General features: G+C 45.3%; 1 protein-coding gene across 2 annotated transcripts; it reads left to right on the top strand.

Moving 5' to 3' along the window:
- The first annotated feature begins 29,985 nt into the window (after positions 1 to 29,985).
- On the top strand, positions 29,986 to 140,529 carry LRRC32 (leucine rich repeat containing 32). 2 transcript variants are annotated; one of them, XM_069203896.1, is made up of 3 exons: positions 29,986 to 30,091; positions 128,217 to 128,307; positions 137,442 to 140,529. In XM_069203896.1, the coding sequence occupies exons 2-3, from the start codon at positions 128,221 to 128,223 to the stop codon at positions 139,389 to 139,391; spliced, it is 2,037 nt and encodes a 678-aa protein (XP_069059997.1). In that variant the 5' UTR covers positions 29,986 to 30,091; positions 128,217 to 128,220; the 3' UTR covers positions 139,392 to 140,529. The 2 variants fall into 2 exon arrangements, with proteins under 2 accessions (XP_069059997.1, XP_069059996.1); XM_069203895.1 differs by lacking the exon at positions 29,986 to 30,091 and adding an exon at positions 46,196 to 46,368.
- Positions 140,530 to 144,179: the final 3,650 nt, after the last annotated feature.

The raw sequence follows: 144,179 nt of genomic DNA, 5'->3' as shown, positions 1-144,179 counted from the left end.
GGATTTAATATTACTATTCTAGAAATGCCACTTTTAGAAAGTGAGCATTTCTTTGCACTAAAATCGTGTTGTGCCCTTCAATCCACGTCTGGCTAGGTTTAGTTGACAGCTCCTTGTGCTTTCACTCAGACACACCCCAAACACAGGGTACTCAGCCTCACTTGCATACATCTGCATTTTGAATGGGTCTTCCTGGGCTGGGAGGGTGGAGGGCCTGCCCTCACACAAAGGACTGCCACACCCCCTACTGGGACTCTGGCAGACAGGATTGGACTGAAAGGGGGCTTGGTGCATTTCTTAGAGACTCTTTGAAGTCACCCCCACTTCAAAGGCACAACTTAGTATAAAACATGGCCTCTGCCCTACCTCATCAGACACTTGCTGGAGAAGAAACCTGAACCAGAAACTACATCCTGCCAAGAAGAACTGCCTGGCTGCTCAAAGGACTCACCTGTCTGCTTTTCTACAAAGGACTGCTGCCTTGCTGTTGGCCTGCTGCCTTGCTGAACTCTTGTCTGGCTGTAAAGGTGCTCTCCAAGGGCTTGGATAGAGCTTGCCTCCTGTTCCCTGAAGTCTCAGGACCAAAAAGACTTCTCTCTTCCTCTTGGACACTCCGTGCGCCGAACTTTTCGACGCACAGCTTGTTCCGCGGCAAGAAAAACACCGCAACGTCTTCGGGACGACCGAAACTTTGATGCACGGCCTCGCAAGGACAACGCCGCCCGACTTCCCGGGAGAAATCGATGCGACGCCTGCCGTGAGATCAAAACTTTGACGCACGGCCTCGCAAGGACAACGCCGCCCGACTCCGCAGGAAAAATCGATGCGACGCCTGCCGTGAGATCAAAACTTTGACGCACGGCCTCGCAAAGGACAACGCCGCCCGACTCCGCAGGAGAAATCGACGCGACGCCTGCCGTGAGATCGAAACTTCGACGCGCAGCCCCGCAGAACAACGCGCAGCCGGAACACAAGCAGGAAAATCCACGCACAGACCCGGGATATCTGGTACTCCCCGCAAACCACAGTAAGAGACTGTCCGCGCGCCGGAAAACGACGCCCGACTCCCCGCGTGGAAAATAACGACGCAAGTCCGGGTGTGCTGAGGAGAAATCAACGCACACCCCAGTTTTCCACACACCTCTTCTCCTGTGGCCCTCTGAGGAGATTTTCCACCAGAAACCAGGTACTTTGTGTTTAAAAGAGACTTTGTTTACTTCCTAAAGACTTAAGACACTTTCTATCACTTTTCAGTGATATCTTTACAAATTCGTATTGCAACTTTGATTGTTTTGACCTGAAGATACCCAGATAAATATTATATATTTTTCTAAATACTGTGTGGTGTATTTTTGTGGTGTTATGCTATGGTGTTGTATGATTTATTGCACAAATGCTTTACACATTGCCTTCTAAGTTAAGCCTGACTGCTCGTGCCAAGCTACCGGAGGGTGAGCACAGGCTGATTTTGGATTGTGTGTGACTTACCCTGACTAGAGTGAGGGTTCTTGCTTGGACAGAGGGCAACCTGACTGCCAACCAAAAACCCCATTTCTAACATTGGTGATCAGCGGTGAGGATAGGACTTGTGTTTGTGCAGTGACATACAGTAGCTAAGTATTTCACTACCTACCCACAGTTGAAGGTCAACTTGATTTTTCATCTTTTTTGGCTTTTGGTTCTCTGATGTCCTCCTGGATATACTATTGATATTTTTGGACTTGGGATTTTGGTTCTTGCTGGTAAAATCTTATCAGAATGGGATTGTGTACCTACTCATTCTTTGTTCGTACTGACCACCTCACTAAGGCTGACCTTAGGAAGCTTTGCAGAAAATGGGGCCTTCCTGTAGCAAGGAGATCTACTAAGGCGGAGATGCTACATCACTACATAGTCTAGGGGGAGGAAAGATGGGCAGAGAGAGAGGCAGCAAGAAACCAAATGACTAAGTACCCCTCAGATGAGGAGGAGGACTACGCACCTGAGGAGGAAGACTACTCAGATTTGGACAGTGACCCAGAAATAGATGAATGGCTCCGAGGTCAAAGGCGAAAGGAGCAACAATTAGAGGAGTATCTTGCAGAGGTTGAGGCAAAAAGACTCTTAGCCCTGGAAGAAGAAAAGATTGCAGCTCAAGAGCTGAGCTGTAAAGAGCTGAAACTGGAGGCCGGAAGGGCTGAGTCCAGTTCAGATGGTTGCAGCAAAAATCTTGCATCTAGTACTGCTGAAGAAGGGCACAAGCCCAGAGATGTGGTGCCCAACTTGAAGAAGGGAGTTGACACACCCAAGGCGGTTCAAGGGTATGAGGTAGTTCCCGTTATGCACAGGGTCCCTGAGAAGGATTGGGGAACTGGCACAGGGAGTCATATTCCTACTGGGGGGAGGGACACTTTACTGACTCTAGCAGAGAGTGACAGAGAAAAGGGTTCCCCCCTGGTGGACGTCCTGGATATACAGTGTAGAGACATCCCAGAAGAGTATTGTTTGAGTGTCAGGGACAGACAGATACTGTCTCACCAGTCTCAGGAGGGTGAGGTAGAGTGCTTTTCCAAGGTTGAGTTACTGGGTGGTTGGGTGAAGGGTACTGTGGTTAATACATGTGAAGGGCAGAATGATGTAATTGCTGGAGAGCATATGTCTGGTCCTCATTTTCCAGAGCTACACCAACACCAGGTGGAGTGTGAGTTCTCTGACCCCAGTGAACTTACAATGGAGGCAGACTTCTGGGTGAGTACCAGAGAGTCTGAAGAGGCATTTGGGGGTGCTCCTGAAGGGAGTGGTCTGGGTGGTTCCCAACCGAGTGAGGTGGGAAAGGATTGTAGTGTCCCAGGTAGGTCCCAGGTCCTAGAGGGTTCCATGAGGGAACACCAGGAGGGAAGCCTAGCCTGTACCGTAGGGCCACCTTTTGAGGGAAGCCCCGCAGTGTCAGAAGAACTTGGGGGGGGGGGTGACTGTAGCCAGCATTCCAACAGTTCTGGTGTCTGGCAGTACCCCTCCTAGTGAGGGGGTGCAGAAGTCCAGACATAGGGTTAAGAGGGGTTGCAGACCCCAGTGGAGGACCTTGAGAGTCAGGGGACAGCTCTGAGAGCAGAGCCCCCCAGGAATGACCCAGGTGAAACCGTTTCTGGTTTGGGGGAAACCCAGACTCTGCCGGATGGGCAGAGGTCGGGAGACCTGCGCCAACCAGACTCTTGTGTGGCCCTTGGGGACGGTGTGTCCCTTGTGGGGGGTGAGAGTGCCCCCCAGGAAGTCCTGGCATGCCAGGCAAAGATTCAACCTCAGGGTGGTGACTCTGGGTTGGATACCCAGGTTCAGAGGTTAAACTCTGACCTGGTGGGAGGTAGATGTGCCTCCCAAGAAGTCCTGCTGTGCCAGGCAATTGTCCAACCTCAGGGTGTTGACTCTGGGTTGGATGACCAGGTTCAGCGGTTAAACTCTGACCTGGTGGGGGGTAGGTGTGCCCCCCAGAAAGTCCTGGCGTGCCAGGCAATTGCCCAACCTCAGGGTGGTGACCCTGGGTTGGGGAACCAGGCTCAGAGGTTAAATTCTGACCTGGTGGGAGGTAGGTGTGCCTCCCTGGAAGTCCTGGCCTGCCAGGCAATGGTTCAACCTCAGGGTGGTGACTCTGGGTTGGCTAACCAGGTTCAGAAGATAAACTCTGACCTGTTGGGGGGTAGGTGTGCCCCCCAGAAAGTCCTGGCGTGCCAGGCAATTGTTCAACCTCAGGGTGGTGACCGTGGGTTGGAGAACCAGGTTCAGAGGTTAACCTCTGACCTGGTGGGAGGTAGGCGTGCCTCCCAGAAAGTCCTGGTGTGCCAGGCAGTTGCCCAACCTCAGGGTGGTGACACTGGGTTGGATACCCAGGTTCAGAGGTTAAACTCTGACCTGGTGGGAGGTAGGTGTGCCTCCCAAGAAGTCCTGCTGCGCCAGGCAATTATCCAACCTCAGGGTGTTGACTCTGGGTTGGATGACCACGTTCAGAGGTTAAACTCTGACCTGGTGGGGGGTAGGTGTGCCCCCCAGAAAGTCCTGGTGTGCCAGGCAATTGCCAAACCTCAGGGTGGTGACCCTGGGTTGGGGAACCAGGCTCAGAGGTTAAACTCTGACCTGGTGGGAGGTAGGTGTGCCTCCCTGGAAGTCCTGGCCTGCCAGGCAATGGTTCAATCTCAGGGTGTTGACTCTGGGTTGGATAACCGGGTTCAGAGGTTAAACTCTGACCTGGTGGGGGGTACTAGTGCCCCCCAGAAAGTCCTGGTGTACCAGGCAGTTGTCCAACCTCAGGGTGCTGACTCTGGGTTGGATAACCGGGTTCAGAGGTTAAACTCTGACCCGGTGGGAGGTAGGTGTGCCCCCCAGAAAGTCCTGGCGTGCCAGGCAATTGTTCAACCTCAGGGTGATGACCCTGGGTTGGAGAACCAGGTTCAGAGGTTAACCTCTGACCTGGTGGGAGGTAGGTGTGCCTCCCAGAAAGTCCTGGTGTGCCAGGCAGTTGCCCAACCTCAGGGTGGTGACCCTAGGTTGGAGAACCAGGTTCAGAGGTTAAACTCTGACCTGGTGGAGGGTCAGTGTGTCCTCCAGGAAGTCCTGGCGTGCCAGGCAATTGTTCAACTTCAGGGTGGTGACTCTGAGTTGAATGGCCAAGTTCAGAGGTTAAACTCTGACCTGGTGGAGGGTCAGTGTGCCCTCCAGGAAGTCCTGGAGTGCCAGGCAATTGTTCAACTTCCGGGTGGTGACTCTGAGTTGAATGGTCAGGTGCAGAGGTTAAACTCTGACCTGGTGGGGGGTAGGTGTGCCTCCCAGAAAGTCCTGGTTTGCCAGGCAGTGATCCAGTCTGAGGGTACAGACCCTGGGCTGGAAGACCAGGTTCAGGGTGTCCCCCCGGACCTGGAGGGAGGGGCTACTGATAACAGTGCCCCTACCATGTTGTCTTCTGAGGAGGCCACTCCTAGTTGGAGGGTGCTGGACCCCAGAAGGGAGGGCAGGGGGAGGGAAGCCTCACCCCGGGCCCTAGTCCAACCTGAAGGTACAGACCCCAGGTTGGAGGGCCAGTTGCCGGTTAACAGCCCTGCACTGGTGGAGGAATGGTACAGGGTGACTTCTGTAAGCACCCTGACCATGTTGGACTCTGGGGGTACCGCTCCAGGAGGGAGGGTACAGAGCCCCAGAGGGGAGGACCAGGTTCAGGCTGTCATCCCTGACCTGGTGGAAGGGAGAGTGGTTAAAGGGTGCCCAGCACCTGGGGCTACCGCCCCCCGCTCTCCACAGCCACAGTGGTTGGAGAGCTTTGAGAGGCCTGGGGCCTGGCTCTCATCCCTGGCAGCTGTTAGTAATCACTGTGGCTTGCTGTCCTGGTGGACAGAGTTATCCCTGGGGAGGGGACAAGTGTCACACCCCGGGGGTAGAGGCGGCAACACCACTGTGTTGGTCATGGTGGTATTATCCTACTCCTGGGATACATCTGTGAGCAAAGTAAGGTTAGGTGCTGCACAGATGGGATCCGCAGGTAAAGAGAAAGGTTCCCCATGGGTTGGCTTAGTGGGCCCTGAGAGTATGGACAGAGGGATCCAATTGGAGTCAGGAAGGCGAAGAACTGGAGCATGCCCCTGCTGTTGTGGGCCTGGGTCCTTGTTCTGTCGCCTCAAACAGGGAAGTAAATCAGGATAGTGATTGTTCTCCCCTGGCTTTAGGCTGGTAGGGGGTCATGTTGGACCTGGCTTTTTGACAGGGACATCCCCAACCTTTTTTCCTCCTTCCTCCTATTTTTTCTGACCTGTTGTTGTTGGCTTTTGACCTCTGGGCACTTTACCACTGCTAACCAGTGCTAAAGTGCATATGCTCTCTGTGTAAATTGTACTACTGATTGTTTATCCATGATTGACTATTTAATTTACTTGTAAGTCCCTGGTAGAGTGCACTACATGTGCCTAGGGCAGGTAGATTAAATGCTACTAGTGGGCCTGCAGCACTGGTTGTGCCGCCCACCTCAGTAGCCCCTTAACCTTGTCTCAGGCCTGCCATTGCGAGGCCTTTGTGTGCAGTCTCACTGCCACTTCGACTTGGCATTTAAAGGTACTTGCCAAGCCTAGAACTCCCCTTTTTCTATACATAAGTCACCCCTAATGTGTGGCCTAGGTAACCCCTAGAGCAGGGTGCTGTGTGGGTAAAAGGCAGGACATGTACTTGTGTGGTTATATGTCCTGGTAGGGTAAAACTCCTAAATTCGTTTTTACACTACTGTGAGGCCTGCTCCCTTCATAGGCTAACATTGGGGCTGCTCTCATACATTGTTGAAGTGGCAGCTGCTGATCTGAAAGGAGCAGGAAGGTCATATTTAGTAAGGCCAGAATGGTAAAATAAAATCCTGATGACTGGTGAAGTCGGATTTAATATTACTATTCTAGAAATGCCACTTTTAGAAAGTGAGCATTTCTTTGCACTAAAATCGTGTTGTGCCCTTCAATCCACGTCTGGCTAGGTTTAGTTGACAGCTCCTTGTGCTTTCACTCAGACACACCCCAAACACAGGGTACTCAGCCTCACTTGCATACATCTGCATTTTGAATGGGTCTTCCTGGGCTGGGAGGGTGGAGGGCCTGCCCTCACACAAAGGACTGCCACACCCCCTACTGGGACTCTGGCAGACAGGATTGAACTGAAAGGCGGCTTGGTGCATTTCTTAGAGACTCTTTGAAGTCACCCCCACTTCAAAGGCACAACTTAGTATAAAACATGGCCTCTGCCCTACCTCATCAGACACTTGCTGGAGAAGAAACCTGAACCAGAAACTACATCCTGCCAAGAAGAACTGCCTGGCTGCTCAAAGGACTCACCTGTCTGCTTTTCTACAAAGGACTGCTGCCTTGCTGTTGGCCTGCTGCCTTGCTGAACTCTTGTCTGGCTGTAAAGGTGCTCTCCAAGGGCTTGGATAGAGCTTGCCTCCTGTTCCCTGAAGTCTCAGGACCAAAAAGACTTCTCTCTTCCTCTTGGACACTCCGTGCGCCGAACTTTTCGACGCACAGCTTGTTCCGCGGCAAGAAAAACACCGCAACGTCTTCGGGACGACCGAAACTTTGATGCACGGCCTCGCAAGGACAACGCCGCCCGACTTCCCGGGAGAAATCGATGCGACGCCTGCCGTGAGATCAAAACTTTGACGCACGGCCTCGCAAGGACAACGCCGCCCGACTCCGCAGGAAAAATCGATGCGACGCCTGCCGTGAGATCAAAACTTTGACGCACGGCCTCGCAAAGGACAACGCCGCCCGACTCCGCAGGAGAAATCGACGCGACGCCTGCCGTGAGATCGAAACTTCGACGCGCAGCCCCGCAGAACGACGCGCAGCCGGAACACAAGCAGGAAAATCCACGCACAGACCCGGGATATCTGGTACTCCCCGCAAACCACAGTAAGAGACTGTCCGCGCGCCGGAAAACGACGCCCGACTCCCCGCGTGGAAAATAACGACGCAAGTCCGGGTGTGCTGAGGAGAAATCAACGCACACCCCAGTTTTCCACACACCTCTTCTCCTGTGGCCCTCTGAGGAGATTTTCCACCAGAAACCAGGTACTTTGTGTTTAAAAGAGACTTTGTTTACTTCCTAAAGACTTAAGACACTTTCTATCACTTTTCAGTGATATCTTTACAAATTCGTATTGCAACTTTGATTGTTTTGACCTGAAGATACCCAGATAAATATTATATATTTTTCTAAATACTGTGTGGTGTATTTTTGTGGTGTTATGCTATGGTGTTGTATGATTTATTGCACAAATGCTTTACACATTGCCTTCTAAGTTAAGCCTGACTGCTCGTGCCAAGCTACCGGAGGGTGAGCACAGGCTGATTTTGGATTGTGTGTGACTTACCCTGACTAGAGTGAGGGTTCTTGCTTGGACAGAGGGCAACCTGACTGCCAACCAAAAACCCCATTTCTAACATTGGTGATCAGCGGTGAGGATAGGACTTGTGTTTGTGCAGTGACATACAGTAGCTAAGTATTTCACTACCTACCCACAGTTGAAGGTCAACTTGATTTTTCATCTTTTTTGGCTTTTGGTTCTCTGATGTCCTCCTGGATATACTATTGATATTTTTGGACTTGGGATTTTGGTTCTTGCTGGTAAAATCTTATCAGAATGGGATTGTGTACCTACTCATTCTTTGTTCGTACTGACCACCTCACTAAGGCTGACCTTAGGAAGCTTTGCAGAAAATGGGGCCTTCCTGTAGCAAGGAGATCTACTAAGGCGGAGATGCTACATCACTACATAGTCTAGGGGGAGGAAAGATGGGCAGAGAGAGAGGCAGCAAGAAACCAAATGACTAAGTACCCCTCAGATGAGGAGGAGGACTACGCACCTGAGGAGGAAGACTACTCAGATTTGGACAGTGACCCAGAAATAGATGAATGGCTCCGAGGTCAAAGGCGAAAGGAGCAACAATTAGAGGAGTATCTTGCAGAGGTTGAGGCAAAAAGACTCTTAGCCCTGGAAGAAGAAAAGATTGCAGCTCAAGAGCTGAGCCGTAAAGAGCTGAAACTGGAGGCCGGAAGGGCTGAGTCCAGTTCAGATGGTTGCAGCAAAAATCTTGCATCTAGTACTGCTGAAGAAGGGCACAAGCCCAGAGATGTGGTGCCCAACTTGAAGAAGGGAGTTGACACACCCAAGGCGGTTCAAGGGTATGAGGTAGTTCCCGTTATGCACAGGGTCCCTGAGAAGGATTGGGGAACTGGCACAGGGAGTCATATTCCTACGGGGGGGAGGGACACTTTACTGACTCTAGCAGAGAGTGACAGAGAAAAGGGTTCCCCCCTGGTGGACGTCCTGGATATACAGTGTAGAGACATCCCAGAAGAGTATTGTTTGAGTGTCAGGGACAGACAGATACTGTCTCACCAGTCTCAGGAGGGTGAGGTAGAGTGCTTTTCCAAGGTTGAGTTACTGGGTGGTTGGGTGAAGGGTACTGTGGTTAATACATGTGAAGGGCAGAATGATGTAATCGCTGGAGAGCATATGTCTGGTCCTCATTTTCCAGAGCTACACCAACACCAGGTGGAGTGTGAGTTCTCTGACCCCAGTGAACTTACAATGGAGGCAGACTTCTGGGTGAGTACCAGAGAGTCTGAAGAGGCATTTGGGGGTGTTCCTGAAGGGAGTGGTCTGGGTGGTTCCCAACCGAGTGAGGTGGGAAAGGATTGTAGTGTCCCAGGTAGGTCCCAGGTCCTAGAGGGTTCCATGAGGGAACACCAGGAGGGAAGCCTAGCCTGTACCGTAGGGCCACCTTTTGAGGGAAGCCCCGCAGTGTCAGAAGAACTTGGGGGGGGGTGACTGTAGCCAGCATCCCAACAGTTCTGGTGTCTGGCAGTACCCCTCCTAGTGAGGGGTGCAGAAGTCCAGACATAGGGTTAAGAGGGGTTGCAGACCCCAGTGGAGGACCTTGAGAGTCAGGGGACAGCTCTGAGAGCAGAGCCCCCCAGGAATGACCCAGGTGAAACCGTTTCTGGTTTGGGGGAAACCCAGACTCTGCCGGATGGGCAGAGGTCGGGAGACCTGCGCCAACCAGACTCTTGTGTGGCCCTTGGGGACGGTGTGTCCCTTGTGGGGGGTGAGAGTGCCCCCCAGGAAGTCCTGGCATGCCAGGCAAAGATTCAACCTCAGGGTGGTGACTCTGGGTTGGATACCCAGGTTCAGAGGTTAAACTCTGACCTGGTGGGAGGTAGATGTGCCTCCCAAGAAGTCCTGCTGTGCCAGGCAATTGTCCAACCTCAGGGTGTTGACTCTGGGTTGGATGACCAGGTTCAGCGGTTAAACTCTGACCTGGTGGGGGGTAGGTGTGCCCCCCAGAAAGTCCTGGCGTGCCAGGCAATTGCCCAACCTCAGGGTGGTGACCCTGGGTTGGGGAACCAGGCTCAGAGGTTAAATTCTGACCTGGTGGGAGGTAGGTGTGCCTCCCTGGAAGTCCTGGCCTGCCAGGCAATGGTTCAACCTCAGGGTGGTGACTCTGGGTTGGCTAACCAGGTTCAGAAGATAAACTCTGACCTGTTGGGGGGTAGGTGTGCCCCCCAGAAAGTCCTGGCGTGCCAGGCAATTGTTCAACCTCAGGGTGGTGACCGTGGGTTGGAGAACCAGGTTCAGAGGTTAACCTCTGACCTGGTGGGAGGTAGGCGTGCCTCCCAGAAAGTCCTGGTGTGCCAGGCAGTTGCCCAACCTCAGGGTGGTGACACTGGGTTGGATACCCAGGTTCAGAGGTTAAACTCTGACCTGGTGGGAGGTAGGTGTGCCTCCCAAGAAGTCCTGCTGCGCCAGGCAATTATCCAACCTCAGGGTGTTGACTCTGGGTTGGATGACCACGTTCAGAGGTTAAACTCTGACCTGGTGGGGGGTAGGTGTGCCCCCCAGAAAGTCCTGGCGTGCCAGGCAATTGCCAAACCTCAGGGTGGTGACCTTGGGTTGGGGAACCAGGCTCAGAGGTTAAACTCTGACCTGGTGGGAGGTAGGTGTGCCTCCCTGGAAGTCCTGGCCTGCCAGGCAATGGTTCAATCTCAGGGTGTTGACTCTGGGTTGGATAACCGGGTTCAGAGGTTAAACTCTGACCTGGTGGGGGGTACTAGTGCCCCCCAGAAAGTCCTGGTGTACCAGGCAGTTGTCCAACCTCAGGGTGCTGACTCTGGGTTGGATATCCGGGTTCAGAGGTTAAACTCTGACCCGGTGGGAGGTAGGTGTGCCCCCCAGAAAGTCCTGGCGTGCCAGGCAATTGTTCAACCTCAGGGTGATGACCCTGGGTTGGAGAACCAGGTTCAGAGGTTAACCTCTGACCTGGTGGGAGGTAGGTGTGCCTCCCAGAAAGTCCTGGTGTGCCAGGCAGTTGCCCAACCTCAGGGTGGTGACCCTAGGTTGGAGAACCAGGTTCAGAGGTTAAACTCTGACCTGGTGGAGGGTCAGTGTGTCCTCCAGGAAGTCCTGGCGTGCCAGGCAATTGTTCAACTTCAGGTTGGTGACTCTGAGTTGAATGGCCAAGTTCAGAGGTTAAACTCTGACCTGGTGGAGGGTCAGTGTGCCCTCCAGGAAGTCCTGGAGTGCCAGGCAATTGTTCAACTTCCGGGTGGTGACTCTGAGTTGAATGGTCAGGTGCAGAGGTTAAACTCTGACCTGGTGGGGGGTAGGTGTGCCTCCCAGAAAGTCCTGGTTTGCCAGGCAGTGATCCAGTCTGAGGGTACAGACCCTGGGCTGGAAGACCAGGTTCAGGGTGTGTCCCCGGACCTGGAGGGAGGGGCTACTGATAACAGTGCCCCTACCATGTTGTCTTCTGAGGAGGCCACTCCTAGTTGGAGGGTGCTGGACCCCAGAAGGGAGGGCAGGGGGAGGGAAGCCTCACCCCGGGCCCTAGTCCAACCTGAAGGTACAGACCCCAGGTTGGAGGGCCAGTTGCCGGTTAACAGCCCTGCACTGGTGGAGGAATGGTACAGGGTGACTTCTGTAAGCACCCTGACCATGTTGGACTCTGGGGGTACCGCTCCAGGAGGGAGGGTACAGAGCCCCAGAGGGGAGGACCAGGTTCAGGCTGTCATCCCTGACCTGGTGGAAGGGAGAGTGGTTAAAGGGTGCCCAGCACCTGGGGCTACCGCCCCCCGCTCTCCACAGCCACAGTGGTTGGAGAGCTTTGAGAGGCCTGGGGCCTGGCTCTCATCCCTGGCAGCTGTTAGTAATCACTGTGGCTTGCTGTCCTGGTGGACAGAGTTATCCCTGGGGAGGGGACAAGTGTCACACCCCGGGGGTAGAGGCGGCAACACCACTGTGTTGGTCATGGTGGTATTATCCTACTCCTGGGATACATCTGTGAGCAAAGTAAGGTTAGGTGCTGCACAGATGGGATCCGCAGGTAAAGAGAAAGGTTCCCCATGGGTTGGCTTAGTGGGCCCTGAGAGTATGGACAGAGGGATCCAATTGGAGTCAGGAAGGCGAAGAACTGGAGCATGCCCCTGCTGTTGTGGGCCTGGGTCCTTGTTCTGTCGCCTCAAACAGGGAAGTAAATCAGGATAGTGATTGTTCTCCCCTGGCTTTAGGCTGGTAGGGGGTCATGTTGGACCTGGCTTTTTGACAGGGACATCCCCAACCTTTTTGCCTCCTTCCTCCTATTTTTTCTGACCTGTTGTTGTTGGCTTTTGACCTCTGGGCACTTTACCACTGCTAACCAGTGCTAAAGTGCATATGCTCTCTGTGTAAATTGTACTACTGATTGTTTATCCATGATTGACTATTTAATTTACTTGTAAGTCCCTGGTAGAGTGCACTACATGTGCCTAGGGCAGGTAGATTAAATGCTACTAGTGGGCCTGCAGCACTGGTTGTGCCACCCACCTCAGTAGCCCCTTAACCTTGTCTCAGGCCTGCCATTGCGAGGCCTTTGTGTGCAGTCTCACTGCCACTTCGACTTGGCATTTAAAGGTACTTGCCAAGCCTAGAACTCCCCTTTTTCTATACATAAGTCACCCCTAATGTGTGCCCTAGGTAACCCCTAGAGCAGGGTGCTGTGTGGGTAAAAGGCAGGACATGTACTTGTGTGGTTATATGTCCTGGTAGGGTAAAACTCCTAAATTCGTTTTTACACTACTGTGAGGCCTGCTCCCTTCATAGGCTAACATTGGGGCTGCTCTCATACATTGTTGAAGTGGCAGCTGCTGATCTGAAAGGAGCAGGAAGGTCATATTTAGTATGGCCAGAATGGTAATATAAAATCCTGCTGACTGGTGAAGTCGGATTTAATATTACTATTCTAGAAATGCCACTTTTAGAAAGTGAGCATTTCTTTGCACTAAAATCTTGTTGTGCCCTTCAATCCACGTCTGGCTAGGTTTAGTTGACAGCTCCTTGTGCATTCACTCAGACACACCCCAAACACAGGGTACTCAGCCTCACTTGCATACATCTGCATTTTGAATGGGTCTTCCTGGGCTGGGAGAGTGGAGGGCCTGCCCTCACACAAAGGACTGCCACACCCCCTACTGGGACTCTGGCAGACAGGATTGAACTGAAAGGGGGCTTGGTGCATTTCTTAGAGACTCTTTGAAGTCACCCCCACTTCAAAGGCACAACTTAGTATAAAACAGGGCCTCTGCCCTACCTCATCAGACACTTGCTGGAGAAGAAACCTGAACCAGAAACTACATCCTGCCAAGAAGAACTGCCTGGCTGCTCAAAGGACTCACCTGTCTGCTTTTCTACAAAGGACTGCTGCCTTGCTGTTGGCCTGCTGCCTTGCTGAACTCTTCTCTGGCTGTAAAAGTGCTCTCCAAGGGCTTGGATAGAGCTTGCCTCCTGTTCCCTGAAGTCTCAGGACCAAAAAGACTTCTCTCTTCCTCTTGGACGCTCCGTGCGCCGAACTTTTCGACGCACAGCTTGTTCCACGGCAAGAAAAACGCCGCACACCGACGCTGATCGACGCGACGTCTTCGGGACGACCGAAACTTTGACGCACGGCCTCGCAAGGACAACGCCGCCCAACTTCCTGGGAGAAATCGACGCGACGCCTGCCGTGAGATCAAAACTTTGACGCACGGCCTCGCAAGGACAACGCCGCCCGACTCCGCAGGAGAAATCGACGCGACGCCTGCTGTGAGATCAAAACTTTGACGCACGGCCTCGCAAGGACAACGCCGCCCGACTCCGCAGGAGAAATCAACGCGACGCCTGCCGTGAGATCGAAACTTCGACGCGCAGCCCCGCAGAACGACGCACAGCCGGAACACAAGCAGGAAAATCCACGCACAGACCCGGGACATCTGGTACTCCCCGCAAACCACAGTAAGAGACTGTCCGCGCGCCGGAAAACGACGCCCGACTCCCCGCGTGGAAAATAACGACGCAAGTCCGGGTGTGCTGAGGAGAAATCAACGCACACCCCAGTTTTCCACGCACCTCTTCTCCTGTGGCCCTCTGAGGAGATTTTCCACCAGAAACCAGGTACTTTGTGTTTAAAAGAGACTTTGTTTACTTCCTAAAGACTTAAGACACTTTCTATCACTTTTCAGTGATATCTTTACAAATTCGTATTGCAACTTTGATCGTTTTGACCTGAAGATACCCAGATAAATATTATATATTTTTCTAAATACTGTGTGGTGTATTTTTGTGGTGTTATGCTATGGTGTTGTATGATTTATTGCACAAATGCTTTACACATTGCCTTCTAAGTTAAGCCTGACTGCTCGTGCCAAGCTACCAGAGGGTGAGCACAGGCTGATTTTGGATTGTGTGTGACTTACCCTGACTAGAGTGAGGGTTCTTGCTTGGACAGAGGGCAACCTGACCTCCAACCAAAAACCCCATTTCTAACAGTGATATATTGAAATAAAGCTCATTGACCAACTATTGGAAATAAGGTTTCTAAATGAAAATATAAAATAGGTAAAATAGTCATGAAAGGAGACATTGCAAGGAGACATCATCATATATAGGGCTATTCTGTAACTTTTTCTGAGCAGAGATTTCCCTGTGGTAAAGTACAGGGAAAAGTAAAAGTGTTCATTAAACTGAAAAAATACTAACAATAATTTTATGTTACATATTAATGTAAATACAATTTATATATTTATTTTAAATTTAGAAAACAGCGCAACTAAAGCTACAGCACTACTAACTTAACTTTATTTACATACTTTATTAATTTAAATATAAAGTATAGCAACATTATGTTTATGATTTATTTTAGAAAATCTCACCTAAAATACAAATTTTATTTATTTTTATGTATTAAAATATACAAAACGTTATGTATAGTATTAAATTAAAAGAATGTAATTATTTTATTATTTTACGGAACAAAAGTTAATAGTGCTGTAGTGTTTACTTCTGCGACTCTTACCGACCTCGCGTCCGAGGATCGAGACTCATTAAATATCGAGCCGAGCCAAAACAACTAGACCGCCCACCAAGATGGCGTCTATGAATGTCCTGTTCTCCCTGGCACTGAACACGGACAGGAGCACAGTGAACAAAGGGTGCTATGCAGGATAAAGGCGCAATGTGCAAATAACAATTAAAACACATGAAACTGTTAAAAAAAAAATCCCCTTTCGTTTCTATACCCACATAAAGCATAGTACCTTCGAAATCTTACTGGCAAAGCTGGTGGGAGCAGAGCATGACAAAAGCTATGGCCAATACAAAATGGATCCCAATATTCTTAGCATTATCACATTCACCATGCTTTACAGAACACATACTCTGCATGCACACGGGGTACCATTTAGGAGTGTGAGTGTCTCATGCAAGTCGAACTTGACATGTCATCGTGACATAGACTCCGACACCCTTATTTAGTGTAAAAGGCCATTTATTAGGACAGGCTTGATCAATGATCATACAATGTCAAAATACAAACAGAACTTTACAACAATCTTTATTTAACCTTGTAACTTCCTTTCATCCAATCGCATTTCTAACCTCCACTTATCCTTCGCGTGTCACCAAATCCACTTCTATTTCCACGCATCCCCCTTTTCCCTTTTACCCCTTGCCTGACTCTGACCTCCCCCATGTCTGTCATCCTTCACCTACATCTTTCACCCCCCCCCCGGGAGGGTGGACAAGCCTGCATCTGACTCTCCACCCTCCCCCATCCACTGCCCGTACTGAGCAACCTGCCCTAAAACTGGCAAAGAACAGACCCACCCTCGACCCCCCATCCTTATCACTCATTCTCACTACCCATCCTTTCCATGTTTCCACTCTCACGTGTAGGGCGGGCTGGTGGCCAACTTCAGCGCAGCGTGACTTGCTGGCGCCGAAGAGGCTGATCCTCCCAACCCCACCCCTTTTGTAAGCTCTCTATCGTCCCACCCCTGCCCAGCAAGCAACCTATCCCCTATCAGGCCGTCTACTTCCGGCCCGAGTGCTCCAGTGAAAAGACTGGACTGCGTCCAGCTATTCACAGAGCCCTATCGGGACATAGACTCCAACACCCTTATTTAGTGTAAAAGGCCATTTATTAGGACAGGCTTGCTCAATGATCATAACATGTCAAAATACAAACAGAACTCTATAACAACCTTTATTTTAACCTTGTAACTTCCTTTCATCCATTTGCATTTCAAACCTCCACTTATCCTTCGCGTCTCACCAAATCCACTTCTAGTTCCACGCATCCCCCTTTTCCCTTTTACCTCTTGCCTGACTCTGACCTCCCCCCGTCTGTCATCCTTCACCTGCTTCTTTCCCCCCACCCCCCGGAAGGGTGGACAAGCCTGCATCTGACTCTCCACCCTCCCCCATCCACTGCCCCTCAGCAAAACCCACTTGGCATTTTGCTGCCCCACCAGCGAACCCACTACAACTCATGCTTAACCATCCATGTTTCCCCGTCAAAAACTTTCGCCCCACAAATTTGTTATGAAAAAACGCAGATCCATTAGATAATGTGCATTCCCCATGTCTGAGAGATGCACACCGTCACCCCTGAAAAGCACCTGCTCCTCCTCCTTCAATCCTTCATGCGACAAAGCCTTAATGTCATGGGCTCCGCAGAAAACCCTCATAGCCCTGTTTATTTTTTTTCCTTGCCCTCTCAATTGCCCCATGTTTCTGTGCCCCACGCCATTTCCTTCGTGGCACAAATTCCGTCCACACCAAGCAAGTCCCATTGCATGTTGCGCCTCATCAGGACCAGATCTCGCTGCATGTGTTGCAGCAGGGTGAGCCCTAAAAGACAGACCAAGTCATTTTCCCCAAGGTGTATTACCAGCACATCCGGAAATGCCCAAGTCAGCAAAATTGAAGTGATAAAAGGAAGCAAATTGCCCCACATCATGCCGCTCTTTCCCCACCACAGCACTTCATGCCGGCTACTCAGTAGTCCCAAAGATCGCCCGTAGATCTGTTTCTCTGCATACTTGGCCACCCAATGCATGAAAGAATGTCCAACCAGCCACATGATTGACTTAGTATGTTCTGGGCCACTTACGCAACCTGAAACGAGAAACAAAGATCAGCCCTGATGCCACAACTCCCAGTCCTCCCTTTCAGAGCCCTGGCCTAAACACCTTGCGCTTCCTCAACTGAAACTGTGTTCGCACATATCGTTCACAGCACTTCGAGCGCCATCGTCCGATGCACCTGATCTTATCCCAGTCCCACCCCAACCTGGTGCCTCCGTTGCTGCCCCTATTCAAATGAGTGTGTACCCAAATTACACTCCTGCCTTCCCAGTCGCCTCAGAGCAATCCTCAAAACACACAACTGAAAGGCTTTAACCTTAGTGCCATTCTTACGCTGAAAAACCCAGTCACCCCGACTTTCACTGCATGCTGTAAATTTGTCCCATTCTCGCACAGGGCAGGCTTCCAACACTCCCCCTTCCTCCAACCAAATCCACTTACCCTTACACATCTGATCCATTTTGGAGTGCCTCAGCCATATCCCCAATCTGCCATCTTGGCGCTGCACCTCACACCTCTTCACTCTGCACGCTGTGCCCACCCCAACAATTCGGACACTCGAAAACCCCCAAAAAACATCCATATCATGCATAACCGGAATAGTGCCACCTTATTTGTATTGAAACAACACACTGGCAAGACATGCAGTATTTCCAACAACAACTCGAAAGTAATGGCTTCCCGAACCAAAACTGAACTAGAGCAAACCCTCCTCAAACCCTTCAACATTTCTCCCAGAATATCATTCTTTGCCGGGTCCCATCCAAAAAACAACTTCCCATAGAAAGACACCCCGGTCAACTTGCTCCCAATCGTAGTGGGCAATAAACCTTTCTGAATCAAAAACAGAACAAAATGCATCACTCGCGCCTCCAATTCTACCCGCTCCTGGCTCCAAAATTGCCCCTTGTTTGTTTCAAAGTCCTAAAACTCAAACCAATCAAGGCGATAACTCCTAAGGGTGGATTCTGCTAGCGACCTCTCCACCAGCCTCATGACCATCATGCCCCCAACTCCCAAATGTCCGCCGGGACTGCTGTCTTGAATTCGTCCGTGCCGGGTGCCAACTTTCGGAAACGCTGCCACTGCAAAGAAGATAGGGATTCTGCAGTGGAGTTGTTTACCCCAGGAATGTGTGCAGCCTTAAATATCATGTTCAGAGTCAAACAATGCAGCATTAAATTCCTGAGCAACTTTAGTACTCTCCTATCCCTCACTTTCTGATTGTTAACCAACTCCACCACTGTCAAATTATCCACATGAAAAATCACTGTCCTGTTGGACAATTCATTTCCTCATACCGCCAGTGCCACCAAAAGAGGGAAACCAATGCTCCTACCTTGGCTGAGCCATTGCACAGGCCATGTCTCTGCACACCAACACCCATCCCAGAAGAAACCAAAACCAGCTGCCCCAGCCGCATCCGAAAAAATGTTTACCTGTCACACAGTGTCCTACTCTCGAAAAGCCATTGAGAACCCGTTAAACTGCATCAAGAACAGTTCCCATATCCTTATGTCTTCCCGCAAACCTACCGTCAACCTTATCCTGTGATGTGGGAGCGATGCCCCCGACATCGCCAGGCCCATGCGCCTACAAAAAGTCCTGCCCCTCCGAACCACCCGACATGCAAAATTCAGGAAACCCAGCAGTTGTTGCACCACCCGAAGTTCAATATTGCACCTCACCCTGACCTCCCTCAAGAAAGACAGAATCTCCCCCACCTTCTCCGCCGGCAAGCAAGCAAAGAAAATCCCTTGTGTCCAATTCAATCCCCAAAAAGGTCAAAACACAACTGGGGCCTTCCATTTTCTCCAGAGACACTCCGAAATCCTGTGCCATCTGTTCAAAAAGCCCAAGCGCCCTGCCACACGAACTTGGCTGCGCTGTTCCCACAAAAAGAAAATCATCCAGGTAGTGCGACACCGTCCGATGTCCACTCAGCTGAACAAAAACCCACTGCGAGAACGTACTAAAAGCTTCAAAAAGAGCACATGAGATCATGCACCCCATGGGAAGGACTCTATCCACATATATCGCCCCCCCAGCTGCATTCCTAACAAAGAGAAATCTTCCGGATGGATCGGGAGCAGGTGAAAAGCCGCCTATATGTCATATTTTGCCATCTCCGCATATTTCCACACCCTCAAATGATCCGTATGGCATCATCCACTGTGGCCTATACCACCCTGGTGTCTTCTGGTGTGATGAAATCGTTCACAGACGCCTCTTCAGGCCAAGACAAATGGTGTATCAGCCTAAATTCCCCTCTGCTCTTTTTCCGTACTACTCCCAATGGTGAGATCATTCAAGTCCTCCAATGACCACCCGTAAAAGGGGCCCACAATCCTGCCTTCCACCACTTCCTTCTGCAATTTCTCTGCCACTACCTCAGGCATAGATTTTTGCTGACTGCAAGTTCTCCTCCCATCTCCTCTGTTGTGGAACCTGATAACTCACTTGAAAACCCTCTCTGAATCCCCATTCCAATTTGAGCGCTGTGTCCGTGTCTGGGTACACGCGCAACCAAGGCACTAATGCCTCTAATCTAATTGGAGTAGGTGCCCTTTGGCACAGTAGTGCCCTGACCCCCTCCACCCCTTGCTGCTCTCCACTGCTCGGCAGGACTGGTGAGCGAGAAACATTGCATGACCGGATGCTTGCCCCCACATTTGGAACACTCATGCCTAAACTTACAAGGGTGCCTAGAGCAGAACCCCTTGTTGAAATTCCAACAGGCTCCTGATGTAGATCCCTGTACCCTCTGAGGCACACCCGCCCCTCCCTGAGCGGGACGCTGCTGAAAAGGCATATACACTACTGGGAGACCACTAGCTGTATGATTTGCTGCAGCAGAATGCGATGATGCCATCTACTGCATGCATAACTCAGAGTCCACATCTCCCCACGGTTTCTCCGGATTGATACTGACTCTGGCTCGATCTCCTCATCATAATTCAGCCAAGCAAAACCCCTGCAATGTAATTGGGCTTTCTGAATTATGCCCTATATTTGAACATGGCAATGGCCCGGTCAAGGTATCTCTCACAATATATACTGGCATAAATGAGGAAAGCCGAAGTCCAATTGTCCATGGTTATTGGAACTCGCGGCCTCCGTGCCAACTGCCATTGCTCTTCCTTGAAACCCTCCTTAGCCTGTATCTCCCTATGCAGGAGTTTGAAAACATCAACATATTCGTGCTTCCAAATCCTCGTCCTTTGTCTTCTCTGTGACATGTGACGCTAACAGCATCGCCAGACCCATGTAAGGTAGTCTCTTCCTGTGCCCAGCCACCCCTTTATCCTCGTCTTCTTTATTCCCTAGGTCCCCTTTATCTTCAACCCCCTCCTTTACTGTGTGCTGGTCAAGTAGCCAATGGCAGTAACGTCCCCATGGATCATACACACCTAAATTAGTGGGTTGAGGATGACTACTTTAACAATCCCCTGAAACAGGACAAAGGCTCCAGTCCTGTCAAATGTGAATGCCCATATTTGCCGCAAACATCAGCCAATGTCATCAACATGAGGAGCTACACAGCTTCATATGCCAGGGTCCATCCTGTGCCTGGGTCACAATGCAACATCCCAAATGTCATACTGCTCAGACCACAGCATTGAGGGGGAGGACACATGTAACTGGTCACTGACATACACCTGCACAGTCAGAGGAGGAAATAGGACACTGCTATGACTATCCGGGCAATCCAATGTACCACACATTCCCCAACATCAGCTGTACACATTACCAATGCTAACATCCATATCGTGCCATAACAATGCTAAGCATAAGATACGCTACATGTCAACTACATATAAGTGGATGTGTGAGATCAGAGACTGGGGCAGGTCCAGATTGCTAGTGCCATCAGAGCACCCACAGCCAGTGAAAGGCCTCACCATGAGAATGGATGTAGACGGAGGCTTGAGTAGGACAAGAAGGTGGCAATTCACTATTTGGCCAAAAACAACACTAGAGGAGATTATGCTGACAAGTCTAATAACTTAATACAATACATGTGACATGCAGGTGGGCCATAGGCCTGGGAGAATGCCCATCTGAAAGACTGGAGCAATGAACAGGAAACAAGATCGCAATGTGAATTCATCACAAGGCAGGCATGTCACATCACCAATGCCACAACACAGACACACTAATTGTACCCTATTTCATTGCAGAGGATGATGGATCTCCTGCGGATATGCCTGTCCAGGAATACCCTGATGACATGGATGACGAGCTGACAAACATCACTCAGCAGACCCTCCAAGATGTCCTTGGAACCCTCCAGACCCTACCTTCAGTCACAAGGAGGAGCTCAGAACAAGCAGACATCACAGGGGACCCAGCCACAACACCAATTGTACAACCTGCCAGCTCCAATACAGCTGAGGACTCAGACGACACAGGCATCAGCTTTGAGAGAACTGTAGTCGGAGTACAGCGGGAGCTGGCCAAGGAGGTGCGGGGGGATGCAAACTATGGCAGCCAGCCTAGAGGGGGTGCGTTCGTGCATGATGTCAACTGAAGAACAGGCAGCAGCTATGCAAGGGCGAACAACTATCTTGCAGGAAGTAGAAAAAAGGCTGAAGGAAATCAGCACAGCTGTAATACAGTTGACCCAACACCTACAACATTAATCCTGTCAACGAGTGCACGAATGCAACATTGAACCCCTCAGGGCCGACATGGCTGCCTACCATCGTGATGTGGCTGCTTTTCTTAAGAATCAGCAGATCCTCCTTGCAGCAGTACTGCCCTTAAGACCTTCACAGGTAGCAGCGACCGGGATGTCTGACTCCACGTCTTCTAACACTGAGGTGTGTGTTGCCCCTTCACAACCACCACCACCAAGAAGAGAGGGTGCAACACACACATCAGAAGAAGAAGACATGGAACAGATCACCTTCACACGGAAAAGTACCCGGAAGCACTAGTCCCTGCCACATGGCCAACTATTACCAAGGTCCAGCGCTTTGTAACGTGCCAGTCTTACAACAACTGTACTCAATGACTGTTCTGCAAACCACTGTTTATCTTGTCAGCCTGCCCAGTGATTGTCTCTCACTTACTCATTGGCAAATCCTGTCCCTCTGCACTGTCTGACACATCACCCCAGCATGTCAAATGCATTTTCCTTTACCACTTGTGCAGGATCACAATGGAAGATGTCACTATAATGGAGTCACAATCATGGACAATGTACATATAGCACTACAGCACTTTTTAATAAATAGCACTTACACAACCACTTTGTCTCTGTGTAATGTGCCACATCAACTGTGCAGTAGATAACTGAAATGTGCCTCCTGTCAAATTACGTAGCTTCTCAATACAACTGTCCTGAAATTATGTAATCTGATAACTTTGCACAGTGGCCTGGATTGCATCATACTCTGCCCATCCTGAGGGTAATATCTGATGAAAAGAGAAACCATACACCGTCATGCTGTGTTGGACAGAATAATGCTTCCTCAAGGGATATCTAAGCCATCAAATAGTGGCAGCAAAATGTTGTCACCATGCAATACTAAAACATATAACAGTGCCAACAAATCTAAGCAAACACTCAAAAAACTGCATGAATGAAGGTGTCTGAGTTTACATCCAAATAAGTAATCATGCTGAACAGTGTCACAAATTATGTCTGTGAGTCATGAAGAAGATACTACAAGAGTGCTTACGACCACTCACCTTATAAGGGTGTCCTTGAACATCACACTGCAGTCAGACATAAAACAGTTCCCCCAATACCAGATCTGGAAGCACTGTTTGTGACTTTGAAAACATACTTATTGAAAAAAACACGTTGGGATCCATAGTAACTGTGGTTGGTGGTTGCAATGAATGGTGGAATCTTTGCAAGGTAGCTCTGGGGTAGCTGCCAATCTTACAGCTCAGTCGGGATTTGTTTGTAGCATAGGACACAAATGTAATAGAACAAAATTCATGTCCACTGATGCCAAGGCCCTGATCAACAAGCATTTAACACATACTGTAAAGGGTTCACTAAATATTTATTAAACGTTAATAACAAAAGAGGAAACTCAGGGAAAAGTCTTACCCACCCTAATCTACCCTAATCTACCCTAACTACTCATTACCCACAACTGTCCCTAAGCTAAACTTACTTATCACATGTAACGAAACGTTCTAAACATCAACCTCTCCTCCCCCCTTATGAGACGGGACACATGGAGGACAACAGATACTAACCTAAACACATACTATCCTATACTAAACAAATATATATATATATATATTTTTTTTTTTGTAAACACACAAGAACCCCAACATAGAACCCACACACTCAAAAAGAAAAAATAGAAATAATCAGGCCCCCCCCACCCACTAACACTAACTAAACTAACAGCCTATACTAACCTAAAACTAAGCCCCCTAAGCCCACTAAGTATAAGAACAAGGAACGAGGAGGGAGGGAATCATGTCCATTTAAAAAGTCTAGAGGTTGGCCCTCCGCAGGGTCTGCTTTATGGACCGCGCACGCCTGTTCATATGGCGAACATCCCGGCTGAGGTGACTAATTTTCCGTAGGACACGGTCCATTTTGCGTTGCATGTCCTGAAAATCTGCAGGGTCAACTGTAGCAGCTGGGGCGGTCTGGGTACCAGCTGAGGACGTGTGTGGGCGTGTATAGTCAATGCCTGTGGGCTGCCCTGAAGGTGGTCTACTGCTAGGGCCTGGAGCACTAGCAGACGTTGTTGGGACAACAGTCCCAGCTGTGGGTGGTGCCACCTGGCTGGAAGTGGTGGTTGTGCTGGTGGTGGCTGTGGTGGGCAAAGTAGGGCCACCCTGTGGGAAAGCCCTCCATGCTCCAGAGGCCCGTTCGTTCCTGTATCTTCGGGCCATCCGTCTGAACCCCGACTCTACCAGCAGGATATGCTGGTAACGCGTTGCCTGCCTCTGGAACTCACAGACCTGGATGGGTGTCATGTTAGCAGCTGTGAAGACAAAGGCAAAAAATTACATGAGGAACTGCATTGTGTGAAATGGCACAAGAAGTAAATCAGTCAGTACATCTACTGTACTTGTAACAGCTCCTATCATCATACAGAACATTGAATATCCCTGAGGAAGTACATGGAAGGCCAGCCTGCAAAGGTCGTCTCACACATAGCACGTCCAAACCCTACAAGATGGGTAACAACTGGCATTAATTTGGCATCAGAGTTCTGACAGTTGTCAGCTAACAATCATGCAGCACATCCTCCGCCAATGCCAGGGCTACAAATGTCAGTGTACGGGATGGAAATCTAGGGCCACATGATCTGCAAGTTGTAAATGGACTTGCTACTATAGTACTCATGTGATACACCTGAGTGTGTATACTAGGTTCAGACCAAACATTCACTGATTTACATGTCTGTGTAACATTCTTTTATCATCAGTCCTAGGTACACTATTCACAAACCCATGCCTGTGTTTGAGGGTGGGGGGGTGGAGAAACAACTAACAATTTCCAACAACATGGACACCCAGGAAGCTTAGGAAAGCTGGACATGTGTTTGGCTCTACACACACCACAGGTAAGGTGTATCTACAAATAGGAGACAGCAAACCCTTGACCAATCGCAGCGCCACACATGTCTTGAAATGCAGACCTTTGTCCACATCATATACTTCCAGTAAGGCATGACTTACAACAGACACAGAGTTGCAAGAACACCCCTGGCCATGATTTGCATGCACACCTAGGCCATTGCACTCAAGTGCCACATACTTATAGCACTACATGTGGAGCTACATGCTGCTAGGAAGTTCACCCTACAGTTTCATAAGTACTTTAGATGAATAGGGAAGCAGAAGTCTGTGGGTAAGCATTTTGCAGCCCCATTCTGGGAGAATGTGGGTCTGACAGGCAGACTAAATCTGAGATTAGGTCCAGTGCGACTCTTTTTGATACAAGTGTTATCCACATGACTCACCCCAGTTCACACTGCGGGGCCTATAGGAATGACCTATAATCCCTAGATAACACAATAGGATAAGCATTGGCAAACTCCAAAATGCTTAGAAAATGAAATCCCACTCATGGAACAAGACCAGCGCATCATACCTTGCTATGTGTTCAACACACAGGAGTCCATCACACATCACCAGCAAACACAACACATAACAGACATATCAACACTTACTGGAGTTGTCGGGGTCCTCAAATGAAGCCACCTCACCCACAGTGTAGGGTGCCGGTCCACCTGTAAGGCATGGAAGGAAGAAATGTGCTCAAAATTTGTGCACTGATCAACAATTCCAAAGACAAAAACTATGTGTAAGATGACATAAGTAAGTAAAGCCACTCAGACATGATGATATTGCATCCGATATAGCACGGCTAACATGTACATAGCATGGGTCTCCTGTGACAATTACACACATATCTGCACAAATGCAGTGGCCCTAACTATCATGTGGTGGCAAACATGCTCCTTCATTAGTGAGCAGACATAATAATGGCATGTATTCGTCTCATCATGTGCATCCAAGAGAGACATCCAAAGCCTGATTACTTGAGGAGTGCATTACCAGTCAAACAGCCTATGTGGCTATGACACATTTATGACACATAGGTACAATGTACAGAGGGACAGGGACATTTGTAAGCCTGCATGTTGTTACAGTTTCTTCATTTGATGTGGCCCAACTATGGTGATTTGCACCAACCATAGAGATATGAACCCACGTGCATACCTTTGGCCTGCCATCCCAAAACGAAAGGTGGAACACCAAATACCAGTGTAAGATGTTAGCTGAGGGCACCTTACACCTTTTCCCGATGTTTTCAAATCCAGATCTGACATGTATCCAAAATGATGATGGACAACAATAATCCCTAACATTCATAGAGCTTCCGAAAACGCTTTCCTTACACACTCACCAGACACACATGAGACATATGTCTGGGCCACATTGCTATCATCAATTGACGTGCAGCCATCATGTAGTGTTTAGAAAGTCAGTCTAGCGGTTGCATCAACAAAGGTTGCCAATATTTTGGAAAATCTATACTTCACTGGCAAATGTGACCTATATAGACATGATTGGCTCCTAATTTGTGTTGCTGTCTGACACAAATGCGGCACCAAATTACATTAAGCAAAAGTATTCAGTAAGTTTGCAGAGCATGTGCTTCCTGACAGCTAGCAATTGTGGTCCTTCACATAGTCCATCAATTACCCTGTTTGTTTCCGAAGCATTCCACACAGTCAGCAACTTAGCCGGCAGATATTGTACAAATCATCTGATGTCACTACAGAGCTTTTAATTGTGCACATTTGCATGATTTGTACTCACCCCACAGGGCCACCAATCACTATTCCCAGGTGGTCCAGCAGATCTTGCTCCCTGGTTATGAGGTCTGACCAGCGGTGCTTCAGCTGGTGGTCATTCCTCTGACTCCCATACACTCGCTGCAAGTGATGCAGCACCTTTCCCCACCTGATTCATCGTGCCTCGTTGTGATACCCCTGTATCACCCTGCCCCCTGCCTCGATCATCAGTGGGAGGAAATGGCACACCAGCTATATAAACCCCCAAGCTCCTCCTCACCCATCCTGCCAAGATGTGGCCTACCCAACATCTTAGCACCGAAAAGGGGATAATGAAGAAGAAAGGAGAAAAGGGGGAAAGTAGAAGTACAAAAAAGTAAACTTAAAAACTAAAAGAGCCCAACTATCCCCAAACTAGCACTACCCACAACAGACTCCACAGACAACAAAGACATTAAAATACTAGACAATAGTACACTATAGTACATCCTCCTCATCCTCCTCTTCAGGTATGTGTGGCTCTGGTTCCAAGAGGGGAATGTTCCTTCGTATGCAAATGTTGTACAGGATGGCACATGTTAGAATGATCTTACAGACCATTTCCGGGGAATATAGGAGGCTACCACCAGTGACGTCGAGGTACCTGAATCTTGACTTGAGGATGCCGAAGGTCCTATCGACTATGCTATGTGTCCTCCTATGTGCGTCATTGTAGGCACGCTCTGCTACAGTGCTTGGGTTGCCAAATGGTGTCATTATCCATGGCTGGATCCCATACCCCTGATCAGCTGAAAAAGAAAATGAATGGGATCATGTTGATGTAGCTTGCCCCATTGAAATCACCTTGCATGGCAGTAGTTGTTTTGTGTTGTCTGTGGCTCTATTGTGTTTTTGTGTTCCTTCTTAGGCTTGTAGGATGTACCATCTGCATTCTGTTGTTTCCTTGGCTGAACGAGTGTTTGGCTGCTGACTGGTTGTCAGCAGTATGTTTTGGGATTTGCAGTACAGTGTGCACTCCCTAGCATTGTGACTTGTGATACAGGTGTCCCTGTGTCTTCACTGGGGATGAGATGAGCTAAAGCTCACCGACGGGCCCTAAGTGATTATCACTCCTAATTATACCTCACCTACGGGCCCTAAGTGATTATCAGTCCTAGCTACAGCTCACCCATGAGCTTTAGTGATTATCGCTCCTGGCTGTCACTACCTACTGGCTTCTATGTGATTGTCACTCATGACTTCAGCCAACCCGTGGGGATCTAGGAGACTATCACCGCCTGGGCACAGCCCAACAATAGACCAACTAAGCAAATAGGCTGCCCAGGTACAACTCATCTCCACTTCTACAGGGTGAAGACAGTTACCATACACAGATTCATTTTGACAGAGTTGTTAACACGTTCACATCAATATACCCTGGACATCCCATACCTTTAGACTTATGCAATGGATTAATTTAAACATCAGTCAGACGCTTACATTTTGCAAGGTGACAATTAGGCAAACCTCTCCAAACGTTGTGATCATTGACGTCTTAACATTAGACTGTACACTAATTTCAGATGTGTGACAGGTTCAATGCAGACCTATGAAACATGGCTAGCGAGGTCACAACCTCAGTGTGTTCCTGTCCACATGTTGATGTTGTGGTGCATGTGTTTTGTGTCCTAGAGGGTTGCTGTGCAGTGTGTACATAATTAGGTTTTTGTACTTACCAACAAGTAGTCCATTGCCATACCATCCATCCTGGAAGTGCTGATTGATGGTAGAGTGACGGAAGATGAATGAGTCATGGACACTCCCAGGATATTTTGCCACAATGTTGGTGATCAATCCTTGGTGATTGACAATGGCCTGCACATTGATGGAATGTGTGTGCTTCCTGTTGCGGTAGAGGTGTTCAGTTGCAGCAGGTGGCACAAGGCGTACATGTGTGCAGTTGATGGCACCAAGGACGTGTGGGAAGCCACTAATGAGGTAAAACCCCTGTTTTGTCTCCTGCTGCTTCTGCAGTGTGTTTGGGAAGCGGATGTGGCGGGTGTGAGTCCAATGATGGCATCCAGTACTTTGGGCAAGAAGGCAGAAAATGATGGCTGTGATATTCCGGCAACCATGGCACAAGTTGTTTGAAAAGAGACACTTGCCAATGTGTGAAGTACAGCTAGCAGCTTGGTTTCTGGTGGGATGGTGCGGGGTGTCAGCAAGCTGGGTGCCAACTGTAGCTCTATGTTGCGCAGCAGCTGCTGGATGGCTTGCCAGTTAACCTGTACCTCTGGATGATGTCATGTTCCCTGAAGCCATGAAGGGTTGTCCTGGTGCGGAATATCCTCTCCTGCCTTCTGCGCTGCCTTTGGGGTCCCTGCTGGGGTAGTTGTAGCTGCTGTTGTTGTTGCTGGGCTCTGCGTCTGCGTGCACGCTGGATGAGAATCACCTCCATCTATCCCTTTTGCTGCTCTGCTGCTCTGCTGTTGCTTCTGTGTGTTCTGATTAAATACAGGTGGGTTTGCCCCATTTTAACGCCTGCCCTGACCCAGGTGTTAATTTTTGACACAAATCGGGCTGTGCGTCATTTTCCGGCTCCGCCTCCCGCCCGTGCGGCATTTTTGCCCAGAAGCATAAATACGACGCACGGGCGTTTAAGTCATTTTTGGGACGGGAACGCCTACCTTGCATATGATTAATGCAAGGCGGGTTGCCGCATCCAAAAAATGAATCACACGTCGGGATTTTGACGTCCGCGGGCTCGGGCGTCAAAGTTTAAATATGGGGCAAGGTTTGCGCTGAATGTGCGTTAAAATTTTTGACGCACATTCGGCGCAGACAGAGTATAACTATGCCCCTGAGTTTGTAACCACAGACTCACAGGAGATCCAGGCAGAATCACAGTTACGGTTTGCCCATGTGACCTTCACTCTGTGGGCGTGTAGAGAGGCCAGGGAGCATAGATGCACCTATGAGCGCAATGAGAAACTCGCACAGCCTTCATGCTCGACTCTGGAGCTCTCAATCCCGCGCCTTCATGGACACCCATTACAACCTCAATTTACACAGACCAGAGGTCACACTAAGCACTGCTGAAGAGTCAAATATTGCATGATAAAAGGACCTAGAGACGCGTCATCCTGAAAAGCAAATACTCTTAGGGAACACAAGATGAAGTCAATATAACATAGGAAATGCATACAAGGACCGCATCCCTACAAAGGGTAACATTGAGGGGTTTTATGGTCACTGTTGAGAACTCGACACACTCGGGAGCGAAGCAAACGGAGACACCACCGCACACAATTGTAGATAATCACTGACTCCATGTGTGCGCTTGGCCTTGAGGCATCCTCCCTACCCACATCCATTAATCACCAAAGATCTCCTACAAAGAAGTCAGCTCGAGGGAGAAGGTACATGTTCTGCATGTCTCACATCGATGACAATGCAGACGTTTCTCATGTAACGTTCCCATCGCCTCTCCGTGTCTGTTGTCTTGTGTGCGTGCGTACTGTGGCGTTTAACGCTTCCACAGATTTTGTATATATCATAAAGCTTTTAACAGCATGAAAGTTCGTGACTGAAAAGACAAGCGCTGATAGAAACTTTGAGCACGTGCTGAGTACTGGCCATATGGCGCGCGCGGGCCCCGCAACCCGGTAACCTTAGACATGGGAGAGTCCGTGGCGGCTGCGGAGTGAGTGAACGCAGTCCAGGGGAGGTTTCTCTGAGGTAATTCGTGTCTCTCAAGTCTCAGAGCTCCAGTCAGGCAGCGCTCTCTGCGAGGACGTCACTGCGGGAGCTCTTTCCAAACTTTCCCCGAGTCGAGGCGGGCATTTACAGCAGAGCAGGCAGCGGTGGGACCCCTCCTGCAGAACACACAGGTATGTGCCGAGTGGCGTAGCAAGGCTGCGTCACCTCTGACGCAGCCAAGGAAAAATGCCCCTCCAAGACCTACCGGGGTGCAGGGATCCCGTGGCCCCGGTGACACTGCACCTGCTGCACGCTGTATGGGGCGCCTCTGTATGTGCGCCGCAGACCTCTGCTGCCCAAGTCCAGGCATTAGGAGTATCAGTCCTCTGACTGATGCTTTGTGCACTCCCCACCCATCGGTGTAGTTTTTTGTTGTGCTGTGCATCTGTACATGTACTGACCTGTAATACATCCGTACCTTGAGTTGTTATACACTTACAGATCTGTGCCGCTGTGGGCTGGCCTCCTAAACAGCCAGTTGTAACTCACTACTCAAGGGGTCGTCCTTTATGGAAACGGTGCCCTCTGCGACCCCTTTTGGACACTTCTTACCGAGGGCAACAGGTGTGGAGTCGGCACGGAATGCACAGAAGTGACCGGCACGAAACGCGCCGCTTTACTCAGAGCAGGAGTGCAGGGCGCACTTATGGCACACGATGATTAATTATTGAACTAATTAAAGAATGTGTAAAGGAATTAATGCCCCAATGAGTGGATGAATTAATACACAAAAGAACACGTTAATAAATGAATAACACATATGGATGAACAAATGCAATAATAGCTGAACATGATGAGTGAACAAGCGACTAAATTAACTGATGAGTGGCTGAATGGACGAATGAACTAACATATGAATGAATGATCTACCAGATGAATGAACGGAAAGCTGCTCAATAAACTTTATCTCCTTTAGGCTTTTCCTTGTGGAAGAAGAGAAGTTGATGGGAGCTCCCCTTTCTTAATGAAGGCTAAGGGGCTTACATCAGTGCGGATGCTTGCAGGGAGTGCGCTCGCTATATGGGGTGGCTGAACTGTGTAATGACGCACCATGGTCTAGGGACGGGGAGTATGCAGTGCTTAATTTGTGCCGGGGGTTCCCAGGTGCTCTGACCCGGCATTTAATTGTCAACACCGAAACTTCTGGCAGTCTGCCACAGGTAGCACTGCTCATCTAATTTAGAGATGAGCACAACTGCTGTTGTTTATGAAAACAATATACATTAAAAATTACTAATACAAGCCTCTCCGCCCTTCTATAGCTTTGGGGACCTAGAATTGTCTGAACTGTAGCACGTGCTGGAGAGAGATGGCTAGAAGCTGCTTTGGTGCCGTCGCTGGCAGTGATGACAGGGGCAACGAGTGGAGCGGCCGCAGTGGCCTCCTAGTCAGGGCCCTGGCACTAATTATTTTACAAATTAAGCACTGGTATGTTTCCGCTGAACACCAAGAAGTGTAATGCTTTTTGGTGGCTGAGCTGTTTAAAGGTTTTCAGTGCATACATTTGTTGGTGAAGCGGGGAGGGGGGGTTGGACATAAGTAAGTGAAATACAAATTGTACTAGAAAATTCCCAACTTTTCCGCCCTGAGAAGTTGTCATGCTGGTGACAGTCGTCCAACCTTGCCTGCGGGCAAACTTGCCGTACAAAAACGTTTGTGAGGGAGTCTGTGCCTGGAAAAGGCTTTTTTCTTCCTGTACGATTTACTTTCCAAAAGTATGTTTGTGCTGGGGTTTTGCCTACTGCAATTATTGCTGCAGGTTTTTCTTGCTTTTCTTTCATTGTGCAATTGTAATGAAGTTCATGAAAGCTGAAAAAGGTTTAAAAGAAATTCACTACCTTGGGGTATAAATGCTATAAGGATCTAGGGAATTAGCACTTCTGGGAATAAACCCTCATGTGCAACCCCAGGGTGAGATTGTTGGCACTGAGCTATCGCTCCTGGACACAGCTCACCTATGGGCTCTAAGTGATTATCACTCTGGCTACAGCTCACCTATGGGCTCTAAGTGATTATCGCTCCTGGCAACAGCTCACCTATGGGCACTAGATGATTATCACTCCTGGCTACAGCTCACCTACGGGCTATAGGTGATTATTGCTCCTGGTTACAGCCTCCCCATGGGCTCTAAGTGATTATCACTGCTGGTTACAGCCTCCTGGCTACAGCTCACCTATGGGCTCTAAGTGATTATCACTCCTGGCTACAGCTCACCTATGGGCTCTAAGTGATTATCACTCCTGGCTACAGCTCACCTATGGGCTCTAAGTGATTATCGCTCCTGGTTACAGCCTCCCTATGGACTCTAAGTGATTATCACTCCTGGCTACAGCTCACCTATGGGCTCTAAGTGATTATCGCTCCTGGTTACAGCTCACCTATGGGCTCTAAGTGATTATCACTCCTGGTTACAGCATACACATGGGCTCTAAGTGATTATCACTCCTGGTTACAGCATACATATGGGCTCTAAGTGATTTTCGTTCCTGGCTACAACTGATGTACTGAGCTCTAAGTGATTATCATTCCTGATCCCAGATCACCAATGGGCTCTAAGTGATTATCGCTCCTGGGTACAGCTCACCTTCGGGCTTTAAGGGATTATCGCTGGCTACAGCTTACCTACGGACTCTAAATAATTATCACTCCTGGTTACAGTTCACCTACAGGCCCCAAGTGATTATCATTCCTGGGTACATCTCACCCTCGGGGTCTAAGTGATTATCACTCCTAGCTACAGCTCACCGACGGGCCCTAAGTGATTATCACTCCTAATTATACCTCACCTACAGGCCCTAAGTGATTATCAGTCCTAGCTACAGCTCACCCATGAGCTTTAGTGATTATCGCTCCTGGCTGTCACTACCTACTGGCTTCTATGTGATTGGCACTCATGACTTCAGCCAACCCGTGGGGATCTCGGAGGCTATCACCGCCTGGGCACAGCCCAATAATAGACCAACTAAGCAAATAGGCTGGCCAGGTACAACTCATCTCCACTTCTACAGGGTGAAGACAGTTACCCCTGGGACATCAGCTCCCTGCTCAGACATCAGCACCAGGATCAACTTACTCTACCTATAACCACAAAATGGAAGACTGTCCTCCCGCCATCAATCCGGTATAGTCTGTGTCACCATAGGATACAGCATTTAATTCACAGTCTGATCCCTCATCTTCAACAGGACATAATCCACTGAAGGTCCTGTTGAACCTTGCTGGCAACTGGAGGACACAGAAATACATGCTATGCTAACCCTCCGTACCTAAATGCTCAATACTAACCAAACAGATCTGCCAAGACTGGAGAGATATGCCAGTTATCGCTGGTCAGCAGAGGGCTCTAACATAGTCTATCCTGCAGCTCCCAAATAGTTATTCTGCAGTGCCCCGCGGCAGCCTTATTCCTACCTCGGGTTCAGAAACCACAGGCGTGCGGGTGAGATACCAACAACGCACACATTAATCTCTCACCCTCTGGAGGTCGATTGAATCTTTGTACTTGGTGAAGTAGGTAGTAGTCAGAAACATTCAATCACAAATCAATGGCAACTTACCATAAACAATATTTTGTACCCAATGAATAATTCAACACTAAATCAAACTCCAAACCAAATAAAGTTTCAAATCTTTATTAGAACCCGAAAATCAATGTCACATAAATGGTGCGCAGAACTAACTTAAACACATAAATGAAAACCACAGGCTGACCAAAACGTCTGAAAAGATTCAACCTACTAAACATCAATACTGTTGTTAGGCACTCCAAAAGAATTATGTAGATTAGCAACAACACAATATGAGCATTGTTATTTGAATTCAAAGCAAATTATGGTGACTTCAGTAAAACATCAAAATACAGTTTTAAAAATCAATTCCAGAGCTGGGCCATTCCTAATACTAACCACAGTTGAGATTTGCATGTGTGGAAACGGGCCAACACATGCGGGCAAAAATAAAGGAATGCAAAAAATAATATTGGAAAACATCTAGCTATGATAACTAACTATAAAAATATGCTGGTGTAAGTGACTAAACTAAAAGTGAACAAGAAACCACATCTAGTTATACCTCTCCTCACGGGACTGCAGACAGGATGACTCCACAGGAACGATCACCTTCTTCCAGCGTCAATTGACAGCAGCATCAGGACAGTGCAGAACACGAGCTGCACATAGGACAAACCAGCAGTTAGAATTAGTTGGCCTTATTAGTACTGAACCACATAACAGAATAGGGCAATTAAGACTACGATGAGAAAACTCATTATGGGACTCAGTGTAGAAATGTGATAAGAGAATGAAGAAACATAGAAATGACTCTAAGGAGATCTGAAGACGGACTGACATCAAGCAAGTTCTGAGAGGAACTGATCACGATTCTAATGCTCTTCACTAATTAAAATACCCCAAATCCATTCATTGGTCCTTCCAGTGGGCACGCTCTGGGCTTTAATTTCAGCTTCCAATCATTGTAGATGGCTCCACCAAGTTTGCAACTTTTCAAAATCTTCTCAGGGAAAATGTATGTTGTCATCTTCCTCCGGTTACAGGGTTTTGCCAAAATATTACATTTTCAAGTATTTTGCAACTAATATCTTTTACCAGGACAACAAAAAACGAAGCTAATATTCATTCGCATAAGCTTCTTACATCCTCCTGTGCAATCCAGCAGTTAGAACACATATTGCTACATTAGCTAAACTTGAAACATAGTCTTCTCCTGGAATACAATAGAACATTCAACAATACATTTGCTCCCATGAGGAAATAATTCAGGTTAAAGGGAAAGATGAAAACAAATAACATTTTCTATATCTGCTTGCAAAATGAACCTTCCAGGCCTATTCATGTTAAGAATGCCTAATGCACATTAATACAGTTAATACATTAATAAAACCTTTTGCACACCTTTCATTTTAAATCAAATATGCAAACAAACTAATTCATTAAACATTATTGATGTTACGTTAAAGCAATTTTTAAACCTGTATTTATTGTGTCGCATGTTTCAGTGCCACATTTAGGGTAATACAGGCCACACAAATGCTACAATATGATACAGTATCTCACATGTAAATAATAGTGTTCTTTCTATAGATTTACATCCTCAGATTACATGCTGTCTGAAAATGTCTTCCCCCACTATATTCCTAAACACCTGCATGAGAAATTACCCTTAACTTAAAGCTATCAACTGTTTTCCTCTCCTCTCTTTCTGCCAACGACTCTCACCTTATCTTCCATTGCCTGCAAGCTTCTCCTCTCTGAGGATAGCCTTAGTTAAGTTGCATGATCGTCTGCTTTAATTTCTGTTATTGTACTTCTGCAAAGTGCCCCACTTCATTTAATTGATTACAAGTTTTACTTTGAAACCATTTCTATGAAACGTAACAATACTTTATTTCCTCTAGCTTATCTATTCACCCCCCCCAATCTGCATGAACTTTCCTACCCCAGCAACTATTGATCAGACATAAGGTCTATTAATTTAATCTTCCATAAAGGACTGGAGTGAATGTATGGAATGGATTTATATCAATTACGAATTATCAGTGGATTAACCACTAATCTTGGGTTCTGGAATAGTGTGCCACTTGCTACAATCAATCAATCAATCAATCAGGGAATTTGTAAAGCGCACTACTCACCCGTTAGGGTCTCAAGGCGCCGGAGGGGGGGTGGGGGAGACTGCTACTGCTCGAACAGCCAAGTCTTGAGATGTCTACTGAAGGTAAGGAGGTCCTTGGTCTGACGCATGTGAGTGGGAAGAGTGTTGGCGGTGAGGTGCGAGAATGATCTGCCACCGGTGGTTCTGTGGATGCGTGGGATGGTGGCTCTTCAATGCTTAGTCAGGGGTAGTAAGCGCTATATAAATGCAATTACAAAACAGTTCCAATTGTAAAAGGGAATGCCCGCACTTTCACTCACTTCTGTAATTAAGTCATACTTCCTGGGTACCTTTGATGCATATCTGGGTGTGTGATGGAGACCCTTCTGAAGTGTCCTGAACTGGTTGGAATGGGCATCAGTGATCCAGAGAGAGGCAGGAAACGCTCCATGGGGGGACTTTGTTGAAGTTGTGAGTGCGAGGAAGGGGCAACAAATGTTCTCAGTATCCTAACCCTGTCCAGGCTGAACTGGAGCGTATGTGTATGCCTTTCCTTCGGGTCAAATGAAAACAGCTGCACCATTTATTTAACACGTCAGGTTCGTACATTAAAGCTCCGGCATCCAAGTCCAAATATGAAGCCAGCAGTCATCCTGCTCCATTTTTCTTCCAGAATCTCTGTTATGTCTCTAGTTCAATCTAACCAAAGGAAAAGGAGTTAAACCCACGCTCCTTCCTTCTTTCAGGGCTCCTTTGAAGTTCTTCCACATCTCTCTGAAAAAATAAGCGTTCTGGGAATGGTTACTTCCCTTTCCCGTTTAGTCTTTCTTTTCAGCGTTGAGGCAAATTCCTCAGAAGTTGAAAGTATGTGATACTGTTGTTGACAGATGGAATTTGTATCTCGGCTTCCACAGCTTTCATTTTCGCCTTTATCTGAAGCGTCCATCTGTGAGAGGCCGCGCATGCGCACAGGCTGTGCCATGAATAAGAGATTTGTGAGTGATTCTGTTGCATTTAGATTATGCGGTCAGTTCAGATGTATGTAGCCGTTTATGCAAAGCATAGGTGCTCCTAAACATTTGTCCAGGGGCCAAAAAATAAGGACTATGGCCCTCATTCCGAGCCTGGCGGGCGGCGGAGGCCGCCCGCCAGGCTTCCCCCCTCCGAAATACCGCTCCGCGGTCGTAAGACCGCGGAGGGTATTCCGAGTTTTCCCCTGGGCTGGCGGGCGGTCTTCACAAGACCGCCCGCCAGCCCAGGGGAAAACTCCCTTCCCACGATGACGCCGGCTCGTAATAGAGCCGGCGGAGTGGGAAGGTGCGACGGGTGCAGTTGCACCCGTCGTGTATTTCAGTGTCTGCTTTGCAGACACTGAAATACTTTTAGGGGCCCTCTTACGGGGGCCCCTGCCGTGCCCATACCATAGGCATGGGCACGGCAGGGGCCCCCAGGGGCCCCGCGACTCCCCCTCCCGCCATCCGGTTCCCGGCGGGAGAACCGCCAGGAACTGGATGGCGGGAGGGGGAGTCGGAATCCCAATGCCGGCGCAGCATGCTGCGCCGGCTTGGAGGATTCCTTTGGGGCAGCGGGAAACCGGCGGGAGACCGCCGGTTTCCCTTCTCTGACCGCGGCTGAGCCGCCGCGGTCAGAATGCCCCGCGGGGCACCGCCGGCCTGTCGGCGGTGCCACCGCGTCCCACGGCCCTGGCGGACTTGTTCCGCCAGGGTCGTAATGACCCCCTATATTGTGACCGAGGCCCACACTGATGCCAGCGGGGCGGGTGGTAAGGGGTTCGAGTGTGTCAGGAGTTGTTTAAAGTGGCCATAGGGGAAGCAAAGCATATACATCTAGTTGCTGGATTTCACAATGTAAAGCCAGAAAAACTGGGATCAATCCCTGCTTTGCCCTTGACCAAACTGTGTGATCCTAGGCATTTTTTTCGACTTTGTCTCCTTTTTCTTCATAAGGGCAAATAAGAGGACCTTGAAATACACGAGTTCAGAATGTATGCTGTACAAAACCTTCTCCTGTGTGTGATTATAACATTCTCTACATATATTAGCAGCATAGACTCCCAGAGGGTGCACATAACAAGTGATTTTCCTCTTAGTTTACTATTAGCATTGTTGTCAGTGTGGGGTGGAAAGCATGAATGTTTCTAAATTCATGTTTGAAAACTATCGCTTAAGTAGTACCTCTCAATGCAAGGTTTGGTAAAGCGCTTTTGCATGTTAATGAAACATACTTTTTTGAATTTTGAAGAAACGTGATCCTGATTTCACACATCTGTTGCAAGATGTTAAAAATAAAGGTGTTTCTAGAGTTAATCGGTGTAGGACACTTCCTTAGTGACTTCATAACTTCAATTAACCTACAAATAAATGCTTGCCCATGTATTTAAAAAAAATTTCTGAATATTAGTGCTCAGCAAGAAGTAAAGAGCAGCCGGTGCTGCTGTTCACCAGTGCAGGCCGCAAGCGGCCCCCGGGCCGAACTTTGAGTATCACTGATGTAAAACTTGGTTCTTCTCCTTGACCAGTGACACACCAGGCTCCACGTTGCAGATAGGGATCACTGCCCTAGTGTGCACTGTGGTGCATCTTTAACTGGGTGCGTCAGGTGCAGACCGGTGCGCCCATTCACTATGAGGGCACTGTTTCTATGGCAGATTCGGACCTGTGCTGGATTGCAAACCACACATTAGCGAAAGACGGGCTTCTCTTTGAAGCTGTTGGTCTGCTTTTCACTGTGGGGTTGAAACCAGGCCTGAGTTAGAAAAGAGGGGGGGAGGGGGCGGAGATCCGCCTGCCACCTGTCAATGTCGAGGGGATTCCACCCCTCCCTTTAAGATGTGCTCTCGGAGGTGCACTGATGGTGCAACAACTTTTTTTTAGCACACAATCAGCATGCCTCCTAATAGTCTCTTTTTTTTAGCACACAATGCGCATGCCCCCCCAGTGCTAGTGAGCAAACCACCCTTTGAGATCCCATTCCCGCACATGTAGCACGGGCACAACTGAAATGACAGAATGGAACCACCCCGCCTCTGCATGACTTTCTGTAATACCAAGTGCCCCAGGGCTGCAAAAAGCAGGTACACATGCTGATAGCACTTTTGATAATATGGCCCCAGGACATTGCGATTTGTAGACAGCAATCTCCAGGATAACACCCAACTCAGATATGACTGTCCATCATGTAGCATTTAGTGTCCTGGGTCTTCTGCTCAAGAAGGGTTTTATTGCCCACCATCGCCGTGAACTGCTTTAGAACAGGACTCCAGAGCGCTGGACAAGACAAGCCTAAAGGCCAAGCGTTCCAATGATCACCTCTTGTTCAGCCCCTGGGGGCATTCATTCTTCTTTCCTGTTGAAGCTGCTTCAAAACACCCTCATCTTCACAGTTCTCCTCTGTCCACAAGGAAAATATGAATTGATAGCAATAATATCTGCATGTCCTTTAGTCCTGTCTGGGTGTGGGTGCTGTGGCTGCAACACCAGAACCTGGGACAACGAGGATCTAATAGTTGGACTTATTGACGTGTCAGCAAGAGTTTTCATGCTATGATATGTTATGTTATATGGTATGCATGTATTTAGCTATTGTTTTCGTTTTATATACCAGCAAAAGTGTCTAGGTGACAGCTCACAACAGAAGACATAAGCTATTTTATTACAAGTCAGGCCAATTTACAATATGACATATTGGGTTATGCTTTGTTCTGCTGTGCTGGAATGTCAAACTTTATTAAGTTACGATATGTGATGCTGAGTAATATTATGTCATATTCACTTTTGTATTTTACAATTATGCTATGCCATGTTCCACTAGGTTACGTCACTGTGCACTACACCTTGCCATGTTATGTTATGCTGTATGGTGTTATGCTGAAATGCGGTATCCTAGGTCCCTAATATGTTTCAGCACATGCGCACATCTTCAGAGGAAAAGAGAAGTAGTGCAAATGGAAAACTGCTGCTAAATAATGGGAGGAAGCCACTCCTTCTGCCTTCAAAGCACATTTTGTCGGTTGCATTATTAAGTTACAGTAGCCTTAATCTAAAGCAGCAGGAAGCAGTTAGTGCATGTACTCATGTGTTAGTATGTGCAGTATTCTGCTCTATGTCAGAAAAACTTTCCATGGATGGAGTGAAGTAAGGCAGTCGCAAAAACCTCATTTCCCTAGAGCAAAAAGTGAAACAATGGAGTGACAAATTGTGCACAGCATGACATGCATTCCTTTGAAATCACTGGAAGTAATTCACAGAGTTCTTAGAAAGTAAATACTACTCCATGTTCAAAAGAAGAAGAAAAACAAGCTGATTCTGTAGGAATGTTGCTACTTCTGTAAAGAAAAAGGTAAACAAAGTGATTTTGCCCGAAACAAAGACATTGCTTCACATATACAAAACTGAGGAAAAGTTTTTTTTTCATCGACGTATTATTTGTAAAAAGTAAAAATAGCATGCAATAAGTTTGTTCCAGGTTTTGCCCTGGTGTAAATACCACTCTGCACCCATAGGCTGCAATATCCCGCAAAAGGATTTCAACACTTTTATTTTTGCGCCCAGTGTAAGCAGTGTTTAATTTGTACATAAAAACGTGCCAGTGCGCAAAGCTCTCCTCTGAAACCTGTGGCTGCTGCAATTAAACGTGCGAGGACAGAATACTGAGCCAGCGTAATCCTGAAGCCATCTCGGGCCCCTTCAATCCATTTACAGCCACTCCCTGCCATCAGCTCACTCTTGCAGCTTTCTGCTTTCTCCCTTTGTGTTGTTTTTCTCTTCCTCCGTCTTTCCCATGTGTGTCTTTTGCTCGCAGTAAAAGCTTGAGGCAGGAAAATGAGTGCCGGCCCTCAATCATAAGTGCCGGTGCTCCACACCGGAAACCACCGGCTCAAATTAAGCACTGTGTAAGGAATCTGGGACACGGTGTCTTTAGTTTATGCCTGCCTCCCAAATGCGTAGATTGAATGGAATTCTACCATCCTGTGAGGTTTAGAAGACCACATCAGTTTATAGCAACTCCTGTGATGTACAGCGCTCACAGATTTCAACATTAAGCTCTCTCTCTATATATATATACATATATATATATATATATATATATATATATATATATATATATGTATAACTGTTATTATTATTACTGTTATTGTTTGCTGTTATTATTATGATGATGATAGGAAGGGGATGATTTTTATGATTAACACAAGTGCCCCACTGATTCATGGTGTCACCTCTTAAAATTATGTGCTATATTCAAGAGGATGAGATGGTCCATGTGGCCTGGACTCATCAAAGTGCCATCAGAAAGCAACAAAGGATGTCCCTCATGGTTATCCAAACTCCACTAGCTGAGGGTCGTCCACAGGCTCAAAATAGGCAACGGTGATGCAAGGTCAATCTAAGGCAATACAGTGCTATACAAACCTCTATAACATATAGAACGCCCATACCTGGCTATTGTGTACAGACTTACGCTTCATGCTTACCGTCTACAGGTCTTTAGTCTTCTGATCTTGAGTCTTGCCCATGATTGGGTGTTATGTCCTGTAAAGATTACAATACTCCCTTTGTTGGAGATGGAATAGTGTTGTAACTAACAAACGTGCAAATGCATTGTGTTCTTCTTTTTCTAGATATTTAAACCTGCTCACAGTTTAGGGTGCACAACGCTAGTCTTAAGTGTATGGGTTTGCACTCAAAGGACGCGCAGATTTATTTTGCTGCCCTATTTTAGGAGTGTCCCAAAGCCCCTCAGCAAACTCCTCTACAGACTGTTGTGTGGCTTAGAAGTGGGGTCTGTATAGGACCTGTTTCTGGGCCAGGCCAAAGCCTCCCCTCAGCCCAGAGTATTTTTCCCTAGGCCAAATAGGCATGCAGCAATAGTCGAGGAGGAAAGATCATTGATTATGCAAATGTGTACTTTCTTACACACTTCATGCTCTTGGAACAGCCTTCTCCTAACCCTTCACAGTTTTTGCAGATAGAATGCTTGAGATGAAGCCTTCATCCCCAAGATGAAGGGTCTGGACAAGTGTAAGACAGAGAGTCAAGTTGCATCCCAACATCCAAGCCAGAACACATAGCAACTTGGTAGTGTTTCCATTCCAAGGGGGTACGGGGCAGGAGTTCAAAGTTAACTACATCTTTTTCAGGACCCTCCAGTTTAAAAAAAAAGCTGAGTTCTTTTTACCCAGTTATGCGCTGCTAGCAATCACCAACAATACGCATTCTAGCCTGTTCCATAGTTCGGAATGTTTGGGTTCTGAGGTTTATTGTGACATCGTTCACCAGATGGCCCCCTTAAGGCCACCCCAACCTAGAGAGCGTTTTGTTGATGCCCCTCTTTAATGAAACAAACCAGCTAAAAAACAATGAAATGCCACGTTCACAGCAGTGCAGATTGATTCAGCCGTTCCTACCCATTCAATTGTGTATGGTCTGGCTTGGCAGCACAGCTGTCACCAAACAATTATGTGGGCATCACTAGAGAAAGGCTTTGGTAGTGCCCACATGTTGGGTCCCATGAATATATGTTTTGATTGGGCAGAGGTTGTGTGCTTTCACTAGAAAACAAGCTTTTGCAATGCAACCGGTCTCAAGGTTTTTGAGCTAGAGCAATTAACATTGTAAACTCCTAACAGGACTTTTCTTGCCACATAAACTGAAAATGAAAATAAAACAGTTTCACATAACTAACTGGACTTTTCTTGCCATATCAACTGAAAAGTAAAAGTTTCACATAAGCGAGCTGACGGCTGCCATCAGTGCAAAGCAGACACACAAAGGGAAATAAAAGTTCACTCGTAGTGAAACCTATGGCAAAAGTGCAATTATCCATGTAACCAGCAAAAGAGCAATTATCTACATAACCGGCAAAAGTGCAATTAACTATGTTACAGGGTATATGTCATGCAAAGCTCTCGACTTCTGCCCAGCGAGATCACGCTGCGAAAAAAGAGAAAAAGTAGTCCAGAAACCAGACGGAAAACGTGGATCCTCGTATGTTTTCAGATCTTGGTCGCTGCGCTCGAGGAGGGCTAAACACCAGAAAAGGCCTGACTTATGCATGCCTTTCACTAATGAAAGCAAACAGATTTTAAAAGGCAAGCTCACGAACCAATGAAAGACACGGATGTGACATGGGCGTGGTTTGAAGCCCAAAGAGAGATTACAACACGGGATGGAGCGCTTTGCGCTCGCCCGTAACGATTGGACTTTGCAAAGCTGTGATCATTTTGTTTATTTACCCAGCTGCCTGAGGTTGAACATTCAGGGGTACTAAATATCAAAAAGCCCTTAGATAATTAAATAATTTATGTTTTTTTCTCTGGCAGCAGCATACATGGGAGTAGGGCTGTCATTAACTTACATGGACTTTTAGGTCTGGGTAGACAGTGCATTTATAAGCCCGACCTATAGGCTTTGTCAATTTCGTTTTTTTGTCCAGCTTTGTCAGTGACAACTTGGCCTGTTCAATGCAGTTGTTCCTTCCAGACCTGGAGGCCGACTTCCAAAGCTCACTGCTAGAGTCAAACTATTGCTTACCGCAGAATAAAAACAATTTCCAATAAAGTCCAAAGGAGCCATGTTTCCGCCTCTTCTCTTGTTCTCCCACACTGGGAGCTAAGACCCACACATCTGCTGTTGTTTTTCTCCCTTGAGTTGCAATTACGTTAAATATTTTTCATATGAAGACAATTCTCTGGAAATGAGAGAGGCTACTGACTGGGAAGTTATTTGCAGTCTGGACCCTGAAGTCACAAGCAGATGAGTTTGGCAGCCAAAGGAAAGGAGCGAGGGAGGAAAGTTACTAAAGAAACAGCGCAAAACAAGTGAGAGCAATCCTAGCTCACAAAACGGGAAGAGAGAAAGAGACTCATACCATGTCATTACAATTGTGCCACTGAATATCAACTCCCAGAATGTTGTGGTACAAGAATATTGAGGACAAAATATTGAGGGGCACATATCGGAAGGGAAGAATCTAAATTTAGTACTCCTTACTACACATCTGCGTAACTCGAAGAGATATGTTCCGTGTATGTACATATATGCAGACTTAGAAACTGTAGACTTACATGCCTGTCAGTATCTTGTTTTCGATAGTTTGTCCTCGGTGTTGTGTCCCAATTGATGTTCTGAGTCCATGTTCAGGATACACACCTTCCTTCTCTTGAGGTAGTTTGACATAACAGTACCAAGAGGATAGTTTGGAACAAATTACCTTCCTGAATCCTTCTTCCTTTGAGACACAGGGATTTATCCAAAACCGAGAGCCCCAAAGGGAACACTAAGGGACACCACATTCTAAAAAGTCAAATAAACAACTATTTGGATAATAACAGCCTTTCAACAGAGTGTTCCTCTGCTGCTAAACTACCCTGCTAAAAGCCCTGGCCCCGAAGCCTGTCAACTCGGGCTATTTCCTCATTGTCAATGTTTTGAAGGCAAAGGTGTGACTCCGAAGGCTGAGGGTGAGCTGCACATGCAGCAAAAATAACAGGATCTAGGCCTGCGGCTGAGCTTCCTTTGACAGGATGTCATCCGAACCTGGAAATGAGGACCACATCTCCGCTCTTGGGCCCCTCTGCGCTGGAGTCTGGAATGCCTCTACGGGATAAAGGTTTTTTTAAATACACATTCCCAGCTCTAAAACATAAATGTTAACATTTTTGCTGAAGCTCAAATTGTGCAGCCAGCAGGCGGCACCAGTGCTTAATTTGAGCCGGTGGTTCACCGGCACTTATTTTTTAGGGCCGGCACTTATTTTTCTGCCTCAAGCATTTACTAGGAGCAAAAGACAGATATGGGAAAGACGGAGGAAGAGAAACACAAAAAGCGTCACAAAAGGGAGAAAACAGAAAGCTGTAAGAGTGAGCTCAAGGGGCCGGGAGTGGCTGTAAATGGATTAACGAGGCCCAAAATGCTCTGACATTTAACTGCCGCAGCCGTGTGTTTCAGAGGCAGCTCTGGGCATTGGAGTGTTTTTATTTACAAATTAAGCACTGGGCGGCACCCAACTGCTAACCAGCGCCAAGGCTTGCACAATATAAAACCTGATTAAGTTAATTTGTGTGTTTCACAAAAGGCTATTTCATCCAATCGTAACTATTTCGTTTGTATTTAGTTCAATGTAGGAATGTTCCTGACTTTTTCGGAGGCCCATTTCCCTTAGGGAAGATATAAATCCGTGCTGCCAAGAAGAACCATTTGAACAGCAGAGTAGCAAGAGGCGCCATGGACCCTCCAGTAAGCAAGGATAAGGGGATCCCTCCACAAAGTTTATGGTAAAAGCCGGTCATAACTGGGGTCCACAGCATCCCTCGCGGCCCTGAGCCCTGGTGCCTCTCTGCTTGCTGCACTGCTGATAAATGCACGCTGCTGTGGAAATAAGCAAGAATTATGCGGCAACACATTCGGAGCATCTTTAGATTGCGTCTCGCAACACTGTTCATTTCACTTTGGCTTAGAATACACCTCCCTAAACGTGTTCTCTTTCCCTGTGGATACTTTTGTAGTCTAGTTAATGCACCTTGTTTATTTATTTATTGTTAGGTTTCCATAATGCCGAGATGCAAAGGATTTGTTTGATTGGCTAGATTAAGATTAAGGGAGGTGTTTCAGCAAAGGATGGTCAAAACGAGCCCAACTGCTTATAGGTATATTCATTTCACATGGCGGTCCAGAGGTGGGCGATGAACTTACGTTTCGACTGATTCTACTAGTGTGTCCTTCTGGCCAAATCCTGTGGCCTTACTGCTGGAGGTCGTCATGGGGCTGTAAACCAATGGTTGCTGATTATCTGCACCAGTGACATTCAGCACTGCTGACCTGATGCGCGTGAGTATCATTACACATATGTAGAGAGTCTTGGGGCTTGTTAAGCGCCATGGGTGAGTTTTGGGTTTAGAAGAAGCTGTGAAGTAACTGCAGGAAGGCATATGGGGCCAGATGTAGCAAAGGTTTTTACCCATTCTGTGTCTATGGGAAAAAGTGTTGGTACATATGGCCCATGGTTTCAAGATCCCTGATCATGGAGATGAGTAGGACACTGGTCTGTAGGTGGTTGGTGATGTGCGTCTGTGCTGTTTTAGCCCCACCTGTTACCAAGGGTGAATTAGCAGGTCTGTTCAGTCCAAGGTCGGAGATTTCTTCCTTTGTGCGATCTCTTTTTATTTTTGTACTGGAGACCCACATACTCCATTTTATGATGCTCTTCTACGTGTGTCTTCACAATTTCTGTGAAGGACACTGGAAACTTTTCCTGGGACATCATTTTTTTCCCAAAGACTCTCCTGGAGCTGTCTCTGGCACCTTTTTTGAATGGGAGTTTTTGTGTCTTAGTGAAGAGGGATTCTTCCTTCCCTGGATGCGACTGACCTTCATTCAGTACTTGGTTTTCTTGAGAACTTTTTTGGTTCATAGGCCACAATGACAGGCGATCACTACCTCCAGGTAATAAGCACCAGCCTGTGTCCCATAAGAAAAGTCACAAGTTATTTGCGTAGACACCAGTAGTTACTATCAATTAAAACACGGCTAGCACTTGGACCTAGCAGACCGCAGGATACTGGAAGGACATAATGTAAACCAGACAGCGGCCAATTAAAGGAAATACGGATCCGCGCTGCAGAAAAATGCCAAAATTCCTAGTGAAGCTACGGAGCTGCTGAGAGTGAGAGTGCAAATCATGCGGAGGACTGGAAACAGGAGAAATGAAGTGTCCGAACTGAAGTTTCTTCAAACATGACCAGCGACTTCTGGGACGCAAGATAACCGACTCAAACAAGGTAAATGCTTTATTTAAGCACGGAGGCTGTTTCTGTTCTCAGCTGTTGTCGGTTGATTTAACTAAAAAGTAAACGTAAACAGAAAATGTTTTCCTCAACATGTGTGTAAATTGTAGTTTTTTAAATTGAATTGTATACAGTTACAAAGCAATGTCCATTTGAGCTCACTGCAAATCTGCCAAACTAAAAAAGTGCATTTTGATCTATTTCACTTCTTGTAAAGCGCTTCTTGTCACCTTTAGCTGCTTCGCGGCGCTGTGCCAGGGGAGGATGAGAAGTGGAAGGTGGTTGCACAGACTCATTGCGCACCTCAGCAGTACCGCGGATCCTACAGTACACACTCCTTGAGGTCTTTAGTGACAGAGGACAGGTGGTCGGGGCTACTAGTGGGGGAATCAGTTAATTAGGACATTTAACAGGAAAGGCTGTGTGGTGGGTGAAGACAATTTTATGCGTCCGACGGGCAGAAACAGACAGCCGAAAACTGCTTAAGTAGTTTGATTCGTAGATTTCAGTCCTCAGAAAATAATTATCCAACTGGCATGTTATCTATTTATTTGGGATTTTGTATCTAGGGTTTACATCACTTTCCAGCCATTTCATTGGCTATACACTCTGAGAGGGGTGAGCTGCAAAGAAGGGTGTTCGGGTAGGAACACCTAGAGTACCCATAGCCGGGGTCTATGGAATTATGCGATAGGGAGGACCAAATTATGCGGCAGAGCTGACTAAATTATGCAGCAACAAAAGGCAGATTGTGCAGCATAATCGGGATTTTTTTGTAATAGTATTGCCTCATTATTTTGTTATTTTTACACATGTTAACTCTGTCTGGGCAAAGGGTTCACCTCATTCGTTCCAGTTTAACACTCGAATCCAGCACCAAGTAACAGAAAGCTGCCCAGACCGGTCAACCTTTGAGAAGGGTCTTCCACTGAAGTGCCACATGTGTAGCTGCATTTTTAGTGAGCTTTCATCCATTTTAGCTTGAAGCATTTTTTGTTGAAATCTGAAGATTATGAAGCAGATGATGGATTATGTGGCAAATGCTTCAAATGTATAAATATGAGTAAAATGTGGCATCCACACAATTGCGTCATTGCAGTGGCCCTGTCTATAGCTGAGGTGCATCTCGGAGACCTTATGATGCAGCGAGGCCTTAGCCTGATTAGAACGGGAAGGTTTTCAGTCCAATCAAAATGGATGAGGTCATCCTCAGAGGCCAATGGAAAGAGAACTGCAGTGGCTTAATGGTTGTAAATAAAAGAGTCACTAGCCTTTTTGTACATTACCTTTTTGTACTTCCTTGCCCAGGTGGCTAGGAGGTTGAGAGAGGGCCGCCAATGGACTGTCTTTCACAGGTTCGCTCATTCATAAATACAAATGTGAGTGTGGGTGTTTCCGTGCATTTTAGGAATGGATGGATGACTGAATGAATGAATGGAAGTCGTTAGTGAGGACATGCGGACTGCATTGTCTCTTAGCGCTTTCTGGTTTGAAACGTATGTTGGGTTCGAGTTCCTTAGAACTTTCCCCACTCTTTTTGAGGTCTAGAGACAGACTGGGGTTCAGTGGGACCCTCCCACCTGGGATCCCACTCGATGCCAGTGTGCACCTGCTTTACTAATGATAACTACTCCTTGGAGGTAGTTGGTCTCCAAACTTCTTGGTATCATGTATGCTCAGACCCTTTAAATACAAAGTGAGCACGGCCTGTGAGCAACGCAGTGTACTGAACAGAAAGTAAATAACGCCTGAAGTTTCACCTACAAATCCAAGTTTTCTCATACTTGAAAAGTGGAATCTGGAATTGAAGATATCACAAACTTGTTGTTATGCGCATCCATCCTGTTGTCCCTTTTCACGCATCTTGGCGCATACAAAATGTGTAGCAAAGCAGCAGCTTTTCACCGTTTGCTGGTTCTAGCCCAGGCTTCTCCAACGAGTAGCTCATGAGCTACTGGTAGCGCTCTTCAGTGGCGTAACAAGACGTGAGGTGCCCCCTACAAAATATATGAAGGGATCCTCCCTCCTGCTGTGGACATAGTCAGGAGCTCTAAGGCGAGAGGCCTGCTGCTCGCGCACAGTGCCAGATGATGCCCCTGGAGCTGGGGGGCCCCTCGGCACTGCAGGGGCTATTGTTACACCACTGGTACTCTTGCAACCTGTAAGTAGCTGTCCTGTGTGCTACACAGACTTCTAAATTAGAAGATTTTGAATGGTTGAATGAATATATGTATCCCAAAATTCAAGACAAGAATGTCGGTATTTTCTGAACTCGTTACTTGATGTTTGGAGAAAATGGCTAAACTTTAAAAACATTTTTAAAGCTGACATTTCAGTGATAAATCATGAGGCACTGAGGAGACATCACTAATATTATCACCTTTGTGCCGGTGGCTTTGCAGCTATGGCTCTTACATATTACTCACCAAGAGGCATTCTACATTGACAAATTCTCCTTTACATTACTGCTGGCAATGGCGCATGGTGCAGTGAGTTGGCCACTGCTGTCCTCTTGCAAATGGACACTAATGTAATCTTCTCTGATGTGGTCACTATGACAACATTAATGATGTTTGGAGCATGGGGTGATTTTCTTTGACCATGGGTAGCTTTTATTACAGAAAAGGTTGGAGACCCCTGGTCTCAGCCAAGATTAGGTGCTACCACCAGAAGGTGCTGGAGTACACCAGCAAAAAGTAATGGTTGCCTCCACACTGGAGGGGGTGTTGGTAAGGAGTAGGGTTAGGTTCCGGGTACCTGGGTCTGTCTTAATACCTTCATCAACACCTACAGCTAATTCAGGAACAAGCAGCTCCTTTCATATGTGGCCTCCCAGGTTCAGTCACTCCAGCCCCCTCCGTCAGTGCCTATACTGGGTCCCAGTTAGGGGATGAATCCAACTTAAGGTTCTCTGCTTTGTATGGACACGTTCCTTGCTTCAGACTCACATCACAAAGCATCTACCCTCCTGATGTGTATGTCTCCTCTCTGCCCACCTGGTTATCCGCCCCATGGTCCCCAAACTCAGGATAGTAGGGAGGAGGGGTTTGGCCTGCTGTTAGGATATGGAATATACAGACATGATCACATACAGGTGACCTGTGCCTTAGTAAGTGTAGATGCTTGTTCACAACTTGGCTACACTCTAAAGCATGGGTACTCAAAGTACGGCCTGGGGGCCGCATGCGGCCCCCTTGACCTTTACATGCGGCCCCCTGGGCAACAGGAGTACAGGGTTGTTCACTCGATTCAGCTCTAACAATATAAAGATCATATATAAAGAGGCAATCATGTATTTCAATGTTAACTGGTGTTAAGGAAAGGATGTAACCAGGGAGTCCTCAGCTTCACTTTAGAAGCACGTTCATTTTTAAAGACATCGTGCAGCAAAAGTGTAAAAATATAACAGTCACTTCAAAATTCAAAAAGTGTGTTAGGTTAACATGCAGTCCATTTCACCTAAGTATAATTTATTGTATCAGTGCAATGAGAAGTATTCATTTAAATGTGATAGTTTTCAAACATGAATTTTGAAACATTCATTTTTACCCCTACCCTGACAAATACGCCAAAAGGGAATTAAACAAGCAAGTCAGATGTTATGTGCACTTTTTGAGTGGCCTGGGTTCCTATTATACATGAACAACATTATAGTTTATTAAATTAAACACAGGAGCAGCTTTGTACGGTGCAGACCCTGATTTCGATGAACTCATATGTGATAATGAAGAAAAAGGAGGGGAAGTGAAATTAAGCAATTGCCTAGGTTCACACAATTTGGAAAATTGGGGAAGCCAACATTAATCCAAGGTTTTCTAGTTCCATATTTCTCAATTTAACCACTAGATGTATATCCTTCGCTTCGCCTACCGATACTTAACTGCCAATCCTCCCAACCCTCTCTCCCAACCTCCATTCCGCTGGCATTGATGCGGCCCTCGGGCACATCACAGACCAAACATTTTGGCCCCTGGGAAAATGTTTGTGAGTACCCATGCTCTAAAGCATTTAAAGCACCTTACCTACGATCCAGTCAGTGATTCCGTGTACCTTATCACAAGAAACCCTTGGGAGGTACGTTTCCCTACAGGGTTTTATAACAATACATGGCAAAATGTTGCTTTGTCTATGGCAGGGAGCGCAAGATGTGTTGTAATCTCAGTGATGGAATACAATATGCATTCACGCACTGTGTCACTGAGAATGTAACAAAGTGTTGGAGGGAGTGTTCAGTGCTCAGTCAGTTCGATCCTGGCTGGTGTGGGGACATCTCTCAGACGAGTTGTCTTGAATAAAACCACAGACACTGGAATTATGCGGCAGGGCAGGACCAAATTATGCAGGAGGGTTGACTAAATTATGCAGCAAGGAAAGCAAGTTATGCGGCACAACGTGACACGTTTTGTCATAGTATTATTTCATTATTTTGTCATTTTTACTCATGGAACACTGTCTGGGGAAAGATTTCACTTCATTAGTACCAGTTTATCAAACCAATACAGCAATAAGCAACTGAAATGGGAAACATCCCCAACCACGACTCCAGAACAACGAAGTCGTGAACAATGAAAGTGGAACAACGCTTTCGTTAACCACGACTTCGTTGTTCTGTGCCTTAACCACGCATGTGCTGAATAACGCACATGCGTGGTTAAGGAATAGAAGAAGGGAGTCGGCTTTGTCAGAGGACGCGATCAGGTTATTGGGGATGTTTTAGGGGTGGGGGGTCGGGGCATTTTTAGTTTTAGGGGCGGGGGTGGTGGGGTTGCTATAGTTTTAGGGGTGGGGGTTGGGGTAGTTTAGGTAATGGGGCGGGGGTGGGTGGGTCGCTGTAGTTGTAGGGGTGGGGGTGGGTGGGTCGCTGTAGTTTTAGGGGCAGGGTAGGGGGTCGGGGTAATTTTAGTTTTTAGGGGTGGGGGTCAGGATAGTTTAGGTTTAGGGGCAGGGGTGGGGGTCGCTGTAGTTGTGGGGGCGGGGGTGAAGGGGTCGCTGTAGTTTTAGGGGTGGGGTATTTTTGTTTTTTAGGGGCGGTGTCGGGGTAGTTTAGGTATTTCAGTGGGTGGGGGTTGCGCTAGTTTTAGGGGTGGGGGTGGGGGGTCGGGGAGTGTCCGTGTAGGTACAGTTTGGCGAAGAGGACTAGACAACTAGTTAACGGGGAAACAGCAGAGGGTGGCAGAATGCACTTGCACGAAGTGAAGTTTGCCCCTGTGCTGGAAGACCTGGTGGGATCTGCAGTTGGGAAGGGGCGTAAGAGATTAAACTTCACTTCACTTTGGGCTACAAAATCTTTGGACGAGTCCTTTTTCCGTTCCTGATGTGGTTTGAGTCAGGCGACGGGGGAAACGAGAAGATGGGATCACCTCAAATGCCAAATACGCAGTCCGGAGACGCGCCCCACCCTGGCCTTTCACGCAAGGTGGGCTGGCTATGACAGGGTTCCGTCTCAGTCCCACCTCACTGTGATTCACCCTGGCCCTCTGTCCAGCAGAGGCCGGATTCTCCTCAGACCCCTTGCTCAGGGTGCTCTGACGTCACGGTCCAAAGATGGCAATATCTGGATATGTTCTGTTATGAACACACCGGGGCTCACCAAGGGCGGTGCGACAGGATGCAGTTTTTAAAGGCAGGGAAATGAGCCATCAGGATAAGGGCCAAGGAAATCTCAGCAGTCAGGCAGATGCTTCCTGAACTCCGTGGACCCACCCGCCTCGAGCCCCCGCCCCTCGCCTGCAAGTCTGACATATCCAGAGGTCAGTATCTGCCTGTAAGGACTCAGTGGCGTAAAGAAACTTGAGTGGGGCCCTTGCAAAGTACCTGGAAGGGGGCCTCTCCCTTGGACTCAGTGAGGGGCCTGCCAGCCGTGCACAGTGTTCTCTGCTGAGCTCGCCCCCTGAAGTTCGGCCCCCCCTAGCGCGGGTGCTGCGGGGTCCTTTGTTACACCACCGAGCCAGGATACCGATGTCACAATCATACGGGGGCAGTTTGGGACCGAATCCATCCTTTGCTATGTTAATCACCCTACACACGAAGCATCACTGCAACAGTGCACTGTTTCATACAGCGCTCACTGTCACGTCTCGCGTTTATTTAGCGCTGCAATCAACAGGGTTTACAGTTAATCAAATGTTTCCGCTCATTTTGCCAGCAATGCACGGACAAATACAGAGCCAAACCAGTCAATTCACGCAGTGAAGAAAGTCGATTCACACCGTGCAGACATTCGGGCGAGTATATGCGGCCTAACGGGCAGAGACACTGACTTTAGAATTGAGAATCAGGTTCGAGTCCCGGCGTCCACTCAACAGCCCGTGATTCTCGCCAGTTCAGTTCCCCTCCTTGTGCCTACACAAATCTGACCTTGTGTAATGTAATCTGGACTTTATCTAAAGCACTCTAAACACTTTGGTCCATGTTCACGTTATATAAGACTAACAAAAGAAAAAAAAGACATTCTTCATTTGTGCCCATCACTTCATGCAGACAGTGCCTCGTCAGATGAGCTAGCAGCCCTCGCAAGGAGTACATTTCCAGACCCTTGACTGGGCTCTGATTTAGCACATTCCGAGTTTTACAGCCTCTCTTGGACATGGATTTACACAAGAAGGCTTCATTTGAACTGCGTGGGAGGGGGAGGCTGGAATGGGCTGTATAAGGGCCAAAGGCATATGCCAGAGTTGTATCCTGGCTTGGAGTAGCCGCCAGAAGTCAAAGGTGGACAGAGCTGGACACGACCACCCTTTCCTCCACCCCCAGCAGCGCACACAGCTAACGGACACACAAGAAGATGAAAGCTACAAAGTCAAACTCGTAGAGTAAACATGTTTGTTTTCAAGGCACCTAGGCACGTGGAAGTGATTAAAAAACGAGTGCCAATGGTGTTTGCCCCATCAGCACTCACTCATGGTTTGCACTGGCACTTATCTCCAGCTCGTAGCTGGTGTTAGATGTACATACAAAATAATAAACATTGGTAGTTATTAACATGCAGAATAGGCACTGATAGCATGTGTCATGCTGGTCCCATTCTTTGTCAGGATCTATATATCGGGTGCTCAAACATAAGGGGCAGATTTATAATCTTTTAGCATTAAATAGTGCCCTAGTGCAAAGGTGTGTGTCATGTATAGCATAGGTTTTGTACTGGAAGGATACCTTCAACTACAAAATACTTAGACTAACTTTAAAACTTTTCGCTCATTGTATGTGTACTGTGTAGCGCCGCACACATGCCATTTGTGTAAAATGTTATGAGGAATGCCTGCCTCAAGGAGGCTTTGATTTTTGGTGCAAAGCTCTGTCTACCAATTTTAGTAAATAGTGCTCTGCATCAAATGCATGGGTGAGAGCCTGGGTGTGCCCTCGACGCATTGTAACACCAAGCAGCACAAGGCAGTATTTGCGTCACTTATAAGCCTACTTTCCGTATTGGATAGCAAATACTTTATCAAAGTACCCAACTTTATTCATCAAGACTATCGGAGATTGTTAGGTCTGAGGCAGCACATGCTCTGTCGCTTGCAAGATCTTTCATTACTTAGAAAAATCTGAAAAGGGCTTAGAGCCCACCCATGACTTACGATTGGTTGGCTTCATTGTCACTCTTATTTCCTTGCTTCTCAGTGGCCCACGCATGCCGGTTTCACTTTTTATCTCTTCAAAGGAGTATTGACCAAGTCTAACTCCTAATTAATGCCTTTATTAGTGTCCTCCCGCTGATCTCCCTTGGATCCAGGTATTTTTTTTGTTGCTGTTGCTTCCCCCACTGTTATTGCTTTCTAATAAATGTAAGTCACCCCTGATAGCAGAATCAACCTTTGTTAAGTGAGCACTTGATTGACAAGAGTTCCGAGGTGGTATATTGGCTTAATATACCCTTTACAATTAAGTACACCCATTGTTTGCCATTTCTAACAGACCTTTCATCTGCAGCACGTGGCAGGTGTTTGACCACATTAAGGAGATGATGGGGGTTATAGTCAGAGCTCCTGACTTTGGACCTGGGGGACTAGGTTCAAGTCTCAGCAACAGCCCTACACCTTGTGATTCTAGGCAAATCACTTAATCTCCCCTGGGCAAACCATTTAATCGTCCTGCGCACAAAACATGAATTTGACCTTATGTAAAGTAACTAGTGCTCATGTAATACACTTAAATACCTTTGGGTAGAGTTCAGGTTATACAAAACCATAGGAAGAAAAAACACAACAGAGCTTTTAATTGAGTGTTTTCAACTTTGGCGTCACTCTGTCATTCATTATTGTGCATTATTTCTGAAAACTTAATTTAAAAATGTAAGGAATCACATGAAGTGTTTCTCTTTTTTAATCTGAGTGAACGTTAACAATAATACCAGCATTTACATTCACTCACAATTTACAGACGGTTGCATTTAGTACCAGGATAAAAGGCTGTTTGACATAACTAGTTCAAGATAGCTCATAATAGTATTGGTTGTGCTTTTCAGGCACATTTGGGAAGACACCAATAATACATGCCAGTCATGGAGTCTTGGGGGCTTTGGTGTTCAGGTTTCTGTAAATCAGCACAAGCATTGGCAAAGCCAACTGGTCTCGCTTATGGTGAGATCTATTGTCTTTGTTAATTTTTTATGCTGCGTTGCACAGCAGAATGGTTTAAAGCGAAAAAGGTGCTATGACTCGACCAGTGCTTTTTGTTTAATTAACTATGAACCATGATGGAACAGCAGCCATGTTGCTCTAGAGCATGGCAAAAGAAAAATTGACAAGACCAAGTAATAGAGCTATTTGGCTTGGTCAATGTTCTTTTCAGCCCAAAAATCACAGCTGATCTGCAGTATGGTTGAAAGTAAAAAAATACTATGATGTGCACGATGCTGCACAGCAGCTGTACTGCTGCACAACATGGCTTAATAAACATTGACTTGGCTTTGTCAATTCTCTTTATAGCTACGTTGCACAGCAGCGCGGCTGCTGTGCAGCATGGCTGAAAGTAAAAAAAAGAGCTATGACGTGGTCAACATTGACTCTCTGGTGGTTTGATAGTAACTCCAATGGGTTTCTTTTCAATTTCGTCTCTGTTGATCCTGGGTAGACTTGGTATCATACTCCTTGGTGGTCAAACAGACCTACCAATGGGTTGCTCCTCTGGAGCTCCTAGATACAATACAAATGCCCCTTCGTGGTTTAACAATGCCTCCCTTGAGTTGCTGTACTACTGCTCCCCTGTTACTTCTGGGTAGTTTCCATATAATACTCCCTGATGGTTTAACAGTAACTCCATTTAGGTTGACCCTCTGTAGCTCCTGGATAGGCTCTGTATCACGGACTTTGGTGGTTTAACCTTGCTTCCACTGTGTTGCTTTACCGCTGCTCCTCTGTCGAGGGTTTCTCATAAACGCTCCTTTAATAAAGAAATAGCTCGAAACTCTATCCAATAAAATGATTACTTTTATACAATTTGCTGCCCCGTATATTGATTATTGGTATATACGCGTTTATGTTAAGACTGGACCGTGGTATTGGGGTTGATGATAAGCTTATATTACAAGCAAAACAAAAAAAAACTGGTATTGCTTGAATCAGTCTGAGGTGCATTCCATTCCATCATCTTTAACCTGCCTGCACTATTACAAAGAGATATCAAACATACTCAAATCAGTTGTGAGTTTGCCCCAAAAGAGGAGTCCCACCAGAGTTTCTAGACCAGATCCTCTAGAATCAAACACACTTTCTGTATGCACGTTGGGTTCGACGGTGACGAACCATAAATGTGAAATTCATCGATAAAGGGCATTTTTGGAGAATCCAATTTATTCCAAAATCATTGCAATCCTTTGTGATCCCCATAGCATTCTACTAATTCTGGCCAGGCTTTGAAATGGCCAACGAGTGGATCAGACCAGAAAAAGTGTGTTTCTAAAAGGGGGCTCTGTTGTCATCCTACCTACAGGTACCAAATTATATCAGGCTGGCATGAGATACGGAACTTTTTGCCGTGGTTAGTGTGAGGCTCTAGTCTCCTCAAAAAATCATATCGGCCAAACTCCACATGTCCGAGTTGTTTCAGCCCAGAAACTGAGAGTTTTACATTCAGTTACAGAAACGTAAATTTACACCAGTTTAGTGTAAGTTTTAGATGTGAGCCAGTTGGATGCAGGGGAGTGGGTCATAGTGATTCTGTGGGGGGTGGGGAGTAATTGGTTGTCTAAGTAGCAGAATATCCATAAACCTGTGTTTCTGTGGGTATCCTCCAACATCTGGCATACACATTCCAACCGTGGATATAGTCCTGCCAGATGCAGGCGTAAGCCCCTATCGAGAGCAGCGATGGGATTGAACACCACAAAATTGGTGTAAATTTATAGAAAAAAATATATTCCTGCTGGAGAAAGAAACAAGTTTCAAAGTGCAAATACACTTGTTTTGTACATTAATACACAGATGGAAATGTAACCATTGTAGTTACTTGGAACTCAAAAAGAAATCCACAACTGCTCTAGGAAAACTTCAGCTGTTAACAGACTCACAAGAAATGTCTCAGAATCACCTAGATAATCCGTGGCAGTTTATTCCATAAGTGGACATAAATTTAAAGGGATAATTTGAGAACAGTTTTTGTGAATCAACTAAATAAATAAATATATGTCTTTAAATGCAGAAATGACAAACACCTAGGAAAATGACCCACAAATCGTTTATGGCAGAAACACATATATATTTCCCTCTAAATTCAGCAGTTTTACGAGTTCAGATAAAGATATTTCAGTAGCACGCTTAAGTTTGACAATCAGTCTCCCAAAGGATCACAGCTAATCTCCTAAATTCTTGCTTTTGTGCTGAACATAAGGCACACATTATTTGCCCACTCTTTTTTTCCAGAAGCTGCGATTTTTAGTCTGGTTAGTCTGTGATGACGTTGTTTGTAACCCTGGCCACTTGGAGAGCGGCCAGTTAAAACAGTTTGAGGCCTGTAATCTTCCTTAGGGACATGCTCAAGTGTTTTTTCTGCATCATATCAAGATGTTGCAGAACCTGTGCTTGAATGCCCCATGGCAAGCCACATTGAGCATGATTTTCTTTTTCTTCTGTAAGTGATGGATGGCACCAGATGTAAATGTTGTATAGCTCTCCGTCTATGTCCTCTGTGTTGAAGCAATACATTCCTCAAAGCCTGATCTCCTCTAGTGAGTGTGGGGACCCATCCCCACCATTTCAGTTGCACATGCTGCCTTTGCTAAGATGAGGACACACAAAAATTCACTTTTCTGAAACATTCTGATACTGGAGTTAGACTAGTAAATGATCCTGACCTAAGATATTTGTGGGTATGTGATCCCTCTATTTTTGGGGCGAAACATTGAAATACGGCTACTTACGGGAGGTCCAAACTTGCGAGGAATCTCAGTTAATTCAATGAATTAGAAATCCCAGTGTTCCATATATTAAAGCTCCCTATCCTTCCATGCCCTACCAGCTCCACAGAGCATGAGGATCACTGCACTGACGCGCACTAATGTCCCTGCCGTGCTAGTCTCCCCACTTGCAGGCACAAAGGAAGGGACATACGGAGATAGACTCTGCCCAAGCGTTTGAAGACTGGGGAGAGAGTAGTATATTACTTGTCGGTGGATATTTGTGTATATTTTTGGACCTCCCCATGTCGTATGAGGGCTAGGGTAGACATGAGTCTATCAGGCAGAGCAATATTCAAGATCAGACCACCAATGGTTTCTGTAGCTTACTGCTGCATATCTTTCAATTAGAACTTTTGGTGTGCTCATTAAAATGTTAGAATACCAGTGGTGTGTAGGTTAAAGCCCCCTCTGGTGAGTATGCAGGCACATTTGCATGGCTGCGCAGACACATTGCAAACACCAGGACATGTAGCGTGCCTGTACACTACCATGCCCATAACTCAAACCTCCCCGCTTGCCAATCCTTAGGCAAAGACTCACTAAAACACACTTCTACCAAATATTGGAAGACTGGAGTTAGAATAGTGAATTATCATGTCCTTGGTCAGTTGGGCGTACTTTCTGTGCTTCTGCACCACTTTTTAGTGGAAGCTCTCAAATACAGCTGCTTCCGGGAGGCACAAAGAAACAGGGGGCTCAGATGGTTAGAACACCTTGCAGGTGGCCCAGGACACACGAGGCAAGAGGTGAGCGTTCCCAGAAAGGATAAGTGATAAGGTCGGCAGAGACGTCCTTTGCCTTTAATCTGATTAATCAGTCTCTGAGCAGGGAAAGATTAGGCAATCAAATAGATGTCACCTGTAGAAGATGCCAATTGTGGCATCCATTGCTACAGATTCAGTGAAAGAACAGTACAAGTGTCTCAAACCATATATTGTGCAGGGGGAAGATTATAGAATGTTGATGTGACACTAAACGCTCCTGGCCAAGTGTAATGAAAACAGACGATGCACATTAATACACACACAGATTGTGTCATTGTCAGCACACAGCCCACATTCAGAGGGATAAGTTCCACACACTGCAAATTAATTCATTTCCTCAACCTGTAACATAAACATTTTCCTTTTAAAAAGTGCGTGCCCATTGTTTCACAGCAGGGAAACTGTTTTAGGGCTGTGCAGAGTTCTGAAGACTTTTCTCCCTTCAGTTTCAGACATTTTTGAAAACGCTGGTGGAAAACAATTCTGCAGGTTTAGTTTTGACAGGAAATAAATTCGCAAACTCCCACCTTAAGAGGGAGAGTGCTCGTGCCAAGAAATGTTTATGCAGAAACATTCTTAAACAGGAATTTTATCTAGCAGGTGAAATTTGTAAACACTGTAAAACTACGCAGGAGATAATTACATTTATCCTTGCTCTATTCTTGGTTCTTGCAGTAACCCACGCTTAACTCATGCTTACAATCTGCTGTATTTGGCTCTCAGCTTGTTCCACTCCTCATTCACAACCAAGTTCATTTTTTGGGGTGAACATTTTTTAAGAGTTGAGGTGACCAATGCACTCTGTGATACATGACTTGAAGTAAAAAATAAATAAAATATATGGTGCTTTGAAATTAATATTATGAAAACGTCTCTTATTTTCATCCTGAAAATGTGTCACGGATAATGGGACAATGACTGAGAACTGAAAGAAAGCTCTCACGAAAAGTATCCGGAATCAGTCCTCAGTGATTGAAATGTTCAGAAACAGTTGCCTTTACAGGAAGCTGGTTTTGAAAGGCAGTGCTGGTACTGGCACCAGCAATTATGACGTCACAACTCAACTGCATTATTTGTGTTACTGTGGAACAATGATGTACTTTTCTAATTAAACATGTGAATATATGTTACAGCCATGTACCAATAAGGAACGTATGTACACATTTGTATATAGGTGTTCAATTTATACTACATGGATACCACATTACCAGGCCTCTAATACCCAAATTCGCTCATACATCCACCGCTATGTAAGGTACACTTTTCCCACCGTGTTTGCATACAGTGACGTCATAACATACTTTGGAAGTACTCCTGATGTACATTATAGTTTAGCGACCACAGCTCTCTTCTTGGCTGTATGGCTGCGGTGTCATTGCTGCTTGTCTGGTCTGTGATTGAGGGCGCACATGTTCACAGGATGCAGGCATCCGGATTTACATCAGCACACTGAGGTCTAAGGTCTCAGAGCCCCTAGGCTGGTGGACCACTAGGTCGATGCCGGGTGTATGCCTTTAACCAGCACAGCGTTTGTCTGGAGTGTGTTTCCTTCTGGCCATTGATTTCGACGGGAAAGGGGGCACTTTTCACAATCAATCTTTAGATATTTTTCATAAAACCATAACTTTGAGTTTGCAGACCATTGCCTTTATCTAAACTTTTATCTTTTTACGTTTCTTGATCATTTCACGCTAATGGCGCAACATCCATGGCGTAAATTGTGATTCACAAAGCGTGTTAGTGAGTTGAAGTGCAACTCACGTAACAAAAAAGCTTTCTGTGACCACAAATAGCATAATCCTGATGCTCGTAATCAGGGTCTGTGAAAATGTTCGCCCGCACAGCCACAGGAAATCCACAAGTAGAGTGGAATCACCGGGATCGTAGATGTGTGCGGTGGTAGCAATAATGACGTTTCTGGAGTCGGGGAAGGGTGTGACTATAGTGGAAATAGTGAACGTCCACAAACGTGTAAGCTTTGTAAGTGTTCATAAACCATCGGAATGGTTTTCAACGCTCAACTGGTGTTGCTATGCTTAATGCTAAAAGGCGCCCGAAAGCGTGAAAATTGGGTGTGAAAAGCATCGATATTTTCACAGGAACATAGGGGACTGGACTTCTTCCAGCTGAAAAAATACTTTTAAGAGATAAAAGCAAAACATTTAAGTTGCACTTGCCCCTAAGTGTAAAATGGTGGATTCTCCAACAATAAGAAGTACCCACAGAAAGAGGTTGGCATTACCATCAGCATTTTTAAATTGCAAACAATCATTGGCAAAGGCAATAGGTTTTGCCTATGCAAAACTCATTATCTTTGTCAATGTTTTTATATGTTGCACACCAGATGAGCTGTTGTGCAGCATGGCTTAAAGTAAAACAAAAAAAGCACTATGACACGGCGAGCATCATAGCGTTTTTGTTTAGGTTAAGCTGTGTTGCACAGCAGCTTAAGTGCTGTGCAACATGTAAAAAAGCATTGACTGCCCTGACTGACTGTATTGACTGACTGTACCTGGAGGTTGCCCTCCTGAAAACATGAAAACAAAGATAGGATGTGGCATAATCGCCACATCTGATGAATTTGGAGCTGGGTAATCAGGTTCGAGTCTCCGCGTCAGCTCACCATCCTGTGATTCTGGGCAAATCACTTTGGGCCTGATTACAACTTTGGAGGACGGTGTTAATCTGTCCCAAATGTGACGGATATACCACCTACCGTATTACGAGTTCCATAGGATATAATGGACTCGTAATACTGTAGGTGGTAAATCTGTCACATTTGGGACGGATTAACACTGTCCTCCAAAGTTGTAATCAGGCCCTTAATCTCCCCATACCCACCAAAAATATATGTGTCCTTATGTTGTGTAACTAGTGCTCATGTAAAGCGCTCCAAGTCCCTCCGATCGTGTTTGTGCTACATAAGCAAGCTTTAATGGCAGTAGGAGGGAGGCAACTTTTGAGGGGGTGGGGAAGGGGCATGCAAAATGGGAGCGAGATGGTGGGAGGGACGGGCAAGCAATAAAAGGACAAGGGAAATGCAAGGATGGGAGTGAGATAGTGAGAGGGATGGGCAAGCAACAAACAGAATGTACGGTCTGGGTAAATCAGTGACAGCAGTCAGGTGGTGTACTTCCCTGTTAGCATGTACTCTGAAATTAGCACAGAATGACAAAGATCGACTTCGTCCTGGCCTGAGTGATAGACTAATGAAATCTGAAGCCATACCAGTCACATTCATGAACAAAAAAGTATTCCCTAAAACCCCAGCAATGAATAGGAAAGCGGCATGCAGTGACGGGAGTGAGATGGTGGAAGAGACGGGCAGACGCTAGAGATGGTCTGCAAAATTATGCACTCTTATAGAATGCTACCCTGGAACTTAAGAAAAACAAAGCACCTTTCCAAGTCCGTGGCCAGTTGAAAGACACTGGCTGCCAGAAGCAGTACTTGGTCTAAGCTCCACAGCAAGGACAAAGAGGTGAAGCCAAGCAGGAAGGTAAAGGCAGGAGCAGGTGCTGATTAATAGGAAGAAAGGAAACAAGGGTGACATGGGAACCAACCAATGGTAAGTGAAGGTAAACAATGGGCAGGCTCCAAGCCCCTTTTAAGATTTTTTTTAATGCAACAGATTTACAGTGCAAATGCTGTGCAGAGGAAACCTAAAAAGAGAACTTTAAGAAAATATAATTCATAAGCCTATCACTTGCATAGTTGCTTTCTGTAAACCCAGGTGATTTGTTTGAAACATCATTCAAGACAAAACACATGTCTAATGAAATATGTATCCTGTGGTTCTACTCCTGTACATTTATAGTGATGAGCGAGGACAGTGCAGAGGGATGCTAAAATAGTGAGATGATGATTGCACCAGAGTAGGCTATATATGCAGTAGCACCATTCAAGTATTTGCATCTTTGTTGTAGGCGACTGAGCTTTGAGCATGTCATTCTGTGTTCATTGTTGATACATTGGGGGCTTATTTCTTACACAAAGGAGTAAATCTGCACCTTGATGTGGGGGGCTTCTCACAGATGTAGGCTTACTCATTTCAAGAACTCACAAAGCTCTTTTAGGTTATGCAAAGAAAGATGTACTATTTACAGATTTCCAAATCTTGAAACACTTTGATTCAATTTTCGAACGTAGGAATATATAATCATGTACTCTCTATGTTCAAAATAGCATAAACATTTTCCATATGGTTCCCCTAATAGAAGTCCATTCTCTATGGGAAAATTCAGCTGCTGGAACATTTGTTTCACAAAAAGCTTTCCTGAGACTTGGTAGTGTGAGGTACAAAAACTTTGCAAAGTGCAAACGTGCAGTACTGGCCACATCTAAATTCACAGCGGGGTATGCACATATCTGCACTTCAAAGATATCCTGCTAACTCTGAGTTTAAATACTTGATATTGTCAGTCTCCTGTAGGGAAAATCCATGTCTTACTTGCCCATTTTTAGTTCTCATCTGAGGTGGCGCACATGCACCGCTTCTTCGAGATCTAGTGTATCTTAAATAAACATAAAAAGGGCTTAAGAGCCATCAGTTGTGTCCCATTGGTAAGCATCTTAAGCACTCTCACTTCTTTTGTCCTCATTGGTCAGTGGCAGCTGGGCGAGTTTCATTTTGCCAGCCGGTCTCCCTTCATATGGCTTACACACACACTTACACAAACACACACACACAAACACACACACACTTACACAGACACACACACACAAACACACACACACTTACACAGACACACACACACAAACACACACACACTTACACAAACACACACACACAAACACACACACACTTACACAGACACACACACACAAACACACACACACTTACACAGACACACACACACAAACACACACACACTTACACATACACACCCACACAAACACACACACACTTACACAAACACACACACACAAACACACACACACTTACACAAACACACACACACAAACACACACACACTTACACAAACACACACACACAAACACACACACACTTACACAAACACACACACACAAACACACACACACTTACACAGACACACCCACACAAACACACACACACTTACACAAACACACACACACAAACACACACACACTTACACATACACACACACACACAAACACACACACACTTACACAAACACACACACACAAACACACACACACTTACACAAACACACACACACAAACACACACACACTTACACAAACACACACACACAAACACACACACACTTACACAAACACACACACACAAACACACACACACTTACACAGACACACCCACACAAACACACACACACTTACACAGACACACACACACACACACTTACACAGACACACACACACAAACACACACACACTTACACAAACACACACACACAAACACACACACACTTACACAGACACACACACACAAACACACACACACTTACACAGACACACACACACAAACACACACACACTTACACAGACACACACACACAAACACACTTACACAAACACACACACACAAACACACACACACTTACACAAACACACACACACAAACACACACACACTTACACAGACACACACACACACACACTTTTTAGATAGGATACACACACAGAGACAGGAACTTCAAGACAGCACATATCACATGAATCACTGCATACCTCAGAATGCTGCTCTGTGCCACTTTACTCCACTCTACCCCAGTTACTCGGTGCCATGCCCCCTCGCTCTACACCACTCTACGACACCCCACTCTACACCAATGCACACCACTTCACTCTACGAAACTGTACACCACTCTACTCTACTGCACTCTGTGCTACCCCACTCTATGCACTCCACTTTAAGCCGCACCACTCTATGCCTCTCTATGCCACTTTACTCCACTCTACTCCACTCCAATCTACACCACTGCACTCTATGACGCTATACTCCACTTTACTCCACTCTATGACATTCTACTCCACTCTAAGCCATTCCACTCACAACACTCCTCTCCACTCTACTCCACTTCAGTCTATACCACTACACTCTAAATCATCTCTTCCACTCTACGATGATACTCCACTCTATGGCACTATTCCGCTGTACTACACTCCACTCCATGCCACTATATGCCATTCCACTCTAGGAAAACCTAGTCCATTCTACACCTCTCCAGTGTACGACACTCTGCTCCCCTCTATGCCACCCTATGCCATTCCACTCTATGAAACTCTTCTCCACTCTACTGTACTTCACTCTATGCCACTCTACAACACTGTATGCCACTCTACTCTAACCATTCAATGCCACTTTACTCCACTCTACATCACTCTACTCTATGCCACTCTAGTGCACTCTGCACCACTCGTCTCTAGCATACTCCATGTCACTCCACACCAATCCACTCTATGCCATTCCACTCTGCACCACTCCACACCACGTTACTCCACCCTGTGCCACTGCACTGTATGCCACTCCACTTTATGACACTTTACTCTACTCTACAACACTCTAATCCACTTTACAACACTCTACTCCACTATATGACACTCTACAACCCTCCACCCTACCCCACTCCACTCCATGACACTCTAGCCACTCTTCACTTCATCACGCTGCACCACTCCACTTTAGGACTCTCTACTCCACTCTACACCACTCCACTCTATGCCACTCCACTCTACCTCACTTTACTTCACTCTACAACACTGCTATTCCACTCTAAGCCAGTGGTTCCCAACCTTTTGACTTCTGTGGACCCCCACTTTATCATTAGTGGAACCTGGGGACCCCCACTGCATCATTTTTGGAATCCGGGGACCCCCCACTGAGTCATTACTGAAAGCTGGGAACCTAAAATGTTATTATTATTTAATTTTCTAAGCAGTCGCGGACCCCCTGAGGAGGCTTCGCGGACCCCCAGGGGTCCCCGGACCACAGGTTGGGAACCACTGCTCTAAGCCATTCCACTCACAACGCTCCTCTCCACTCCACTCCACTTCAGTCTGTACCACTACACTCTAAATCATCTCTTCCACTCTATGATGATACTCCACTTTATGGCACTATTCCACTGTACTACACTACACTCCTTGCCACTATATGCCATTCCACTCTAGGAAAACCTAGTCCACTCTACCCCTCTCCAGTGTATGACACTCTACTCCCCTTCATGCCACTCTATGCCATTCCACTCTGTGAAACTCTACTCCACTCTACTGTACTTCACTCTACGCCACTCTACAACACTGTATGCCACTCTACTGTAACCACTCAATGCCACTTTACTCCACTCTACATCACTCTACTCTGCGCCACTCATCTCTAGTATACTCCATGTCACTCCACTCCACACCAATCCACTCTATGCCATTCCACTCTACACCACTCCACACCACGTTACTCCACCCTGTGCCACTTCACTGTATGCCACTCCACTGTATGACACTCTACTCTACCGCACTCCAATCCACTTTAGAACAGTCTACTCCACTATATGACACTCTACAACCCTCCACCCTACCCCACTCCACTCCATGACACTCTAGCCACTCGTCGCTCGTCACTCTGCACCACTCCACTTTATGACTCTCTACTCCACTCTACACCACTCCACTCTTGCCACTCCACTCTATCTCACTTTACTTCACTCTACAACACTGCACACTATGACACTCTGCTCTACCCTATGCCACTCCACTCTAGGACACTCCACTCTACACCAATTCACTCTGTGCCACTCTATTGCCACTCCACTCTATGACACTCTTCGACATAACAGTCTACTCCACTGTACACCACTCCACTTTATGCCACTCCACTCTATGCTACTCCACTTGACCCCACTCCACTCACTGACATACTACTAACTATATGCCACTTTACTCCACCCTATGCCAGCCTACTCTAGTGTGCTCCACTCTACAACATTCTACTCCACTCTATGACATTGCACTTTAATTCAGTCTACTCCACCCTCTGCCACATCACCCTATATCACTCCTCACCACTTTACTCCACTCTAAACCACTCCACTGTATATCACTGTACTCCAATGCATGATACTGTACTCAACTCTACGCCACTTCATTCTATGACACCACACGACACTCAACTCCACTCTATGACACTCCACTCTATTGACACTCAACACCCCTCCACGACACTCTATTCCACTCTATGCCAGTCCTTTCTATGACTATCTACACCACATCACTCTATGACACTTTACTCCACTGTACGCACTCCACCTTACACCACTCCACTTTACGACACCCTACTCCACTCTGTGCCGCACCAATCTGTGGCACTGTACTCCACTCTATGCCACTGCACCCTACGGCTCTTCATGCTATCCTACATCACTCTACTCTATGCCACTCCAGTTTACAACACTCTACTCCATTCTACACCACTCTATGAGACTTTACTCCATTCTATGACATTCCACACTGACACTCTACTCCACTTTATGCCATGCTACTTTATGCCTCTCTACTCCACTCTACACCAGTCCACTCCATTCCACTCTATGCCACTCTACACCACTCCACACCACACCATTAAACACCACTCCACTCAACTCCACTCTGTGGCACTTTAAAACACTGTACAACACTTTGCTCTTTGATTCTGCATTCCATGACTCTGTACTCCAATTTACAGTACTCCACTCTATGATACTGTACTCCACTCCACCTTACATCACTGTATGCCATTCCATTCTATGACACTCCAGTCTATGACGCTCCAATCCACTCTGTGCAATTCCGCTCTAAAACATCCTACTCCACTCTGCACCACTCCACTCTATGTCACTCCAATCTTCTCAATTCCATTCTACGACACTCCACTCTTTGCTACTCCACTCCATGACACTGTACTTCACTCTACCGAGTTCCAACTATGACACTGTATTCCACTCTGTGCCACTCCACTCTATGATACTCTACTCCACTGTACACCACTCTATGCCACTCCATTCTATGACACTCCACTCTACAGTACTCTATGCCATCCCACTCTATGCCACTCCACTCTACCACAATCTATTCCACTCCACTTCACTCTCCAACACTCTACTGTGCTACTTCACCCTGCACCACTCCACTCTACGCCACTCCACTGCATGCCACTCACCTCTGTGCCACTAACTTTTAGCCATGGTGAACAACAGCCACACTGGTGTAACAACATGACTAAAACACATTGGCAGAGCCAATAGCTCTCACAAAGGCAAGACCCATTGACTTTGCAAATGCTTGTTGAGATGGTCTTCCTGGTCATTTGCATTATCCAGCATGTTCTACCCACTCATTATGGAGTGGTTGTTAGTGATTTGCAGGTGACACCACCAAGGTGTTGATACTTATACCAGAGGTGAAACAGGTTTATCAAAGTGTTCACTTTCTTTTAGAGGGCATACTTGGAAATGTTTCTTTGTAGGTCTGGCTTAGAGACAACTTTGGCTACTTTGCGAGTCTCATACTTTGTAAAAAATAAATCACAATAAAAAAGGAATCTATAGGGGTTTTGGTTGAACTTTCTAACTCAATTGGTCTGTCATTTACATTTTTGTTTCCGCATACCTTAGAACACAAGATGGGGGCAATGGGTCAGCCCAATTTAGGCACTGGGTCTCTAGTGCACATCCACCTAAAAGTAATCCACTTCAGTGCCGAGGCGGCAGCCTGCTCTATGCTGTCATTTCATGGTGTTTTAATTTATTTATGTGATGAATTTTTTTAACTTATTATTTATGCAGTTACAAACAAATGCACACCAGCTTTAGCTGGAGGTACATTTACTTTCTATTACATGTACACTTTTAATGCCTGTTGCATTAACAAGAAACAATATTGCAGGCTTGTCAAAGCCAGAGCTATTGGCTTTGCCATTGCATGTTTTGGATACCATTATACCAAAATTAAATGGCGGTCATATCTCATATTGGCTATTGAGCAAGATGGCAAAATATTGAATTTGCACTTGGCTGAACTGCTAATGCCATGCTTTAGGAAAGGAAAACGTTTTATCTTCTTTAATCCATTCGTTGTATTGGAAACGCTTAAAAGCAGTAGAGTCAATGAAGCACTGCAAAAAGTTACTTTACTAACACATTTGTGTTCGGAATGAGGGATACCAAATATGAAACTTAAAAGCTGCAAATAACCTGTTACTTTTCATTAAGAGGAAATGTGCCAATTTGCTATAATGAGAAAAAACATTGTTTATTTCCCATCCGTTATTTGCATGAATTCCTTTTAGCCCATATCATATTAGATTGAAGATGTTGCATATCGCATGGGGAACATCAGCGTTTCTCCCCTTTTGTACACCTCCATATGCATCCACTGCAGAGCACCCTAAACATCTTGTGTCTTATCACCCCATGGAACCATAGTGCACCCATCCCTGCATCCCTGCACAGCACATCATCCAGGGCTTCTCTAAAGCACTGCATCTAATGAGGCACATCAGCCAGGAGACAGGAGAGGCACCTCATCAAGGCTTTCTAGAAGTGTATTACCACTGCTCCGTGGATGCAAATCACACTGTTCTCCTCTGGTTTACATCATCTTAGTTTTTGCCATGCAGAAAAGCATTAAAACGTAATTGTTTTAGTGACAAAGTAACTTTTCTGTTGTTTCACATCTATCTTTCGGGGTTTTGGTGTTTTATAAAAAATGCTTATCTATTGATTGTGAGGGTTGTGGGCGTGTGGGTAATCTGTATGTGTGCCCTGTACCTCTATGTTGTGTGCCTCCGGGTGCACCAACTTTACAAAAGGCAATACTATTTTCATGAGCAATGCTTGTTTAAAGATGCTCTTTTTGGGAGTGCTTGGAATTGTGTGAGTTTTGGGTATTGCTTTCAAGGTGGGTGTTGTGTGATACCCAGGAAATAGATGGTGTGACTCAAGTTATTGTGTCACCCATGGTGTTTCTCTTTGTGGTATTGTTAGAAATGGGGTCTCTAGTTGGCAGTGAATTGCACCTTGTCCAAGTAGGGACCCTCACTCTAGTCAGGGTAAGCGAGCCACACAGCTAAGATAACCCTTGCTCACGCCCTTAGTAGCTTGGCTCAGGCAGTCATGATTCTCAGCAAGAGAGCTCAGGTGCTGGCAGGTGAAGTCTTTGATGGCACTGAGCCTCCTTAACTAGAGACAAGCTCAGTTCAAGCCCTTTGAGTACCTTGGAAAGCAGGATGTAGAAATCAAAGTCTAGTTCTTTCACTGCCAGGACAGAAGCAGCAGGCAAGCACAACAAAGCAACAGGCAGAGTGGCATTCCCCCATACAGATCCAGCTCTACTTCCTGGCAGAATGTCCTCAGTCCACAAGTGTTCTAACTATGTGGTGTCAGGGTTCCAGTACTTATATCAATTTCTGACTTTGAAGTAGGAAAAACTTCAACGTGAAGTCTTTGTAGTGCACAAGGCCCTGCCGTTCCCTGCCCTAGCCCCAGACACACTCCAGGGAGTTGGAGACTGCTTGGTGATAGGACAGGCACAGCCCTATTCAGGTGCAAGTGTCAGCTCCTCCCACCACTCTAGTTCAGGAAGTCCCATCAGCCTGGTGATGGGCCATCAGGATATGCAGGGGACACATCAGCTCCCTTTGTGTGACTGTCATCCTGACCCAGACGTGTATTCAGCAGACAGCCTGAGGCACAAAATGGTAAAGCAAGAAAATGCCCACTTTCTAAAAGGGTTATTTTCAAACTTACAATTCAAAAACCAACTTCACCAAAAGGTGTATTTTTAAATTGTGAACTTAGAGACCCCAAACTCCACACTTCTATCTGCTCCCAATGGGAAATTACACCTAAAAGATATTTCAAGGTAAACCCCATGTTACCCTATGTGAGAGATAGGCATTGTAATAGTGAAAAACGAGTTTCAGCAGTATTTCACTATTAGGACATGTAAAACACACCCTGTACATGACCTACCTTCTTTTCCATACACTGCACCCTGCCGATTGGGCTGCCTTAGGCCTACCTTGGGTTGGAATTGCAGCTTAAAACTGCACACATGGGCACTGCAATGGCAGGTCAGAGACATGTTTACCGGGTTACTCCTGTACTCAATGCTGCAGACCCACTAGTAGTATTTGACATAGAGGCCCTGGGTACAAGGGTGCACTATACTAGGAACTTATTAGTAAATCAAATATGCCAATCATGGCTACAAATCACCAATACATTTTAAGCAGAGAGCATATGCACTTTAGCAATGGTTAGCAGCGGTAAAGTGTCCAAAGTCCTACAGCCAAAAAAAACAGGTCAGAAAAAATAGGAGGAAGAAGGCAAAAGGTTTGAGGATAACCCTGTGAAAAGGGCTAGGTCCAACAGTTATTTATTGACTGCTGCTCACATTACTTTGTGAAACTAAATTCTAGGAAGAGTCCAGATTTTATTTGCATAAAATGTCGATTTCATAATGAGCATAAACAGTAGAAATTACGGTACAACTCACCTGCAAGTTTTTGACATTTTCAAAAGATTTGAGGAAGTTGGCAAATTTACTTGTGTGGAGTTTCACCTTTAGAAGCAGATCGGAAAGGGGAATGGCTGCAACCCGGTACACTAGGCCAGATATTAATTTATTGCAATAACAGTTCTGAAGATGTCCAGGTTAAGCTGAGCAGTGGGTGCCTGTAAAGCAGGGCTCCTTGGGAGTCAAGTAGTCTGAGTCCATCACTCAACCAGCAGAGACCCCCTTATGTCCTCTAGAGTGGAGAGTGTCCTGGTATCATGAGAAGCTTGTAATTCCTTTGACAATGCAATAGAAATGCAAATTCAGTAAGGATCACCATTCTAGAAAGTTATTTCTCGAGGAAAGGGACTTATCCCCTGGAATCTGGACACAGCAGCCTGAATCACAAGGCTTTATTTCATGAGTAGTTGTGTCATACTCAGAGTTTGGATGTGGCATACATCTGAAATTCCATGCCTAATTCACAGAGTCTTTCCTGTGGGAAGTGGTGTTTTAAGCCATGCTTTGATTGTGATTTACTTATGAATTTCCAAGAATAACATATGCTTACACACAGAATTTTTTTTTTTTACCTTGAGCAAGCATACATTTCTTCTAGCAATACATAAATAATTTAGAGCGGAGCTGGCAATTAAACACAACTACTGGAAATAGCTAGGCACACTGAATTTATGTGACAATGGAGGGCCAAATTATGCAGCATGTTTGACTACATTATGGTGCATTATGGACATCAATTTTAGGACATTCTCATTCCACACTCCCCATCCCTACCTCTCATCCCTATTTCTCATCCATCATCCCCACTTCTCATCCCTACGTATTATCCATCATCCCTCATCCCTGCTTCTCATCCCTACTTCTCATACATCATCCCTTCTTCTCATCCACGTTTTGCATTCCCTACTTCACATTCATCATCCCTACTTCTCATCATCATATCTATTTCTCATCCCTCATCCCTGCTTCTCATCTTTACTTGTCATTCATCACTGTACTTCTCATCCATCTTTCCTATTTCTCATTCCAGCTTCTCATTCTTAATTCTCATCCATCATCCCTGCTTCTCGTCCATCTTCCCTGCTTCTTACCCCCACTTCTCATCCATCATCCATACTTCTCATTCATCATCCCTACTTCTCACCCATCATTCTTCTCGTCCCGACTTCTCATCCATCATCCTTACTTCTCATCTGTTACCCCTACTTCTTATCCCCACTTCTCATCCATCATCCTTACTTCTCATCCGGCATCCTTACTTCTCATCCCTACTCATCATCCATCATCCCTTCTTCCTTGGTTGGCAACATCCAATCAGAGTTAAGAGAGAGGGTTGCATTCTATTGGTCTAGCCACTGAAAAAACAGCATTCTCATTGCACATGCTGGTTGAGGACAGAGAAGAGGAAATACAACAGGTATTTGCTTCCAGTGAATCCAAGGCACATAGAATTTCATTTTATTTAAGTAATGCTTTTCTATTTACACAGACATCTGTGGAAGGCTCTGGCATTTGGAGAAGACAAGGGGCCTCCACCATGGGCTGTAAATCGACACTTGGAAAGAGGGGTGTACAGTTCATTGGGGAACCTTTTCTGGTTTTAGTTTCTTATGTAACAACTCTGTCAGTGCTCTGCTTTTCATGGTTTCCTACACAAATGAAGCCCAGCCCCTGAAATCTGCAAATTGAAAGTAAAGAAAAAATGCAAAACTCAGAGCTAAAGGCTGTCTCAGACTAAAACATATTCTTTGTTACAAAGAAAACTAAACCATAAAAGGTTTCTGATGAACTGTATAGCCCTCTCTCTCCTAGTGTTGCTTTATGGCCCAGACTGGAGGCCCTTGTCTTCCCCAAATGTCAGAGCTTTCCACAGAGGCCTGTATAAACAGAAAACCACTTACCTAAATAAACTTAAATGCTGGATGAGAGGTAGGGATGAAATGAAGTATTTTGTTTGTGGGTAGACTAATTGAAAGCAGCTGTCACTGGTACCTCTGATTGGCTGTTGCTAACCAATCAGTGTGAAGTTGGGTTTCACTACATGAAGAGATGGAGGGATGATGGGTAAGAAATAGGGATGAGATTTAGGGATGATGGATGAGAAGTAAGGATGAGAAGTAGGAATGAAGGGTGAGTCATGAGAAGTAGGGTTTAAAACATAGGGGTGATGAATGTTTGGATGAGAAGTAACAAAGATAAATGAGAAGTATGAACAATGGATGAGAAATAGAGATGATGAATGATAGGTGAGAAATAGGATAATGAATGTTGCATGAGAACTAAGGCATATCAATGAGAAGTGGGGATGATTGTTGAGAAGTAGGGATGATGGGTGGGAAGTATTGATTATAAGTGAGATGTGAGGATAAGAAGTAAAAATGATGGATGAGAAGTAGGGATAGTGGATCAGAAGTAGGAATGAGAAGCATGGGTGATGGGTGAGAAGTCGAGTTGAGAAGTAGGGATGATGGATGAGAAATAGGGATGAGAAGTAAAGGGTTGATGGATGAAAAGTAGGAATGGGAAGCAGGGATGAGAAGTAGAAATGATGGATGAGAAGTAGGGATAATGAATGAGAAATAGGGATGAGAATCAGGGATGATGGATGAGAAGTAGAGATGAGAAGTAGGTGTAATGGATGAGAAAGGGCATGATGAATGAGACAGAGGGAAGAAAAAAGTCAGTTTTTATATTGTATGGAGTGAGCAGTTTGGAAAAAATGTATGATGTATTGGTTTTAATTAACTATGCATTTAAATAAATTTGACACAGGGAAGAGAAGCAGGGTTGAGAAGTAGTGATGATTGAAGAGATGTAGCAATAATGGATGAGAAGTAGAGATGATGGATGAGAAGCAGGAATGATGGGTGAGAAGTAGGGATGATGGATAAGAAGCAGGGATGAGAAGTAGGGATGAAGGATGAAAAACAGGGATGAGAAGTAGGGATGAAGGATGTAAAATAGGGATGACAAGTAGGGATGAGGAGTAAGGAATGAGGATGTCCTAAAATAGATGTTGTAATGGAGCATATTTAATGCTGGTATAATATTACTAGTTTTCATTTTAACACACATTAATAATATCTATACAAACATGTACCTCATTATTGTCAGTTTAATATTGGAATAATTGGCCAGATGTACAAACATTCAAAATAGTGATTTCCAAAGAGCGTTTGTTTTTCCGAATTGCTATATGGTAATTGCTGTTCTTAATGTATGAAACATTTTCATTTTGAGGTTAGCGAGTCATAGTGTTTCACAAATTAATATTAATGAGGTAGGTTTCAATTTGCAACCATTTAGGCATGACAGCCATCACAGGGATGGTGGCCTGCTGAGGTTGGCAGACCACCAAATCTGTGATTGCTTTTAAATAAAGCAATATTTTTATTTTTTAAATGCAACCCATTTTTCTTTAAGGAAACTGGGATGAGTTTAGAAAAAAAAAGAAAAATGTTTTTGTAGACAATAACAAAGGGGAAGGGGTTCTTTGGGGACCTCTTCCCGTTTGCAAATGGCTTACCACCTTCTTTGAGGAGGTGGTAAAAGATTAATACATAGCACTACAATTTAGAATTTGGAAAGAACGCCCTAAAAAAAAACCTTTGAAATATCAAATGTGTATTGGGTCGCAAACCCAAATTGCCATTCAGCAACTTGTTACCAGATTGCAATTTTGGTATGTACATCAGAAAAGGTATTTTTACATCACAAACAGACCGATTCTGCAAATCAGGCTGTTTGTGACTGAAACAATGCTTGTTACATCTGCCCCATAGGTATCAGCTATTGAAAGGTGACCTTTGCAAAGACTTTGGCTTTATGTGATGATAACTGCAATCATGCAACGGACGTAGAATTATTTGAAAATTATCATCCTTAATTATGTGGAATATAGCTTGTTGTGTCTAGCATATAGTTTCACCAGGGGTGTAACACAGGCTCCTGCAGCCCCTCAAGGGACCCCATAACCCATCAAGGGGGCTCCATTCAGTCGAAGGCCAAAGAATAACTGTGAGATATGGGAGAGTCAGGTTTAAATGATCAGATTTATCTTTTTCATTCAGACATTTAAAAAATACATTTAAGCAGATTCTGGCTTATGCTGCTCACAGTTGTATTGGTTCCTGTCATTTCCCAAGAGAAGGTGGTTAGCCTCTGTCCCTTGGGCATAACTATCTGTATAACCCTCATTCACAGTTTGTTGTCAGAAAATATTGATGCAATACCTGTGTCTTGGTGATTACTTTGTTATTGGTTATTTACATAGCGAAGACTTCCACAATTTGTGGCCTCTTAGCACTTTGAGACAGTGGCCTTTAGTCGTGGTTCAGCCCACAGAGATTCTGCAATGGGTGTTTTCGTTCCCCCCCAAAAAAACCTGAAAGAAATTGAGTGTTTTCTTTGGTAGAGACAATTTTCATTGAATGTGCGGCCTTTGCTGTAGTGTGGACACAGTTGCTCTGATGCCTGCATCAGTAAGTGGTTGGCATCCCTTTTGTTCCCTTTTCATCCTTATGTGGGTCAGTCGGTTGCCAGCAGTCCTTCTACATTGTTTCAGTGACCTGAATTTGTTTTCTTTTGTTGTGCTGTTATATCTGCCTTAAACCTGTCTCCCTCCTTAGGGATTTGCTATTAGTTGGCTTTTGCACACTTGTTTTGTTGCACTTGGATTTTGTTTTCTATGTCAAAGTTGACTTCCTTTGCAATATACTGCTGCAACCCTTTCTTTATCAAATTACCTGTGATTGCAAATTAGGACCATGTTGGTGGACATGTGGCGTGTTCTGTGTTATATGAAGTGATTGCATTCTGTGCAGTCATCTGCTCTGGTTGGTGCTATTTTGCATGCAGTTTCTCAGATTTAATTCCCTTTGTTATTTTTTCTTCATACTTCTGAGTGGCTCATTAGGGTCGAGCCTGCCAGTGCATGTCTTAGCGCATGCGTCTCGCATGCAAGACACTGTTGTCTTCAGTGAAGAGCTTGGAGCCTGCTTCTCACTCCCCATTTGTTAGTTTGCGTGGCACTCTTCTTTACAGCCTCGTAATTCGTCAAGGCACACCTGGTATCATTTCCATTCCTCTGGGTGGAGCAGGGATCAAGCACTAATTGATTTCAACTTAATTAGTGCCCTTCTGCTGCTCCTGACGTGATCGAGGTACTATTTTGTTCTAACTTCCAGTGCAGCACAAACAAAAGGCTTGTGGCTGGCAAAAACGTGCCCAGCATGACAAACAAAATTGTAAAGTTTTTTTTTTTCTAAGATAACTTTATTTTATTTTGTTGAATCGTCTTTTCTCAGTTTCCATTCATGTTTTTTTTTGTTTAGCTCGTGGGCCCTGTTGTCAAAAGATGACAATTAACTTGTTTGAAATATGTGAGACCTGTTGCATTGCAAATGCTTGTTTTTGACAGTGATGTTTTCATTGTTGTTAGCAATGCTTGGTATTGTCCATGGATCAGCCTGACGGATGCTACCTTAGATATATTTTCAAGTATATAATCCCAAACCCATAGTTTATTCACGTGTTTCATTAGGTAGTTTGTTTGTAGCTTGCCCACTAGTATATGTGTGTTGGTGTTTTTTTGTTGAAGTCTTTCAATAAGGTTGTTAGTAGGAAGTTGATATTGGTTGGTTTTAATATGGTAGTTGAATGAGGATTTTGCCTAGAATATCAATAGTTTGTGATGTTGGCATGCATTGGTCAGTTGTGTCGGAGGAACCAGGTGGTGAGCAGGGCAGGCTGTGAAGCAACGCCAACCCTGGCAAAAATGCTCAAACCAGCACTGCATGCTAGAGACTATGCTAGAATGGATCCACAGGGGCTTTCAAAGTATGGTCATGGCAGGTCATCGGTTTCTGAGAGCATCTTCTAGCCTGCAGCCTATGGGGGGCATGCTTAAGGTAGCAGAATGACCTCTTATTTTTTGCATAACAGGACTTATTTTTCATCATTGAACTTTGACCCAGAGCTAGAGAGATGCAGAGAGGGAAAAAGAAGGAGGAAGAAAACATGAGAGACAAAAGAAGGACCATGGATGAAAAAGAGCTTGCAAGAGTGAGATAAAGAGGAAGTGTGCGGTAGTAGAAGAAAGAGGCATTAGGCAAAATCAAGACTAGTCAGTCTTTGTATGTGGAAACTCCAGTACTAGGCAGCACCAAAGACAGGCCACTAAAAAGCCTTTTGGCCCCTGCACTCACTTTTTAAATAAATATAGCACTGTTGACTGGCATGTCTTGCTTTCATAATTGATTTTTGTTCTATTCAAGTATGACATTTGTGTTGACTTAGTTTTTGAAATGGTGCAAGCTTATTACTTGATGCTCGGTGACTTTTCAACCGTATATGTGCTGCTTTTGTGTTTTTTGCATCTGCTTTGCACAACCCTTTTATTCGTTCTACATTGCTTGATAGATCTATATGTTTTACATTGTTCTCAAGCATCTAATAAGGACATTTTATTGATTTGCTGTGCTATAAATTTCTTGATTAGCGAGCATATATCATATGTAAACTCATATCAACAAAGGGATATTTGACAGATCAAACTGCAGGTTTGAACTGCAGCAGTCAGGCTACACTGGTGATCATAAATCCATGTTTTCACTGTCCCACTAGTGGACTGCACAATAAGTGCTGCAGTCTACAGGTTACATTTTACATTCTATGCCATGGGTGTATATCTGTCCTTTTACATATGCCTTATAGGAAACTTAAATATGCCAATCAGGGATTAGCCAATTTGTACATGTTTTAGGGGCAGTGCTTAATTTGTGCTTGTTGTTTCCGGTGCTGAGCACTGCCAATTATTTTTGGAGGGCCAGGGCATCTTCTTTTGCCTCAACCGTTTGCTGCGAGCAAAAGACTCATGGGAAAGACGGAGGAAGGGAAAAACGAAAAAGCATCACAAAGGTAGAAAGGAGAAAGCTGCAAGAGTGACCTGAAAGGGCAGGGAGTGGCTTTATATGGATTGTAGAGGCCCGAGATGCCTTCAGGATTACGCCGCCTCTGTATTCCGTGTTCGCACATTTAATTGCAGCAGACGTGTGTTTAAGAGGAGGGCTTTGGGCACTGGCACCTTTTTATGTACAAATTAAGCACTGTTTAGAGGTGAGAGCACACACACTGAGCAATGGACAGCAGTGCCCCATTGTCAATGTGTTGAGGAAAAAAGAAGTCTCCACTTGCTGCAACAGACGAAACATCAGTTTTGATGGCTGCAGAGCCTCATTGTTGAAATTGTGCCAACTATTCTAAATTGAATTATCAAATATCAAAAAAAAATATTAGGAAATTCATAGTCAATCAGTTTAGGTGACCATTGATGCACATTTAAAAATAAGGTGCCAGGAATGCAACCCAAAATTGTTCCAGTGTTTCACAGAGACATGACACAAAGAGGCCTGGACAAAATTCCAATTACTGTGGCATAATGTGTGTAATTTCAGGTATTTCTCATTTCACTAGCTATGTGAAGCTCCTGAAATGATGCACTTATGCCATATCACATAATTATGCCAAATTCAAGGGAAAAGTAGAGCGTGGGAGAACTGGAGCGACATGAATAACCATAACACAGTGACCCACTCGCAGTGCTTGTGTTTTTGGTGATATTTTTTTTTTTAGTACGAATTGCCACATGGATGTGAGCATGTATTTTGAACTAAAATAAAGCACTAAATGCTGAGGTTGCATTTCACATACGTTCCTTTAATGTATATACACGTGCAAATTAAGTGTATTTTACACACTCTTAGAGATAATCCAGTTTACTGTGGAGTCTGACATGATGGCCGTATCAGTGGGTTTGTTTTTCCAAGTATGGTTTGTATTTTTCCATGTTTTCTATACTGACACTTAGCACTAAACACAGTCACTTAGGGCCATATGTACAAACACATTTTCCCATAGACACAGAATGGTTAAAATAATCTGCCCCTTAATCTGTACTTATTGTGCTGGTTGAAGCTGGAGTCGGAGGAAAACTGGGCAGTGGTCTCATGCCACCCTGAAAGCTGGTACCTATGGGCCTATTGTAGCCTTTTCCTCCCTCACTAAACTCATACTGGGCCTATTCACAAACGTCCCCTAGAAAATGTTGGAAATTTGCTCCTGTAAAGTTATTCCTATGTCTATAGCACATTTCGAACTTTTTAGTTATTCATGAAGAATTTCTCAATTACTACTGAAAATATGACAGTCACAGATTCCCAGGAGCTCTTGTACACTTTGATTTTCGTCAAATCCCCTTCTCCTAGACCCCCATTAACTACTGGAATCTAGCTCCCAGTTCCTATTCTGAAAATGCGTGTATTCCTAAACTTGGCAGGCGTACATTTGAATTTTTCAGGGTGGAAAATTACCTGTAAATATTTGATGGGTTCTCAAAAACTAGTGACTTTCTGAGTTGGTTTACCAACTTAGGAAGGTCCATAAACGTCTAACCAGATGTGATGACACATGCATGTTCTTCTGCAGGCAGAGTTTCTACTGTATGTCAACAAATCCCATTTCCAAGAATAACGTTCCTTTATTTCCTAATGTTGTGAAATAGAAATGGAATGGTGCGCAGAAACGTACACTGGAGCAGAGTAAATGCTGGTGACCTTTAAAAGAGATGGGGTGTAATAGTTGGCTCGACTTCCAAAGGGCTTTTACTTGAAGGGTTCTCTCACACTTTCTTGCACTAAGTTTACTGTCTCACTCTGACTCATTCAGTCTCACTTGGTGTCACTAATTCAAGCAGTCTCACTCATTCTACTCTGGCCCACTCTGTCTCATTCAGTCACACTCATTCTGGATTCGTCTTACTGTGACTCAGCCTCACTCACAGTAACACTGAATTACACTCACTGTCATTCTCCCTGACTTGCTCACATTAATTCTCACACATACTGGCCCTTACTGTCACTCATTCCTTCACTAATTTTCTCTCAGTTCAACTCACACACACACAGTCACACACACATGCTCACAGTGCTGGGATTTCATCAGCTCTGAACAGTATCTCTGATGGCTGACGCAGGCACCTTCATGCACCTTCATGCACCTGTGTCAGCAATCAAACAATGTCCCTTGCTGCCTCAGTTAGTTGCTGGAACCAAAGCGGGCTGCATTTTATTTTTATTATATCAAGAGTGAATAATTATTCACTCTTGATGCACTAGAAAAGGACTACGAAACAACGAGGGTGTAGTGTAGCTGTGTAGCCCATAAAGGAGAGATGCCACTGGGCCAAGGACACCTATCCATCAAACCAGTCCCGCCACTCAACCATCCATCCTTTCACTTATCCAACCCCCTTCCATCCATCCGTTCACCCATCCATTCAATCATTCATCCATCCTTTCGCTTATCCATCCACCCTTTCGCTCCATCTATCCATCCTTTCACTCCATCTATCCATCATCCTCCCTTTGGCTCATCCATCTATCCATCCTTTTACTCAGCCATCCACCCTTACATCCATCCATCCACCCATCATACCATCCCTCCATTTACCCCTTCACTCAGCCATTCTCCCTTCACTCACTCATCCATCTAGCTATCTATTCATCCATGAATTCACACTTTCGCTCATCCATTCATCCATCCTTTCATCTAGACATCCATCTACCCTGCCTTTCTCTCATCCATCCATTGTTTTACTCATCCATCTTTACATCCATCCTTTCATTCATTGATCCTTTCACTCATCCAGCCACACTTTCCATCCATCCATCATCCATCCATCCACTCATACACCTATTCATCCATTCTCTCATCCATCCATCCTTTCAATCATTCTACCATCCATCCATCCTTTCTCTCATCATCTAACCAACCTCCCTTTCACTCATACACTCTCCCTGTTTTTCACTCTTCCATTCTTACGTCCATCCTTTTACTTATTCATTCATGCATCTATCCATCCACCCATCCTTCCTTTCACTCACCCACCCTCCCATGTTAATTATGAGTCTTTGTCTTCCGAACTTTAAACAGAAAAGGCCCATCAAGAACCCCACCCTCTGTAGCTGGTAAAGGGGGGGGAAGGGTTGAGGATGCATCTGATGCAGGCAGACGCTTAACTGCACACTTACCTCTTAATCCACTAGTGCAATTGTTGTACGCATCTGGTTAATTCTCTCTCTTGTGCCTCTACAGTCGAGATAAGGAGCACTCTGTTATGCTCAGCTCCATAATATTTTTTTCAAAGTGAAATCAAATGCAGTACTAAGCATGTGGCACTGCCAGGAGGGCATCCCCCGCACCTCTCATACGCCTGCTTCTCTGTGCAATCAACAAATTGTTGCCACCCACTTCCCCCTTGTCCCCATGGGCCTGTCCCACCCCCAGCCATTGAAGTGAATGGAGCTTTGCTAACTCCTCCCAGGGCTACTGTTTTTGGGCTCCAAAAGCAACCGGATCAATTGCATTGTAAATCAGCCCTCCGTCGGCGATTATGTCACAGCTGTAGCGTGTGTGTGCAGATCGAGGAAAACGTCACCCGGCTGGCACTTGCACAGTAGGACATCTGCAAAGTTCAATAGAGTTCACCCAGGAGATTCAGCATACTGTCGGCCGAGCAGTGATTTATTTTCAGCTGCTTTGTGTTTGATTCTCTGTTCTTGCCTCTCTACGACCGAGTGTGGCAAGGTAACTCCCCTTTGCCCATGAACACAGTCGCCCCTGAGTGAATGTTTATAATACTGTGTGTGAGGCAGAAGTTCTTGGTATTTAATGTTTTCTACTGTACAGAACATGCCAAAGATACTTGAATGCATCGGACCTGGTCCACAAACAACGATAAATCTGCACATCATAATCTGATGCCTTAAATTTGTGTGAATGTAGCTTACAGACCTAGCATCCCTGGTTTGGTTTCCCCTGAGTTTTTGTCTTCCTGACCTCCTGGTTTTCGGACTCATTTTTGCTGGCTTTAGGATTCTGTGCCCTTTACCACTTCTGACGAGTTCTAAAGTGCAGGTGCTCTGTACTCTAAACATGGCAAAATTGGCTTATCCACAATTGGTGGATTAGTAAAGTGTACGTACCCAGGGTCTGTGAATTAAATGCTAATAGTGGGCCTGCAGCACTGATTGTGCCACCCACCGCAGTAGCCCTTTAAACATGTCTCAGGCCTGCCAGTGCACAGCCTGTGGGTGCAGTTTTAAACTGCCATCTCAAACTGGCAAGTGTACCCATTTGCCATACGTAAACCTTTCTTTTTATTACATGTAAGTCACTCCTAAGGTAGCTAGTTAGCCCCAAGGGCAGGGAACAGTGTATTTAGAAAGTTGGACATGTACTTTTAAGTTTAATATGTCTTAGTAGCAAAGAACTACTACATTTGTTTTTCACTACTGGAAGGCCTATCTCTCCCTCAGGTTAACATTAGGATAACCTTGAAACAGCCTTTAAGTGTCATTTTCATTTGGGACAAGATATAAATTTGGAGTTTGGTGTCTCTGGACTCACAGTTTAAAATCACAACTTATGGTGAAGTCGGATTTTAAATTGCAAATCTGAAAATGCCACTTTTAAAAAGTTGGCATTGTCTTACTTTAAAAATTCTGTGCCTCTGCCTGTTTCAGAATACACGTCTGGGGTGGGTGACAGCTGGACTTTGTGCATTCCCTCTAGAAAGTCACACACAAAGGGAGCTGGGATGTGACCTTTGCATCCTGGTGGCTCATCACCAGGCGGAATAGGCCTCCTGTGCTAGAATGGAGGGAGGGGCTGACACACCTGAATAGGTGTAATAGGTCGGCCCCTGTAATAGGTGGGTTTTATTCATTGGAGTTTTGTTGTTTTGGTCTCATTTTACTCAGATAAATATTCTCTATTTTTCTAAGCTGGTGTGAAGTCATTTTGCCATTTTTTAACTGTTTTCTGGTAATTTAAGTGTTGCACAAATACTTTATACATTGTCTCTTAAGTTAAGCCTTACTGCTCTGTGCCAAGCTACCAGAGGGTGAGCACAGGTTAATTTAGGTTGTGTTGTGACTTACCCTGACTAGGATTGTGGTCCCTACTTGGACAGTGTACCTACCTATGCCAACCAGAGACTGAATGTCTAACAGTAGCCATAATAATGATTCACAAAAACTTAAACAATTAAGCAATGAAAAAAAAACGTTTAGGTTTCTAGACCCATTTTAAGTCTTTCATCAGTACAACAGTGGATTTTCTGCACATTGGAAAATCCATAACAATAATACGCATTCTGAAATTTGCAAGAAAGTATTTTTTGTTTGAATGTATTTTTATTTTAATGGAGAATTTTTTTTTTTCCTCATGGATTAAACAACTTCTTCTGTGTGTCTTAGATTTATTAGAGTATACCATTTCCTTTGCTACAATGGAAAGATATCTGCTCCTGCCTTTTGCAAGAGCAAATGTGCATATTTTATTCATTACAAACTACCTGCAAATGTTAATAAATACCCATAATGTTATGCGTTTGGTGGTGTTCACCTATATTTGAATAGTAAGACCAGGGAATGCTAAAATGTCTAATGGTAACCCTACAGTCAACACTTTGGTAAAATGCGGTACTAACAGTTCATGTGAATCAGGATCATAGCATTTGTGCAAGAATATAATTTTTAGCACAAAACATCCACTTACATGTGCTAAAAATTGAGAATCAAGCCCATTTTTACCTTAGTAGAAAATGACCTACCAATGGTGAGGAACTAGATGCCTGTCGCATCAGACATCACATACATTATGTACTAATCCTGCCCCTACTCCCATCATATATTTAGAGCTGATGTGTTCCATTGTTTTTGTTAGCATCTTAGAGAGAAGCACAACTATCTTTCTTTATGTGAAGGAGGTAGGAATCTTGTGTGACAGTCCTTTAGGGATCCAATTTGAAGTTGTCCAAGCTGATTACACTTTGGCACGTAGACCATTTTTTTGTACCTGGATTAACTGAGTGCCAAATCACTGGACCCAGTTTTATCAGCCAGTAAAATTGCATAAGAAAAGGTCTGCATTGCAGCCCAGACCTGTTGAGCAGCCACTACCCAACCAGCCTCTGCAGACATCTTCCTGAAGCCCTGCAGCATACTCCTGCAGACATTTACCACCTTCTCGGACCATGTAGTGAAAGTGTGCATAATAGATAATTTCTTGAAGAATGTTGCCTGATCTGCAGACGTATTCCCCATTCCGAGGGGTTGAACTCATAACAGAATTCCAGGAATTGTATGTTGGGATTGTGGCTAGTATTGGAAGTACCATCTGCCTGGAGTCTCCACATAATCTTCCTCACAGATCGAAATGGGGTAGTCATGAGTGCATTAGCTAAAGGTAGTAGAGGTTGATCTTAGACATGTGCCTGGCCCCTTCTGTAACACCAAAAGCTCCCGTTCCAAATTTACAAGGATGATTGTTCATTGAGAAATCGTGATTTGCCTTTGACTGATCTCGCCTGGCAAAGGAGCATTTTGTATTGCAATACATGTGCTAGTAGCTCACGCTATGTCAAATAGTGTGAACTTATCGTAAGAGGGCTTAGTGATGCCTCACTGACCACATACGCCCTGTACCACAAGCTAAAAATCAAGATTATCCCTGTCCTTTCACTTACTTTTTGCAAAGAGCCCAGGCAGACATTTCAATTTGTCTCATCCAGATGAATGCTAACTCTTTAGGGATGCTTAAAAGTCTAAATGCTTGCAAATGATGTAAAATTCATCAGCTAGATTCCTTCTGGATTACTATAAGAGAACATGTATATCGACCTAAGCCTTTGCACTTACTGTCAATTTCCACTAGATCATCTTTCCGACCTTGTACTGTTGCATAAAGCAGTGTTTTCTGGTTATCCTGTTCCACACCCTTCAGCTTTATCTTTATTACTAGATCACTAGATTGCTAGATCAGTGATTCTTAACCTGTGGACCCCTGAAGGTCCGTGAGTCCTACTCAGGAGGTTCGCTGCCTGCTAATATGTAGATTAAAAAACTGAATAATATTCATAGATTGATCTAATGCTGTGCAACATGCCTCTGCACTGGGCCCCAAGCCCAGAGGCACCTCACTTTAAAATGTCATGCAAGGTGGAAGGCACATGCTGCAGAGTTCTTTGCATGACTTGCAATTTTCAGGGGATGTTTAAAGTGTCAAGTTAACTGTGGTGATTGGTGTACTTGTTGGAGAGGTCTGAGTTTTCTCTATTGGAAGTTTTATCTTATCACAAACAACGAGGGTAAATGTGCCCGCTCAAAGCACATTTAACATGCAGACCACAGATTTGTATTTCATGGACATAGCAGGGTGGGTTAATGATTTTGTCATATAAATCATGAATTACTTGCATAAATTATAATCCCTCTTTTGCAGCACAGTAACCAGTATCATACAGCTGAACACAAACATCCAGGCACTGGTTTAGAATTGTTTGTATCCCTCAATCTTTTTTATTCTGAGGTTGCAAAAAAAGGGTAGCTTTGTGTAGTAAAACATGTTTATTAGGGCAGGCCACCCCCACAACTGTGTTACATTTTAAATTCTTACTCTCTGCTACTCCAGGCCAAGCATTCTTAACATTCAATGCCTACCAGTATGGTAATATGAAAAACATTCTCCCTGTAGGCCTTATTTCCTATACACTGATCCAAACACTTTATGAATCTTTGTCTTTGTATAATATGTGTGTGTATTTGTGCGATGTAATGCTCTCAGACACCCTAGATTTGGCAGAATAGCACTATAAAAAATAATTCAATGTATATGAGAGAGGGGCTCTGAAGAGATGAGGGGCACCACTGGTGAGTGGTAGGGAGAAAATCCATGGAAAAGAAGGTCACTGTAGGGGTGTCAGCAAAGATTGCCATACCTGGCGCCATCAGCACTAAAGCAACCCCTGGATTGATAAAGTATATAGATATAACAAATTGAACATTTTAAAACTCTCTTTAAATAGGAAGGAATTTGAAGCTGGAGGCTAGAAAAGTAGGTTTATCAAGTCTATTACGTTTATTACATTTATTAGGTCCTTGGCTTGATTGGCAGGATCAGCACAAGTAACATCAAACAGTAGTATGGGTGATTAGTGGCCTCAATTGAAGCATTAGCATGCTCAGATGAATAGAGGATGCATTAAGGGCAAAAACAATGATAGGGTGCAGCATATCATATAGAAATAAACCCAAATTCTGAAAAGCTCAAATCTTCCCATTACAATTATAATTTTGATTTTTGTTTGTGAATTAAAGAAAAGATTTCATAATTTGTGTATTTGTTTGAAATATACTTTTTCTGTAGTTAAGTGTATTTATTTGGGGATCAGTTGCTCGAAGTTCTTTAGACAGGGGTCCCCGTCTTCCACTAGTGATTCAGTGGGGGTCCACAGAAGTCAAAGGGTTAAGAACCACTCACATAGATGAACATTAGTAAGTGTCAGAGGCGGTACTAAGGGTCCTAGTTACATCGCTCCCGAAGTGGAGACAGATCATTCTCCTACTTACCTAATTTTGATCAAAACGCATCTTACCTTTAGAACTCAACCTGATTTAGTGATGATCAACAGGCTGTTGAATACACAGATCTTTGTAAGGTCATAGTTACTGCCTAAAGGCCCTTTCCGATGGCTCACCGGGGCCCCCATAGAAAGTAGCCGGTACTTCATAAGTTCAAATCATTCATTCATTCATATAATTTTTAATTTGTGAAAAAAATAAAGAGAGGGATCTAGGCTGATAGTTTTGATTCCACCTCAAACCTCTTTCTTCCACCACCCTACATTTCCTGTGTCATTATCTCACTATTGTATGTTCTGTTTCACTGCTACTTTATACCTTTGTCACTTGTTTCCTGTCATTATCTTCCTCATTTTTCTCTCTTTTCCACATTCCTATCCCTGCTCTGGGTCAACATCTGATGATGAAAAATTAATCCCAGTCCCCAAAAATAAATACCAGTGCATACCACCTGCAAATTCCGGCACAAATCAAGCACAGCATGGAATGCAGCAACAGAGTGTATCTATAAAGCAATACAAGCGGAGAAACTGGGCTTCAGAGTGCATGCGGAGTGTGCACCAGACCATGTACTCCTAGACTGATTTATATAATGGTGCCCGGGTTCATTTCCACACTTTCTTGCAGTACTTTCTAAATGGTGTATGATGTTGAAATGATTCTCATTCAAGTTTTGATGACGTCATTTACTGGGTGAGGGGAAGTATGTGTTTGGTAGATTCTATTAACCGGCCTCAACATTACCAGAGAAGGGGCATATGCATTGCATTGTAGACAATATCTGTGCAATAAAAAGAAGGGGCATATGCATTGCAATCAATCAATCAATCAATCAGAGTTTCTAGAGTGCAGCTATTCACCCGTTAGGGTCTCAAGGCGCTAGGGGCGGGGGATATAGCATGTACCGGAGGTGGATTAAAAAAGCCACGTCTCCAGTTCCTTTGTGAATCTGGGGAGGGAGGTGATGTGTCTGATGTGGATGGGTAGGGTGTTCCAGGTGGTGGTGGCGAGGTACGAGAAGGAGCATCCTGCTGTTCTGGTTTTCCTGATGCGGGGTTCTTCTGCGAGATGTCAGGGTGGTCGAGAAACAATCTGGCGGCGGCGTTCTGGATGTTTTGCATTTTGCTGGTGAGTTTTTTGTTGATTCCAGCATAGAGTGCGTTGCCGTAGTCCAGTCTTCTGGCGATGAGGGCATGTGTGATGGTCTTTCTATGCTCAATGGGGATCTATTTCAAGGTGTTGCGTAGGAGGCGGAGGGTGCGGAAGCAGGTGGAGTTGCCTGCGTTGATCTGATGGTTCATGCTGAGTTCGGGATCCAAGAGGTTGCGGGCATGGCTGGCGGGGGTGGATGGGTTTCCAAGGTTGGGTGGCCACCAGGAGTTGTTCCATGCGTAGGGTTGGGGGCTCAGGATGAGTACCTCGGTCTTGTTTGTGTTGAGTTAAAGGCAGCTATCTTTCATCCCGTTAACTACTGCTTTCATGCCCTCGTGGAAATTGTGTCTGGCCTTGTCTGGTTCATTGAAGAGGGACAGGATGAGTTGGGTGTCGTCGACATAGCATACACTGCAAGCAATGTAGATAATATCTGTGCAATAAAACGAAGGGGTCTTGGCATTCCACTGTAGACAATATTTTTTGCAACAAAAGAAGGGGCATACGCATTGTAATGTAGAGAGTGCTTAATTTGTAAATAAAAACATGCTGGTGCCCAAAGCCCTCCTCTTAAACACTTGGCTGGTGCAATTAAATGTGTGAACACGGAATACTGAGGCAGGTAATCCTGATTCCACCTGGGGCCTCTTTAATCCATTTAGAGCCACTCTAGCCCCTTCAGCTGACTCTTGCAGTTTTCTGCTTTCTGCCTTTGTGACACTTTTTCGTTTTTCTCTTCCTCCGTCTTTCCCATATGCGTCTTTTGTTTGAATTAAATGCTTTAGGCAGAAAAATAAGTGCCGCCCCTCAAAAAACAAGTGCCGGTGCCCCTCACCGGAAACAACAAGCACAAATTAAGCACTGAATGTAGACAATATTTGTGCAACAATCAAGCATCCGAGAATGGATTTTTCACCATCTGAGCTACAGCTGAGGAAAGATTGCAAGAAAATATAAATGCACACTGGAGGCACCTGAAGAGATGCGCAGGCCTCGAGAACATGTGACATACAGAGAGCATTGTCTCTGCGGGAAATCACCTTGGTTTCCAGAGGCTGCGAAACATACGGTTAATGAGACGAAACTCAAAACTCTTTTAAAGCCGGAACTGAACAATGCCTTTACTGACACACCTCCACAAAGGGCTTTGAATTCACTGTATAGAAGTTAAAGCTCAAAAGAGAGTAAACTATTTTTCCGGGACCCAGTATGCACAAACATGGCAGTATTGTGATCTTAATTCAATAGGCTAACCACAGTGCTAACACTGCCCAGGCTGCAAATATTCCCAGAATCTGAATTATATGCAACAATAGAGTTAAGAAATAAAAGCTCATCACAAGAAATGTCAGGGAGAAAGAAAGGTCTCATATTACTTTTCACAAGTTAATATTCTCAGAGCTGTGGTGTTGAAATTAAAAATCCACCTGTGAAGGTCTGCAAAGGTGGCGCCTTCACAAAGCAGACACAGTGTCCAGCAAGAGGACATTTTTGGTGGAGGTTTTGCCTACAATCCTTTCTCTTCTGTAACATCTCTCTCGCAAATATATTTACTTTAGGTTTATTTCTCCAACCAAACCTAGTTGCTGGAAGATCTTACGTGCAACTTTTTTTCACACCTTAACCTATATTATTCAGGTGGCGTTGTGGGCAGTGAGAAAAACGTATTTAAAGCGCTGCTTTGCCCACGATTACGCAAAGTTTATTGAAGTCATTGTAATTCTGCAAGTGGATTCCTCTCTTCTGCCCTGACCTGTCCTGATTCACATACCCCACTGTTATAAGATCCGAAAATTGCTCCTGTAAGATTATTCTTACATTTGCAAAAAAAAAAAAAACTATATATACACACAACATATATACACATATATGTGTGTGTCTTTGAAAAAAAAAATATATATATATATAAATAAATATATATATACATACATATATATGTATGTATGTACAAAACGTTTCTCCTGAAATCTATATCAGGACCATCACAAGGGGGGCAGCTACGGTTACTTGCCCCAAGCCCAAGCCCTGCTCTTTTCAGCTGCGCTACCACTGCTAAAACTATTCAGGTATCACAAAAGGAGCCAAGGTCTGCATTAGTCAAGTATTTGTGATAAAGCAGGTAACCTAAACCACCAGCGGGTGCTGCCATCAAACCGGAGAGGGGCTTTGTTTCATTTTGTGAGCTGAGCCCTGCAAATGCTTTTGACAAACCTGCTCTATGCCAGTATTTCCTGGCACCAGGTACAGAAAAATTAAGAAATGTCTCTCTCAGAGTGTGTAATACACACACACATACATACATACACAGAAGGTTGGCTTGGCATGTCCTTTATAGATAAACTGATACAGCTCTTCACCCTCTCACCATTCTCTTGAAACAAATATAAGCAAAGGGTTGGCTCTTGAGACCCAGATCACACAGGAAGAAAAGCCTCGTCTACCATCTCCATCATCAGCACTGCGGATGCTTCATGGATCATTGGGGCTCAGAGAGCGCTTCTTGCCTAAATGTCCGGTGGTGGTAGAGACTTGAGCTGTATGTCACATGTTACATCAAACACAAAAGATTTTTATGGGAATTTCTAAAGCATGCAAAATAAGAATGAAATGCAAGATACATTACAGCTTAATGTTAGACACTTGTATCCGATCAATCATAACAATACTGATGTGTTAAGCTGAGGAGAGGAAGTTTTTTGTGAATGCCTCAGGTAAAAAAACTATACAATGAAAATACTAAGAACCATATATTGCAAGAATTAGAAAATAAAGGGACGTTTCTATATCTACAAGCCAGTTCACGAGCTTTACTGCTTACAAGCTATCTTTATTGTCTTGTGTCATTGTGGAAGACTTTCTTAAAATCCTTAATCAGCAAAAATTCTTCAATGCTTCTCCCAACAAGGGAGATGGTCAGTTCTTAATCGTGCAAAAAAGGTAAGCCAAAGATGAAAAAACAGATTGGTGAGGGGCCGTCCCGTGTGTGGGGCAGGTGAAACTCACTGTCAGTTGGCATCTGCCCCACCTCAAAGTGGTCTATCATTGTTTGGAAAAGTCTTATGTTTCTCTTTACTGCACTTGTGTTCACTGCTATGCCCATTTGCTTCTTGGTGCATAGAGTGGGTATAAACAGTGACCTGAGTTACATTTTGTTGGTTCCAAATCGGTCGTATTGGCTTTATTTATTGTGTCTAGCTGGCAGGGTAAGGGAGCTTGCATGTCTATGCATTGGTCAGGCAGTGGGTACATTGGTCAGGAGACTGACCGTCCATTGCCAAGGATGGCAGTTGTGACTGCATTGACCGTGTTAGGTCGTCATTAGAAAACATATTAAACTACATATTGTATATGTGAGGTGTGGTAGGCATAAGTTTATGTAATTGATTAGTACATGATATAAGTCTTTCTATTGAAGGAAAGTTCTCCGTCCTGGTTACGCTGTCCAGATGGTATCAGATGGGCCAAGTTGTGGGCAAAGCTGAATGAAAAGAGAGCGTTAAAGGGTACAAAACAGAATTTATAGGCGTAAGTAGCCTTGAGTCTTAAGTCGTATAACTCTGTGTCATTTGGTTCTGAGAGATGATTAGGGGGAAGACCAGGGGATGCTGTTTCCTACAACTGTGTTTCCACAATAGAGAATACAGATAATCTACCCCTACCTCATGTTTATTGAGATTCTTTAGGAAAGAGTCTAGTGAGAGAAGATGGCTTTAAAGTTCTTACTAATCATAACTAGTAAAGGACAGGCATTTTGGGTAAGATCTGAAGATACAGGTTTAACCTATATTCATAAACTTGCTACTGATGGCTACAGCTGGAGCCAGGCAGCAATAATCAGTCCCTGAGTTTCCAAAACTTCTGCTCTCCTACCATTCAGCAATACACAACTGTGTGTATAAACACAGACAATGATCTTATTGGCACACATAATATTTCTACATACATATCCATGCGTATCATGTGACTTAGGAAGGCATCAGTGACCTTAAAATCATTATTTAACCTGGTGGTGGGACATAACATATCTTGCAGATATTATATCTCATTATTTGGCTTGGATTGAGTAACTCAGGTCTTATAGTACCACCAGAGGCATAGCTTGGTCAGTAAGGTGTGGGGGGGGGGGGGAGGGGTGATGAGCTTCAGATTGGACGCTGAGGTATCTTATTAAAATACATTATAGGAGACGCAGGACATGAAGATGGCTTAAGAGGAAGTGGGAAGAGACAAGAATGTGCATTATTAGGGGTACTTGCAACACAGTATCTTTCAAACTAATATTGAAACAGAGACGAGAGAGAGAGAGAGAGAGTGTGTGTGTGTCTCTGTGTAAGTAAAAATTCCAGGCGAAATTCGAAAGACACCTTACTACACCTGACTGAAAGCACTTGTCCTCAACTATTTACTATAGAATAACATTTTTGAAAAATAGCTGAGCGTTTCCAGAAAAAGTTTTATTGGGCACATTTAGGGTTTCCTGTTTTATCGGGTGAAGTGTTTCCGGCGTATTCCTGAGTTTTGGAAATCGTTATTTATCTCTTTATACAGTTCCCGACCCAAAAAAGGATTATTGCTTTCCCAGTGTTTCTAGAAAACATTGCTTTTCAAAACATATTTTATTAACATTTTGTATTATTATAAACATTGTCACAGGCACGTAGCAGATACTGCGCTCACAAGTACAAAGAGAGTATTGAAAGGTACCTATACTAAGAGATTGCTATAATGGCCACACACCTGAATGTGCATATTTCTATATGAAGAAAGAATATTGCAGGGTTTATAGGGTTATCCAGGTTTGTAATGCAGGCCTCTGCAGCCTCTGTGGCATGGGGGGCAGACCCTTCAGCCCAGGCCAATGAAGATATGAGAGCTATGGGAGGCTCGGGGGCCCTCATCACACTCCTCGGAGGCGGGGGGGGGGCATTATTGTTCGTTACAACACTGGTGTTATCCCCACTTGCAACATCTGCAATAGATTTCTGGTTGACTCTGTTAAGCCTAAGTGTTCTGCATATCTCAGTCTGTCCCCCTAGTAAAATCTCTCTCGCACAAGCTTGTGGCCTCTCCCTCACCCCCACATTCTGTCTTTCATTCTCGCTGCCTCACCCTCTCTCGAGACTTTGTCTGGTTTACAGAACTATTAATAGCTCAATAGTTTGTTATGTTCAAATATTGTTTAAAAATGTAGTGCCTGTTCATGTTGGAGGCCATTCAGCTTATTCCTCCTAAATATCATAAACGTTGCCCAATTGGATCCTTAAAGACCTAAACAGAGGATGAGTAATATCCAGGCTAATGAGAATAGCGACTGGCTGCACAGAAAAGAAACATATGGTGGAATTCAAACCAATTTTAGACCAAAAACTTTCATGAAATGCCTCCTGTGTCAAAGAATCAATACCAATAAGGGAAAAGCAACAATAGACGGTTTTACCTGCCACCCAAAGCCCCACAAGCAAGGTGGAATAACTCGGTGAAAAGGAAAGGAGTTTTTCCCAACCCCCAAACACAGACTAACTCCACACAGAGGTTAAAGAGGAGCATCCATGTCACCCAACAAGCATCCCGTAGCTTAGCATGAGAAGGGGGAAAGAGATCTACATGACAGAGTGAGGAAGTATCTTGAAGTTGAAAATAAAAATTCACTTGACAGCGGATAAAAAAATGAAACACAAGCAAGGATAAATGTACCAAAGCAATCACCAATGCATGAGACTAAAGACGGCATGATAAACTGCCAGGTCTGAGATATGACTCGCACAACAGAGGCTCGGACAAAGACCGCTTCACGATGGACAGTCGTAAAGGGAACATCCCAGAATCTGTCAGACTGCTACAGTAATTTGAATCTGCCACCCTAGAATCTGATTTTAGAAAGATAATCTATATCCTGATTTAGGCTGGACTGTGGAAGCCCTCTCTAGGCTGGGTTCCTGCATCATTCTGGAAGGCTCTTGTCAGAAGCAGAACGCTTTGATCACATACCATAAATCCCCTGTGTACTTCTCTCTCCAAAGGGTTTCAATTGAAGAAACACATTCAATTTGGCTCTATAGCACAGAAATCCATTAATTGAGGGCCAAATTACCAATCACTAAATGTGGTGATCTCTGGGGGCTTTCAACCCCTCCGGAGCTCTGACACATTTGTTTAAGGAATCATAGAGCATTATCACAGTTGATAAACTATATTTTGCTTACGATTATGCATTACAATGAGATCTTTTCACCCACCATTAAGTGATGCAGAAATAGTTAATTCAAAATCTCTTCAGTCAGCACAATTTGAAATAGCAGTATGGCCCATGTGGCCACACAAGGAAAACGTAAGTCTGAAATAAGGCTAAGGGGTTTTATTACAAGCTCAGACTCAAAGTCATGTAAACAATTCTCAAAACAAAGTTATACAGATAAAGAATCACAAATGGTAGACCAAAGCGACTGAAAAGGTTCCAACAAACTAACGTCAATAAGACTAAACATTCAACAAAAGCAATACAAAATATGAGAAGTATAATCTGATGTACAGAAAACAAGCGCTGTTCAGTTCTGTTGAGCATTAAGGTAATTTTGAAGTCATATAAGCTTAGCTAGCTAGGGCAAGGGAAATCCCTAAAGATTAGCAAGTCACAAGTTAGCATGTGCTGGGCTAAACATGTGGACAAAAAGTAAAAAGAAACAAGCATTTGCAATGCAACGGGTCTCGCGTTTGCTCATGTTAGAGCTGATAGCGTTGTAAACTCCTAACCCGACTTTTCACCTATCGGCAAAAGTGCATTTATGTACGTAACCCAAAAAAAGTGCAATTAACTGTGTAAAGCGCTCCACTTCTGCCAAGTGAAATCGCACTAGGAAAATAGAGAAAAAGTAGTCCACGAGCCGGACAGAAAACAGCGAGCCTCGCTTGTTTTCTGTACTTAGTCGATGCGCTCGAGGAGGCCTAGCCACCGGAAATGACGTATGCATGCCTTCGACTAATGAAAGCAAGCAGATTTTAATAGGCAAGCCCACGAACCAATGAAAAACACTGACGTGACGTCGACAGGGCTCCAAGCCCTTTTCTAATACCTAAAGCGTCTCGCTGCGATACGCATGCGCGAGCGCATGCGACCCAGGCTCGACCCTAAAAAGGACAAAAAGAAGAAGATGACTAATGAAAGTTGGCAAACATTAGGTAAAAAGGGAAGGCGTCATTACGTCAGAAGCTTGAACAAGAGTCTTCTTCTAGGGCCAGGGGAATAATTCCAAGTCTCATCAAAACATTGAAAGAAGGAATAGGGGTAAAGAGGTCTGTACCTCTCAGAGTCCAAGGGGTCTGCTCCCAAAGGGAAGGACAGGAAGATTGCAGAAGAATGCCGCTTGTCCCAGTGGGGAACAGTATATTGAAGTCCATAGGGCAAGTTGATTCGCGCATCCATCACTCCAGTGTAATTGTGCAATCACAGTCAATCAATACGACATGGAACTGCAACAACAGGAAAGATTCCCACTACCAACATGGGAAAGGCATCCTTCTTAGCTCATGCGTGCAGGCTGAAACAAATGTAGACATTTTACCTCCACAGTTCCTGAATGTACTGAGCTCAAGGTTAATTTCTCGGACTCACTAAGTGTAAAACAATAGGACATCTATTACCAAGCTAGCATCTCATGGGAACGAAGTCTGAAAAGAATGTCATGTTAACAAGAATGACTAAACATTTTCTCCATTCAGGAAACAGGGCCTTGGCAGGCTTCACTTTGGCTAAACAAAGTGTATTAAAATGGCACATTCATTTATGCAAATAATTCACATAAAACATTCAGATTTATTAATTCATCATTAATAAGCTTTTTCAGTATTCATGTTGCAGTAGATTTAAAAGGAATTAACTCTGATGATACATTGCTTTAACTATGGTGCAGAACTGCAATTTTGACTTTTGCATGTAACATTTAAAGGATTGCTTTTCTGAAATTCATTGTTGTTTTAGTGGAAATTATTAATTACCTATACATGAAGTTTTAGGGCTATAGCACTGCATTTTAGTGCTCTATTCAACAGTGAATACACATTAATATAGGCTTTTATTGCACAACGTTACAATAAATCTATCAGCACTTCAATTAATGAAACACAAAGATTGTGACGTGCAGATGATCAATGTGACATCAGGGGCAGCAATAACATTTCTGCTACATCACAGTCATTCATGCTCGAGGAAGTCGGGACCAACCCCATTAACGGAAGAGAAAAAAAATATTTGAAGCAGCTATTAATCCAGCAATGTTTCCAAATAGAACTTGAATCAAGCTTCCTGAATTTATTCAGTTCTCTAAAATATTGTTAAAATTGTCTAAGTTGTAAACGTGTGTGTGTGTTTTGGAACCCTTAGTTGTATCCATTGTAGATACTGTACCTTTCCATTACTTTCATAGTCCAATTTGTGTACAGCATGGTTTATTTTTTTGTTATTTCGATGTGTAACACATGCATTATTTTATTGCACATTCATTCTACACTAATAGCACTACCTGTTTCTTCTTCTTAATTTATTGTTTCACTGCCCTTGTACAAAATGCTGTGGCACCACATGGATGCTTGTACGGCTCTCTGACACCGCATGAGTGTGGTTCAGGCTCTAGAAAAGCTCTGAGGAATAAATTAGTAAGATGCAACACCTTGTAGGATTCTAGGATTCAACTTGAAGGTCACCATACATTTTCCACAGAGAGTGATTTGGCATTTGGTATTGACCTCCATCAGTGTCTGAAGCATTTTCTGCCTTGAAGTGCTAAGATGGTGAGTTCCTTCAATGTTCAAGTGATGTAGTGGGACCCTCCCCTCATTAATACTACCCGTGACTTGTGTAGCTGAATTCATTTTTCCTCTGGACCTCTGTCCTGCAGAGAACTATTGAAGAAATAACAACTATGTGTAACCAGCAGTCCTATACCCTCATTCTGTTTCCCGTTGCAACTTTGCCCATAAGAGGCCTCTTGTCAAGCTACTATGAGGACTTGAAACCTCTTATCTCTGTAAGTGAGTTTCAGCTACGTCAAATGCACAACAAGAATCTTTGAAAGGTCAAAGAAAGTTTTCCCATCCAGACAAAGCTTCCACTCACACACCGACCAGATTCATTCAGAACCATCAGCTCGGTTTTATTACTTCCACTAAAAAAGGTCTACGAGTTTATAGACATTTTCTGCCTTCACACACATTTTAATTGATATCTACTGATGACTAAAATAAGCTTTTAAAAGTATTTTATTTTTTATTTTCCCAAGCTCACCTGTTATCTTACTTAAAACAACATTTGCAGCAGCCAGTTAGTAAATGGTAACAATTGTTAGATACACTTTTGTTTGTTGATTTATTCGCTCATAAGTTCCTTTGGTGAGGTTATGTCTTAAGCTCAGGTACCCTACCCAGAGCAAGAGAAATGGGCATATTTCTTGTTCTTCCCTATCTTAATCTTGTGTATTGTAGAAGCTAGCTTGAGTGTTATTGTCTTTCTCCGTTCTCTCTCCCTTTCCTCTTTTTAAGGATCTCTGGTCACCTTTCAGTTTAGGAATCTTAGGCAACAAGAATCTAGTGCCTGTCCGTGGACTTGGGATCAATCAGTCAGCCTCGACCCAAAGCAGATCTCTGCACTATCGCTGCAGTGCTCTCTCAACAGTAGGTCATGTCAACCAGCTCAGACTGATCTTAAGTACATGCATAAATACTCATCCATGGAGGTTTCCCCTTTTTGAGCATACAGTTATTTTGTAATCCCACCTCACACAGTAACACATGGAGGCACCCTAAGAAGGGTATTAGTATATGCCCTAGGATTCTTCATGGACACTATTTTTATTTCAAAAGTTTTCATTTAACATTTTAGTACAAAGCAAGCGGTTGGTATACATACATGGGCTAAGTAAATTGTTGATAGTACAATTGTATGGTTATTACGTACGGTTAGTACAAGAGCTGGTAAACATTTATCAAAGAGCCCGCTAAGGTATCTATGGCTACATTTATCAACCACTTAGTGGGAAAGTAAAAGAGAAAAAAAAGAGAAGAAAGCGAAGAAAGCGGAGAAACAAAGTGAGAGGGTAGAAGAAGGTTGCCATTGTTAACGGAGGGAGAGTGTATAGCACCTGTCTAATCTAAGTGGGCTATGTCAGCAAGAATACAGGATAAGTCACCAGAGTCTTGGTTGCGTACCAAAGCAATGGGATGTCAGTAGTGATGGTGTAAAAATAATTCATATTTGCATCTCAAGGGGGGTTGATAGCTTCATGGTAACCATCCAGACTGGTCAATAGAGCTTTATTAGCTGAGATCCAGGGATATTGGGAAGACGATACTGAGTGTGCACCCCTAATGTATCCAACTCATTCCCACCATGTATTAGTGGAGGCATTCCCCAGTGATTTCTAAGAGGACAAGATAGTTTTATGGGCTAGTGTTAGAAATATGGTCTCTAGTTGACAGTCGGTTTGCACCCTGCCCAAGTGGGGACCCTCACTGTAGTCAGGATAATGGAGATAGCCGCTCAGATAACCCCTGCTCATGCCCTTGGTAGCTTGGCACGAGCAGTCAGGCTTATCTCAGAAGCAATGTGTAAAGCATTTGCACATAACACACAGTAATAAGTGAAAACATTACAAACGGACACCACACCAGTTTTAGAAAAATAGCCAATATTTATCTATATAAAACAAGACCAAATACGATAAAAATCCAACATACAGTAATAAAAATATGAATTCTGCAAGGTTTACTCAAAAATACAGTTCCTTGAAGTCGATAGCTCCACCTGGGGCTATCACGGCGTTGTGATCAACATAACCAACAGTTCAGGCCGGCATTGCGGGCCACCTACGGTGTCGGGAAGGTCCACAAACAGTACCTTGGATTTGCAGGGTGTCGTGATCCTCGCGGTGAGCTCTGGAGAGCGGCGGCGCTGACGTTGCGGTGTCGGTGCAGGAGTCGTCGGGCCCTTGAGGTCCCACGCGTTGCGGTTCGAACTCCAGGCTGAAGAAGTCAGGTGCGCCAGCGTGGATGGAGTCAGGGCTTCGGTGCAAAGTGGGACGATGCGACGTGCGGTGCCCACAGGTCACGGTGCAGGCAGAGGCTCGGTGACGGTGTCCAGGGGCGTCGGTGAGACCAGGGCTGCGGTGTGAAGCGGGGCGGCATGACATGCGGTGTCCACAGGTCACGGTGCAGGCAGTGGCGTCGTCATTGCTGAAGCGCTGCGTCGGTAGGCCTAAGCCAGAGGTGCGGGACCGGATGGTGCTTTGTGATTCTCACGAGCGGTGTCCACAGGCCACGGTGCAGGCAGGGGGCCTGGTGACAACACTGGAGTCAATGGTGCTGGTGTCGGTGGACTGGGGCTGCGGTGCTGGACGGGACGGTGCTTAGTGTACCTCACGAGCAGTGTCCACAGGCCATGGTGCAGGCAGCAGCGCCGGTGTCAGCAGGAGCGTCGTCGTCGGGGATGTCCAGGCTGTGGTGTGAGCAGGCGATGCCGGAGTGCGAGGCCCACAGGTCGCGGTGCAAGCAGCGGCTCAGTGAAGTTGTCCGATGACGGCGTCGGGGAGACCAGGGTCGCAGTGCGAAGCAGGCAATGCAACTTCGTGTGGCATCGGCAGGTCACGGTGCAGGCCAGGGGCGTCATTGCCGGCGTTGCGGTGGTTTCTCCTTTTGAACAGCACAAAACACATAGTTCCCAGTGCTGCAGGTCGAGGAAACTGAAGTCTTTGATGTCCCTGAGACTTCCAACAGGAGGCAAGCTTTACTCCAAGCCCTTGGAGAATTTTCTCAAGCAGGACACACAGCAAAGTTCACCCTTTGCACTCCTTTCAGGCAAAAGCAGCAACTGCAGGCCAGTCCAGCAAAGCAACACAGCAAAGGGACAGTACTCCTCCTTCAGCTCTTCAGCTCTTCTCCTGGGCAGAGGTTCCTCTTGATTCCAGAAAGATTCTAAAAGTCTGGGGTTTTGGGTCTTCTTTTTATACCCAGTTCTGCCTTTGAAGTTGGCAAACTTCAAAGCAAAGTCTCAAGTGTTTGCAAGATCCTTCCTTGCCCAGGCCAGGCCCCAGACACTCACCAGGGGGTCGGAGACAGCATTGTATGAGGGCAGGCACAGTCCTTTCAGGTGTGAGTGACCACTCCTCCCCTCCCCTCGAGCACAGATGGCTAATCAAGATATGCAGGCTACCCCCCAGCCCCCTTTGTGTCACTGTCTAGAGGAGAGGTGTGAACCGCCCAACTGTCAAACTGACCCAGACGGGGAATCCACAAACAGGCAGAGTCACAGAATGGATTAAGCAAGAAAATGCCTACTTTCTCAAAGTGGGATTTTCAAACTAACGATCTAAAAACCAACTTCACTAAAAAATGTATTTTTAAATTGTGAGCTCAGAGATCCTAAACTCCATATTTGTATCTGCTCTCAGAGAGAATATGCACTTTAAGGATATTTAAAAGCAGCCCCCATGTTAACCTATGAGAGAGATAGGCCTTGCACAGTGAAAACCAAATTTGGCAGTATTTTACTGTTAGGACATATAAAACACACTAGTATATGTCCTACCTTAAACATACACTACATTAGGGGTGCCTTACATGTAGTAAATGGGAAGGTTGAGGCCTGGCAAGTGGGTAAACTTGCCAAGTCGAATTGGCACTTTAAAACTGCACACACAGACACTGCAATGGAAGGTCTGAGTCATGTTTAAAGGGCTACTAATGTGGGTGGCACAACCAGTGCTGCAGGCCCACTAGTAGCATTTGAATCACAGGCCCTGGGCACCTCGAGGGCACGTTACTAGGGACTTATTAGTTAATCAAATATGCCAATTATGGATAAACCAATCCACAGTACAATTTAAATGGGGAGCACTTGCACCTTAGCACTGATTAGCAGTGGTAAAGTGCGTAGAGACAATAAACCAGCAAAAACAGAGTCCAAAACAAGGTGGTCAGAAGGCAAAAAGACAGGGAAGACACGCTAAAAAGCTGCCAGGTCTAACAGCTAGAGTAAACAATAAGTCTATAAGATGTAGGTCACCCATTGTAGTCCAGTTGTGTGTGAGGCACTAAAAGGGCCACAAACTGAAAACAAAGAAGTCCTAGTGGTTTATCATGAAAGATGTAGTCAATGGTATTGTGAATTTTAGTCCAGAAATTGTGTAACGAGGAACATCCATACATCATGTGAGGAAGGTCCAAATTCTCAGAGTCGTAACTCCACCAAGTATTTTTGTCCATGAGACCCAGTGTGGCCAAGCTGTGTGGGGTCCAAAAGGTTCAGTGAAGCATATTTAGTTTGGTCTGGGCATGGTTTGGTGTTCTTTTCTTAGTGAATGGGGAAGCCCATAGTTTTGGCCAGTCAATGTCTGATGGGTTAGATAGTCCGTCTTGGGACCAGTCAGAGGACCATTTCTGTAGGGTAGCGTTACATAAGGAGGTGGTTCAAGGTTTGAGCTTGGCATAAAGCTTAGAGGCCCTGGATCCCCTCTTCTTAGATAATGCTAGGAGAGTCACTAACGAGGCTTCTTTAAATGGGAAAGCTTTGTGTTTGGAGATGCTTACGTTTAGTTTAAGGAAGTCATCAAATTCAGAGTGAGCACTGTTGTATTTTTGTTTGATGTCTAGAACAATAGGGATGTTGTTTGAGCCGAGTTCGCCAACCATAAAAATTCCCTTTGTGCTCAATGAGTTTCCTATAGAGATGTTGGAATCACATGTAATATCATTGTTAAATCAGATTGAGGCCTGTAAGGAGTATCTGACTTTCACTACTGAGAAGCAAACGTTGCGATGTTGCAAAGCATTTCTAGTATGTTTCAGAATCCGGTTACTAAGCATGTGATGGTCTTTGGAAAGGGTTAAAAAAGACGTCAAACAGAGATTATCTGCAAGCGTTTGTTCAAGAGAAAGCCACTGGGGTGTGAAGTCAGAGGTGTTGACAAGCCATTTCACACCTTGGGCAACCAGAAAAACCTGCATGTTGTTTGGGTAGACGACATTTGTTAAGGAGATACTTTTTTTTTTTTAATTCAAAATGTATTTATTAAGAAGGTGGTCTATGTTATGAAAAAAATAATTTCAACAGAGGATGGGGAACATGTTTAGTAGATAGTTAACAATTGGAGTGGTACCATTTTTATATAATCAAGTTTACCCCACCATGTCAGGAATTTTGGTGACCAACCTTTCAGAAATTTCTCAACTTTTTGAGGGACCAGGGACTCCTTATGTCGTATTGATTCGAGGAGGTCAGCATTGAATTTGAGTCCTACATTTTTGAGAAATTTGGGTTGCTACACTAAGCCCAAAGAGCCCAGAGTCTCTTTGGTGCAGGTAATGTTAAGGGTATGGACCTCAGATTTATCCTTATTAAGGGTATGGCCTGATATCACGGAGTACTCTTCAATCTTAGCCATAATTTCAGGGATGGCAATATCTGAGTGTTCTGTTATAATTAAGATGTCGTCCGCATAGGTCGCCAATATAAATGATTTGCTAATAACATATATCCCAATTGAACTGTCATGTTGGTTGAAAGATAGTAAAAGTGGTTCAATGACCAAAGGGAATAGGGACGGAGACAGACAGCATCCCTGCCTGTCATCCAGTGGAATGGAGGAATCAGGGATCTATTTGGAGCCTGTGTCGCATTCCCCACGCGGACCGGAGCTTTCTTCCTTGTGGTCGGAGTATAATTACTGCGTTGGACTCATTTAGAGTCTAGGATGTGGTGCTGAGGAGACTGAGCTTATGCTCAGGTGGCCATTTTCCCCGACGTCAGGCCATGTCCCCCCTTTGGACACTGTTTTTTAACTGTTGTATTATGGGTACACACTGGCCCTAGCAACCTAGTGTGATGGTTATTTTATTTCTACATGATTATATCACAAACTTAAAAAACTAAATTATTTTGCTGTCTACATGTGATGGCCATATGCTTGCAATAAATATTTTATATAAAAAATAAAAAAAATTATCAGTCGAGGCACTTCTAACCAGGAAGGTGTACTTTGAGCAGATATAGAAAAATGCATAGGCAAAAAAATATGATTCTTATTGATGCAAAGTAAAGGTACTGTTGATTTTAAGTTATTTTAGCCTAAAGACATAGTTTAAACACACAACTAAAATGACTACAGAAAGGAAAACAAATAGAAAGGAAAAGCATTGGCAAAGAAAAGTACTGGCCTAACTGCTCTAAAACTGAAATGATCTTCTTTTTGGTAGATGTATACATCTGATGAGGTAAAATGCAGTCACTCACAGTCCAGGCGACCCAGTTGCTGTAGTGGCTGACCCACCATGCCAAACAATACGTTGTGGTGTGAAGAAGTAAAATGTGAATGACAGTTAAACAGACTAATGGATGAAGAGGTCTGACTCAAAACACCTCAATCTATGTATATTTGCAAATATTTTTTATTTATAATTTTTTTTAATTATTATATAAGAAATCTAACGGCCAAACTGAAAAAAAAAAGAAAAGTTAAAGGAACACATAGGGCCTCATTTAGACCGCCAGGGTCACGTTGGCGGTCTGACCACCGCCAGAGTGGTTGTCCGACCACGTTGGCGGGGTCTGACTGCCACATTATGACTGTGGCGGTTGTGCCACGGTTGGACCACCAGCACCACCAGCTTACCTCCACAGGAGCGACTGGTTGTGCTGGCGGTACTAATCCTTCAAGGCAGCGCTGCTTGCTTTTACATGGCGGTAGCACCGCTATGTAAAGGCTGGTGGAGACGGGATGCAGCACTGCCCATGCACTTGGCATGGGCAGTGCATGGGCCCCCATGACCAACCCTGTCAGGCTGTTTACTGCAGACAGTGAACATCGCGAAGGGTGCTGGTGCACCCTACACACTGCAACATTGCCGCTGGCTTAATTATGAGTCAGCGTCAATGTTGTAGGCTGTTCCCCGCTGGGCCAGTGGGCGGAAACATCGTTTCTGCTGGCTAACCCAGTGGGGAACTCGTATTGGGACCCGCGGGAAGGTAGCCGCACTCGCAGCAACCGGACTGTGGGAGTTTGGCACATGGTCTTTTCCATCTGCCAAACTCATAATGACCCCCATAGTATCGAAGTGGTATTCTATCAACAAAAAATGAACGCATTCAATCTGACACGCAGCAGGAAAGGTTACAAACTGCGTTCTCCCGTTAAGAAAAGCACATTGGCAAAGCCAATCGGTCTCAGCTTTAAATGGCTGAGCTATTCTTAAATGAGAGAAAGAGGAGAGAACTAGGAAACACATGAACTCACTAGGAGTGGCCAAAAACAAATAGAAAATTAATCCCTCAAATACGCAGTGGAACAAAACAACTCATCCAATCAGGATGAGACCATAATGCTCAGGAGTGAGACAAGCAAAGTAATAGCGCAGAAACTTATCAAATCAAGTTCAGACAACCAAGATACACAACTAAGCCAACTAAGCATGAATAAGGGGCTGCCCCAAGCCCTCTGTAAGTATTTGTTATATATTAGAAGCATGAGCTGTCTGTTGACGAGATGTAAACGATTTAAAGGTTGAAATATATACTTCATCAACGTTTAGACACTATGAAACACCACCTGCAGACCAACTGGGACTTGGAGTTCATCTCTAGCGACAACCTGAACTTTCCTTTTAGTTTAGACACTTTTGCAAATCTTTCAGAAAGATTTCAGAATTATGTAATGGATTTCATGGCCTACAGATCCCAGAGTGCACTTGCTAATGTTTCTGAAAACAGGGAAAACACTATATAACGTGGAGAACGCAGTCCCCAGATGTCTGAGGGCCTACTTCTGTTTACTTTCCAAGACACAGAGAATGATGAGGCACATCTGCTGTTCTCCAGGTGCAACCACTCAGTCTCAGTCTGTTCTCTCCCAAGACAGTCTCCTTTGGAGGAGTGTATTTAAGCAACAGTATTCAAGAGCCCTTGGCTCTTGCACTGAGCATGTTCTTGACCCTTGTGTTTCCTAACAAATCTCTATTCGAAGAGGGCTTTTGCATCGTCAGTGTGTGTTCTCGTGTCCTGCTTCAGCTCACTGTAACTCCCTACCTTCAATGATGTTTATTCACTCCTTGTCTGCTCATGATTCCTGCTTTCAGAACCCTCGCTCCTGATTCCAGTGTTGCTGCTCCCATCTCCCTGAAATTCCGCCACTGTTTTTCACCATTGCAGAAACCTCCCGCAAAGCTGACCTTTGTATGTTATGTTTTTTCATTGCCCTTCCTTCTTCTACAGTTCCCTGCTCCATCTTCAATGTTGTATTGGCGTTCTCCTGGTGGGCTGCAGGCTAGGGGGCTGTTTTCAGTGCAGGATGACTGCCATGACCCAACCACACCCCTATGTCCCCATCCTAGGCGTGGCCTCCTGCTGTGTGGGCTGGTTTGAACACTTTTGTCAGGGCTAATCCTGGTTTCCAGTCCGACCCGCTCCGTATTCATTTCAGCACTTCATTTTCACTTCTGTTCTCAGTACTGACAGATACTACTGCACTTAGTAGAACCTTTAGTTATACTGGTCACAGTTTCTTCAGTGCTTAGTTTGTAAATAAAAATGTGCCAGTGCCCAAAGCTCTCCTCTTAAACATGTGGATGCTGCAATTAAATGTGCGAATACTGAGGCATCGTAATCCTGAAGCCATCTCGGGGCTTTTTAATCCATTTACAGCCACTCTCTGCCCCTTCAGCTCACTCTTGCAGCTTTCTCCATTTGTGACACTTTTTTGTTTTTCTCTTCTTCCGTCTTTCCCATATGTGTCTTTTGTCTTTTGCTCGCAGTAAATGCTTGAGACAGAAAAAAAGTGCTGGCCCTCAAAAATAAGTGCCGGTGCCCCCCACAAGCACATATTAAGCACTGAGGCCCATATTTATACTTTTTTAGCGCAGCATTTGCGCCACTTTTTGATGCGAAAACAGCACAAAATTACAAAATACAATTATATTGTGTAAGTTTGCGCCGTTTTGCGTTAAAAAGCGGCACAAATGCGGCGCTAAAAAAGTATAAATATGGGCCTAAGTTTCTTCCTAATTGAGTTCGCAGTGACCCTCATGTTAGTCAAGCTTCTATATTTTTCATTTGTGTTCCATTTCTCTCTATTTCTACTCCATGGGCTTCTTTTTGTCTTCGTTATTTGTAATGTTGCATTTTTTCATTGACCCATTTCTGCACTGAAACCATGTCCTGTTCCCATACCTTGGAATTTACCTCTAGGTTTGTCCTTTTAGCTCATTATTCTTCGTGCTATATATAGATTCTAATGCTCAGTGAGCAGTCTTTCCCCTTTCTTTGCTCGTGCATGTGTGTGGTCTTCTGTGTCCCATTTGTTAACAGTGTTCTGACTGCTGTTTGCAGGAAGCAGTCACTGTTTCCTTGTTTGTGTCTTGGAAACCAGTAACAAAGGTCTGTTCCTGCCGCTCATATATATAAACTAAAAGGGTGACACAGCAGAATGATGCCTTTGCTCAGTAGGAATAGTTTCCCATCAGACCCTGGGAAACCTTAACAATATTTTTGTACACCTCTAGTGGGACCTCAGCATGTCTCCCATAATAATAATCCCTTGCTATTTCCTGTTCACTCCCTGGGTGTCTCTCATCTACATAATGCCTGACCCCCCATCCCCCCTTTACAGCAGGTCTTTCACCCTCTCCCTTGTCTAGCTGTTTTCTCTACAGGTCCCAAGGCTCTTACATCTCTGAGCCTCTAACACTCCCCCTTACACCTGTTGACCAAACCCTTCAGTGAAAACTAGTGTGGCCACTCGATTATTATTTGTTTAATTTGTTTATAAATGTGTCTTCCTATGGGGTTTCAGACAGGGCAGATGAATGACCCTGCATCCGTCTCAGGGTACACTGGTGTATGTAACATTGTCACTATAAAACACAACCTATTAGAAGCAATGCACTCTCTGGGTCAGAAGAACTGATTGTCCACAGGGGTGGACATTGAATTTCTAGGCCCCTTCATCTATTCTTCAATCAAAGGTATGGAGATGGCCTCAGATGTCCAGGCTGGGGTGTCTCCCCAACTGATTTGCAGAGGGAATAATGACACCTCTCAGCTGCCTTCTTGTCTGGGTCACTACTTAAATACCCAGGCATCAATCCCCAAGAATAAAATACTTCCTTCCATACAAGACCCATCTCCAGTTAGTTTATGCGACTGTCCACACGTGAATAAGAGTTATGCGTGTCTCTGGTACACGTGGCAATATTAACCACACTATAGAAAACTGCCATGGGTACAAACACCTGAATACCTCTGTATGAGCTTAGCATTACACAATGTATGTTGGTATCTTTGAAAGACATTAAAATAAAGGACAAATAGATATCAAGGTGGATTAAGCAGAGCATGCTTTGCAAAGCCAGTCGTGATGCTTCGGGGCTTTCCGACCGACTACAGGAGGCGTTTTGGCCCAATAAGACCACCATCCCATGTCTTCCGGACTGCAGAGCGTCAATAAACGTGCAAGAGCACGACCATTGGAAGGTCAGCTCTGCATCACGGCCAACCGCGAGCAAGTCTTCAGAGAGGCCAAAGCAAACAATGGCGAATTGACCTCTCAACTTCCATCCCAGGCTAAACAGAGGAAATGGGGAAATGATATGTTGAGTTCTTGTTAATTGACCGACTGTGCGGTTGCCTGACACTCGTCCTCGGCAGGGTTTCCTCCTCCGTGCAGTTTGTAGTAAAGGGACACCAGTTGTACTTTCCTTCTGGAAAATACTCCGTAATCCCCCTGGGTTTGTTCACTGGATGCCACGAAGCCCTAAAGAAAACACAGGACAAGTTCCCTGAAGTTAGAGAATGTCCCTGTGACTCAGAGGGGACAATGGGACTGTGTTCAGCAAACTATTCCGAAAAATAATAAAGTTTTCGGAACGGGTGCCAATTAAAGTTTATTGACATCCTGCAGATGCGTGTACACTGAGCGCATGCTGTTCTTTATTGCTCTGAAACATTTATCCCCTGGATTTGAGTGCTTTCTTTCTGCTGTAGAAAGGAATATCTTTGCATGGACAGAATGATGTGTGTTTAAATAAACAAAGCAAGCCTAGAAGGCTATGGTAGATTTGAAGAGCTGCTCAGAAGTTTGTTGTTGGGGGGGGGGGGGGGGGGGGGGAGAGAAGGGGCGAGGTGGGAGGTGGGAGGTAAGATGCTACAGTTTATCAGTAGGAGGTAAAATGTTTCAGTTTATTGCATCTAAAAAAAAAAAACTGCCTGCATGGATCAGAATATCTTCTAGAGCACTAATAAAAAGTACATTAATGTGCTTCCAATTATTTCTGGTTGGTGTACAAGTTAATGGGTAGGAATTGTTACCACTGGACCACCAATTTCAACTAATGTGATTTAACCTGTTGATACTGCTGCCCGACTAAATATTGGGCGCATGGTCCCATTCTTCCATGTCACCAGTGTGTATTTGGTGCACCAGGTGCACACAGCACAGACCAGAGCTGAGTCAACAAATGTGCTGTCCCCAGCGCAGCTTTAAACTTGGAGTTTGCACCTGAACTAGAGAGGGTGCAGCAGTGATAGAGCTGCGGTCCTTGAATTCCCCTCTTCATTTACATGCACATCTTACCTGACTTTGGAATAGGGCAACTTCCCGTTCTCACAGGGGGTGGTTGCAGCCTGTCACAGAGGGAAAGCCTGCATGCCAGCTTCCAAAGGATGCTCTAACAGTGTGCCACTTGATAGACTGTGCAGTTAGTTCACCTCCCGCGAGTGTCTTTGTCCATGCACTTGCATCATTAATATGCACACAGGCTAAGGTGTTCCCTCATTTGCAGATGTGAAATGTGCATCCATGCAATGGGTTTTGCAAAAGGGGATAGACATTCATGATTGTTGGAAATGGCCCTTTCTGCAGGGTTACCCCTAAACGTTTTTCCTTCCTCCTCCACTTTTTGCTAAATTTGTTTTGCTGGCTGTAGGACTCTAGGGTCTTTACCACTGCTAACCAGTGCTAAAGTGCATGTACTCTCTGCTTAAAACATGCTAACACTGGCTTATCCACAATTGGCATATTTAGTTTACTTATAAGTCCATAGTAAAGAGCACTACCTGTGCCCAGTCCCTGTAAATTAAATGCTACTAATGGGCCTGAAGCATTGATTGTGCCACTGACTTAAGTAGCCGTCGACCATGTTGTGCTGCTCAGAACTGGTGTATCACCATCGACCCTGATGCATCACCGGTGATGCAAGGATCGAGTACATCACATTGCCAACGGTGTGGCGCATCATCTACATGTCTGACGCATCTTCATTTTTGCGTAGCTTAGGACCAACATATCACCTACATCTTAACGATTGCTGACAATGCATCGCCACCGCTGCTTGTCAGATCTCCCTTGACGTAAACAAGGTACTTTTCAGTGGGCCAAGGTTGGTCCCTGCATCTAACACGCACTTCATCGCAGTCGGCCTGAACTTTCAGATTTGACCCAGTCTAGCGCAATTTTGGTTCCTACTTCGACAGGTTGCATACCTTTGCCAAACATAAACCCCATTTCTAACAATGATGTACCCTTTGGCCATGTCAAAGCTGTCAAACATTGTAATACTTTAATAATTTGCTATTAATTTAAATTGTAATCTTTTCTATCATATTGTATTCCTTCATTAGTGTAACACCTTCAAGTGCACTCACGGCACCACTTTTGTCATTTCAAATGTTTGAATCAATGATTTGTCTGAATACTTAGACCCTATCCTAAAGCTCTGCTTCTATTAAAGGAATTATGTAATTTTATCATGTATTTCTATTATTTCTATGTACATTTACGATAAATTGTACTGTGTTCTTCCTTTTTAAGTCAGTTGTTATTTGTTGCCTTTGCAGTCCATGTGACAAAGAAATAAAATTAAAAATTAACCAAAAAATTAAAACAGGAAGATTTTCAAATATGTATATTTTTTGGTGGTATTCTTTGAGGTGCAGGGGTATTCAGGAGACCGATGTTAGATGTCTAGACCTGCCCAGAAGCACGGAAGGCCTGTAACCTGTAGGATAAAACAGATAAAATGATTATTAGAACATTGGAATGTTGGGGGCTCCATTGGAGACAATGGAGTGCTCTGGGCTTTTACTGGCTGGTAAAAGCCCGGAGCGTCAACATTCCAATGTTATTTGTTTTCTGCCCTCTAGTGGCAGAATGTTCTAATAGCCTTATAGCCCTTCGTAGCTGGGCTATACCGGCAATTAAAGTCCCGCTCCCTTGTTAAAGGCCCTTGCCTTCGCCTTCGTCCTTTAACGCTGGAGCGGGCCTTTACTGGCCAGTATAGCGCGCTACAACGGGCTCTAAGGCTATATTATAGTTAACTTTTTGCCATGATCTATATTTATGGCACAAATTATGTTATTATTGATTATTGGTTTTTGTTAGGAACGAATTTACCAATGGCCTTTTAAGAGCACTTGTTGAGAGGTATGGCCAGGGGATGTTACGGAGGCTGAATGGAGGCTACAGTTGGCTATGGGACCTGGCCACAGCACTGGAACTGGCCCTTGAATGATAGTTGATGATGGATGATATTTGTTATTTGATCACTTCTTTAGAAACTTTGACTAAGGAAACACTTTCGTTTCTTATGTTACTTTACTGAACAGTAGAATTCAACAATAAATCAAAGTGAACTCCTGGACACCCTTTTATAACAGGCATTGCTGGGACCTCATCAACCCCACAGTGAAATGCATATCTGAATTGACTCAAAAAGCTAAAATTGAAAAATCCATTTCAGATTCTGTATTTATGTAATTTGAGGTTCCACATATTCTTTTCAGACTTCAAGTGCAACCACTCAGAGGATGCCTTCATGAGCTTGGTATCTCATATCCCAAATATGCAGAGGATGTAGTAAGGTAGCTCAGTGTCGGCTCTATAAGGATTTGCTCACAAAGCAGAGAGGTTTTTATTCTAAATTCTGTTTGCTCAGAAGACAATGTAGTGCCTTCATTGCAGGAAGATGTTGACTTATCGTTTCAGGCTGAGGATGTGACAAGTTACGTTCCTTTGGGAGCTATCATCTTTGCTAAATGGTCCCTCAAAACTGATGTTACATTTAAATTGGCCCAAAAAGTAAAACTTCTTTACTGTACATAGTTCTTTAAACAGATGATATATTATACAAAATAAACATTTATGATTACAATTAAACAAGATTGCCTTCACAACAATTATTATAATGTACACTGCTCAAGTTTTGCATAATCCCGTTTTCATTAATGACTATCCTTTTTTGAAATACTAGTGAAGTAGCATTAACATTTTTGCATACATAAAGTGGCTCTTCTAGCAATAAATGGGATAAGTGGTAACACATTCTATTTCATAATTATAATATTCACCACCCAGAACCCAAAAAAGCTCTTGACACCTCTATTTCTGTGGCCCTCATACAATGAGACATTGCTCCACTGCAATTCACCCAGGAACAGCTGCTCCAAAACTCACGAGCACTGAGGAGATTGTTGGCACAACTGCCCCACAGATGAACTAGTAGGAATGGTCTGGACATACAACTACTCATATTCAATGATTGACTATTGCAATGTCTATCCTGCAAGCATTCCAGTGCAGGAACAATATTACATAATGATTCGGGATATAAGCCTTAGTGTTCCACATGTACATTCCAGAGACATAAATCTTAATTTACTATTTTACAGATGGACCCACATATTCCATACAAGCGCTCGCAGATAAAAAGTATCTAGGCCTGCTCCATTCATGCTCCTCAGAAAATGAGCATCCACATACCCAAATGATTCACAACCCTAGTCTGCTTACACCCATTGTTAACAAAACTACCTTGAAGAACCCAAGCATAGGTTTTGGTAGCTACGTTTTGAGTGCTGACAAAGAATCAGTAGTCTTTGATTATCAGATGTTGGTCTTTGCTCAAGGAAAGATCAAGGTGGTATAGATGTGGGCACTCCCCAAGGCCCATATCCTCATTCATTCTCATGCTGTTGTTACTCCATTAAGTGAAACAGCTGGGAATGACTAGCATAGATATTTCTATTTGAACTTCTTATGAATAGTACAAAGAGACACCTACCCCCTTAAACTGCAAATGTTAAATGTACAAAATGTTGACTCTACAGCATTGTTCCCCATTCACCTTTCAGCCCTAAAAGGAGGTGGTTCCTGGAACTAGCAAGTATTGTTACTGAGATCGACAAACCCACTACGGTTGACAATAAGCCCCACACTCAGCACTGAAATGTACATCTTCTTGATAACTAAATATTCATAATAATTGATAGCATCCTTAAAAATATTGATGATTATTAAGATTGTAGAGCTACCTACTTTAAATCAGGCTAAGGAAGGTAATCATGCCTTGGCCTCCTTTTAAATTGACTGGTCCATCTCTATTTGTGCTAACATCAAATGTCCATCAAACATGGCCCATCATCTCTCATTACTCTGCCTTCGTCGAGGGTAGGGTCTAGCTACTTCTCCAGCCACAGGTCTCCTCCCACAAGCATCAATAAGAACTAGGAACACTAAAGGTATTTCAGATCTTTTTCACAGCCGCTATAGAAATCCAATAAATGATTTTTTATCTCTACAACTAGGTCCCCATCAATATACAGAAGAGATGCTGAATAATAAATAATTTAAATAAAATGGCACGGAATAGGACAGATTCATGTATTGACACTTGGACAAGAATGAAGCTCAACTGCACAAGTAGGACATTGTTACTGGAGCAAGGAGACACAGACACTGAAACTTGGGGCACATGGTCATTGGGAGGGGTGCACAGACAATGTGTCATGATAATTAGCTGGAAATGAAAGATAGATACAGGTGCTTTGATAGGTGCACCCTTGTAAGAAGTTGGGTTGTTGTTTGATTGGGGTGTGAGACCTTGTCAAGCACCAGCCACAATCATTGTGGCTTGGCACAGAGCAGTTAGAGTTAACTTAGATGCAATGTGTAAAGTATTTGTGCAAAACCCCAAACAGTAACACAGTGAAAACACTCCACAAAAGGAGCCCATAACAAGGTTAAAAAATAGAGTAGATTTTAATAAATAAAACAAGAACAGAATGGCAAAAACCCAATTAGAGGAACTGGATATACTGAATTTTAAAGTTTTAGGTAAAAATAGTACCAAAAGACCTAAAGCGCCAAAGGTGGATAACTGTTCACACTAGACGGGGTGAAAGTCATACGTTCAGGCCTACGACAGGGACCCAGTTAGGCTAGGTGAACAAAAGTATCTTCAGTCCTGGTTTGTGGAGTGTTGCATGTTATCCGAAACAAAGATGTGTCACCCAGTCTAGGCGATGCGTAGCTTATGAGATGCGGTGAGACTGTGATGTGAGGTCCTGTTTCTTTGGCATCAAGGATCCCATCAACAGGGCTTGCAATGTGAAGTCCGGTGTCAGGGATGTGAAACGCAGTCAGGGCAATGCTTTGGTTCTGAAGAGCTGCAAGGCTGCAATGCAGAGTTTGGCATAGTTTTTAAGGCTGCTATTGATGAGGAATGCGTGGGCCCTACGGATGGTTCTGGAGGAAATGAAAGCTGCAGTGGTGATGCAGGTTTTGCGATGGGTCCAATCCACACAGAAGCGACAATGTGTCAGTTTTGCTCAAGTTGCATCGCGCAGCAGATGAGAAGCGTTGTTTCCGTTGGATCCTCAGGTTTGTAGAGCACCTTAGGCCCACTTCTAAGTATACAGATGCAAAGCCGTTGGAAGCGTGTTATGTCCCTCCAGCTTCCTATCAGGAGGCCAGCCAACTAGCACTTGGTGTCACTCTGGGGGTCTGGTTTCAAGAGATGCAGGTCCAGTCCACACAGTCAAGAGGGAAGCAGGCAGCAGCTCAGCACAGCAGAACAGGAGTCCAGCTAAATGCAGTCCAGCAGAGTGGCAGTTCTTCAGCAGCACAGCAGTTCTTCTTCCTGGCAGGGTATCCCCAGGTCCAGAAGTGTACTGAAGTCATGGTGTCTGATGTGAGGTATTTATACCCTGGTGCCCTGGTTCTGGAAGGTGGGAGAAACTCTAGGCAGTGGCTTTGAAGGGCAAGGCGTTCCCTGCCTTCCCTTCCCTGGCTCCAAGCTGACTGGAATGACTATGCAGGGTCATTAGACCCTTTGTGTATGGACAGGACACAGCCTATTCAGGTGTAACTAATGTTATGTCCAGCTCCTCCCTCCCATCCTGCCTCGGATGGCACTTCAAGTCATACCTAAGCTCCCATTGTGGGTGACTGTCTAGGAGCAATATACAAAATCCATTTGCCAACTACATCCAGTCATGTGACCAGAGATCGGATGCATGCACCAAATGTCTAAGGCAAGAAAATGCCAACTTTATAAAGGTGGTGTTTTCAGAATTGCAGTTTAAAATCCGACTTCACCATACGTTCGATGTTTAAATTGTGATTCCAGAGAAACCAAACTTGAAGGAGGTATTTCTTCCTATTTGGAAATTACACTTGCAAAATGTATTAAGACAATTTTTAGGCCCTCTTACTGCTATTTATGCATACTTATTTTGCGTTTTGAGAATGAATGGAGCTGTAAAATTGTATATTTCCACATTTATTTAATTCTTAATTGTCCACACATATAGATGCTTGTCACATTTTAGCGAAGTAAGCAGCCACATATAACAAAACACTACACCCACTGGTGCATATTAGCATTATACTATAAATGTATGCACAATCTGTGCAGCTTTTGCCTACAGTTTGTGAAAGACAGCATGGAGAGTTTCTCATGAGAAGCACAGTTTTCAGTATTTTCCACTTTTAAAAATCAATACAAACAGGAAGCACATAGGCCCTCATTACAACCCTAGCGGTCGGTGTTAAAGCGGCAGTAATACCGGCAACAGGCCGGCGGAAAAAAAAATGGAATCACGACCGTGGCGGAAACCGCCAACATAGACAGTCACTTTAACACTCCGACCACCTCGGTGGTACAAATAAACAGCGTGGCGGTCACCGCCAACAGACAGGCGAAAGACAATGTACCGCCCACACTATTATGAGAGGCCAATCTGCCACCTTTTCCGGGGTGGAACCAACGCAAACAAAAACACAGCAGTAACAGGACTTGGAAGGGAAAACACTCTCCACACCCCACGAGGAACCAGGACGCCATGGAGCCAGAACTCCAAATACTCCCTGCGATGGTATTCCTGCTCCTCTATCAGGAGCACCAAAGACGGCGGTGACGACCACGGTGAGTACTGCACCTACAACACAGGGGAGGGGGAGGGAAAACAGAGTGACACACACACGCAACACGCAAAACCCCCACCCTCACCCACAACAACATACACACAAATACATGCTGCAACATTACATTTACACCCCCTTACCCCCTCCGGGAAGAACGCAAGGACAAAAGGAAATGAGTTGAACGATTGTAATCATGAAAAAAACAGTAGTCAAAACTTGATATACAGTATATACAATTATGTACACCAACTACACAAGTCCGGATAGTGCAACAATTATTGTCCGTGGACCACTGGGCCCAAAATGCATGGGCGAGGCCACACTGGATACCAGACTTCAAACGGAGAGAACACTGCAGGGGCATCAGATCGAAATGAAACAGGCACCTCAGGGGGAAGGGAAGAGGGGGCACCTCAGGCGGATGAGTGCACAACGCCACTGCTCCACGAGGGGGCTCCATGTCCACTGCTGTATCCTGCGGAGTGCAAAGCCACAGTCTCTCAAGTCTTTCCAGTGGGTGGTTTGCCCACTGCTGTATCCTGGGGAGTGCAAAGCCACAGTCTCTCAAGTCTTTCCAGTGGGTGGTTTGCCCACTGCTGTATCCTGGGGAGTGCAAAGCCACAGTCTCAAGTCTTTCCAGTGGGTGGTTTTCCCACTGCTTTATCCTGGGAAGTGCAAAGCCACAGTCTCTCAAGTCTTTCCAGTGGGTGGTTTGCCCACTGCTGTATCCTAGGGAGTGCAAAGCCACAGTCTCTCAGGTGGATGCCTTTCTCCACTGGTTCTGGAGGGGGCTTTGTCCCCAGAGTGCTTCATCCTGCCAAGGACAGAGGTAGTGGATGTGATACTCCACTGGTTCTGGAGGGGGCTTCGTGCCCAGAGTGCTTCATCCTGCCAAGGACAGAGGTACTGGATGTGATACTCCACTGGTTCTGGAGGGGGCTTGGTGCCCAGAGTGCTTCATTCTGCCAAGGACAGAGGTAGTGGATGCCTTTCTCCACTGGTTCTGGAGGGGGCTTTGTGCCCAGAGTGCTTTATCCTGCCAAGGACAGAGGTAGTGGATGTGATACTCCACTGGTTCTGGAGGGGGCTTTGTGTCCTGAGTGCTTCATCCTGCCAAGGACTGAGGTGTGGATGTGATACTCAAGTGAAGGTGGTGCAACATGGAAGCTGCCCAGGCTCCTGGAACTGACCACGAGGCTCGGACGACTGACCACTGGGGATGGCAGCCATGTCTGCGGTGGTGCCACTGGCTCAGGATGTCGCAGGGCCGCTGGCGGTGCTTGTGGCGGTGTCAGTAGCGGCGGTGCTTGCGGCCGCCTCTGTGGCATCGGTGCTGGCGACGGACTCTGTGGCAGCGGTGCTGGCGGCTGACTCTGTGGCATCGGTGCTGGCGGTGGACTCTGTGGCAGCGGTGCTTGCGGCAGACTCTGTGGCATCGGTGCTGGCAGCAGACTCTAGGGTGGCGGGCTGGCTTCGGGCTCTGTGGCGGCGGTGCTGGTGGCGGGCTCCGTGGCGGCGGTGCTGGTGGCGGGCTCAGTGACCGCAGTGCTGGTGGCGGGCTCCGTGGCAGCGGTGCTGGTGGTGGGCTCAGTGACTGCGGTGCTGGTGGCGGGCTCAGTGACTGCGGTGCTGGTGGCGGTGCTGGTGGCAGTGCATGTGGCGGTGAAGGTGGCGGTCTTGTCTGCCGTACAGGTTGGCGTCGATGTGGACAGAAGGTGTGACACTTGTCCCATTGTTGGTGCCACCATGCCCTCTCCTGACCTGCCTTTGATTTTCTGGCCCTTCCCCACCTTGGATGGTGGCGCAGCTGTCTTGCCAACATCCCCTTTTGTTTTGCCTAAGCCCTTGGTGGCAGGTGTTTTCGCCTTCTCCCTCCGGGATGTGGGCAACTTTTTTACTTTTGCAGGTGGTGGAATGTCTTTCCCCTCACTCCGTGGCACACTGGCAGCCCTGATGCTTGGCGCACTCCAAAAGCCCAAAGTTGCTGGCACCGCTGTGCCAGGTGATGTGGTGGCTGAGGTGCTGGGTTGGGACCTGGAAAGCCTGGCCCTAGGGGACGGACAGGGGGGAGGTGTAGGGAATAGGTCAATATTAGCTAGGAAAAGTTTTTTCGACACACTGGGACGGGTAGATGGAGGGGGTTTGGGAGTGGAGGAAGAGGTAGTGGTTGAAGGAGGTGTACGTTTGCTGAATTTGGGTGAAGGTGCATGGGCTGGAGGCTGTTGTGAGGTGGATGGCTGTTGGGTGGGTGTGTGGCTGCGTTTGTGTACTTTGGGAGGAGGGCTCACAGACACACTGGTAGAGGACACAGGGGATGTGTGAATGGTAGTGGGGGTGGTGCGTGCACGTGAGCGGTGTGTGGTGATGGGCGTGCTGGTGATGGAGGTAGTGGCAGAAGATATAGTGCATGCAGGTGTGAGTGGAGATGAGACAGGGAGGGAGGAGGGAGACTTGGAGTAGGGGGACACAGTGGAGGCAGTGGATGTTGGTATGTGTGCATGGATATGATGCTTGTGTGAGTGCCTGTGGGATGTGTGGTGCTTATGTTTGCCAGAGCCACCCTTGTGTGTTGAGGTGTGTGCATGCTGGTCTGATGGTGTGCTTGGGATAGGCTGAGGTACAGGGCATTGGGTCTGGGTTGAGGAAGTTGAAGGGGGAGGCTGGACACAGGGACAATGGCTGCCATCAGTGCTGAGGGCAGAGCCTGAAATGCTCTCTGTTGGGCTGCCTGGCCAGAATGAATGCCCTCCAGGTATGCATTTGTTTGTTGCAAATGCCTCTCAACACCCTGGATGGCATTCACAATGGTAGATTGCCTAACAGTGAGGGATCTCAGGAGGTCAATAGCCTCCTCACTGAGGGCAGCAGGGCTGACTTGGGCAGGGCCTGAGGTGACTGGGACGAAGGAGATGCCCACCCTTCTGGGTGAACGGGCACGGGACAGACTCTGAGCGGCTGCTGGGAGGGCGGTGCTGGTAGGGGGGGTGACGGCTGTACCTGTTGATGCGGGGGGCACAGAGGGGCCCGCCACCGCAAGGGAGCTCCCATCAGAGGAGGAGACGCTGTCGCTGATGTCACATCCTGTCCCCACCGTGGAGCTCCCCTCGCCCTCTGTCCCACTGGTGGCTTCAGTCTCCGTTGTCTCGCCCTCCAGGGCCAAGTGGGATGCTGCTCCCTCCTGCTCCAGTGCCAATGCTCCTCCGCCTGATGATGCTATTGCACACAAGAACAGGGAGACCACAAAAGGGGGGGGAGACAGAAGAAGGACATGTGCAGTGCATGCAATACCACTACCGTTGGCGGACACTACAGACACAGCAGCCCTCTGCACTACGCCATGCACTTATAGTTCCTAGATTATTCACAGGGCCATGGGGTACAAGGCCTATGCCCGATTGCTGCACACATGGAAGTCACAGGAGCCTGACTAGGTGTAGATGGCTCTTACCACTGGTGGGGTTGGGGTGCCACATAGCCTGCCTCACAAAGGGTCCTTGCCTACAAAGCTCGCCCTGGCCTAGGGTAACCCACTGCCCACCTCCCTCACCCAGACACCGCGTAATGCGCGCAGAGTCAGATGGATGTGACAGTACTCACTCCCTTGTGGCTGCTGTGATGCCCTCCAGCGCCCATCCAACTCCGGATACGCCGCCTCCAGGATCCAGAACATCAGGGGGGTCATGGTGCGACGGGCACCCCTCCCAAATTTAGAGGCCATCCCCAGCTGGGCCTCCGCTGTCTTCTTGCTATAGAGGCGAATGTCCTCCCATCTTTTCCAGCAGTGGGTGCGCCGTCTGTGGTGGACCCCCATGGTCCGGACATCCTTGGGGATGGCATGCCAAATATCCTTCTTCTGGTGGGCGCTGACCTAGAGGAATAGTACAGGAATAGTACAGGGGAATAGGTAAAACTTTAACCGTCCGAACCGTCACAGTCATTGGCTTCCGTTCCCACCCTTGCCCTGACGCACATACACTCACCGTCCACACATGCAGGCCTCAGCCCCCCCCATTTATCTTCCATCCACACCACTCCAAACAAGCATTGCCCATGCAGCATGCTCACAGTGTACTCACCTGTTTGTCTGGAGGACCGTAGAGAAGCGTGTACTGGGGGAGGACCCCGTCCACTAACTTCTCCAACTCCTCCGAAGTGAAGGCAGGGGGCCTTTCCCCAGACACATGAGCCATTGTCGCTTCCAGACTGAGGTCACAGCAGCACTTGCAGTGTAGGTCCTCTCCTGTCAAAGGTCAGGTATCAAGTGAGTGAACAGACAGAAAATGGTGGTCACGTCCGCGGTGGTGCGTACCGTCACCACCGGCGTAAATCGTCATTGGCTCCTGGGACCCATAGGGTCCAATGTTACCCAAAGGAGTCTTTGACCGCCTACCGCGACGGTGTAGAACGCCAGCGCAGTTACCTCATATCCCCTTGTCCCACCTTACAGGTCAGGCAGCCGCCATTTCAGGGGGCCACATGGCATTAATAATAACTGCGTCACACCAATGTAGGCCTTGCATACACACAGTAACAGGCACATTATGGATTAATAACGTTTCTGCAAATAACACATTGTGATACCTCAGTGTTGGCTGACTCTCTGCTCGCTGTTCTCGTCCATAGGGCACTTCCGCTGGGGCAGGTGAGGAGATGGCAGCATCCTCCGGTGTCACCTACAGACTTGATCGTGCAACAATCCATGAACTGTGTGCCCAGTTGGAGCCAGACCTGATGTCAGCAATCCGCCATCCCACAGGGATCCCCCCTCTAGTGCAGGTCCTGTCAGTACTCCATTTCCTGGCAAGTGGCTCTTTCCAAACTACAGTGGCCATTGCATCAGGAATGTCCCAGCCTATGTTCTCAAACATGTTGTCCAGAGTGTTGTCTGCCCTGCTGAAACACATGCGCAGCTACATCGTTTTCCCTCAGGTGGAGGATTTGCCTAAAGTGAAAGGTGATTTCTATGCCCTGGGACATATCCCCAACATCATAGATGCCATTGATGGGACACATGTGGCCTTGGTACCCCCCGCAGGAGTGAACAGTTGTACAGAAACAGGAAGAGCTACCATTCAATGAATGTGCAGATGGTGTGTTTGGCCGACCAGTACATCCCCCATGTGAATGCCAAGTTTCCTGGCTCAGTGCATGACGCTTACATTCTGAGGAATAGCAGCATCCCTTATGTGATGGGGCAACTCAACTCCAGAGGCACCGTGTGTGGCTAGTAGGTGAGGACAAGGACCCTATACCCTGTGAATAGTTGTCGGGGTCTGGGGTTGTCCCTAAGGGTTAGTGTGTGTCTAACAGTTGTCCCTCAACATTTGCATGTGACTCTGGGTACCCCAACTTGTCATGGCTACTGACCCCAGTGAGAAATCCCCGGACAAGGGCATAGGAACGCTACAATGAGGCACATGGGTGAACTAGGAGAGTGATTGAAAGGACCTTAGGCCTCCTGAAGGCCAGGTTCTGGTGCCTCCATATGACAGGTGGTTCTCTCTACTACTCACCAAAGAAGGTGTGCCAGATCATCGTGGCCTGCTGTATGCTGCACAACCTGGCTTTGCAACGACAGGTGCCTTTTCTGCAGGAGGATGGTCCAGAAGGATGTCTTGTGGCAGCTGTGGAGCCTGTGGACAGGGAAGAAGAGGAGGCAGAAGAAAAGGATATCGACAACAGAAACAACGTTATCCAGCGATACTTCCAGTGAGACACAGGTAAGAAGATGTCACTGCCTCACACATCTCATACAATTGTCAGACCTATCATATGTCTGTCACTTTCACCCAGTGTATGGACCCTGACTTATCACTTTGCCTTTCCATTTCACAGATGTGGGTCCCACTGTGTGACCTCTGCTATATTACCTCATGGACTAGAGCTGTGTTACATCGGTATGTTGACAATACAATCGACATTGCTATCTTCCATAGTTATTGCGAATACACATTTGTGAAAGCACAGACTGACTCCAGATTGTTTTGTGATTCAAGGGTGTTTATTTCAGTGCAAATTAGTGGAGGGGGTTGTAAAATGGGCTGGGGTGATGGTGGAGGATTGTCCATGGCAGAGTCCAGTCTATTTGTTTCGCAGGTGCATTGTCCAAAGGGGCATAGGAAGTGGAGCTAGGGCAGTTGATGGATGGACAGGGTGACGAAGTGGGACAGAAGGATGACATTCAGGGTGGGGTCTCATTTCCTGGCAGGGGTCTTGGCATTGTTCTTTGTCTTTGTCCTGGATCTCAGGGACCGTTTGCGGGGTGGTTCTCCATCTGCAGGGGGTGTGGTGCTGGTGTTGTGGTCCTGTGGCGGTGCCTCCTGTCCACAAGCGCCGGCAGAGCTGGTGGGCTGTTCATCATCCAGGCTAGTGTCAGGGGCCCCTTGTTGTGCCACAGTGTCCCTCCTGGTGTTGACAAGGTCCTTCAGCACCCCTACAATGGTGACCAGGGTGGTGTTGATGGACTTGAGTTCCTCCCTGATCCCCAGATACTGTTCCTCCTGCAGCCGCTGGGTCTCCTGAAACTTGGCCAGTACAGTTGCCATCGTCTCCTGGGAATGATGGAACGCTCCCATGAATTTGGAGGGGGCCTCGTGGAGAGTGGGTTCCCTGGGCTTGTCCTCCCCCTGTCGCACAGCAGTCCTCCCAGTTCCCCTGTTTTCCTGTGCCTCTGTCCCCTGAACCTGATTTTCTTGGGGTGGTGGGTTTGCCTGGGTTCCCTGTAGTGTTGGACACACTGCTGCTTGACGTGTCCTGGGGACAGAGGGATGGGCCCACTGGGTGGGTGCTGTGCTGGTGTTTCCTGAGGGGGGAAGCTCTGTAGTGGCATGTGCCAGTGTCAGGGGAACTGACTGTCCCGAGGTCCCAGATGGGCCGGGCTGGTCATCTTGATCCAGTTGGACAGAGCTGCTGTCATCACTGTGGGCCTCTTCTGTGGGGGGAGTGGACATGTCTGGAACCTCCTGTCCGGTGACGTTGGGTAGGGGTCCTGCAGGGGTGTAAAGGCATGATTATTGTATCTGTGTGTGCCATTGTGTGCAATGGGTGGGTGACCCTGTACTTGCATTCTTGTCTAGGACCTTGTGTGATACTTGGTTTGGGGTCTGTGTGGGTATCTGTAGTGGACATTCTTTGGTGATGGGTGTCCATGCTTTGGTGTTGCATTCAGGGCTTGGTGTTGGGATGGGTGGGTTGTGATAGTGGGACATTTGTGAGGTGTTGGAGTGCTGGGGGTGAGGGTGAGGGTGGGGTATGTGATAGCATGCAGGTAGGGTGGGGAATGTGATAGTTAAGATTTTACTTACCAGAGTCCATTCCTCCTGCTACTCCTGCGAGGCCCTCAGGATACAGTATAGCCAAGACTTGTTCCTCCCATGTTGTTAGTTGTGGGGGAGTAGGTGGGGGTCCGCCGCCAGTCCTCTGTACTGCAAGCTGGTGTCTTGAGACCACGGAACGCACCTTCTCCCGTAGGTCGTTCCACCTCTTCCTGATGTCATCCCTAGTTCTTGGATGCTGTCCCACTGCGTTGACCCTGTCTACGATTCTGCGCCATAGCTTCATCTTCCTAGCTATGGAGGTGTGCTGCACCTGTGATCCGAATAGCTGTGGCTCTACCCGGACGATTTCCTCCACCATGACCCTGAGCTCCTCCTTAGAGAACCTGGGGTGTCTTTGAGGTGCCATGATGTGGTGTGGGTGATGTATGAGGTGGTGTCGGTTGTGATGTGTGAGGGGATGTGTTTATGTGTGTTGTCTGAGGTGCATGGATGTTGTGTGAGTGATGGTGTTGTGTGCCTGTGGATGCTAGTGTTGTCTCTGGTGGTGTCTCTCTCTGGGCTTCTTTCTCAATTTTGGTCGTAAGGGTTTGTGGGTGTGTGCTTTATATTGGATTGGGTGTGTGGGAGTGGTGTGTGTATGTGTATCAGGGGTGTGTATTTTGAATTGTCCAATGGGGTTGTGTTTTGTAAATGTGTGAGTATTTTGAACGCAGCATGTGTGTACTGCCAATGGTTTACCGTGGTTGAAAGACCGCCGTGTGGATTCGTGGGTCGTGATAGTGTGGGCGTATTCCTGTTGGCGTGACGGTGGAGGTTTTGTTATCGTCAGTTTATCACTGACCTCTGGTGTGGCGTACTTGTGTGGGTGTCTGTATTATGGCGGATTCCGAGCTGTGGGTCGTAATAGCTGTAGCGGAATTCCGTCGCCACAGCAGTGTGTTGGCGGCCTTATGCACAGCGGTAAGCGGGATTTACTGCCAATGTTGTAATGAGGGCCATAGTTTGTTATCTGTATTTATCTGTAAAAATCATTAAAAACAGAAAACTGGGAGCCCTCTTTGTATGTATTAAAAATTAAGATTTAGGCTTGGCAGAAGGTTTATATTGCCATGTTGAAATGACAGTTTAAACTGCACTCACAGGCTCTGTGATAGCAGGCCTGGGACATGTTTAAAGGGCTACTTAAGTGGGTGGCCCAATCGATGCTGCTGGCCCACCAGTAGCATTTAACATACAGACCCTGGGCACATTTAGTACATGTGACTAGCGACTTATAAGTAAATTAAATATGCCAAATGAGGATAAGACAATATGACCATGTTTAGAGGAGAGAGAGCACAGGCACTTTAACACTGGTTAGCAGTGGTATCGTGTGCAGAGTTCTACCAGCAAAAACGATGTCAGACAAAGTGGAGGAGGAAGACAAAAATACAGGTGAAGATCACTCTGAGGCTGACAGGTCTAATAACCCTGGGGCTGCAACTGGAACACACAAACACAGTGACATATTGGTCCTGGGGCACACTAGGAGGCTCGGCTGACTCTAGGCCGAGCAGATATGTTTACTACTCTGTGGACCAACCAGCACCCCCTTATCTGAAACGCATCCATTTCCTGTTAGAATCTTTCAATCCCCTCATATTGTATGGTGTAATAGGTATGGCATGGTATGCATGTTTGAGGTTGAAAAGATGATTCATTTCAAATCAATATTGACTCTCCATAATTGCATGAACCATGGCGGTCCAACATGTTTATTCAACAAGATATTAGTTGCTCAGAAGACTACTATTCTGTATGGAGCTTAATTTGTCCAGCTTGTTTTTTACTCAACACAATGGGGGTTAGCCAAAAGAAGCGTACTTTAAAGCAACATTTTCTAATGTTCTACTGCATAACAAATGACAATATAAATCTTTTACTAAGTTTAAGAAAGTAGTACATGCCTAGTATTTTTGGATAAGCACTCAAAGGCCAGCAGTACTATTCAGTAAAGTTAGATAGTCAGAACAGTGCTGAGAAACATATGTTGAAATTGTGTGCTATGTAAGTTCTATCTGTCTCACTGTCCTACTAGCTCTCCCTCTGCTGCTCACCTTTCTCTTTTTTATCTCTTTCCTTGTCACTTTTTAGTGGACATTGAGCTGATTGAGCATAATTACATGCTTCATTCTCTATTTGAGCTATCCACCCTGTAAGTATTCGTCAACAGCTTACCTTTACTATCCTAAGAGATTTCACTGTACATAGGGAGAGACTCCGGCTCACCATCCAACCCCTGCCCTCACCACATCTTCAACAGAGCGAGCTCGGTCATCACACCCCAACTCCGGAAGATCATCAACAGCTCCTTCGAGACCGCCACCTTCCCGGAGAGCTGAAAACACGCAGAGATCAACCCCCTCCTCAGGAAACCCAAGGCGAACCCAAAGGACCTCAAGAACTTCTGGCCCATCTCCCTGCTCCCCTTCCCAGCAAAAGTAATTGTCAGCAAACAACTTACCTGTTTCCTTGAGGAGAACAACACTCTGGACCCGTCCCACTCCGGATTACACAGTAACCACAGCACCGAAAACACACTCATCGCTGCCCCCGACGATATCAGGAACATACTTGACAATGGCGAAACGGCGGCCCTCATCCTCCTGGACCTCTCAACCGCGTTCAACACCATCTGCCACCACACACTACGCACACGCCTCAACAACGCAGGGATCCGCGACAGAGCCCTGGACTGTATCACCTCCGTCCTCACCGGCAGAACTCAGAGAGTCCGCCTCCCTCCATTCCTCTCTGAAGCCACCAAAATCATCTGCCGCCTACCCCAGGGATCGTCCATCAGCCCGACCCTCTTTAACGTCTACATGGCGCCGCTCGCAAACATCACCCGATCTCACAACCTCAACATCGGCTGATACGCCAATGACACCCAGCTGGTCCTCTCTCTCACCAAGGACCCCACCACTGCCAAAACCAACCTCCACAAAGGAATGAAGGCCATCGCCAAATGGATGAAGAACAGCTGCCTGAAACTGAATTCTGACAAAACTGAGGTCCTCATCCTCTGCTCCACCCCCTTCGCATGGGACGACTCCTGGTGGTCTGCCACACTGGGAACCACTCCGACACCCACCGACCACACACGCAACCTGGGATTCATCCTGAACTCATCACTATCAATGACCCAGCAAGTCAACGCCATCTCTTCCTCCTGCTTCAACACCCTGCGCATGCTTCGGAAGATCTACAAATGGATCCCCACTGAAACCAGACGGACGGTCACCCAAGCCCTCGTAAGCAGCAAACTGGACTACGGCAACGCCCTCTACGCGGGAACCACGGCCAAGCTCCAGAAAAGATTGCAACACATACAGAATGCCTCTGCACGCCTCATCCTGGACATCCCCCGGCACAGCCACATCACAGCCTACCTGCGAGACCTGCACTGGCTCCCCGTCAACAGGAGAATCACATTCAAACTCCTCATGCTCACAAGGCACTACAGAACACCAGAATACTTCAACAGACGGCTCTCCTTCTTCACCCTGAACCGACAGCTTCGCTCTGCTGACCTTGCCCGCGCCACCGTCCCACGCATCCACAGAACGACCACCGGCGGCAGATTGTTCTCCCACCTCGCTGCCAATACGTGGAACAATCTTCCCACCCACCTACGACAGACACAGGACCTACTTTCCTTCAGGAGACACCTCAAGACTTAGCTGTTCGATCAGTAGCAGCCCTCCCCATTAGCACCTTGAAACCCTCATGGGTGAGTAATGCGCTTTACAAACGCATTGATTGATTGATTGATTATCTGGTTCAAGTACAATAGTACCCAATATGTACCCAATATGCAGGGTCAATGTTCGTGCCTGGGAAATAACTACTCACCACAGATACTACATGGTGATGATTAACTGTTCAGGGCCCAAGAGGAAAGGCCCAATGCTAAGGCAGGGATTTATGGACAATAATATTGGGGCAGGTGGACCCTTTCACGACATATACACACATCAATCCCTTACCTACAGAAACCAGTAGCTTTTGTCTGTGCAAACATGAATGTTGGGAAAGTCAACTAAGACACAGAACTAAAGGTACAGCTTTACTATATGTTTGTGTGGGCACTTGCTCAACGCAAAGTGGAACTTCAAAAAGTAAAATGGGTCAAAAATCAGTTCTGATGAAAGTTTGTGCATTAAAACTATTTTTCACCAAAAATTGACATGAGTGCAGGGCTAAAATCAAATTATGAGGTTGAGCACCAAACCTGCAACCATCAAGGCAAAATGCAAAAATGGCTGCAAAGGTAAGGGACCAGTGCTAATGTTTTCAAGCAAAGTCAGATCTACTGAAACACGGTCAGCATTTTACCTGGGCTGGGACAAAAGAGAACCAAGACACACCTGCACAATAAACTTAGCAAAAGCATAATCCTGATCCAAGGTTCTATGAGCAATTCACTGCTAAAACGTGTAACTCCTAATTCCTGCCTCTGACACTAACTTCTCTCCATAATCGGTAAGCCATTGTTGCCACAGCTTGTGACCATAAACTAGGGGGCATAAGACGCTTACACCACTGTTGCGTCATTATTTTTGATGTAACGGCGACGCATCCAGTACTCTATATTTACAATGCAACACATTTGGGCCAATGCGTCACTTTTAGAAGGCCTGTGTCGAAAAACACCTGCACCAGAACCAGCTGTACCACTCAGAGATTAAAATATGCAAGATAGGCCTTCCCTCATATAATCTAATGTGAAACTAATGCAGTGATATTTATCAGATTTGGAATATGTGACACCTCATCAGTATGCTGCGCTCAGAACCTGAAATGCATCAAAATTCCTATGCCTTAGTAACCCAGGTGTAGGAAATTATTTGGTGTCTATGGCACAGGAATCTCACTAGCTGAAGTTCTTGTAAACAATGGAATTAGTAATTAAATCACATCCCCTCAATTAGTAGTAGACCTGCACATGTATCAATCATGTTTTTCGACCCCTTGAGCAACATGCAACCACAGCTTCTACTATATTATCATCCGCTGCAGCAATTCACTGTGATGCTGTGCACTGCTTGTGAGGGGCAGGGCAGGATTGTCACATAGCTATATAGGAATGGGTCCCCAACTCCAGTCAATCCTTCTACAAACCACAAAAGGTAAGTGCACACAGAAGGTAGGTAACACAGGAACTCTCACTTTACATTACATCAATTACTTTTATCCACTCACATCGATGTTTCACTCAAAATGTCACACATACTTAGGTATAGTGTTGCACATAAGTAGACTATGTGTACTGTAATGTAACACATAGCCATACCTCATACTTGTCTGCTATTCACCCAGGACCAATGGAATTGTGTCCAAGGCGTGATTTCCTCTATGTCACAATTCATTACATTAGCCCTCATGCATATTATGCCAGTTGCATCAGTCAGAACCCACGCACCGCCTCCATTGTGTTACACATTGCTGATGTTACGCTTGTCGTAAGCCCAAAGACAGTCGTGTGTCAATATGGGGACTGATGCGTGGTGCCATCTTTCCCACAGATGCGTCAGAATTTCTGAAGCACCTTGGGACCTTACAACATGGTGCAGTGCGGCGCATCCATGGCATTTTCAAATGTCCTACCGCGGCTCAACTTTTTTTTACGCATTGCTGCCTTCCCACAACGATGCATCCGTTTTTTGGAAATATGCCCCTAGATGATGAAGCCTGTAGAAAATTACATCTCACATTCGAGTTTTCCCGATCTGAATCAGTGTCCCTTCAGTTGGATAGACATTACAGCTGATTATTGTTTCATCAGAACCTTTCACCATATCCATTAACACAATACTTGTGAATGCACACAAACCTGGCCTCTGGGTATTAAGTGATCTGCTTGAAGAAGGAATGTGCTATCCATATGATTTGCACTATATACTCTGTGTTTTAAAAGTGATCATAAAAATAAGTTTCGCTGCTATTGTTTTGCTCTCACTACAAGTGTATTTTCTTTTCAAATGCAAAGTATTTCATTTTTCCCTAGAGCCATGCGGCTGTATCTTCTACTATTCCTGGCAGTTGTGAATGGAGGAATTTCTACATATCGACCCTGGGAGGATTCGCCTTGTCAGATGGTAAGAGTGTTTGTTACACAATGTTATTGCTAAGTTTTTTTGATTGTTATCCCTCTTGTTAGGTTTAACTTTCTTTAAGTCGATTTTAGGCTATACTCTTCCTCACAACAGTCCTTATTATATTAATTGTTTGGTGAAAAAATCAGGCTTCTCATGGGAAAAAAGTTCTCTGATTCCCAAAGCTTTCCTCCATAATTAACAATATATTACCCAGGGGATTTCATGAGTAAGACATACCTAAGCCTAAAGAAAGGCACAACTGCTCACAAAAAGAATTGTGAATCAGGCCTTTTGTTTCCATGTTTCTATTAGGAGAAATAACTTGCCAAAGTATTTGCTAGGTGTCTGATGGCATATCACTCTACTACCTGAAACCCCACTGATCAAGAAAGAAAAAAGCAAGAAGCAGTCATTCTTTTGAAGAACTCCTAAGATCAATAACTCATTACCAGCTTTTCAATCAGAACAATATCCTCCTTTGAAGCCTTCAAAAAGGTCTTAAGTCCTTCCTTCTACTACGCCTCATAACTTGAGTTCTCTTCCCAATGACTTCGAGATGGTATATACCCTACCTGTCTCCCCCTCCCACAACTGTGAATGTTCTATTCCACTCCAGAAACTCCTACCATCTTCTCTTTACTATTTCCTCTTTCTGCGTGTGCTGCATTATGAAGCACACATACAAATGGGAATATGGCTCTAAGGACAAAAACTCTCCCGACCACAAATCAGGCACCCTGGCAGCCTGAAGCAAGAGTGCCTGCATTGATATTAGTTGCCACAAGTGTGCCAGGGGAGAGCGGAAATGCACCATGTCTTATTAAATATGGCATATTTAACTCTTTCCTTTTCACACAATGCTACACAGCCTTGATGGGTTGCATTGCATGAAAGTTTAGTAAATCTGGGCCAAATTCTTTAACCTATTGTTCATTAATAGCCGCTGATGATTAACATTCAGCATCCTTATTACAAGAGCCAGAACAAACCTTTAATGATGTCCACATGGATTCCTCACATGCCCACATTCCTCCAGGCCCTTTAGGCAGTGCAAGGGAGGTGCGTGGCTCCGTCACAGAGCCCCCTAAAGAAAGGAGTGATTGAGAGCTCTCTGCAGCTTTCTGATCCCTTTGGGGTTGAGATGTGAGTTACAGTGAGCTAAGCTCAATGAAATGAGTCTGTCATATTTAGGGTTTGTTACGTTTCTGAAAAATAAATATTTACTTCTTCCTGCAGTTGCAACATAAACTATTTCCAGCTGTTGGATCAAAAAAGGTCCTGGTCCCGTTCAGAGAATAACAGAGGTTGTTACACTTTTACACTACAGTTTATTTAAGTTACCGATGCTCTGAAGTTTCTGTTTTCAGCACATACAAGCAGTGCTTAATTTGAAGCATTGGTTGCCGGTGGAGGGCACTGGCAGTCTTTTTTGGGGACCATCACTTACTTTTCTGCATCAGACGTTTAGAGAGGGAGACCTAAACAAAGAGGAAAGATGGAGGAAGAGAAAGATGGAGAAACTGTCACAAAGGGAGAAAGCGGTAACATGCAAGAGTGAAGTGACTGGCAGTGGATTAAAGAGGCTTGAGGTGAATTCCATACTACAGAGCCTTGGTATTCAGCACGCCGACATTTAACTGCATCAGCTTTGGGCTGCTGAGCAGAGCTTTGGGCACCGGTACTCATTATTTTACAAATTACAAACTGCATTTAAAACAGTCTCTTTAATGCATGAATGTAAAGACCTACAGTACTGGCATTGTTATTGGGGCAAGCCTGGAGCTAGTGCCCCAGCTGCAATAGTCCTGGTCGTGCCATGCCCACCGCATTTGGGGCCATATGTACGAACACATTTTCCTATAGACACAGAATGGGTAAAACCCTTTGATACATCTGGCCCTTGATGTGGTAAATTAATAAAGCCTGCAGAGGGACCACGGTGGCACCGACAAAAATGGTATTGTCTGCCATGGTTAGCACTGCTTCCCTGCTACTGATGGAATGGCAGTAGGGCATGCAGCAAACAATGGTATATTTCACAGGACAGGTTAAAGTCTGTTTAGTACAACCCAAGCTGTGAAACATGTTGGCCCCTCCACATGTTTTAAACCATGCTGCTGTGCCCACAGCAGCTAAATCCTGGCCTTGGGCGTGCAAAGGTCAGCACTTGAATTCTGAGAATAGCATCCCAGAATTCTCTTTGGCAGGCAGTGGCTTTGGCCCATGCCAGTTTGACCGATCTGCATGTGGCTGATGCTGTGATCAGGGATCCCATCCTCCCACATATAAATGTAATAAATAATCATTGTACGTTCATCAGGTCCTCTGATGTTTTGGACTTCTGGTGCCGGTTCACGCATGCATGCTTATCATGGCAAAGACTATACATTGAACTGAATCAGCTAAGCTTACTGTGCTGCATGTAATAAGTAACGGTGCCAAGATCAGACTGTTTGGCCAGCTTTCAAGACTCATTTAACATATTTACCAAGTCCTATGTGATCGTTTAGGAAGAGTCTGACCCAGACGAAACACGTGTCGGCAGCCAGATGTTTATGTACACGTTGTCTTCATTAAAACTTGTTTGAGTACCTGAAGCATCGATGATAAAATCTGATAAGCACAAAGAATGCTTGGACGACTTTGTTGATGGAATATTCACATTACATTGCATTTACTAACTAAGCATGCTGCAGTGCCACGGTGTATTTTCGGATTTGATTGTAACCCGTTTTTGATCACAACGTATGGTACACCCTCTTGGTAGATGGGTGTAAGACACTATTAGAAGCACCCAATGTCCTTGAACACGAATCCTGAAATGATGGCATCATACAAAAACCCTTTATGTATAGCTCCTTGTAGATGTGACATTATTCCGTAGCACTGCTACCATACTTTGTGAGTGTTACCCAAACACATTAGTAGCTGAAGGCTGACTCAGTGAAACAATGGACTGTGCATCATGTTCCTGTCTTTTTAATCTTTCACTCACTCATTCTGTACGGTTCATTTCTCAAGCGTCTATGTTCATGTCAGTGATTATGGTCTCATATTGTCCAAAAAGCCCACACTGAACTCCGTCCACCTAAACCTAATATCTACCATCCACATCTACCACTGCCAACAATGCTCAAGATCACAGTTATACTAATATTTAACTGCAGAACCATACTATACTTCCCCTTCCCCCCCTACCCACAAATCACTATCCTGGTTTATGTCAACATTTACTGTCAGTTGTTTTATACTGCATAGTCTGTGTTACACCTTTTCTGTCCAGGGTGCTGAGTACTTAAATAAAGAAAGAATCAGGTAAAAGTAGTGCAACAGCAGGACATGAAAATGCCCATGACAGAGAATACAGTAGAGAGGAATTACATACACTTTTAGCGTAGACAGATATTGCTCTAGGAAAAAAAGTGTGTGGTATTATGACTTAAGTGGCAGCATGGCAGTACAGAGAGGAGCATCCTAACACTGACTGGAAAGTTGTTCCAGTTTTTAATGCCTCCCATAAGTAGGGCCAGAATTAAAAAATGCATCTGATGTGAGCAGGTGGGATAAAGCAACCCCGTGTTTATGGATTAATGTCTGCTTATTGACATTTTAAGAAAAGTGAGAAGGGTGGGGGTGTGGTCTGGCCCAAAGCACGATGGGCGCTTGCCGAGAGAGCCCCAGGCACCGGAGGATAAAGGGGATAATCTTCCCTCATCGGGTCCTCCAGTCAGCGGCGGTGCTCTAGTCGTTCGAGGGAACAGGCGAGATTTCCAGCAGCCATAAGAGTTCCAGGCAGCAGACGCCTCTCGACTTCGGAGCCACCTGAGAAGGCCTGTGATAGACAACATCACTCTCGGCTGTGTCGGGCGAGCTGAGACCTGCGGAACGCAGACCCGCTGGGCACCAGCTGAGGACGGGGGTATAAGGAGAGGGTGCGTAGCCCCCCACTACACGCTGAGGCACATCGGACCCATGCCCACGGTGCAAGCCCTACCTTGAGTGCCACTACAGAGCCGGCTAGGAGTACGACATCTACCATGTATCGCCTGGACCCTGGACGGCGAGTGGGACTGCGGATTCCCGGATAGCCCAGGCCAGCATATGGGCCCTTTCGCACCCACACTGAGGACACATGCACTCAGCCCAGAGGGAGTGGCACATGCGGCCCCCGGGAAATGCCAATTGACACCAACCACCTGAATGTGACAAGAGGCTACCATTGTGGCACTGCAATACTCCATTCCTTGATTGGGAGCAAAGGCCCTCCCCACCCACCACATTGAGAGTGGCCGAACCAGGACATATCAGGAGATCTGTGGTGTGACGTGAGGGACCGGCCTCAGAGAAAACACCTTGCCATGCCCGGATCCACCACTGGCAGGACAGCGGCCTGCACACATCACCTGGGCTTCGCCATGGCCTTCCTTTGAGATCCCCGGGACCCTGGCCCTGGTGACGCCGGCCCTGGTGATGCCCAGAGGTCACTAAGATGACTGGATGAGGAAGGACACGCATAGTGGTACCTCACCCACATTCTAGCCCTGTCCACAGCACCAGCGAGAGGGCATAGTGCAGTTTACTTCTCCCCCACTTCAGTGCCCTTGAGTGCCCATAAATAAATAAGGGAACAATCCTCTTCTCCCCATGCTGCTCTCTATCACTGCCTTTGAGGTCATCACCCTGAGATGGACCCCACCGTTTATGGTAGACCATTGCTCATCCAGACACGGGGAACGCAACCTGCTCTTTCAGGTGCTACTGAGGAAGTATACACACATACCTGGCTGCATCCTTTTATGCCCGGTACCTAGCCAAATGGACGACTGACCCACTCTGCCCCATCACTGAAGTCAAACCAGCCCACCACTAACCTCCTGTGCCACAAGAGGAGCTGGGCAACCCAGTCTGCTGCTATTCACTGGCCCATTGGACCACTCAGACCCCTCAGTCCCCACCCAGGCTATGGGGACACGCTACTGCAGTATTGTTCGCCAACATTTATCGCACGCTCTTAACGGCTCGTTAGGAGGCGAGCGAGTCACTGTCCATCTGCTTCCCCTGCTCAGCCTATAGTTCCTGCTCCACTGGGAACAGGAACTCAGACTCGCTATGCCCACGGACAAACCCAATGGTAAAGCGGCTTGTCAGTTACTATTCTCTGAGGCTCTCGCCCATCAAAAGCCCGGGCCTTTGCCGCCACCGTTATTCTGACACGCCACCTTCCCACACTGCAGCCCAACCAGACCCAACGATGTAACGCATCCTGCAGGAAATCACACCTGTGGGCAAATGCGTGGAAGACGTGGACAACAAGATCTCCAGCTTGGCAGCGGATTCTCGATCCATCCGTGCTGACATTGCCGGTTTCGAAGACAAGGTAACGGGGCTGGACCACCGCCTCTCCCTAGTAGAGGACACGCTCAATGCACCATCAAACAATGACTAAGAACTGCAATACCTCAGAGATAAACTGATGGACGTTGAAGATAGAAGCCGTAGGGATAATGTGCATTTCTTTGGGTTTCCTGAGCGGGCGGAAGGTGAGGACGTTAGAGCCTTTCTCAGGGATTCCTTCCCAACTCTTACCAGCATCATGTTCTCCTCCCGCTGGAGCTACAATAAGCACACAGGATCGGGCACCTCGTAAGGATCCTTTCGGAAGGTGACACCTGATCATAGCCCGCTCCCACAGATCTTATGACTATGAAGGCCATGACTTACGGATAGCTCCAGATTTCTCCCGAGACACAAATGAGAAGAGGAAGGCCTTCCTGTCCATGCACTCGCAACTTAGACAATTTAACATCAAATTTGGTCTCCTTGAGCCTGCCTGGATGTTGATCACCAAGGATGGCCGATTCAGAGATTTTATTGATCCTTTAGAACTCTGTCACTTTCTGGATGACCTTCTTGCCCAGCTTTTGGCACTCCACCTCAACCCCCACTCCCCGGATGTTCAGGCTGACTAACTGCAGCAGGGGGTGCCGTTTGCTACCCCTGCCCAAGATGGCTGATGGAACCCTGGAGGACACCAGAAACAGGGCAGACTCTTAGATAGATTACATAGAACCCAAGAAGGCAGGAAACAGCTCTTCAGGCAGTTGCGATACTTGCACAGGACCAGAGCAGGGACAAGTTCAGTACCCCGCTGAAATGTTCCTTCACATAGAACTGAACTTTCTTCCTTATCCGCCTGACCAAGACTGTCCCACTGGATCTGAAGCCGACGGACCACCCTAGTGACACTCCCTGATGGAAGGCTGAGTATACTACTGCTGCGTGCACTATGCTAATGTCTGTTCGCCCACGTCAAGTTGGTTCCCCCAGGTGCCACCTCTCATAGGGACGTTTGGGGGACATACACATGCCATCTTCCGCCATACATACCTGGAGTCTAGACTCAAACCCAAGCCCAATGGCAATTGTTGGGATGTTGGCCCTTCTGGCTGCCCTCCGCTCCTGAACATACCATGGCCACACTACCTCCTGCGAATGGTACACCATTCTATGCATCTGATTGTTCAGACTGTTAATTTGTTCTGCATGATTGCCTCTGTTTTCCCATTGATGTTCTAGTTATTATAGTGATACGGTGTACGGTGATATGCCGTATGCCTCACTGAACCTGTGCTCCCTTGGGGGTCTGCATGACCTATATATGTCTTCTATGAGACCACTGCATACCCACTACAGATTTACCATGTACCCTAGCACACATGGCTCCTACTACATGCTTCCGCTGCCCACAGTGTTTTATTTTTATGTTGGTTGTTTCTGATAAATTCAATAAAACAGAGTTATATAAAAAAAATATATCTAGGGATACACATCAACAGAGGTCTAGAACGCACAATTACAGACAACCTAGACCCACTGCTTGCGCACACACAATTGGATTTCAACAAACGTTCTCAATTAGGCCTCTCCCTGTGGGGAAGAGTCCAAGCGGTCCGCATGGTGTTATTGCCCGGCTTCACATATGTCTTGGGTATACTTCTCATACTGACTCCTCTCCCTGTTTTACAGTCCTTAGACAGGCATATCTGTTTCTTCATCTGGGAATCCTCTCGACCCCACCTGATCATATCCAAACTGATGGCCCTCCATTCCTGTGGTGGTGTCAGCCTACCTTCAGTAGAAATGTAACCATTATCACTACACCTAGCGTATATGTTCCCCGGGACGAGAGACCCACCACAATGGGTCCAAACAGAATGAATCTTACCACACTGCCCTCAGGGATGAAGCCCACTCTAAGGGGACAGGAAACCTAGCACACAAGCTGCCAACCCAATGTTACAAGCAATGGTAAAATCCTGGAAACATGCCAATGACATGCTTGGAGTACACGCACATTACCACAAGCATGAGCCAATATGGGGCAACACCAAACTACCGATCGGAGGGGTGATGCTCGACTGGAGAGTATGGTGCGCAGCAGGCATCACTCACCTTGGTCAGGTAATAACCAATGGCGATATGAAATCCTTTGTCATGCTCTGCAAGGAATATAATCTCCCCTTGCAGCAAGCCTAGGGATATACTCAACTACAGCCCTGCCTTGCCCGAGCTTGGGGCCGTGCCGTTGGTCCCTGCAGTCCTCGCCGATTGTCTCCTATCTTAGAACCTGGGGCCACTTTTGTGGTGTAATGTCTGGTCCACATACCCTTTTGTTTTGCCAACTCTACTCCCTACCTCTTCTCCACAGCCTCCACATCTCCTGACAATTAAAGCTACAAGTAGAACTAGACCAGGTAGACTGTGTAGATCTCCTAGAAGCCTGGGACCACGGAGCATGGGAAGCCCAGATGAAATTCTGTCTTTTTAAGATGCTCCACAACTGGACTGTTACACCACGCATGCTGTTGGTGCTGTCTGCACCCCCACTGTGACCTACTGTGTATCCTATGGGATTGCCCCTCCATCACTCCCTACTGAGAATCAGTGGAGCGTATGTTACAAGAAACTCTGGCCCATATTTATACTTTTTTAGTGCCGCATTTGTGCTGCTTTTTACACAAAAGCGGCGCAAACTTACAAAATACAATTGTATTTTGTAATTTTGCGCCGCTTTTGCGTAAACAAATTACGTAAATGCGGCGCTAAAAAAGTATAAATGAACTTCCAGCCGCCGCGGTAGGGTTCCATCTACTATTGCACCGCACTATGACATATGCTCCCACACATTGCTCACCCTACTTTGCACCCATACCACTACTCGACTTAGCAGACCCTGAACCGCACTATTGTGTTCTGTGTTTGACCACACCCACGGTCCCCCACTCCTTCGAGATTCTGCAATGGAGCCCCTCCCCAACATCTCACCCTCCCCTCACAGGCCACACCTCATCCATGCCATTAGTAACAATATGTTTGTCCTTCTGGTGTGGCCTAGTGTCCCTCCATTTTCTTGTTCCCTACCCCAATGTATCCACAGTACACAGCCTCCCGTGCCCGATTATTCCACTTGCTTGGCACAGAACACCAGCTGCTCCCTCTCCTCTACCTGACACCCTCCCCAGTACTGCACCACATAACACTCCACTGAGGGAGGTTGCCCCCTGCCCCCTTAGTATAATAGGGTTCGAGATTCATTTTTTGTATACTTTGACTCATCTAAGTGCACTGTTGTGGTTGTTTTGTTGCAAGCCGTTACAACAGTTTCTCTGCCCATGTAGTATACTGTATCTCCATTTTCCCTTTTTTGAGATTTTCTGTAATAAAAACAATTGTGAAACAAAAAAAAAAGAAAAGAGAAATACTTTCAAATTTTAAAAAAGGCTGTTAAATTGATGCTGTACTCAATGGTGAGTTCAAGCACCAGGGACAGGACTGCTGTGATGCTAAATCAGTTATTATTTTGTGTAACAAATGTTTAGGTGTTTGAAACGTTGGCTAGCATACAATATTAAGTTTTGTTCTTCTACTGTGCTGCATTAATTCCAATATATAGTTATAGATCTTGGAATGCTTTGCCACACAAGTATTATATGTAATAAACATTTAGATAATTTTAAAAACACTCTAAATTATGTATTAAAATCCATAGTTACTATGATCCGTCAGTGATTGATTGTTCACTACTTTATTGGAACTACCAAAGTACATCTCATTTTCTTATTTCTTGTCTTTAGGTAAATATGGAAGCCTTCTGCCAGAACAAAGGTCTGCATCAAGTTCCATGGGCACTTCCCCCCAAAACTGAGAGGCTCTACCTATCTAAAAATCAACTTCAAAACTTGACTAGCATACCACTGACATACTATACCATGACAAAAGACCTGGATTTGAGTTCCAACCAAATTAGCTTCATTCAACCAGGAATCTTTAGAGACATGAAGAAACTACAGTTCATTAACCTTTCAGAGAACTTCCTTGACAGACTTGCTCGTCTCAATGATACAGGAATTGGACCATTACCCAATGCCAAATTCTTGGATCTATCCAGCAATAGCCTGCAGAGTGGCATGGCTGAGTATTTCTTGCAAGATGCACCATTATTGGAGCACCTTTCTCTGTCAGGAAACAGCATCATGATGATCTCACAAAAACTGTTCCTTGGCACTCCTGCTTTGGTGCAGCTGGACCTGCACAACAACGTCATCATGGACATAGAAGAAGGGGCTTTTGAGCACTTGACTCAACTTCTCAATCTTGATCTCTCCATGAATTCCATCACCTGTATCTCGGACTTCAGTCTTCGGACACTTCAGACGCTTGATTTGAGCCAAAATAGTATTGAAACCTTTCACACCACAGAATCAAAGGATGAATTTAAATTGTCACAGATAGACCTAAGTGAGAATAGACTGCTTCACTTTCCAATATTTCCTAGAGTTAATAATCTTAAATACATAAATGCATCAAAGAATTTGATACAACTTGTCGTGGAGTCAGTCAGTGAGGGATTTGGATACTATGAAAATGACTGGCTGGAGTTGCCATTCCGACCAGTCAATCAGAGTAGAGCTAACATACATGAATATGCAATGGCTGCTAATCTGTCAAAGCTCATACATTTAGACTTGTCATATAATAAAATCGAAACAATCCCTAGTGTATTCTTTGATTCGATGATATCTCTCCAATTTCTAAATCTTAGTAGAAATTGCCTTCAGTCATTTGTATTGGGTCCCAGCAACCCTTTGTCATCTTTGGTCACCCTTGACTTGAGCTATAATTTGTTACAGAACATTTCAGTTGCATATGACACATTGACTAGCTTGCAGAATTTATATTTACAAAATAACCACATCCAAGTTGTTGAATCCAATATCTTCCAAGGCTTTCCTAGCCTCGGGATACTCGATCTTAGAAGGAATAACATCAGTATATGTAACACGAACTCAGTGGTGGCTAAACATAGGCTCAGTGGTGAAACAACTGGTTGCGCATCATTTTCTCATCTTACTAGCCTTCACCAATTGTATCTGGCAGATAACATGGTGACAAACCTGCCACCTAATACATTTTACAAGACACCATTGACTGTCCTTGATCTGTCAGTGAACCCAGGACTTGAGGTCAAAGCTAAAGCATTATCAGGATTGGAATCTTCTTTGGAATATCTGTATTTGCAGGGCAACAACTTGCCCACTTTGAACATTGACCTCCCTTTGTTTGTGCACCTCAAGACTTTAAATTTGTCTGGAAATCGACTAACGTGGCTGCCCGCATGGAATGGGGCATGTTTATTAGAAAATCTTGACCTTCGGAATAATAGTTTCAGCAACTTACAAGCCAGCGACATTTCAACTGTGGAGAAGACTTTGAAAGTGTTGTATCTTAAGGGGAACCCACTTAGCTGCTGTGAGAATATCTGGATATCTCAGATGATCCATCGATCAAGAGTGGAACTTCCTGATCTAGATCTCATAACATGTGACCATTCTCAAAGTTTTGGGTATCCTGAAGAAGTCCCGATTGGCCAGATCAGGCTGTCACACTGTGAGAAAGAGGATCGAAAAAAAATATATATTATGATTGTAATAGCACTTGCCATATTGCTATCAGTGATCGCCATAGGAGTTGGATACTTTTGCTGTTTTCGGAGACAGAGATTCAATAGACAATTAAAACCATAGCATTAAAGTTAACCTTAAATCACAGCAAAGGTTGCACTAAGAACACAACTTCATTAGACATGAAGAATGTTGAACTGCTTTAATATGAAGAGCAGAGGCATGATGCAAAATAATGGTGCATAAACCGCTCAATTTGTTTTTACAAAATTGTTGTCACACGCATGTCTTGTGGTTGTATGCATGAATATCATTCACAGAAATATTGTCTCACATGAATATTATGTGCTGGATATTGTGTAAAAAACATTTCCCCAAGGGGTGTAGATTTTCCAGTATGAAATCCAATTGCGTATATTTTTTATTTAGGATAATATATTTATGTCAGGCAATATGTACTCTATCTTGAATGTACCCCATGAAGTGCTATTTCCCATCTGTTGGTAAAGGAGAAATTCTTCACAACGTTAGGATTTTACATTGTGGCCATAACTGGCAACATGTGGCTATACTTTTCCATAATGGAAATTATCTTATGACGACCAATGTTTGAGGCTTAAGCCCTATATTTCAGATCGAAAGAGGGCAGAAAACTCATTTTACACCTGAATGTATTTTTTTTACAAATAGTTTGTATTTTATTGCTAAAATATCAAACACGGTATGAAGGACTTTAAAAATGATATGAAGGAATATTAAAAACAATATGAAGAATGATTACAAATAATATTAAGAATGTTAGTGTTCATTTAAAGTGTGAGTTGTAAGCATGCACTGGATGCCAAGAAACACTAACAAGAGAGTCTTACAATCAACTAAATACAACAAATCTATGTTATAAATGCCGTTTTTCTGTTGTTTGCAAGTGTTCCATCAACAATCATCAACAATTGTTTGGCTACGGTGTCAGTTACGTGATTATAGTGTTGGTACAATGTACATATATCTAACCAAAGTCCTTGTGTACATCGGCTTACAGGAATAACCAGGAAATGTATGTGCATATATAATATTTATAAGTAAATGCACGTTTATCTGATAAATTTTAATTTTGTAGAACATGTACACCTGTCCTGTTAGTATTCCTTCAGGGTCAAGTGGTTCTCTCTTTGCTGTTCCTTACCCTCTCTTCTTCTTGGGTTTTTGTTCCCTCCACATATTCCATTTTAATTATTAAATTAATAATATTTTTTTAATTAAATGGTCCTGCGGGTTTTCTATTATTTTCAACTAAATAGTATTTCTATCAATCTGTATTTACCACTATGTGGGTTTTCAAATATTTGCCTTCACAGATATGGGTTTCTATTATTTTTATTTTTCTATGAAGGTGCAAAACAGAGGGGAAAATATATTTGCAAACAGCCAAAGCGATGGTCAGTGCTGTTTCAGTGATCCCATGGGATGCTTTCTGTTGTTTCCAGCACAGCTGATATTGTGATGCACTCTTTTTTTATCACCATGGACTTTATTTAGTGTAGCATTGGCTTCTCACATTCAGAATTTCCCAAAAATGTCTTCTACATAGAAATGACTGATCACTAAAATATTAATATTTTTGCAGGTATTCAGTATTTAGGTCTTGCTTTGACATTGCATGCGCAGTCTGTTTGAGACCTTTTGTTTTCTATCAGTAGGCTTAAATATTTCCCATTGCTTGCCATTGGTTGGCTTCATTGTCATTCTTATTTGGTTGCTCTTGATTGGTCAGCTGCAGTAGGCTTCTTTCTTCTTTGTGTGTCTGCCCCTTACCTGGAGCATGGTCGCATTACTTGTGTCCTTCCACTCTCATTTTTGTAGGCGTTACTTTTATCTTTGGATTTAAGCACTCTACCAGAGTGCATTTTTTCACTTGACTCCTTCTTGTACTCCCTCAGTGTACTTTCCTTGTCTGTCTAGTTGTGCCCTTGCCCTCTCTCCTGCCATTGTCCATGTAGGCTAGCTCCATTGTCCCTCCTTCTGTTTGTAGCCAATGTCCTCTTTCCCCCCCTTGTCGGTGAAGGCTTACCTCCGCCCACACTACCTCCTTCAACTTGTTGTCCATGTTAGCTTGCTCCCACTCTCTCTTCCTCTGTTCATTGTCTGTGTTGGCTTGTCCCCATCCTCCCTTGGTTCATTGACCATGTTGGCTTGCCCCCATCCTGTCTTCCTGCCTTCCTCAGTTTGTTGTCCGTGTTGGTTTGCCCCACTCTCCCTTGGTTAATTGTCCTTGTTGGCTTGCCCTGCTCCACTCACCCTCCCTCCTTCTACTGCCTGTGTTTCCCTGACCCATCTCTCTCTCCATTGCCATGTTGGCCCCCCATGTGCCATAAAAAAATAACAGTGCAATGACACAGACATCACTGGCTGCACCATAGCAGTGTTCCCCCACCGTCTGCCTTCTGTGTTGCCTCCCCCTCACACTCCATGTTTCCTCCTGGCCCTCCCTCCCACAAGCAATAAAAATAGCTCAGCCAGTGCTGGCAGTTATAGTATTTTTTCAAAAATTTCAGCCATGCTGCATAGCTGCCACATTGCGTACAACATGGTTAGAAAAATTGACAAAGCCAATACCTCACATAGGCAATACCTATTGGCTCTGACAGTGCGGATTACAATAGTAATTTCTTTGGTTGAAGTTGTTATATGTAATTGTATTTATATAGCGCTTACTACCCCGATCAGGCATCGAAGTGCTTTTCGGTAAGTAGCACGCTACTCCGGAACCCAAAAGTATTAGAGGTGAATTAGTATAGGAAAATACGACTATGGATTAGTATTAGTATTAGTATAGTGAGGTATGAGCTAATTTGAGCAGAGGGCATGTGAGTCATTTAGTTGGACTGAGTAGAATAATGGAGAGATAAAAGAGAGGAGAATCTAGAAAGTGTTATTTGGGAGATCATAGTAGCAAGAAGAGGTTTGGGATGAGTAAAGGAGAGATGGAGGAGGAAAGAGTCTGTAGAAAGGGATTATGGAGATCATAGTAGCAAAGTGAGGTTTGTGATGAGTCAAAGGAGAGATACATGGTGGATAATTTAGTAGGGTTTGTTCGGAGATCATTGTAGTAAACTGAAGTTTGGGGTGAGCCAGGAAGGGTAGATGATGGAAGAGCCTAGGAAGGGTTATTTTGAAAATTATAGTAGTAGAATAAGGTTTGGGATGAGTCGGAGAGTGGAGATAGGAGATAGATTGATAGAGGTATAGGGAGGGTGAAACAGAGTAATGCTTTGGTGAGAGTGATGTTTTCATTTTTTTCCTCTTTTTGTTTTTCTCTTGTACAATTGGGCTAAGGTAATACATATATAGATACATGATTATATAGAGAGCAAATATATCTGTAAGAAATATAATATATTGAGATTTAAAGTTGCATTGTATAAAACAAACTTTCAAGTGTTGCATTATTTGAAGTTAATTGATTTGTGTACGTTATAACATTATTTTTATCTTTCCCCAATATTTCAATAGTGAAATGCTTGTAGATAAATAGTTAAGATAATATTTACCTATTGTGATAGATAAAGTAAAAACAGAGACTAAGCATCTAATCAAACTACTTATTTAAAACTATGCAGTAACCTATGAACATATGTATACACATTTGTTAAACAAGCCTAAAGAGTATGTATATATTTTAAGATGAAAGAGTTACTATACATATTTGTACAAAGAAATACACATACATGGCTATATATACATATAATCGAATGATAGATGTTTACATAGACAGGGATATGCAATACATTGCTGTTTTAGTATGGTGGTTATGTAGGAAAGAGCCAACTCCTCAGTAGTCTTCTGAAGTTAAGATAGTTATCCATGGATCTTATATTTGGGGGTAATGAATTCCATAGATTGGCCACTTGAACATAGAACAATCTTTTTCTTGTGTGGTGGGGTTTTGAGGATAGGTGCCAATCTTGAGCGGAGGATCCTTTGTTGAATGTATTTGGTGATTTTATTTCTGATAAAAAGTGGTCCTGCGCCATGTATTGCTTTGTGGGTGATACAAAACAGCTAGAAGGTGGATCTTCTGACAACCGGTAACCAATGTAGAGCTCTTGAGGCAGGGGAGATATGGGATTGTGGCTTTACATGTAGGGGTAGTCTGGCAGCAGAGTTCTGAATCCGTTGTAGTCTTTTCATAGTAGATAGAGATGATCCATGGTAAAGTCCATTGGCATAATCCAGTTTAGATAGTACAAGAGAGATTATAGCCTGCACCTTGTGTGAAAATCGCAGGCAGGTAAAGATGTGTCACAGAGTTTTAATAGTAATGAAGCTTGATCTTGCTAATTTGTCCACTTGGGCATTCATTGTTAACTTGGAGTCCATGGTAATTCCAAGGTTTCTTACTCCCTTACATACTTTAGGGGTGGTCCCACATCATCAGACCAGGCGCAGAGTAAGCCATAATGTTCCACTCGCCACATGTTAGTATTTCAGTTATGGAAGCATTCAATTTGAGATGGCTGCATGTCATCCACAGATCAACAGCTCTGAGGCAATTGAAGAGTTTTTAGTTTCCAATGTCTTTGGGGCTTTACAGTTTAAGCTGAAATTCATTGATCGTTGCTGGTAATGACTTCATGTAGATGTGGAAAAGCATGGGTGAGACGATTGAGCCCTGAGGGACTCCTGCTTCTGTGAAGTATGGTTTGGATGAGAAAGGGGAGTATGAATGACATTTGTTCTGTTATGAAACTAGGATGTGATCCATTCGAGAGCAGTTCCCTCTATGCCGGCTTCGTAGAGTCTTTGGATTAGGGTGTCATGGTCAACTGTGTCAAAGGCAGCTGAGAGGTCCAAGAGAAGTAGTGCAGCAACTCCATTGAGGTCTACCATGTTTTTAAGGTCATCTTAGAAGGC

Source organism: Pleurodeles waltl, chromosome 8 (assembly GCF_031143425.1).
Source record: "Pleurodeles waltl isolate 20211129_DDA chromosome 8, aPleWal1.hap1.20221129, whole genome shotgun sequence".
NCBI lineage: Eukaryota > Metazoa > Chordata > Amphibia > Caudata > Salamandridae > Pleurodeles > Pleurodeles waltl.
This window is presented reverse-complemented; position numbering and strand designations above follow the sequence as displayed.

Excerpts from the sequence above, each read along its gene's own strand:
- LRRC32 (XM_069203896.1), top strand. The coding sequence starts at position 128,221 with ATGCGGCTGTATCTTCTACTATTCCTGGCAGTTGTGAATGGAGGAATT. Across the intron at positions 128,308-137,441 it reads AGGATTCGCCTTGTCAGATG|GTAAATATGGAAGCCTTCTG; the intron begins GTAAGAGTGTTT and ends TCTTGTCTTTAG.